The sequence below is a fragment of the Chanos chanos genome, chromosome 8, assembly GCF_902362185.1.
Source record: "Chanos chanos chromosome 8, fChaCha1.1, whole genome shotgun sequence".
Lineage (NCBI taxonomy): Eukaryota > Metazoa > Chordata > Actinopteri > Gonorynchiformes > Chanidae > Chanos > Chanos chanos.
This window is the reverse complement of record NC_044502.1, coordinates 17,349,472-17,493,650: the sequence shown is the minus strand read 5'-3', so window position 1 is coordinate 17,493,650 and position 144,179 is coordinate 17,349,472. Positions and strand designations below refer to the sequence as shown.

The 144,179-nt window shown below is 40.7% G+C and overlaps 1 protein-coding gene and 1 pseudogene across 1 annotated transcript; both read right to left on the bottom strand.

Annotated features, from left to right (window-relative positions):
* Positions 1-37,866: 37,866 nt before the first annotated feature.
* LOC115819389 (B-cell receptor CD22-like) lies at positions 37,867-102,341 on the bottom strand. The gene is made up of 6 exons (XM_030782945.1): positions 102,056-102,341; positions 38,892-39,152; positions 38,623-38,772; positions 38,185-38,281; positions 38,023-38,077; positions 37,867-37,914 (listed from the first exon to the last, which is right to left on the bottom strand). The coding sequence occupies exons 1-6, from the start codon at positions 102,339-102,341 to the stop codon at positions 37,867-37,869; spliced, it is 897 nt and encodes a 298-aa protein (XP_030638805.1).
* Positions 102,342-107,897: 5,556 nt separating this feature from the next.
* On the bottom strand, positions 107,898-113,824 carry LOC115819388 (uncharacterized protein K02A2.6-like; annotated as a pseudogene).
* Between the last annotated feature and the right edge of the window lie 30,355 nt (positions 113,825-144,179).

The window sequence follows — 144,179 nt, the reverse complement described above, 5'->3', positions numbered from 1 at the left end:
TCCATCTTCACCTGCAGGTCTGGTAAAAACTCCAAGTTAATCACAAAACAGCAAACTTCTAAACTGATTTTAAGGGAGGAGAATCTCTAGTGAGCCCAGAACATGCATTACCTGTGACTGTGAGAACAACTGGGGGTTCACCTGTCCATTTCCCTCGTTCTTTATTTGTTAGAAATCTGAAGTGGTAATTCTTTGAATCATTCTCTGTGAGATTATTTATTCTCAGTGTGTGACTGTTCTGTGTGCTGTTGAGATATTCCACTCTACCCTGATACTCCAGCTTCAGTGCCAGATCAGGAGGCTCCACTTTTCCATCATTGATCTCATTGTGCCAGAATGTTTTAGTGACTTTGTGATCACTGGGATGTTTGTAAGAGCAGGATATGTCCACTGATGAGCCCTTTAAGGCACAGACACTCTGATGGGTGTAAATTACACTCCAGTCATTCTCACTAAGAACATCTGGAAAACACAGGAAAGAACATTAGATTTCAAGTATCAGATTATAGCAAATAGTTTTTCTCTTGTTTGCTTACTTGGTAAACATCATTCTAACAGTGTCTAAGCATGCTCTTAAACTGGTGTAAATAACATATCACTGAGTTCATAACAAAACATGACCAACAATCAGCATGGTATAACATAACGTTATAGAAGCTTTTACCAAAGAAATAGACTTAATCTGTGATGAGACTCAAATTAGTCTATCAAATCAGTTTGCCCGCATGTTCTCCATCACTGCTCCAGAGATTAATTAGGATGTGCACACTTTAACCCAATTTAATATTACCCCTTTAGACGCCCTTTCCAAAGTGGAGCACTCTGCTAAACCAGCCTCTTGCGTGCTTGACCCCCTGCCTATTCCTATCCTACTTGATCTGAGAGCAGCATTTGACACGGCTGATCACACCATATCTTTAAAGCACTTGGAAAATCTAGTTGGTAGTCGTGGACTGGTGCTGTCTTGGTTTAAATCCATCCTGTCTCTCAGAGAAAGCAGTGTGTCCTCTACAATAATGTGACCTCCGAATTCCAAGAACCGGGCTTGTGACCAGAGAGTTGCCGGTTCGATTCCCAGGACCACCATCCATGGCTGTGTGCCCTTGAGCAAGGCACTTAACCCCAATGCCCCCCGGGCACAAGGAATGCTGCCCACTGCTCCTGTGTCTGGTGTGTGTTCACTACTGGTGTGTTGGATGAGTTAAATGCAGACAACAAATTCACTGTTCACAGTGTGTGTGCAATCATAGATATTTACAGTTATATTTAACTATGGTGTTCCTCAGGGGTTGGTCCTTGACCCTCTCCTATTCACTATCTACATGCTCCCTTTGGGTGATCTGTAGTTATAACATTAGCTTCCATTGCTATGCTGACGATACTCTGACCTTCTCACTTATCAAGTGCTGTGAGGTAACCTAAGAGGGATTTTACTCTAGAGAGAGGTTACATCACTGCTTCTTTGCCTTACCTTGTTATTCCTCGCTTTACTTTGTCAGGCGGCAAATGGAGGGGAGACTTTTACTTTGCAATGTGTGGGCTAATAAATGTTTCAATGGTTCTGAGGTGAAACATTGCACAGAATGATTCTGAGGTTAAACATTGCACAGACTCTCCCCATGTCCCCCTGTTCTCTCTCTCTCTTTCTGACCCTCTCTATCTCTATTCACCCTTCCCTGACCTTTTTATCACTTGTCACCATTCCTTGACACTTCCTATCTCTTTTCACCCTTCCTTGACCCTTTCTATCCCTTTGCTAATTCCAAGGAGTGTCTCCTCCCTTCAGGGAGAGATACCCCCAAAAGGATAGCAGCACCCCCTGTCTGCAAATCAGATAAAATGCCAGACTTCCTGCTATTCTTCAGTTCAGCTTTCAGCTAAGCTGCAGTTCAGCTTTCAGCTAAGCTGCAGTTCAGATATCGGTTCAGCCCAGCTGCAGTTCAGCCCAGCCTCACCACTTTGGAAGATTCGCGATGCTGAAAGACTCTCCCGGCACCGATACGAAGTCTTACTCATGGTCTCCTATTGCTAAACTCATGTACTCCGGTCTCTCATACCTGAATGTGGCTGGGCCTGCTCTTCTTCTTCCCCCTTTTTCTGTCCTTCCCTCACTACCTTTTTGTGTGTAAGTGACTCCGCTAGAACATAACTCATAGTTCTTTTGTTTAAGTGTGCCTCTTCGTGAGTAATACTTCATACTCATGTAGTTGTTCATTCATACATACTTTAGGTAACGAGGATATTGTTATTGTCTACCATTAGTTGTTTGTCTGCTTGTGAGTAGTTAAGATGTTGTTGTATGTGTGTGTATAGCGGATTGCCTTAATTCCATCTGAATCACAATTTATTCAACATTAGATTCATTCTGTACCGTTGAATTTGATCATTGTAATAAACGTGTGCGTTCATATTCCCACTCTTTGAGTATGTGATAAATTATTTCCAAGTTACTGAATGTGGTGATCCAGAAACTTAATTAGCTATAGAAGTATTGATTGAATTTGAAGAGTATTATTGTCCTTGCTACTTTAATGCTATTATTTAATATATGTTAAGGCTGATGAAGAGTTATTCTGAATAATTTCTAGGTTCAGTGTTCAGAGCGCTGAGCTGTAAATAGAGTTTTTCAGAATAACTGTAATTTCACTGGGTTCAGGTTCTGAAATAAGATTGTGGTTACAGATAAGTGATATTGGAATTAAGTCTAATATTCACAGTATACCATTAACCAGAATTTCCCTATACCATTGGCACAACAACTTTGATGGTCTTATCTCTTTGTGATCTTGCTTAGTGCAATGTTTGGTTTGGTCTTAATCATTGATTTGCCTGACGTCTTTTGCACTTAGCTTATGGTTTTTGGTTAACTCTTCTTTTTTCAGTTGCTTTTTCCTTGTGTTATGTTTTTGGGTCATCCATTAGTTGTGTGTTTTTTTTCCCCCTTACTTTAAACGTTGGGTTTTATGCATTGTTGTTCATTTAGACCACTGGTTGAGCATAAGGTCCATCACCTACTCTACTGATCACTGTCCAGAGCTCTAATGCCTTGGGCACATTTGTTCCAATCAGCAATCCCACACCTAAATTTATGTTTTTGAGAAGTCAAGTATGTCCATCTGTCTATGTCTTCCTGTTTTGGAATATTTTCTTTCTCAACTGGAATTTCCTTCTCAGAAAATACTTGTGGCAGGGTCACAAAGTTGCTCTCATCCACGCTACTGACCTCTAATCCCATGACAACATATGTGGTAATTGGCCTCTTGAGTGAAATAAGATGTTGGTCCTTTTTCCAGTTATCCTCAATTTCCAAACATTAACTCTTCTGTGCAAAAAGTATCTGAACTGCCAGGGTCCAGAAAGGTTTAAGTTTCCACTACTTGATTGCTCTTGGAAGACTTAACCTTGACTCGGACAATTGCAAGTGCACATTCTGCTTCTCCAGCCCCAGTAAAACCACAAGATTCATGGTCTACTGCAGGAGATGTGTCAGAGGTTGAGAGCTTGCTGCTCTCAATTTGACCGCTAAGCTTACTAGCTAAATGTAGAACAGTGGGATGCTTCATAGAACATGTCTGACAGGTAAGCCTTTGCTGACAGCCTTGCTCAAGTGCCCTGGTGACAGACATCTAAAGCACAACCCCTTTGATCTGAGAAATTCAAGTTTCTCTCTGTGCAATTTCTGCCAAATGGACTTGCAAGTCTCTAAACATGCTGTTTGTGGCACTCTTTACCAATAGTGGATGGATTTAGAGCTTCCTTTTTTCTCTCTACACTTTCTTTGGGCTCTAACATGGGCTCTACCCTCTTGACAAAGATGTTCTTTTTGTCTTTGGTTCTTTGAATACTTTGCCTTGTGCACTTCAACTTGCTGTGGCCCTGTGGTGACACTGGCTCTTGATGTCTCTTAACAACAGGTGAGTTGCTATTTTTGCCTGTCTGTCCATGAAACTAACCAGCTCGCTTAACCTAGCTCTTCTGCTTGTTTTTTCTTGGACCTCACAAGCAACAGCTCTCCTCTAGGCTCTCAGCTTGAAAGGAAGTTTTGCAATGATAACACGCATGTTGTCTGGGCTATCCATGTCTTCCCTATATTCCATACTTTCTGCAGTGTTGTAGCAACCTGTCAGTAAAACAGCAACTACAGCCAGTCTCACTGTCTTCAGACTTAATCGAGGGCCAATTTAGAGCCTTTTCAATGTATGATGTGGCAATTATGTATTCACAATATGTTCTTGCAAAGGCCTCTTAGCCTCTCTATAACCTATGTCATGGTGCATATGCTGACAGAGGAGAACAAGCACTGTACTCACACTGTATTCAACTGATTGCGTTCTGGAACTGTGTGCTGACTAGATATGATATTCCTTTCTGCTGTATTTAGTTAGCTGGTTGGTAACACCTGATCTTCTCAGGCCAACAGATTCTTGAGGTAGTGATTGCTAACTAGCACCCCCACCAACAGCACCACTATCAGAGACAACAGCATCTGGGCTGTCATTCATTCCATCTGGAGCAGCCATGGGTGTATGCTAAGCCAACTCCTGCACAGTAAGTACCTGAAGCTTTGCATCTGCAGCAGCTATTGCAGTTTGTAACTCAAGTGCCTCTTTCCTTGCTTTGAGCTCAGTCTTCCTCTCTTTCTATGTCCTGCCTTTGTTTCAAGGACTTTGCATGTAACAGCAATGCCACCAGCTCAGCTTCAACGGTAAAACTAATAGAGGAAGCTGTGGAGGATACTACAGAAGCAGATCGACTGGCAGAAACATTCCTCGGCTGATGTACAGATGTAACCACTGAAGCACTGTCTGCAGGACCGACCTCCTCATCGTACTTTATTGCCTTGTCAGCTTGATTATTTATGGTTTTCAGCCAAGTCTCAGCATTTTTCACAAAGATTGTAAAATTCCTAGATTTTGGCTCATACCACTGCATCTGATCCTGAAAAATATCTTCCTCAGACATGCTTTCATTGCTTCATTTAATCCACAGAACTCCATATACAGCTGTGTGAACTCAAAGGACAGTCTTTATTAAACAGTATCAGCATTCCTGTTGTCTTCCATTAAAGCATCAATTTCCTGCATCCCTTAGTTGAGAAGCTCAAACTTAGCTGTCAAGCTTTGCCTCTGAAGCTTTAGCAGTTAGCTTTGATGCCTTTTGGAGCGCATTTCCATGCTGTTTTCCTGTATTTTAGTATGGCTTAATCATAAACTGTGCTAACTGTGCTAAAAATACTACTGTTTCAATGAAGTTTTTGGCTCAAAACACTATCTCAGGCTTATTATAGTCTTCCTCAGGTAAGTATCGAAAGTCGTCAAGTTAACTTAGCTTAGCTTTCACTGAGGTAATGTTCTGTGCCATCTGACTTTCTTGGACTTTACTTGATTGACAAAATCTGACTTTAAATCTTACTTTACCTCCTGTGGACTTTTCCAATTTCAATGTCATCCCAGTTGCCCTACAATAGTTCCATTTCTGATCCTACGTCCAAAACAGGAGCAGTTTTTCTGACTAAAAGACGTAACATACTGTCCAACTCCTTGTGCTGTGTAGAGTTTCTGACTTGTGTGTTCTTGAGCATGTATCCAGTAAACTGATGAAACCGGTGTAAAATAAACAAACTTCTTTATTTTCAACTACATTTACAATGGCTACTATTTACACTAAGAATACTGTGATCACTATGTATTCTACATATGCTATGGTCAGAAAAACTGTGCCTCCATGCAACCACCTCTCACCCCCTGCCCCTCTCCCTCAACTATATATGTGTTATACAGTTAAGTGACACACGCATACACACGTCACAGGTAGTGGCAATTAAACGTAAACAACACAGCATCAGTCTGTGTATGAGAACTCAACACCAACAGAATTGTAACATACAAACATTAATGTAAAGAGTGATAAATTAAACATTTGTATAACACAGCAGACAAAATGATCAACTTCATTCAACAGTTTAGCTGTGCTCCTACACCACACATTACAATGAGCTGCACAATGTAACAATCGGAGCAGGATAAACACCATCTACCTCACTGATCTTACTATGTGTAAACAGCATGTTGAATTAATTACATACAAAACAGGAGCCTTACCGGGAACAGACAATAAAAATGTCACATATACTATTGATACAGCTTTGATGTGCATTGTAGCTCTAAACCTGCAAAAGAAGCACAATAGACACAGAGTATATGAATAGCAGGAGGACTGTGTAGTTGTGAAAATAAAATGCAGTGTGTCATGTGGTTTTCACACAAGCCAGAGGCGCCATTAGCAAAAAAAGTCCTGCAAATATAAAACATTAATTGGCCATTCACAGCTAAACAGATATAGACAGAAATACTCATCGTCCTAAAAGAGCATTACAACACATTATACTGGGGGACCATTAAAACCTGTTAATGAACACAAACATTTTAGGACCTACTGTACTGAAATCACACCTCTGATCTTTTTGTACTTGTCTTTCAACTAATTGTCAGAATATGGTCAATACTGAGAGTCTGATGAAATGAATGTGCAAGCAGGAGAGAGAGAGAGAGGGAGAGAGAGAGAGAGAAAGAGAGAGAGAGACAGCTGGCTTTGGTCGAGAGCAAACATTATATTTGGCAAGACAGATGGCCAGGACCGAGACTAGTCCAAATACGAATACCAAGAAGTTCAAGACAAGTCCAAGACTTGAGTCCTTGACCAAACTCGAGTTTGCAGCCCCATTATAAACCTAATCAGAAACACTTGTACTGCCCAGGGCTAAGGGATAGATAGTTGACTTGAGACAACACTGGACACAGACATGGACTGCACAAGAACAAACCCCTCCCCCCTCAATTTTATGTATACATACAGAGAGAGTGAGAGGGAGAGATGGAGAAAGAGAACTTTTTTAATTCAAGCACTAAACAATAGGTATGACAAATAATAAAACAATTTATGTACTTTTACAAGCCAAGAAGTTTACAAAACAGTTTGTGATTCCACTAAATAACATTATATTAAGTTCTCATTTAAAGTCCACATGCATTGCGTCATTTGTCATGTGAATGAATGAATTTATTTTGTCATTCATTTAGCAAAGCTGCTGTTACTGAGCAGCATATACTCTTCTTTAAAAAGTAGAGAATATTAAAGAGTGTAATATACTTACATTATCAGGAGTAGAGTGCTGAGATGTTGACTTGAGTGTCTCTGCAGAGGAAATGTGTGAATGTAGATAATGGCCAAACCTAAGCAGGAAGAGCCAACTCCCCTTGTAATATTCAGCTATGTAATTGATGCAGACAATGTCAATGTTTAGGCAGGCGACTGAGAATACGAATGCTTGTAGTATGAACACTGAAATACTAGAATATGGCCATTTCTGTGTTTTAAGTTTATCTGCTGGCTTCTGTAAATAGCATTGGGAAGTGACATTCAGCATAGTTTTGAGGAGTTTTTGTTTTATTTTATTCACCTCTTTCCCCCCCCAAGTATTAGAAAATGATCAGTGCAGACATCAGAACAGTTTCTAATGAACTCACTGGCAACAGTTACTGAGCAGAGTAAACTTTGATTTTAGTAGTAGAAAATATTATCATGACAGGAGCGGGGGTTTGAGATGAAACTCTGACTGTCTCTACAGAGGAACTGTGTGACTGTAGCATGAATTTAGCATGTTTGTGACTCAAGACATGTTCTAGACTAGTTCTATTTCAGTATTTCCTATAGTACACATTTCCTGTTTCCTGTAAAATGTAAAACAGTAATGCAGCAGAAGGCAACATTTTACCAGACTTGATTACTCATCTGAGTTGCTGAGCCATTTGCACTTTGTCATGAATACTGAATGACGTACTTCCTGTGCCCCTCAGTCCCCAAACCAAATGCAAGTTCCTCTAAATTCTCTTTACATGTGTTTCCTTTAGACACAGTTTAGAAATGGATTTTATGACCAACAAATAAGAAACACAACATACTATTTGATAGTACTGTGCATCTGTGTGTTATATTTTTTGTCACATTAACACAAGACAACTTCTCCTCTTTTACAGGATCAGAACATGAAGGAGAAAACACCGACTACACAATAACACACTGTATTCCACATAACACACAACAGTTACACTAACACACTACATTATATGCTACACAGATAAGACTTACAAATTATTCCTTTGAAAAAAAAAATTGCACAGAATATTTGTGGGTGATTCCTCAACTATGGTAATTTTTGTGTCCATAGAAGAAATAAGAAAAACAAAAAAACATTTCTACATTTTATTTTTGTCACACTTCATGCCAAAAGGAACTTATCAAAAATAACTAATGGCTCAGTCATTAATTTTACCATATAATAAGAGGCCATTTGTCACAGCCTGCACCTCAGTTTGGACTTTTAGTTTGTCATGTCTTTGTGTGCCTGATCTCTGTCTGTCTCTGCCCCTCACCTGTTCCCGTTTGTCTAATTATTGACCTTGTTAATTTTACCCAATCCTGTTTTGCCCTGTTTAGTTTCTCCTTCTATTTAAGTCCTAGTGTTTGCCTTGTCTTTTGTCTATCGTTGTTTTGTGTTTAGTGCACACTGTTACGCTGCACCTTTTTGTTATCGGCTTTTGTTATTGGTTTGCACTTGTATTTTGATCTTCATTTTAAGTAAAGTCTTCTGTTTGGTCACCTTCATCATCGTGTCTCTGCACTTGGGTCCTGCACCACACCACCAGCGTGACACCATTTATGTCTGGTTTTTACTATATTGCCTTTGTCCCTAAGCTGGACTTTGCACTTTCAACCTTGCTTCATTTTCAATTTAATATTAAAATAATATTGACGTCAAACACAAATTAGACATGTATGTCTATTTTAATGAAATATTATGTGCAATGTGCACCACACAATGTCCCAGTGGCCATGAAGGAAGCTGTAAGGGCTCAGCTTGACAGATACGAAGCAAAGGATCACATCAAGCCAGTCAGTGAGCCCACAGACTGAATCACCAATATGGTCATTGTCAAAAGACCAGAAAAACTGCGCATATGTTTACAGCTGCACCATCTCAACCGGGTGCTCAGGTGTTCACATTACATCATGCCCATGCTGGAGGAAGTTCTTTATAAGCTGCCTAAAGCTTAGGTATTCACATTGGTTGACACAAGAGATGCTTTTCTACAGTGCAAGCTGGATGAGGCTAGCAGCTTTATGACCACCTTTTGGACCCCCTGGGGCTGGAAGAAGTGGTTGAAACTGCCATTCAGTGTCTCAGTAGCTCCATAGGTCTACCAGCAGAAACAGCATGAGCTGTTAGAAGGCCTTGAAGGGGTGAAGCCTATAGCTGACAACATTCTCATTGTTGGCTGTGGTGACAGCAGCAGAGAAGCAGGCAAAGACCATGATGCCAAGCTGGTAGCCCCTCTGAACTGCTGTCAACAAGTTAAACTGCTGCTCGGTGTCAAGAAGCTTCAGTTTAACATGTCTTAGGTGTGTTTTCATGGCCATATCCTGTCAGCCAGGGGTCTCAAAACTGACCCAGAGAAAGTCAGAGCTGTCTTGGACATGCAAGCCCCATCCGACGTCAAGGACACGCAAAGACTCATCGGATTCATCACTTACCTGGCCAAGTTTCTCCCGGGGCTCTCAGAAGTATACAAGCCTTTGAGGAGACTTACTGACAAGGACACAGCTTGGCACTGGCTGCCAAAGCACAATGCAGCAATCAGGGATATAAAAGAGCTTGTGACAGCGACGCCTGTGCTGCGATACCACGTCTCAAAACCCATCACAGTACAGAGTGACTCCCTCCAGCATGGCACGGGCTGTTGTCTGATGCAGGAGGAACAGCCTATTGCTTGTGCATCAAGAGCACTCACAACCACAGAGCGAAACCATGCACAGATAGAGAAGGTATTCCGTAGCATAGTTTTTGCCTGCTAGCATTTCCATCATTATTTGTATGGATGAGATAATGTCACAGCAGACACAAATCACAAACCCCTCATAGCTATCTTCAGGAAGCCTCTACTTGATGCTCCCAAGCACTTGCAGAGCATGCTACTGGGTCTCCAGAATTACAACCTGCGAGTTATCTATGAACCAGGACCAGGAATGTTTGTGAGTGACACATAGAACATGGCTGTGGCTTCCAACACCCACCCCGACCCTACACAGGCAGAGCACACAGTCTGAAGTATAGTGGACAAGCAGCTGGTGATTGAGCACATAAATATGGCTGACTATCTTAACATCACAGACAGGAGACTGCTACAGATACAGCAGTACACAGAAAATGACAGGGTTGGCCCATTGACAAGGATGAAACAGAGTTAGCAGTCACAGAGTACTGGCCTATCAAAGAGGAGCTGTGTCTTCAGGGTGGAGTGTTATTCAGAGGTCAAAGAGTTGCGATCCCCAAGTCATTGCATCCTGAGATGCTTGCCAGAGTACACTGCAGTCATGTTGGCAGCGAGGCCTGCTATAGACAAGCACAGGAGTCCTGTCCAGTCAGTTTTCTGTGCGTGCATGGCGTAACCAATAGCATTGTGTGCAACTGTAGATTTCTGCAAATTTGCTTTGGGGAAGGGGTTACCTATACGTATGAGAAGCAAGTCACTGAAGGATTACAGAAATTGTACTCCGTATTCTATTGACAGTGTGCATTTTGAAGATGACTTGCAAAAGAACACTTGAGTTTTCGAACGGACAGCAGAGTGGAGAGGATACTTGTGCGCCGGGAATATCCAATTTTTCCAACGGCGAGTCCGAACGAAAACAAACAACTGGTGTCCCCGTTAAATGCATTTTTTAAGAAGATGTCTGAACAGCAGTAAACGTTCATGGAGCGTATTATTCGGTGGTTGGACAGGATGGAGTCCCATCAAAGAGGCGCAAGAGGAGTCTGCCCGAGAAAAGAAGACGAGCGGGAAATAACTCTGTTTCGGTAAGTTTATTTCTGTAGCCCTCTGGCTTTTGCCTTTGACTGCCGCACATTCTGATACGTTCGCATTTCTTTATCTGCTTTATCCCTTAATGTGGTTGAATTTAACTCTTGTACTAATTTTGCCTCTACAGGAAGCTGTGCAGAGAACGCATAATGCTGAAAACAACACACACAGATATGATCCACAGACAAGGTAAGACAATGTATTTTGTTGGTAGGCTATATCATTGCGATTGTTTCATCGCAGTGCCTGGAATTCTAAACGAACCTTTAATCAACCTTCCTTTCGTCTCCACTTCGTCTCTCTAGCATCCTGCAAGACCTATTGAGACTATTCAAAAGAGTTACAGGATGAACCAAGAAGGGAATCTAGAGAACAAAGAGGGGGGCAGGATCACCACTCGAACGAGGCAAAGGAGGACACGAGCAAGTCAAAACATCATTTCCCCAGTAGTTCTTAGACTTTTTCTCCATTTGCTATTTTCAGTGATCTAATCTCTGTTTTCACTGTGTTTTACAGCTGCACAAGGCTGGAGCTAGTGTTCTTTAAACTGAGGAAGAGGCTGCCATATGGAGGACCGCATCAGTAGATGTAATTTCTGAAGAGGAGGATGCCATCTTGGATGGAAGGCCAGCATGGGTCCTCCCACCTAGCACAGAGTTGTCTGCACTGTGTGGGATGCTACATAATAGACTGGACTTAAGACCAAAAATATGTTGTGAATCACCATGCACGAGTTGGTGTGGATACATTCACAATGGAGACCACGGAAGCTGGGTTGTTCTTGGGAACGCTCAACATTTAGAGTTTCCTTTATGCTCCCAAAAAGCATTTACATTATATACTATGATATTACAGTATATTCTGTTCTAATGTATTCTATTCTGTTATATGTTGTACATATATATATATATATATATATATATATAAAATTGTCAATTGATATGCCTTATAATTGATATTATACTGTATTTTCTTTATTTATAAAAAAATTTGTGTAATTCATTTTTGTTTGCCAGACTATCTATACAGTCTACCTATGAACATGAAACAACACCACCAACAATAACAATAATAATAATAACAATAATAATATTAATAATATGAACCATATGAAATCATGTCTGGGGACACAATGGACCAATGGGGAAGGGTTTTAGAGGAGAGGCAAGACATCGCTCCACCAATCCAAAGTAAGACTTTTGACCGATTACAGGATACCTGGTGGCCCAAGGTGTGAAGTGCAAATGTTCCCTTGCAAGCACCCCCAAGGGATTATTCACCATGGCAACTAAGGGCTCTAGGCAGACACCCAAACCTGGTACATATTCAGGAGTATTCCATGCCGCGTAACAGAGCTGCAAACTGCTGGATACAGCCGATTATCTGTGGAGTATCCGGGAATATACAGGAGTATTCCAGTCCGGATACACCTCTTCTCACGCAGTGATGTTCCATGTATTTTCAGCACATGTACATTTGTTACTTGCTGTTTCATTGTTTCTAGCCAGAGCTGTGGAGATTCTACAGTTTAGCTTGCTAACATATCTAGTTTGTGTCATAATTGATATGAATGTAAATGTTATTGACAGGTAATTCAAATCAAAAGTTGTGTTTATGTAACAGCTATCATGTCTTGAACACAACTCTGAGTTTCTTATTTTGCATGCATTTTATAGCATTTAATGTAACAGGCTTACCTGTGAGCTCGTCATGCCCAGTAACTCATGACTAACTGGCACAACTCATTTTATAATGTGTGTGTATTTCTTTATTCATGTGTTTAGTTTCACTATATTTATGAAAAGTAAATGAGAACTTTGACAATACAAGCAACTTGGAACGATTTCTCAGTCCTGCAAAGTAGGCTTGCAGCTTAAGAAAATGTAATGTAATGTGATAACATCCTCTCTTAGGTAAGGATGCTGCTTGTGTGTAATTCTAACAAGATGTCCATGGTTCTGAGGATCAACTGCCTAACAGGGAAGGAATGCGTAAATCATTTTCAAGTGAGACAATTGTGCATATTTTGGATGCTGTTCAGGAGGGTACAGAGTAAACACAGACTTTCTTACCAAATGAAAGGAAGTGTACACATTACATGGTCCTTGGTCCTTGTGGCTTGGCACCATCTACTGTGCCTTAACTCAGCCTGGCTCTCAGCATTCTTCTGGGCACAGTCAACGTACAGCAGTTTCCCCCTCAACTCTCTTTTGCATTTTAGTGGCTGCCTAAGGGGGGTGAAAGTACATATTTAGCACTTTTCCACTACGGGGACTTTTTCACGGACCAGGAACTTTTTCAGGAAGTCAGGAGCTTTGCGCCATTTTCCACTGGGGGAACCCAGGCCAATTTTGGTTGCTGCAAAAAAATTCCTAAGCCATTTTTTTGTATGTTCTCCTGAGTGGTCTTCTCCAGTGGGTCAGAAACTACTTGGGTAGAGCTTGCAATACTGAGTGTTGCTGATAGTTTCACAGAATATCCAAGATGACTAACTGCTATTTTTAAATACCTGCATTTAGCGAGGGGGCACTAGTGCAAAATATTGACATTTTAAGAAGCAAGTTGTGAGCGTGTTGTTCCTTAACCAGGTGACACATTATGCCAAAGCCAAGGGCAGTCAAACCAGGTCCATGGATTTAGTTTGAAATTTCTGTGAACAGTATGAAAGTCAGTGTGGTAATGACAGCTTTTCTCACTAGGAGGCAGCCAAAAGTTTGATGGCAAACTGGATGTCTTCACTCTGTGTTAGCGTGAGACAGTTTCTGTGTGACGGATAAAGACACTGAATGTTACCCTGACCCTGTCTTTGTGACATCTTTGTGGTGTCAGAGATCATGGACAATGCTAATTGAGAGGATGTAACAAAACCCATCCTGTCTGCAAAAGTGTGTTTTATCCACTGTACAACCACAACCTTTTTCAATGTCTCTTTGAATGTTGATGGTCTATTTTATCTGCTATTTGGATACATTCTGAATGAATTTCAAACATAATATGTATAATGTACCAAAATGTTTTGTGGTTTCAAAATGCCCCACTGTAAATGAAGGTTTAGAAATACTTGGTGGACATCTGACACAGTTCAAGTTTAAGTTTATTTAGAGCCCAATATCACTGTTTACAGTCTCAAAGGGCTTTACATGCCCACAGGATTACAACAAAACAGAGCAGGGTGGCACCCCCTGACTTGATCCTCATAGCGGGCAAAGGCGCGATGGCCAGCAGACTTCTTTTTAACTTTTGGAACAACTAATAATTTAGCAGCCTGAGAGCGCAAGGTGCGGGGGGGGGGGAGGGGGGGCGTAGAGTGTAATTAAATCAGAAAGATAGGGCCAGTGCAAGCCCATGGAGAATTTTAAATGTTAATAGGAGGACTTTAAAATCAGCCCTCATGTGAATTGGGAGCCAGTGAAGGGAAGCCAGGACGGGAGTGATGTGATCGAAACTTCCCAGTTCGGGTCAGGATTCTGGCAGCAGCATTCTGGACAAGCTGAAGACTTCTGGTACTAGAGGCGGGCAAACCAGAGTACAGAACGTTACAGTAGTCGAGGCGAGACGTGACAAATGCATGGACAATGGTTTCTGCATCAGCTAAACATAGTAGGGGCCTAATTTTGGCAATATTGCGGAGATGATAAAAGGCCGTTTTGGTATTCTTGATATGAGTGACAAGCGAGAGACTAGAGTCAAAGATCACACCAAGGTTTTTAGCTGTAGAATTTTGCGAGAGAATGCAGTTGTCAACATTTAATGTAAGATTATTAAAAAGATGCTTATGCGCAGGGGGTCCAATGACTAGCATTTCCATCTTACCTGCGTTAAGTATCAGGAAGTTTGAGGACATCCAATTTTTAATGGCACAGAGACACGCCTCAAGGTTAGCCAATTCAGAGCGGTCACTGTGCTTGATTGGTAAGTAGATCTGAGTATCATCAGCATAACAGTGGAAGTTAATGTGATAGCTACGAATAATGTCTCCAAGAGGGAGCATGTAGATAGAGAAAAGGAGAGGGCCAAGGACCGCCCCCTGAGGGACACCACAGTTAAGCTCTCGGTACTCAGATGTCACATTATTGTAGTGGACACACTGCTTTCTCTCTGAGAGATAAGATTTTAACCAGGAGAGCGCCAGGCCACGGATGCCAATTTGATTTTCCAGGCGCTTTAACAATATGGTGTGGTCGACTGTGTCGAATGCTGCACTCAGATCGAGAAGAATAAGTATTGAGGTATCACCAGCATCCATGGCTAGTAATACATCATTAGTCAATTTAGTTAATGCGGTTTCAGTGGAATGAAAACGCCTAAAGCCTGACTGAAACACTTCAAAGAGGCTGTTGGAGGACATATATGCGATGAGTTGCGCAGCGACAATTTTTTCGAGTATTTTAGAAAGAAACGGGAGATTAGAGATTGGTCTATAATTATTCAAGCTTTCTGGGTCGAGGTTAGGTCTTTTAAGTAGGGGGCTAATCACGGCTGTTTTAAAAGCAGAGGGTAGAACTTAATTGACAAATTTAAAAGGTTGAGGATTGTAGGGCCGAGGATTGAGAAAAGTTCTACGTAAAGTTTAGGAGGTAGGGGATCGAGCAGGGAAGAGGCTGGTTTAGCGGAGTGCACCAGTTTGGAGAGCGCGTCTAGGGAGACAGGCTCAAATTGGGTTAGAGTGTGCACAACCTGATTAGGCTCTGGGGCAGCGATGGGGAGTATACCGGCGCATTGATTTTGTTGACTGTTTTGAATATCACAACGGATTAAGTCTATTTTTTGTGAGAAAAGATTGACAAAGTCGCATGCGGTAATAGAACTGGATTGAGGGGAGTGATTCTGGGTCAATTTTGATACTGTATCAAATAGAAATCTCAGGTTGTTTTTATTGAGATTAATTATTCTTGAGTAATAGGCGGATTTGGCTGTGGAGAGGGTGCATTTATAGGCTATTAAGCTATCATGCTAGGCGAGGCGGAAGACCTCCAGTTTAGTGGCGCGCCAGTTTCGTTCAAATCTTCTGCACGCTTGCTTTAATACACGTGTATCGTTATTAAACCAGGGTGTTAAATGTTTATGCCTATTTTTTAGCGTTAATGGTGCTACCATATCTAAAGCATTGCGGAGGGTACAGTTTATACTATCTGTCAGATTGTTCAAAGACCCTTGTTGATCATCGAGAGAGCTGAGGGCAGCAGGAAGTAAGTTAGCGGGTGCGGCAGTGGTGGAAGCATTAATGCGGCGGCAGCGTCGAACCACGGTAGAGACTACAGGGGGAGAGGGGAGCATGACCTTGAAGGTAACAAGAAAATGGTCAGATAAGGCAGTGGAATAGGGAGAAACAACCACATGAGAGACGGTTAGGCCGCGAGCTAGAATAAGATCTAAGGTGTTGCCATTGGAATGAGTGGGCTCGCAGACGTATTGGTTGAAGCCAAAAGTGTCTAAAATAAATGTAAATGCTTTATTAAGAGAATCAGAGCTGTCATTGATGTGGATATTAAAATCCCCCATTATAAGGATTATATCCACCGTAGTTATAATGCTAGAGATCAATTCAGCGAAATCATCGAGAAATTGACTATAGGGCCCAGGGGGCCGATAGATCACTACTATGAGGAAGGGTGAGGTAGAGCAGGATTGTTTCAGAGAGAGCAGCTCAAAGGAGGCAAAATTTGGTGCATTAAAGATGCTAGGCGAGAATTCAGTGTTATAAATTAAGTCTACACCCCCACCTTTCTTCGCTGCTCGAGCAGCATGTGAAAAGGAATAATTGGGGGGTGAGGCTTCATTTAAAGAAAAATAAACATCTGGCTTCAACCAAGTTTCACACAAACCCATCATGTCAAGGCTAAGATCAGTAATAAGATCCCTGACCAGCAAGGCCTTGTGGGAGAGTGATCTAATATTAATAAAACTGAACTTCAGGGTTATCGGGCTTACAACGATCAAATCGGAAGAGGGGGTCAGTTGAATTGGAATTAAGTTATTGTGGGAAATAGGCTGTCTGAATCTAGGCCAAAGTGGTCTGCGAGGGCGTGAGAGTACGCTAATAGCAAAAGCCAAATTGCTGCTGACAGAGGGATGACCATAGAGCGAGTTATGTTGAGCAACTAAGGCAGAATGAGGACCAGGCTTACAGAGGGAGCTAGTCTCTGCTGAAGCCCCTCCACTAAATGAATAACTAGTCAAATTAATCTTTGCCTTATGTTGGAGGAGAGGAGTCATTGATTCATGGAACTCAGCAGCCTCTGAGGGGATTTCATTAGCAGGTTCTGTAATCACCTGCGACCTGGCCCGCTCTAGTGGAAGATGTCATAGCTGACTCAAACATCTATCTATGTTACCTGATAAAACAGCAGCGCCATGCCCATTAGGGTGCAGGCCATCTGCTTTTAGCAAGCCAGGTCGACCCCAGAAAGAGGGCCAGTTATCTACAAAATCAAATCCCTGATCTAAACAAAACTGCGCCAGCCAGCGATTCAGTTGCAATAATCTACTATATCTTTCGTCGTTACCCCTAGCTGGTAGAGGGCCAGAGACAATTAAACGATGCCGACACATCTTTCTGGCGAAGTCACAAGTCCTAGCTATGTTGACCTTTGTGACTTCGGATTGCCTCATTCTAATATCGTTGGTGTCGACATGAATAACGATATTGTCATAGCTAGTGTCTATGTGGTGTGCCTTATCGATACGGCTATTCCCGTTTGCCAGCACCCTAAGGTTAGCTTCTATGTCAGGAGCTCTGGCCCCGGAGAGACAGGTAACAGTCGCTGGCGTTGTTAATCTAATCCCTTGGGTCACTGAGTCCCCTATAACTAAGGTATGGGGCTTGGGGCGGTCGTGGGAGGTAGAGGACCCGGGCCGGCAAGCAGGAGAAACAAGAGTAGCATAGCGATTCACCACCGGCAGCGGTTGTGAGTCGGGCCGTACGGTTGACGGCTGGTGTCGGGCGTCGGCGAGACCTCCTGCCACTCACGACCGTAACAAACTCCTTTTCTGCCGGCGAAACTGCACTAAAGGGAGAGACTGAGCTGCTAATCGGCTCAGAGGCTAAACTAATGCTATCTCGGGTGCCCGTCGTATCTATAGTAATAAAACTAGGGCTAGCGCTGCCTTGTTCTAGCTGACGGACACGTCTCTCTAGGAGAGACAACTTCTCTACGAGAGCGAGGCAGAGAGAGCAAGACATAGTGGCAGATAAAGAGAGGTAACGTAAACGTGAACTATCAACACACTATTGCTGTGTAAATAAGGTTAGCAAGAAGGCTAGGCTGGTGTTAGCACGCTAGCAGCCAAACAGTAGAAAGAATGTGTTGATAGGAAACGTTAACGAAGCAGACACAGAGCGAGATTAAAACAAGCACACAATATTACAAGATTACCAGTGCAGCACAACGTAAATGTTAGAGACAGACCGTAGAGCAGTGACGAATAATCAGCACAACAGCGGCAGCAGACTTGCACAGGTACGTACACAGTTGATGTTCTGACATTCACCATTCCAGAACAGTTTGTCTTTCTTTCTTAATAAAGAAAATTTGAGTGACACAATTATAAGTCCAACAGTAAAATAATCATTTGCTGAATGGAAGTTCATTGAAAAAATTTAATTTGCTTGATTTTGTATCCAAAGTAGAACAGAACAAAATGCTTTCAAACTTCATTTACTGATCAATATCACAGAGCTTTATGAAAGCATTTCACACTTACTGCATCTTTTTAAACTGTTTAAACTGCAAACTGCATTTTAAAAGCATGTTGCAGAATCTATAAAATCACAAACATGATGAAATATAGAACAAATTCGCATCTACAGCGACATTGTAAAAATACACGAGATTTAAACACAGTCCTAAGTTTTGCAGGTTTTTGTTTTTCTTTCTTTCTTTCCTTTTTTTAGTTTAGTATTTTTAATTCTTTTTTGTGCCACTCTAATATCACCAACTCCCTGTGCTGTTAGAAGATTACAGGCATCTCCATGGAAATGCAGCACAGACAGAGACTTGATTCACCTGTTAGTGTACAGACAGCCTTTTGACACTAAGGGTCAGTGCTGCACAATGACAGGGAGAGTACACTGTCTGACTGGCCCTCTTAGAATACAGCTAAATGTGCTCTATGACACACCACACCCAGCTGACTGTATCACACAGATTCAAACTCAGGTGGTGATACAGGTCAGAGTTACTCTCTGTCCCTCTGTCACTGCATCTGACTCCATCTTCACCTGCACGTCTGGATAACATTCACAGTTATTCAGCATACACCAATCTTTATAAACTGATTTTAAGGGAGGAGAATCTCCAGTGAACACACAACGTGTATTAACTGTGACTGTAAGGACAACTGGAGGATCACCTGTCCATTTCCCTCCATTTTTATGTTACAAATCTGAAGCGATAATTCTTTGAATTGTCCACCGTGAGATTATTTATCGTGAGACTGTTCTTTGTGCCAATAAATATTTCACTCTACCCTGATACTCTGGTTTCATCATCAGATCATCCTTGTCCTCCTTATGTTTAATGTGCCAGAATATTTTATTGACTGTGATCACTGGGATGTGTGTACAAGCGGGATATGTTCACTGATGAGCCCTTTAAGGTACAGATACTCTTACTTGCTGTAAGTTACACTCCAACTATTCTCACTCAGAACATCTTGGAAACACGCAGGACAGAACATTAGACATCAAGTGTTGAATTTTTGTTTTCACAGTTTTATCCCCTTTGCATGACAATTTGGAAATGTCCACATCCTTTGTATTTATGTTCCTATATCTCCTATACATATGGTTTTGCTGACTGCTTTGTTTCACCATACTGTGGAGGACTTTTCTGGACCAGACTGTGGAAGAAGCTGTAACACGTGTGGGGTATGTGACCTGCTCCCCAGATCCAACCACCACTAATCTGGTGGAAAACCCTATGCACAATTTCCCACTTGCTTCGCCTTGTGAATACCACACTGCCAATTGCATTTGTATGGACACTCGGCCATTTCATTCTAAAAGAGTAGTTCTTTTCTTATTTGCTTATTGAGTGAATACCACTCTAAAAGTGTATAATCAGGCTCTAACATTGGTGTAAATAATATCACTGAGTGAATAACAAAACTGTTACGTCCCCGGTGGAGGGTGGTGTCTAGGGGTATGATGCAGGGACGTAGCATAAAGGACCCACCACCTGTGCTGGTTTTGGGACGGTGTGGTGATGGAGGAAAAACACGGACACGGGGAATTGTAAAAGGAAGTGCATGATATATTTGGTGATATTTACAAAGTGGTATATACAAAAATATTTACAAACACAAACACACACGAAGGTGGGAGAGGACGTAGACAGTGCCAAAGAAACGAAACTAGTAAAACAAAAACCACCCTGAACTACACCGGAAAACACACACTGAGCTACAAAACAGAAGGTGGCAGAGCCAAAGGAAACCTGACTACACTAACTAGAAACCGAAATACAAAAGTGGCACCCGCCTCTAACCTATCCCTAGACAGAGTGAACACTAACGCGGGGATCCCCTTCCTTACCTGTCCGTCTCCCCGCGATAACCAAAACATCAAAGCCAGAGCGCAATCCACTAACAGAGTCAATAACGAGAATACCAGGTCGAACACAGAATGGCAAGTTTGTTATAATAAAGGCAAAGAACACACGAAAGGTAAAATGTAACACTGAGATCGAAATCTACTCCACAGCGCATCCAGTGGCTCCGCGTCCGGTCGGCTGAACCGCGAGGGGCACTCCCTCCCTGGTTGGTCGAACGGGAGAGAGGGGTACCTGTGGAGAGAGAGAGAGGGAGAGAGAGAGAGAGACACACACACACAAAACAAGATGCACAAATAAAACACACAGTGCGCCGCACGTAACAAAAACAAACGATAATCAGCATGACAAGAGTGAAATCAGAGGTTCCTGTTGTCACAAACTGAGAGAAGACAGAAGTGCAGGTAGTTCTTTACTGTAATCCAAATCGTTTTCTGAGAGCATAGTCAATAAACAGAACAAGGCTAACAGGGAATAAGACTAGCAAGAAATAAGGCTAACTTGGTAACTTGGAAGCAGAATGGCGTAGTTCTGACAGCAACTGTGTGATTTGGCAAAGCACATAAAAACAGCATGGGGGTATACATAGAAAGACACAGTGAAGGAACAAACTGAGGACAGGTGTACACAGTTTTGTAATAAGATGATTAACCAGTCAAAGCCAACTTGGCTCTGACTGGCCAGGAGACAGAGGGCTAGAGACAGATCTGACAGTACTCCCCCCTCTAATGCACAGCTCCTGAAGAATGACAACAGCAAGCTCCCTCCCTGGGAAAATGAGAGTCTCAGGAGGACTGGAACAACCAGGAAAGAAATCTGGAGGACTTGGTGTATCCGGAAGACTGGGAGACTCTGAAGGCAGCCACAGAGGCCATAGAGGGCCTGAAGGTGTCCAGACTGGAAGTGCTAGTGACAGCTGATAGAGAGAACTGGGCAGTGGGAGTTAGTGAGGACCCTGGTAACTGGACTGGAGGGACTGGAGATGGAGCGACTGACAGGATTGGAGACGACATGACTGGTGATTGCAGGTCTGGAGGCAATGGCAGCATCTGAGCTGGATCAGGTGGGACAGGCAAAGGCCTGGCTGGCAGGCTGGAGGAGCAGGAGGCCTAGGCAGAGCAGATGATGGCCAGGGATCAGGAGGCGTATGCAGAGCAATGGCTGAGGAGTGAGACTTGCAAGAGCTGGAGACACAGGCTAAACCGGGGATGCCCCAGGTGACATCGTAGGTCATGGGACTTGTGACCAGGGCAGCACTGCTGACGGTTCAGGTGGAATGGCTGAAAACCTGGGCTAAGCATGCAGCAACCCAGGTGACAGGACTGGAAGCTCAGGTTGTGCAGGAAGCAGAAGCATAGGATCTGGAGACCCAGGTAGTGCTGCAGGCCCTGGAACTGGAGTCTTGGCATTGACAAACAGGCAGTGGAGCAGGGGCCCCTGAGGTGATGGGAACTGAAGCCAGAGCCCCCCAAGGCAATGGGAACTGGAGCAGGACCAGGGAGCCCAGAAGAGACAGGAACTGGAGCCAGAGGCTGCTCAGAGGAGACAGGAGCAGGATCTGCTGTGGACACAGGGGCTGGAGCAGACACTGGGATTGAAACTTCAGTGGTGATAGGAGCAGGGATTGGAGCTTCAGATGCTGCAACAGGAACAGATACAAAAGCCACAGCACAGAGGCAACTGTGGCTAGAACAAGAACCAGATGCAACTGCAGCTGGAGCCTTACTGTACGTTCACACCGAGAGCATCAAGATTTGCTCTAGCTGCCCTGCCAACAACCCTGTCGAACACTGGACACTCTGATGTTGATGAAATAGGTGGATACAAGTTTGTTCCGAATGCTTGTGTGACAAGGGGCAATAAGGGGTGAATGAAGAAGACAGACAACGCCACCTGCGGACATATGCCCCAGGATATACCGTTCAAGGAACCTTGAGTACTGTTTTGCAAGTTAATAAGGCATACAGACTCGTTACTGATACAAGACAGAGACGTGTTCAAAATAAACCAAATAGTTTATTGAAGGAATCAAGCTGATCAAAAAAAGGCAGGGACTGGGGACTGCTGGGGAAGAAAGAACCAAAATAACAGAAACCTAAGAATGCAGGGAATAGAAGCAACACTATTACAGCTTAAACAAAATCTAAAAACAGTAATTAAACCCTAAAAATATATAAAATACCAGCCCACTAAAGACTAAACTGGAACTGAGGCCACTTGCAGAGAGGCAGACCACAATGAGGAGTGCTACCTTTACTCACCTTAGGTGCAACACAGCACTCCTAACCACAAAAAGAATAGTGCAATCTACCTCTGTGACCCAGTGCTCCTACACACATGCATCAGGTGAAGGGAACCTTACCATGGGTTATACTGGCATGTTTGGTAACAAAATAAACTAATTAAAAGCCATTTGTGTGGTGTGACTTTTGTAGTTATGCTAAGTGCAGACATGCTGACAATGCTAAGTAAAATTTCAACGGCTTTGGTCAAGCTCCTCCATTATGTTGGGAACTATAATTACATGTTTGGTGGGAACAAAAGTTTAGACGATTGTGTTCCCTAGAATTCTCTGGCTACCGCCAAACAGCGTCATAGCTCATTACCATAAAGTTAACCAAACTCGCCACGCCGCACTTCACCACTTAAAGACGCTGGCTCACATAGAAAATGATGACTTCCGCTCGCTTTGACGCGCTCGCTGCCCTCCGTGTGAACGTAAAGTAAGAAGCACCAGGAAGAGGTGCTGAAGCTGGAGGTTCAGCAGCTTGTGGACTGGCAAAGGAGGGTGACTCCAGGTCGGTAGGGCACAAGCTAAGTTTGATACATGGAAAGGCCAACAAGGCCCAGCTCAGTATTGACAGCAACTGTAAGAGTTTGCAAAGCACAAATGAAAACACCGGAGTATATATAGGCAGACACAAAGGGGGAACAAACTGAGGACAGGTGCACATAATAATCTGGGAACAGGGTGATTAGCCTGATTAAACTTGGCTCTTATTGGCCAGGAAATGGTAAAGTAGATATAGAGGCCTAACAACTCTGTTCTGGAGCTATTAAATGATTTTGTCTTTTAAAAATGTATTACACCACATTATACTGTAGAGGAACAATCTTTTACATGAGAACTATTAAAAGTAAACCTGTTCATGAATATTGGCATTATAGGACTGAGTACACTGAAATCACATTGTTGTTTCCTGCACTTTGCATTCAACTAACTGTGATCATGCGGCTATAAATTAAATCAAGTTTTTATATCTACATCTTCATATATCGGATTGGACAGGAGTATCTCTGATTTTTTTTGGGGGGGGGGGGGCTGTTTATTTATTTATTTATTAACTTATAACATCTCCAAATGAAATAATGTATATTTTGTCACATGTATTCCACATGGACCCTAAACTACCGTATGAATAAAGCCAGTTTGTGTAGCATCCCTTGGCTCGAAAATACAACACAGACAGTTCAATGGTTGCTTTAATTTTTTGTTTATCGTCTTGACAACCGTGAGCACCGTAAACACTACAAAAATGGAGAACACACACTCAGTCTAACAAACACAAATGAAATTGCTAAGTTAAACTAACATAAAGAGCATTAGGATCGCTAATGAGAATGATTGGGAATGATTGTAACAGCAAATTTCAGAAACCAAAATGACATATACAATACTGAAAAATATAATTCCAATGTATATACAGTGCTAACACAGAGCCAAGTTTGCCTACCTCATTCCGCACTCCAAGGGCACAGTTGAACTATTACCAGGCATTCACCTTGTCCTCTCGAGCCCAAAAATATTTTGTGAACCGTAGTGGCAGAAGAAACGATTAAACTGTTCATAGCTGGATGCCAAAAGACATGTGAAGAAAACTTTAACACAAAAGGAGAGGGGTATGATTCTGGTGTGGTAGTTAAGATTCTTCTGGACAATTCCGAGTGTACGTAATCACATTGTAGCAATCGCAAATCAGAACATTACCGTAAATACTTTAATTAATGATGAATTGAAATTAGGTCAGCGGTCATTTACAGTTTGAGCTTAGTTTGCAAATCTACTAGCCAATTAGCTATCTCTCAGCACCGGGCAGGCAGAATCTCTCTGATTGATTTTCTTCAACTTCAGACAAAACATCTAGTTTGTGTTGTTAGCCAGTGTGTTAAGTGCTCTGTGGTAATCGGGCAGTCCCTTCAGTGCTCCACTGTTGGCAGAACACTGAAGTCTTACTCTGGTATAATGGAATAAGATAATTGAGGGCACAAGCGTGTCAATTTGAGGACAAAGCAGTCTAAAACCACTGAAAACACTGTAACAATTACCTTGTCCTGAATTTGTATTTGAGCATCTATTGTCATCTGGGAACGGCCATTTAGGGATTACAAACCCATAAGAAGTTTTTTTTAAAAGTTTTCTTTCAGGAACTCCTGAAAATTTTGATTTTGAGGTTTCTAGGGTGTCCAAATGGGTTAATTTGGTGTCTGGGGGCCCCTCTCCACCTCCCCTCTTTACAATGATCTGCTCAATTCACCAGTCATGAGAAAAACATTCTTCCTGACTGATCTTACTAACTACATATGAACAGTTTGCTGAATTGATTAGAAACAAACCACTATATGAGCCTTACCTGAAACAGACCACAACACTGGCACACATACTATTGCTGCAGCTCTGATATGCATTGCAGCTCTAAACCTGCAAAACAAGCACAGTATATAATGTGTACATAGTAGCAGAGCAGACTATATAGCTGTCTATAAATAACCAACAATAAGTGTGTTGTGCTTTTCAAACAAGGAAGAAGCTGTCAGTACTTCTGCCAGGACTGTGACTTTCGGCTGCCCTGCGGGCCATTTTGTGTATTGTCGTGCTTTGTGCCTTTGTTTGTGATTGATGTTGCCATGTGCCTCTGTTTGTCCCTGTGTGCTCCTGTACCCACCCTGCACCTGATCCCTATTATTAGCTGGTTTGTTTCCTTCAATAGTCTGTGTCTGCTGTGAACTGTTCTTTGTCAGATTGTGACTATGTGTTTCTCTGCACCTGTCTTTGGTAGTTTGCCATCTATTACTCCATGTAAACCTTGACCTGTTTTTGCCTTAAGATTTGGATTTGTTTGCTCTGTGGACCATTGGCTTTGACCATGATTGAACTTTGTTTTTGACCTGTTTCTGCCTAACGATTTGGATTTGTTCGCTCTGTGGACAACTGGTTTTGATCTTGGATTGGACTTGGTCTTTGAGATTTCTGCCTGATTTTTTTAATAAAACTTGGTTACCTTACTGGGTCTGCAACTGGGTCTTGCCCTAACAACCCTTACAGAAGCAGCATTAGCACCAAAACCCTCTGCAAAGCATAAATCATTAGTTGGTTATTACTGAAAAGAGACAAGGATAGCTACATAGAAATATTTTATCATCCACAAACAACATTACAGCACTTTATATTGTCAAGGAATAATCCTCCACATGAGAACCATAAAAACCAGTAAACCTGTTCAGAAACATCACAGGACATAACACATTTAATTCAAACTTCTGTTGTTTCTCTGCACTTTGCATTCAATGATGTAAGTGGCTAAAACTGAAGGTCCAGTTAAGAGAGTGAGCAAATAAAATACAGAGAGAGAGAAAGAGAATCTTTAAATGAAACCACTTAACAATATAAATGAGAAGTAATGAGATCATACATGTGTTTGGTCTTACCAAAGAGTTTACACAATGCTATAACCTAAACAAAATAAATTCTGAATTCAGTTGGTATTAAATTTTATAGGTATTAAATTAACTTAAAGAGCAATTCGAACTCATTATATTCATTATTAAATGGTAGTTTTATTAATTTACTATCAACTATTAAATTAATTAAAATCCAACCAGTCATATTTCTAACTTATAGGACCTGCTGCACTGAAATCACACCTCTGTTCTTTTCTATAATTGTGTTTCAATTGACTGTCAGCACATGGTTAATAGTCTGATGACATATATGTGCACAAAGAAGAGAGCACAAACAGAGAATCTTTTCTATTAAAGCAGTGAATAATAGGTATGAGAAAAATAAAACCATTTGTCTATGACCAGCCCAGAAGTGTAAAATTTTAAATAACAAAGTTTGCGATCCCACTAAATGACATTATATTAAGTTCTCATTTGAAGTCAACATGAATTACCATATTTATGAAATGAATGAATTTATTTATTTCCTCATTGATTTAGCAACGCTACAGTTACTGAGTAGAGTATACTCTTTTTTTAAATAGCAGAAAATATTAAAGGGTGTAACATACTTGCAATATCAGGGGTACAGTGCTGAGATGTTGATCTGAGTGTCTCTGGAGAGGAAATGAGTGAATGAGGACCAGACCTAAGTAGGAAGAGTCAACTCCCCTTTTAATATTCAGCTGTTTAATTAATGCTGACAATATCAACAGTATGGCAGGCCACTGAGAATATGAACGATTGCTGTGTAAACACTACAGTTCAATCATGAATTTAAATTTAGAATTTCAGTGTCTCAACAGTGGGGAAACAACCCTGATGTTTATATAGGAATATTAATGAGGTGGACAGAGCAATAGAGGAGAGGATGGTAGAGTACATAACAGTATGAAAGCAAAGTTCATGGAGTTTTTGTTACACCATCTAATGGATGAAATAAGATTACAGAGAAAGGAGAAGGCACTCAGTTTCCACTGATTCTCTCTTCTTTCAGTGTGTGGACAGGTGGAGTGGATTGACACACCCTTTTGGTTAGTTAATGATTTATTCACTGGCCAGCTACTTAAGTATACCACTCCAAAAACAGATTTTGACCAGTTAATCAAGTATACCATTTCAGATAGTAAGTTGCCCCTACACAGACATAATTTGTATAAAGCAGGTAGTCAGGCACAGAGCGATCGAACACACAGCAAACATCCTGGGCATTTCACCGATGTGATTGTTCCATTCTTTGTAAATCCTAAACAATGAACAAATTGATAAGAGAAGCTGAAAGAAAATGGAACAAATAGTGCAAGCTCAGAGGTGGGTCACAAACAGGCAACTAGGAGTTTAGTACGAAAGCTGTGATGTGGAGGACTACAAAACTGTCTCCTTGACCAGAACATCTTTATTTCTATTGCATCATCCTGATGGAAGTTGGAGTATGCTATTTTCCTCTCTGCAGCAACTACCTGATGACACTGTCTCAGAATGGTCTCAGAATGAGACCTTGTAAAATCACTGGTCTGAATAATTTAAGCTATCGTGAAGGGACTTGGGGGGGGATCCTTGCCATCAGCTATATACTTTTATGCACATGTGCGCGCACACACACACACACACACATATTATTATAAGAATCCTGTCTGCTAAACCATGTGAGAGCTTTGCACATAATATGGAGTTATAGACACTGTAAGATTCTACAAGACTCCCACCCATTCTTTGTCCTCTCTGATGGGACTATGCATGGACAGCCTGCAAGAGGTAGGGACATGCAGACCACACCTCGGAAACACACCTGAAAGATCCACAAGGTCAGACACCAGAATGTATAAGACTAGCCAGCTGCAGGTTCAAATTTTACAGGACTCATTTGTGGTCAAGTGAATGCAGTGTGTCTCGTTTAAATGGCATGGACTGTCAAATTACTATTGCAGACAAGGAGGAAGGGCTGAAGCAAGATGAGGTGACTTAGAGGTTAAGGCGATAGACCACTAATCTGTTGTGCTCTGCATCGGTATGAAACCCATCCTCGTTGAGGTGCTTACCCTCCAGAAGGCAATTGCACTGGTCTTTTAAAAAAGGTCCTGGCAGAATATGGACAAGCTATCTCACTCTACTTTGGCAGGGCTCGTAGGGAGCAATGTTTGAAGGAGTTTCCACATTCAGTCAGAGCATCAGGCAAGTGGTTTGCCGTATGGGTGATCCTAAGCTGCTTGTCAGATCAAGCTGAAGAGCAGAGGGTTTGTTTGGTTGTTTGTGTTTCCGGGGTGCTGTCAGTGACACGGCACTTTCTGGCTAAACTTTCTTGAAGAGCAAGTAGAAATCTCAGCTAACAGATGATCTTCTCCACCCATGGAATTGTGGATGAGGGTCTAAGTCAAACTGCCTTCAGCTTTCAGTACAGACCACAAGCACTGGAGTAGCATAATTCCTCCAAAACAGTGTTGGTTTTCAGTTCTCTAAACCATTGTAGCAGAGAAACAGTAAGTACTGAAGTCAAACAGGACTTATACCTGGGTTATAAGTTATTTTTACTGTAGTACATTGCGTACGTGTCATGATCATTGTTGATAAATACTGGCCCAGGTAACATTGCACTCCCTCCCTCACTTCCTCTACCTGGTGTGTCATACCTGTGCGCTCATGGTACGCTTTGGGTTGCTGCGCTGTCCGGACGCGCTTGGCTGGTTGAGCGTTGCAGAGAGAGCGGCCTTTTCATTCTGCGGCCTTTTGAATTTTCTATTTTTCACCGGTAAGCCGTGTTCATTTTCTGCTACGATTCTGTTGTGAATTTTTTATCGTATTTAGCAGGTGACACAGCAGCAGTGGGGCAAATCTTTTTTTTTTTGTGAGTCCGGCCCTATAGTTGACCGCTCATTTAGGAAGCGTAACCTTCGGTTACTGCTGAGGTTTTCTTCTGGGAGGACTTTTACCTTGGGATAGCTGTTCTGTTTTTCGTTTATTTAAATTTTTTTTATTTTCTTTTTATTTTCCGATGGCGCCCGGGTTGCCCTATTACTGATGTAATGAAATTGTATTTTAATGTTATTATGAAATTCTAAAAGTCGGAATACTGCGTGTGTAATTTTTGATCTTAAAACTGTTTGAAATTGTTTCTTTTAGAAGCAGGGGCTCAAAATCGACCTTGAAGAAAAGGGTTTTTTTTTTCTTCCTTTTTTTGTTTTCGTTGATTTGTCCTCTCTCCCCCCATCTTCCTTTCACGAAGCGGAGGACTGCTTCGTTTAACCTGAAAGAGACTTTGTTACCGTGCACTGACTGATGGAATATAACACATCTTTTGAAGCTTGCGGTCTGGAATGTGTTTCTTTAGATAAATAAACAAATAATTAAATAGCTGTGTTTGTGGTGTTTGGTTTACTATAGCTAAAGCCAGCATCATTATTATTCATTACTGTAATAAATTTATTTTTAACTACTCTGTCTGAGTGGTGGTGGATATCACCTGGTGCCCGAACAGTTAAAGCATTAAAACAGTCCCACTACCGCCATAGGGTAATGTTACTAACATTTACATTTGTGGGAAGGTTATTCGTATCCATGACGCTGTTGTGTTTCTTTTTCCCCTCAGTGTATTTTCTTAGTGGCCTACTGTGTCGGTTATCTCATTGGAGAAACGTAAAGTTATTTCCATATCCTATGCTATATCCATGGAGAGAGGATTAGGCCTATCTACCCTTTAGAAACACTCCTCCACTTTTTCAAAATTGCGTCAAGGCACCGTTACATCCCAGATGTGAAAATGGTGTCCAGGGGTATGGTAAGGGATGTAGCATAAAGGAACCCACCGCCAGTGCTGGTTTGGGACAGCGCGATGACAAAAAAAAAAGGGAAAAAGCACAGACACGGGAAATCAATAAACAAAGTGCGTGACATATTAGAGATATTTACAAAGTGCTATTTACAGAATATATTCAGGGATATTTACAAACACACAAAAAACACACGAAGAGGGGAGAGGACAACAGTCGGTGCCAAAGGAAACTGGACCACCCAGAGGAAACCAAGCAAACACAGGTAAAACATTTAAACTCCCCACAGAAAGGGCCGGGAATGGCTGGGAATTGAACCCAAGACCGTCTTGCTGTGAAGCAACAGTGCTGACCACTGAACCACTGTGAAGTCAAAGATACAGTGACATTTGTTGTATAGGTTTGTAAAGGCAACTACATATATCAGGGTCATTTCTTGTACACGTTTATAAAAGGAACTAAGTAGTACAGTGCCATTTCTTGTATAGGTTTGTAAAAGGAACTATATAATACAGTGCCGTTTCTTGTATAGGTATGTAAAAGGAACTATACAGTGCCATATCTCATATAAGTTTGTAAAAGGAGCTATATAATACAGTGCCATTTCTCATATAAGTTTGTAAAAGGATCGATATACTATAAACTATCATCCAGAAAAATCCTAACTTACAAAATTTTCTAAATGACAATTAATCTAAATTTACTAGATGGCACATATATAGAGAGGGTAGTGGATGGGGGCAGAGTCTTTATCTCTAAGGTGTGGAGATGGGGTCAGAGTGTCTATCTTCAGTGGCAGAGACTGTGTGTTTCATTGTTCTTTATATGTAGTCATACTCCTAAAGTGCAGCCACGGGCACCTCAGGAGCAGACACAGCAGCGGCCAGACTGCTCCCTCACTTGCTCCCCACTGGGATCTGGCTGCTGCTGCTGAGGCTGGTCCTTTTTATCATCCCCCATGACTGACTCCTCTGAAGGGTCCAGCAGATCACCGGAGTCTATTGCCATGTTGTGCAATGCCACAACCTCTGGGGCAAAGGTAGGTGTAACCTCTAGAGCTTTAAGAAACATTGCCCTCCACCTTGTCTTCATCATACCAAAGGCCCGTTCAATTATTGAACAGGCCTTTGCATGGTGGTGGTTGAACATCCTTTCCACTGCTGTCACTACTGGTTCTTGGTACAGTGTTACAACGGCAGGAATGCAGGGGTACCCACCGTCACCAAAGCAGACCGTATCCCTGCGGTGGGTAAAGGTGTTCAGCACAGATGGGGCTGTTCCATCATGTACTGATCCCAGGTATCCAACAAAGATGTCAATAAACCGCCACTTGTGATCACACACCACCTGGAGCTGAGTAAAAAAACAACAACAAATAACTGTTTAAATAACGTCTGCGTCTTGTGAGGGTGCTTTAATCTGGACTTGGCAGCTGTCAATACTCCCCACATTTTTTGAGAAGGCTGGTGAGCCCGCCAGCTGAGTAAATCCACGGCCTATGGCTCCCAACTCTGTGGGTTGAGGGAGTGAAATTATTTTTTTCCTCTGCCTCAGGATCTTCTTTGATATTCTGTGTATGATGTTGTGCACAGTGGTCCACGGGATGTCAAATGCATGGACGGTAACTTGGTAAGATGTGGCACTCACGAGCCAGAAGAGGTACACAGGGACCTTAAGCTCGTCCCCAGCCAGAACTTGCATGGTCATCAGCTGTCATCAATCCTATCAAATTTTGGAAGGTTGACCTGCTGAGTCTAAAGTTGGCCTTCAGATCAGTCACTCCATCCAAAAACATGCGTAGGAGGGACACATTCTCATTTAGGGTGCAACACCTCACCAAAGGCTCTGGCTGTAATGGACAATACCAGGTGTCACTAATACAGTAAACTCACCTATGTGTGATTTATGTTTTGTGTTATTACTGTTTCTTTCTTGGGCACTATGACATTAATGTTTATATATAATGTTTGACCCAAAAGTATGTGGACACCTAATACAGGGCTCTGTGCAAAGCAGACCAGTCTTTACAGACCAATCTCTTTGAATGTTTTGTGTGCTGTCTACAAAACCATTCTTACTGAAATTAAAAAGGGTTGTATTCTAAATTATGGGAAAACACAGTGTAATATTAACATGGACAACAATAAAGATAAACATGTTTTGTTTCTGTTTTTTTTGTTTGTCTGTTTTTCACCTACTGAACTCTAGAGAGGGTGTCGACACACTTTTGAATGTACAGGCTAGTACATTTAAGATGGGCATATCACTACTACTATTGAATGAAGTTGAAGTCTCACTAACAACAGGATAGGTGCTAATGTTAGCTGTTAGCTAATGTGATTTTTTTTACCTGTTGAGTGCCTGGTAAGCATAATGCTCCTCAGACATCTCAACCATGCAGTGGCTCATCTCCTTCTCTGCCTGAGCAGCAGGATTTGAACTATTATCACTAAAACACCTATTTGAACCATATTTGATGATGTTGTTGCCTTTGTCTAGTTGTTTTAGTTGTTCAGTCTAAACTGTATTCCATTAAATATGTTAAAATATGGTACGTTAAGTAGCTCGGTCATGAAATACTTGCCCGTGAACTATAACAAGAATGGCAGGGGTACCGTTATTTTAATGTATTTGATTGCTTTGCATGAATAACGTTAATTCACAATTACTATACTGAAGATTAGCACACATTAGCATACCCATATGAAAACATACTATAGTATACTATGGTATTTACTACAGTAGTCTATAGTAAGTTACTGTACATTGTGGTATACTGCAGTAGATACTAATGTAAATTAATATACATTGTTGTATACTGTGGTATAGGCCAGCTGTAGTAGACACTATAGCAAGTTGCTACACACTGGAGTAAGTATACTGTGTTTACTATGTAGCACACTACAATATGATGTAATATTTACTAAAACATACACCAGTGCAATACAGTGTTTATTGTGTGCTGTAGTGTATACTACAGTAATATAACTATAGTAAAATGGAGTGTATACTACAGTTTATAAATTATAGTATACCATAGTCTTTTTTAATATGGGTAGTAACAGCTGCAGTCCCCATCATGCTTGCATAGGTTATGTATGTAAAGTTTATTTCAACGTTGTGAAGATATAGCCTATGTCAATTACAATGTGTAATTATCCAAAAAATATAAATAAATAAATAAATTAGCAACGTTGGTGTCCATGGCTTCACATATGTGATGCAGATGTTCTGCCGTTTGTTTATGAGACAGAGATCATAATTACGAATATCTGCGGCATAACTATGTTGCAACATCCAAATAGTGTCTGAAATTTATCAACAGCTGCCAGCCCTGATCCCCTAGTGCAGGGGTGTCCAAACTTTTTGCAAAGAGGGCCAGATCTGGTGAGGTGAAAATGTGTGGGGGCCGACCATTCAGCCTGACATTCTTTGAACCATTCATATTAAATGCGAATGAACTATTTAAAGATTTTTTTTATTGCAAATGGCTTTCACTTCTCAAAAACAAAATGAATGATACACAGATTATAAAAATGAAAAAGTGCATATTCAAAACTGTTGTTTTTATCATCACAAAAAAATAAATTCACTGAGATTTTAGAATTTATTCACCTCAGATGGCTAAACAAATTTTTGCCTGCACTAATGTGAAGGGCGATACTGAGATCTCGACTGTAGTAAATAGGCCAGGTCTGGCTCAAAGACAGTGGTTTTGATGCGCAAGATGTCACGCAGGTGAGAGTCACTTAGTCTTGTCCTCACACGGTTCTTGTTAAAGTTCATAACCGAGAATGTTTTCTCGCACAAGTATGTCGAGCCAAACAAACTCAGCATTTTCTTGGCAAATGTTCGAATCTCTTGGAACCTGCCTTTATCCAACTGACGGTAAAAGTCAACGAGAGGGAGCTGTTGGTGCCGACTTCGGCACTCGGCATCACATTGCAGCTCAATGAGCTCCAGCTGCAGGTGTTCTGTAGCGTCATCAGGGTCCACGGAGAAAGGAGAGGAAAAAAGCGTGATCTCCTTTTCAATTGCTGCAAAATCCCGAAAGCGCTGTCGGAACTCCTCAGTCAGAGATGAGATGTCTGCTGCATACCTCCTCATTTGCGCACTGATGTTGTTCTGTGGAAAACTGGTCATTATTTCCTGCAGCGCTGGGAAATGTGTGGTATTGGGCTGCGTTTGTGACAGGTGCCTTTGGAAAAGCTGCAGCTTGGTCCCAAAGGCTTTGATGTGTGAATACAGTTGGCTTACCACTGCATTTTGCCCCTGAAGGCTCGTGTTTAGTGCGTTCAGATGTCGTGTTATATCAACTAAAAATCCAAAATCAGACAGCCAAACAGGATCAGATAGTTCTGGCATCGGCTGTCCCTTTTTTGCCAAGAATTGTCCGATTTCCTCCCTAAGACAGTAGAAGCGCTGCGGTGCAGACCCCCGACTGAGCCATCTTACGTCGTTGTTATACACAACATCTCCGTATTCAGCCTGGATGTCGAGTAGAAACTGTTGAAACTGGCGGTGGCACAGGGCTTTGGAGCGAATGTAATTAATAGTCTTTATCACTGGTTTCATAACATGATCATATTTCAGATGTCTAGCACAGAGAACTTGTTGGTGAATAATGCAGTGGAGTTTTACAGCTTTACCTCCTTCTTCGTTGACTTTGTTACAGACTAGGGTTGATAATCCACTTCGCTCGCCAGCCATGGCAGGTGCACCATCCGTAATAATCCCAGTGACTTTATTCCACGATAGTTTCATGTCATCTACGGCAGAACAAACAGAAGCAAATAAATCGGTTCCTCTTGTTTGGTCCTTTAGGCTCCGGAGGTCAAGTAGCTCTTCACTCACGATCATTTCATTGTCCACTCCTCTCAAAAAAATCAGTAACTGGGCAGTGTCCGATGCGTCCGTGCTTTCATCGCAGGCTAACGAAAAAAAGTCAAACTCCACTGCTTTTGCCTCTAATTGTCTCTTGATATCCGATGAAACGTCTTCAATTCTCCGTACCACTGTGTTACGAGCCAGGCAAACATTAGCAAACTCTTGCTTCTTCTCAGGACAAATGTTCTCAACCATTTTCATCACACAGTCTTTAATAAATTCGCCCTCAGAAAAAGGTTTGCAGTGCTTAGCAATCAGCGTTGCCACCTCATAGCTCGCCTTTGTGGCATTTTCATTTGACTCGTGGGCTCTTGTAAAAAAACGCTGCTGTGCCGTTACAACAGCTTCCAGTTGCTTTAATTTGTCACGGCGTTCGTTCCCAGTTAGCTTGTCGTAGTTAGCATGTTTCGTCTGGTAGTGCCTCTTGATATTGAATTCCTTGAAAACAGCCACAGTCTCTTGGCAAATTAGGCAGACACAGTTGTTTCGTATTTCAGTGAAAAAATATGCCAATTTCCACTTGTCCTGGAAGTGACGGCCCTCTCTGTCAACCTTCCTTTTCTTAATTACCTTCTCCATTTTAGAAATGGGCTGGAAAGGGTCATGCAGCGAGAGTGCGGCCAGTGGTCTGCTGCCCTCTTCCGGTGTAATATAAAACAGTGCCGACGGGCCACACATTATTAATTTTATGCCATAGGCTGCGGGCCGGTGGAAATTTGAACACGGGCCGCAATTGGTCCCCGGGCCGGACTTTGGACATGCCTGCCCTAGTGAGTATTCCATGTAGCAAACACTGTATAGTGAGTGACTGAGTAGACATGCGGACATTTCGAACACAGCATTAATAAACAAGTTGAAAACGCAACAGTTCTGCGGTTTCAATTTGCAATATTAACTGCATGTGTTAACGCGAAAATGCACACAGTTTCAAGAACACTTACATTTACTAAATGGTGTGATAGCGTTGGATGACTAACGTTAAACCACAACAGAAATTAGCACACTTCAGGTACGAAAACATCGAGCAAATAAACAATATCTTTAACACAGAGTAAACAAGATATCTTTGACATAGAGCTTACATTTTCAGTAACGCACAACACTGTAGAAACTGCTTGACAGGAGTGGAAACCTTGGTAGAGGAAAAACGAAGCAGCACACAAAACACGAGCAATAAACTGCGGTGTAACTGCTATAGAACTAACATGATTAATGCGCAGTCAAGTCCAGGCAATTATACGCACAGTCCGAGGCGGTGAAGCATAGAGTTTCTCTTGAATGAACTGTCAAAATAAATGCACATGACTTTCTGTGTGACTTGGATCTCCCATAATTACAGCTAGCTGGCTATTCATGGTCTCCCTTTTCCATAAAAACACACGGATATTAGCTTATGGGCCATTGTCCTGCTCAGTGAGATCTGGTGGCCTATCTCCACTCTGTCAATATGTCAGCCCTTTGTAATATGTCAGACTACATAAGAGTCTTGAGTCTTGTTTTTAGTTGTGTATCGCTGTTGCTAGAGACAAGAATTATAAATTGTTCAGATGTCTAAATATTTATTTTCAGCAATGCTTCAAACAGAAATGAGGCTGAATGATATGGTGCATCCCACTGGTTAGTGCAATTTCATTAATATATCAAATACATATTCATTCAAATTCTACTGAAACAAACAGGCATCCTATACAATGGCCCTAAGAAAAAGCAAAATATATTATGAGAGATCAGCGTTACTAAAAACAATCTAGGTTTAAATTATAACAAAGACAACGATTTCTGTGAATTAAATACTGCTAACAACAAATATTTATTATGTCAAAAAAAAAAAAAACCCTGAAAAATCTGAAATCTAAGAGCACAGCATTATTGAAAACAGTGTAATTCAGTGGGACTCTTTGGAACAAAACATGACTATAAAGGCAAAACCATATTAAAAAAACACAATATTGTAGTTTACATCATGATTGGGAATGACAGAAAATTACTGTCATGAAATAATTTCATGGTATAAATAAATAAATAAATAAACAAGTAGAAAAAAATCTCAAATATCCAAACAGAATCAGATATGTTTTTCCTAAATACATTTACAGCCCAATGTACATAAAGTATGCCCTTGTTTTTCATTTATTTATTTGTTTTTTATATCATAATTTTATCCTTACACTAAGCTAAACAGTCTCCTAAAGCTGTAAGATGTACACAAATGGCTTAATTTGCCAGAGTACACTGACTGGTTGCCTTTTATTTAACCTCTGGGACCATTCAGTGAGCTGGAGGAAAGAATGACTATTCAAAAGTGCATGAGTAGAGTAAAATGTCCAAGCAGGGGTTGAGACTGAGTGGGCTGGGAAGACCTTTCAGTGAAATCAGAAGCAAAGCTGCATATGGTTTGTTTTTCATTTTGAGATACAAGGACATAACTAATAATCATGCAGAGCTGCATTCTTTTCATCAGTATCCCTAAGCATCATAAAAGCATGGCATATTTACAATATAATTTAAGTTTTATCTTGATAAAAAATGCATCATGTACTTAATTTTCGAAGCATGTCGTAGAATGTATAATAACAAAATCACAATTACATATAAATAATAAACTGATACACCGAGCGTCTGAAACTACTGTTCAGAACACAGAACTAATATAACATGACAGGATTATGAGAACTCAGGAATAATAATATTACTACTAATAATACTAATACTACTGCTACTAACAACAACAACAATAATAACAATAATAATGATACTGATAACAACAACATCAACAAAACAACAACATCAACAATACTACTACTACTATTACCACTATTACTACTACTATTATTATTATTATTATTTAGATTATTATTATTAATAATTCATATCTAAATGTACATCACCTCATATTTATTTACATTATTCATCATACATGTGCATGCAATGATGGAACTCTGTAGGGCTACAAAGCATAATACAAAGATTCAGAGGTATAATGAGAGCTCTAAAACACCTGTCATCTTGGCACTTCTTCTCAATGGGTCAGTTTCTCTTGTAAAAGACAATGTTCTCATACACTGACTCCTGAGTCTGTCAGAAAAAGAACAAGAGAAAGTTTAGAGGTGTTATTTTACACAGACACACACACACACACACACACACACACACTCCCCAGTGTTTCTGTACTAGCTGGCTCACCGGTCTTCTACTCTCTCCACTCCTGAGGTCTTTAGTTGGTGTGGGATTCCTCTTTCTGTCACAGAAATAAGCACAGTTTATTTATTAATGAGACACACTGTATGTGGATATTCCAGGTCATAGAGAATAAAATCTGTCAAACATAATTTTTGAGTCACTCACCTCATTGTCACAATGACTAGGACAATAATGACAGCCCAAAACACACTGACAACAGCAACAGTGACTCCAACTGCTGTATAATCTGTTTTGTTCTTCACTGAAAATGGACAGAGATGACAGGAATTGCAGACATACCATTTTCAGTTTAGATGATGAATCTTGTCATCACTCTAAAGTCAATGCTTTCTCCTATTAAAAAGTAACAATTTTAAAACATATACGCCATGAAACCAGCATTTTGAAAGCTTTTGGTTTCCTGTTATTCGGAGAGAAAAGTCAACATTTAAAAAAAATAATATTAAATTATTTAATAATAAATACCTCTGGGAACTGCTGAAATAATGTTTGACCTCTGAACTCCAATTCGGTTCTGTGCATCACAGTAATATTGTCCACCATCACAACTGGACAAGGTCAAGTTTATCATTTCTCCTTTGCCTTTGAAAGTAACTTCAGCTCCATTCTTTTTATACCAGGTGAATGTGTGAACTGGTGGGTTGGCATCACTGCTGCAGGTCAGAGTCACTGAACTGCCCTCCACTATTTCACCAGAGGGACTGATGGAGACTGTAGGGCTCTTTGGGGGATCTAAATTTTAGCCATATAAGTAACATTTTAACTAATTGCTTTTACTGAATATATAAGTTTTTGTCCTCTGATATAATTACCTCTAGAATTTTCTAGCTTGCTTACATTGATATACTCACATTTAACATTCAGGAACATTACAGTGGAGTTGTTATCTCCAATTTCGTTCTCAGCTCTACAGTAGTACTGTCCACTGAACTCAGAGCTGATGTTGGTGATGGTGTAGTTCTGTCCTAAACTTACAGCTCCAGTTCCATTCTTATACCAGGTGTATGTGTGTACTGGTGGGCTGGCATCACTGTGGCAGGTCAGAGCCACTGAACTGCCCTCCACTATGTCACCAGAGGGACTGATGAAGATGCTAGTGTTCCTTGGCTTATCTGTAAATTAAGACAAAATCCCTCACAGTTTTCCAAGTTACTGTCACTGATGTACTTGTGTGTCTAATGTTTAAGCACAGCACATCAGAGATATATTGTCTCCCACATAATTCTATGTTCTATGACAGTGCAATCCACTGAACTCAGAGCTGACACTGGTGATGCTATAATTCTGCTCTGAATTCCTGGCTTTAGCCCCATTCTTCATTTATCATGCGTGTATGTGCACTCGTCACTTTCATTGGATCAGGCTGATTGTTTTTGCCTCTTTGTCTCTTGTGTTGGATTATGTTTATTAGATACTGACTGATGCCTGGACTGCACCGTGGCTTAATAAAACCTGTTTGATCTTGATTAATTTCATGTCCTTAATGTATTTTACCTTCACTTTAGGGACTGAGAACAAGGCAGGTGAAGTTTTCAGCTGAATACATTTTTACTTATTAACATCTGTTCACATTAGGGGTCTCATTTCTTCTGCACATATTAACTCAGTCTCCCATAATGCATTTAGCCGAAGCATAAACTACAGAAACTCGAACAAATATTTTGTTCCCATTGAATAAGATATTTACTTTCAAAGAGAATTTAGACTGTACAACTAGAGAGAGAGGGAAGACTCTCTCATTATTCTGTCATATAGTCCCTGGGTTTCCCATTCCTGTGGGTCAGGGACATTCAGTTACAAATTCATATGGGCCTCATATCAAAACCAGGCCTTGTTCATGGGCCAGAAATGTGTGTATATATATATATATATATATATATATATATATATATATACACATATATATCATTTAGCTATAAACACACGTACATTTATTTAGCATTTGGGAATTTTAAACAAGAAATTGTTTGTCCAAGCAAGGTTAAAATGATGCTTTTCATGATCAGTTGTCCTTTTCAGTGTTGACAAAGACACACAACCACAACCTTTGTCAAGCTTACAATCAGTTTGCTGACAATCGGGTTTTGACTTTGTGTAGTAGGATGTTAATGATGCTGTAAAGTGGTATGATATATATGGTAAAACATCCCAGTGCCGTTACATTGTATATCATGTTAGTAACAGTGCTCATGTAATGCTTCTTGTCTAATCATATTACTTGACTGAAACCAACTGCTTCTGCACCACAACAGCAGGAGAAAATGTCACAGCTTGTGTCTTCAGATTGATGGTTAGCTCTTCTGATGAGGTAGATAGTGGTGTTTTTCCAGAATTTCCAACCCACTGTTTGACGGCTTTCCAGAAAGTAACTGAACCAGACATCTATGCCAGGTCTGGTTGTCATGGGTGTGCGCTTTGTATAAGTTCGGCCCTGTTTTGTGAGTGATAGTAGCTGGAAGCCAGTAGCAGCTTAGACCTGGACTGCTTGGCTCTCTGGATGACCAGATTTCTCTGCATTTCTCTACAGGTCTGGATGTGTTCTGAGTTGCGTTTCCATGAAGAGGAAGGTGGGGTGCCTTTGTGTTTGCATAGATTTCTGAAAATGAAAGGCTGCAAGACACTTTCACACTTTGGACTATACACTCCAGTGAGTGTGCTTGACTTCATTACTGTATAGGAACTGTTCCGTTTCTTTGCGACTGTGACCACAGTGGCAGCAGACCACATGTGAATGTCTCTCTCTGGGTCTGGATAGTATTCTCAGTAACAAGTGTTCTTCCACTGGTCCTGCAAAATCCATGGGAAGTCACTGTCAACTCATTGTCATTTGCTGGGTGTATTCCTGATGATTTGACAGGAGTGGCATGATTTAGCTGTGGCCTCTATTTCCAGTTCCAGTTCAGAGGATGAGAAATAAAATAGCCTCTCTTTCATCCTGGTAATGCTACAATGTCTTTAGTGCAGCTTGTCCAGACCTGATCTTCTCAGTTGAGGTTGTATGGTGCCACACATGTCCCAGAGGAAGCACTCTGCTGCATCATTGGCATTGGCTTGCATCACAACATTGAGCATAAGGAACAAAGCTGGATCCTGCCTTGTTTCTTTTTTTATTTGATACAACTTCACAGAGTTATCTTCCAGCATTTCAAAGCAAGAAATTTTCTACTTACGGTTTAAAAGATATACATGCCACTACAGCCTTCATAAGCCATGTGCAGCTAACCTGCTGCTTGATCTTATTGTTTAGTACACATCTTCAACATTTGTGATATGCCTTAAGTATTCAACCGATAGCTTGAGAAATTCACATTTGTTCTTGTGAAACCGAAGGTTGTACTCTTCAGCTGTTCCAGTGTCTTGTCTGGCTTGTGAGGATCCTCTTTGTCATCTTTATCTTTGGATCAAAGCATCTACTAAACAAAAAAATGTAAATGTAGATGAATAAAATTGTTAATGCAAATTTTTCTTTGATTAGGATATTACTTATGTAGCTCCCCAAGTACTTTCAATCTGTTCTACTGCAAGCTGGAACAATGAGGGCACTGACTTTATCCCAAACATTAATTGACACTAATGCAGAACCCTTATGAATGGCGATGGTGAGGTACTTTTGGTATTGCTTTTTGATGTGCATCTGCAAATATGCTTAACACAAGTCAGTCTTTCTGATTTTCTACCTGATAGTCAATCCAGCAAAGAGACATATGATGATGGTCAGTGGCTACTATTCAGCAATATGTACAGTATTCAGCCGCACTTTGAAGTTGCCACAAAAATTGAGATGCCTGTTTTTGGGCAGGCACCGTTGTGGAGGATCAGGGGATCACTCACTGTGAGACACTGGAATGACAGCGTCAGTCTGGACAACATGGTCAGCATCAGTCTTGTCCTTGAGTCTAAGTGCATAAGCAAGTTTTCCTGGCTTTTAAAAACTTTGGCTGATGGTCTGGATTCCTCTGGATTGACTTTCACTGTGATTCCTTTAATCCTTCCTAATCCTACATCAACGAGACCGGCAACCTTTGTCAGAGCAGCTGCTACCCCGGATTCATCAACTGACATTGCATGTAACGTTGTTCAGTCCAGCTGGCTTTTCTCCAGCCACTGCTTCCCCGGTCTTGAAGAATGAGGTCATGCGTGTTGTACTCAAGCAGTCTGTAGATGAAGATCTCTGGTTTATTGTAGTTGTGCTATCGTCAATGTAGTGTGTCATTCCACCTTGATCTCCCAGTTGAAAGTGTTGAAGACTGGATTCTTGAAGCTATATGAGAAGAAAACTCACTTCTCATTGTTGATTGGTTATCCCATTTGAATATTTAAAGAAAGTTAATGTTAACACATCAAATCCTTTTAAATCTACAAAAAAAAGCTTTTGAAAAAGTTCAGTCGTTGTAGAATATATTCTTATTTAGTGGATGGAAAACAATACGCTGCATAAAAAAGATCATCTTCACAAATGGTCTGTGGGCTTTCTTTGTCCATTATAACAATAAAGTGCAATATTTTCTGAAGCAATGTTTCACACCAAAACTCTACAACACCCAAATTCAAATTTGATTGAAAATTTAGAATAAGAAATAATTAAAAAGGCAGACTTCAATTCTAAAACACATCACTGCCCCCCCAAAAATGTCTTACCTGAACAAACAACACTAGCATCTTCCTTGTGTTCACAGTTGTGTGTTCCAAATCTTCCATGTGAGCACTGCTCCAGGGCGCTTTCACTTCCAGAGCAGTTAACATCATCCAGCCAGATTAATCCACTCCCCTCACCAAAGTGAGCACTCCCATGTACACTGAGAGCTCTCCCACATCCCATCTGTCTGCACACCACCTCAGCATCATTACTGTCCCAGGCATCATCACACACGGTTCCCCACTGATTATTATAATAGATTTCCACTCTTCCAGAGCAGGATGAGTTACCATTGACCAGTCTGATCTCAGAGGAACCTACTGAACAAAGTCAGAGACTGATATTATAGTGCACAGTTCATTCACTTTTTGTGATTCTGACACATTTCTGTGGATGTTGTTATTTCAGTGTCATAAAAGTCAACCACAGGAGTTCTATCCTTACTGGTTTTACTTTTACAATGATACATATCTTGTATTTTGCAGCCTGTAGTGCAGTCACATAGTGACTTCATTTTATTTTTTTTTTCCAGTATCATGTTTCTGTCAAACTTGGAATCATGTAAGCTATTTGGAATTTCTTTAGTGTTTAGCGCTGTTAGTATGCACTAGTGTTGAGAGTGAATGACTCTTTAGCGCAGCTTCTCAAGTTGTTAATGAAAGAAACAAAACAGCTTACATGTAAGAGAGTGGAAATGTTTCTCTTTATTAAGAAAAACCTTCCCCTTACATTTACGTTTACCCAGCCAAACTAGATATGGTAAGCTATGATTGTCAGTTAGCCAGATTGTTTGTAGCTGGTTGCTGGCTTTGTGGAGAAACACTTAAACATTTCTGCATTTCGAATAGTAAACATTTTCTTTGAGTAACTATAATGCTTCTCTCATGAATTTACCATCTCAGCCTTTCTGTAATTTTTTTTCTTTCTTCTTTTTTCTTTCTTTCTTTCTTTTTCTTTTTTCTTTTTTCTTTTTTGCCTGGCCTGTATCTGGAACGGGCCTTTACTTGCACCCCCGAGAATAATTTGTGACTCGGCCACTATTTGAGAATTTACGATACTTAATTTTATTATTCCTTAGCTGGAAAAACCTATTGTAAAATGATTTAAACTGAGCTAAGATTAATACAAATTCTAAGGAGTGTCCCTTCCCTCTAGGCAAAAACCTAAGCATCTTTCAGTTATCTTGCAGGTAAATAGGCAGCCAACCCATAACATTTAAACCAACCTGTAAAATAAACATTCGGAGAGTGGTTTTGATTGACTTGTCGTTGAACTTATTGTTGAGTGCATGTTCAGTGCTGGTCCCCAGTGAGAAAAATGTAGTTATCTAGCTAATCTTACAATGGATATTAGAAAATGGTTTAATAGGCCAAACACCTCTGGGTCATTCCATGTCATTTGAACTATATGCACCCACTATACCAAGTCAGAATTGGATGATAATGTTTTTGTCCTGAAGAAAACACTCTGACATGACATATCTAAACATTTTAGCTTCCTACTCCCAAACCTTTTCTGTGTAGAATTTATTTAGTACTTGTGAAAACTACCTTTGAAGTAAGCATTTTTCAGTCACAGTCATCTGACAGTGTTTACTGTCTGCAAGTAAGAACCAAGACACAGTGTCTTGTTGTCTCAAGACACTGAACATACCAGTTTCAGTCTCTACTGACACAGTCCAGCAATCTCCAGATTTCCAACAAAATGACCCGCAGCCAGGAAAATTTGTGAAAGTTGGTATTTTGGAGTGATTAGAAAGAGGTTAGAGGACCAACAGGATGCCATGGTGTTATTCATGAAAATGAATAAGTGCACTCATCACTTGAATTAGGGACAACTGGATAAATACTGGGTACCATTTGTTCACATCCTCCGAATAGTTACTGTACATAATATAGCAGGGTGATCAGCGCGACAGTGCACACTGTCAGATGACTGTTTCAAGGACTGCGAGAAATGGTTTCAGGCATTTATAGGAAAACAAGCATGACTTAACGTCCCTTTCAAATGTTCTGGTATTTCTATGTCAATGTTTTAGTCAATCGTATTGTGATGTTAATGCGGTTAATGTGATGTTCCAATTGTCTGAGGTATCGTCCATGAGGTACAACCAAAACAAGTCTTTTTTTTCTGTGACTAAAAATGAATCCGTCTATGTAAACATGTTAAACAATGTCTTCTAGGCATTACAGGCTTGAGTAAAAGTATTTTTTTCATTCACTGTTTGTGGTTACAGAATTAAACACGGCAATGACTACAAAAGTGACAATAAATCCGCAGCTCATGAAAGTTATTCTAGAAGGAACACATACTTGAAATTTTGTACATAATGTCTTTGATATATATAAAATGTTCCCTGAACAATTCATCTGCTACCAGGTGAAATGACCCCTGTCACAAAGTGACTGAAAAGCATTTTTCTAAATTTAGGTAAGACACTGTATCAACATTAATACTTTAATCGTTCCAGAGGCTATTTTTCCTAGATTGCCTGTAATCATGTGCAAAACTGTAAAAAATCAGCTCTGCACACCTTTATTTTCCTGACTTTTTATACCTCTAAATATGGTTCAGACAAATTTTGTAACCATATCTGGGCCTGTATATCTATTCAGTCATTCCATCCAGCATAAAACAAATTACAGATTTGGAATCTACAGGAAACACTGAATCAGCATGCCAAATTTCAGAACTCTGGCTGCATTTATGGCCAAAATCAGAAAAATGACTGTGACTGAAAAAAAAGCTTACTTTAAAGGTAGTTTTCATGAGTACTAAATAAATTCAGAAAAGTTTTGGGAGTAGGAAGCTAAAAATTTTGGGATATGTCATGTCAGAGTGTACTCTTCAGGACCAAAATTATCAGCCAATTCTGAGATGGTGTGGTGGAAAGATTTTCCTAATTTGGTTGAAATGACATGGAATGACCCCCTAGCCAGGTCTGTCTTGAGCATTACTCATCGAAGAATTTTGGTTGCAATAACCGAGCATTTCATAAACAGTGGTACTCAAGAAGGGAATGGTTAGAATACTTAGTGTCTTTGGATGTAGTCTTCTGCTTCTTCTGCCAAAAGTTTAGCTCTGGCACAGATAAGGCTTTTGTGCTATCAGGCTACAATAATTGGCGGCATGCAATGGACCCACTAAGGGGTTTATAAGACATGCATCCATTAAAGAGCATATTAAATACATGATTCTTTGAAAGTAAAAAAACAAATGTAGTGCGACAGGAATCAAGGTATTGCTATTAGTGAATGCTGGACAGCTAGAGATAAATCAGTTGTACATGTGTGCTACAACTGATATAATTGAGTTCCTTGCATCAAATAGGCTCCCTTTGAGGGGTACACTGGATGGTGTTGATTCAATGGGAGAGGAAGGAAGTGGGCTCTTTTTGTCATTAATGAATTACACTATGAGAAAAGATGCTGAACTTGCTCAAGGTTTCAGAACCATACCAGCCAATGTAACATACACTTCTCATGGCATTCAAAATAAGATTGTACAGTTAATGAGTGAGATTGTGCAGGAGTAAATCGCGAATGAAGTAGGAGACTCCTGATACACACTTAAGGTAGGCGGCAGTGAAAATATTTCCATTGTCGTCCACTATCTTAGTGAAAGCAATGAAGTGTGTGAGCGCCTGCTTTCTATGGCAATGATTCAAGAACTGGATGCATTGTCATTGGCGATTTGTGTGTTGGAACTAACTAAAATCGGCCTTGGCACAGACAAGATCTTAAGTCAGTGTTTCGCCAGTGCCAGTGTGATGTCTGGGAAAGAGGAGGGCATGCAAAAAGTGCTGCAGGACAAACTCAATAGGGAAATACCATACATTCCCTTTTTAACCATCAGCTCCTTTTAGTAGTTGTGCATGCCATGTCCTCTGAAAATGCTCTTCAGTATTTTTTTGATGTTTGTGGTAGTCTCTACGCAGGCCCGGATCTACCATATATGGTACTGGGTGAGCACCCAGAAGCACCAACTACCAGGGGACACCAATGCATCTGAGCTTAAGCCCTGTCCACACTAACCCGGGTAAATCTGAAAACACAGATTTTATGTAAAAACGTTTCTCCATACACACTATTGTTTCATCCCATTTTCCAAAGGTTCTACGTCCACAACAAAATGCTGAATTGCCTTGGTGTTACGCCATTTCCGGTCAACTCGGTTTTGATTGCATACATGTGAACAGCTGTCATTTTCTAAGGTAACAAGCTAAAGCTAGCAGCACTTAGCAGCTGATTAGAGAGCCTACTGTTACAATGATCCAGCCAAGAAGTGCCAAGGCAAGTTTTATTAAATGGACTGACGATGAGGTAGACTTACAAACTACTTGTTTGACCAAATCGTGTCCGAAATCGTTGCTCCATGTAGGGTTTGAACCACTGTTGCAGCTGTTTTCCATTACTTAATCACAGCAAATATAAAACTCATTTTCTATGTTAGAGCGGTGAATGTACATTGTTCAGTATGATGATCTGTAATTGAAGGTATATTAGTGAATTTGATATACAGAGCAGCATTGTTCGCATTTCATCTGTCATGTTTGTTTTGGTGTCTGGCGCACAAACTTTTGCCAGTGTCATGGCAACCGTACATCATCATCTCTGAAACTCTCCGTTTTTCCCGACCCTGCGTTTTCAAATTTATGCACTTTAGTTTTCGAAAAGTATCATTTTTGGTGGTGGAAAATGCTGTTTTAGTGTGGATTGAAGGGCTACATGGAGAAATAATTATGTGTTTTCAAATTTAGTTAGTGTGGACAGGGCCTTAATGTACCTATATTTATTTAAAAGCAAAACAGTCAAGAACAACAACAAAAAAACAGCAATCATATCAGGTTGTTTTAATGTGGAAGACTGTTTGAAACCATCAATATGATGGGTATAAAAGATTGTCATATTCCTGTTTACCTGTATGGTTATTTTATATTACAACGTAACGAAGGGCCCTCCCAAGGGGGCTATGTCATAAGGCTCAAAAGACGTCGATTTTGTCAGTTACACTACAAGGCATGAACCAAACTGCAAGTACTAGAAGAAGGACTTTCACAATCCTTCTTCAGCAAAAAGAAAACTGTAAGCAAAAAGAAAACTGAATATCCAAAGGCTGGATTGAAATGGTAGGAGTCTAGTAGCTTGGTATTTAACACAGGTGTGTGTAAATCTATGGTCTTTACGGGTGCAATACTTTTCATATGTGGTCTCACTTTTTTTGTTCTATAGTCGTACGAATAGGGCACTTGAGGTGTGGTGACACTGGGGCACCACATGGTGCTAATCTGGGCCTGGCTGTACAAGTTTGTAAGGAAATCCACTGTGACTGCTTAGCACACCGGAGAAACACTGAAAAGGCTCCTTGAACAACTGTGGACAGGGCATCTAGCCACAGTGTCGGTCATTGTGCTATGAAAAAAAATGTCAGCCTTCTGACCGACATTGATTGCTCATGAGGCGTGTTTAACACTGACATAAAACTTGAGACTTCAGGTTTGGCCAAGTTGGTGACTGAAACTGATTTCCAATTCATTGCTTCAATGGTACATAAGATCCTTCTGCTACTGGGTCCTGCAAACACAGTTCTTCAGGCCTAAGCAACTGACCTCTACACGGGGGTTGAAATTTGTGCTTAGTGTGATAGACTGCCTTGAGAAGCTGAGAGGTGATAGCGAGTTATAGGCATTGTAGGTCGGATGCAATGCACAGCCAAGTGCAAAATGGTGAAAATGTTTAAGTAGGGGCCTTGAAGACTTTGTCATGGAAAGCACAGTGGGGCAGAATGATGGGACAGACGAGACCGAATACAAAAGACTCTTCTTCAGCACCCTAGATGCTGCGATTGGAAAAATGACAGAAAGGTTCAGTGTGTGCAGCAGTCAGCTGATTCAATCTTTGTGCCTTAGATCCTAGCAATAAGGATTTTTTCGATACTACAATGGTTAAACCACTCCTGGATCTAACCAAAACAGATTTGGTGGAAGCTGAATTTTCTGTTGCTGCTCAGTTTGTTTGAAATGACATTGGTTGCTTTGGTAGGAATAACTGGTCTCCGCTTGATGTGTTGCAGCAGCTGTCTGGGCCTCTCACAGCTATGCCTACTGTTTAAATTGCATTTAGGCATGAGCTCACACTCGGAGCCTCTACAGCTACATGCGAGAACTCTTTTTCAACCATCACTTTCAGTCAGCATAGGAGGAGCATGTTACACCAGAGGAAAGTCCAGTTAATCCAACTTGCATGCAAGTGGGATCTTACTTTAAGATTCAGAGAGAATGAATGGAAGTTCAAGTTATTTCAGAGGTTCAACGCAAAGTCAAGGAGATTACAGCTTTTCTGAAATGGTAGGATGGTGTAAATTTTGACCTACTCCAAGCTTTGCATATTCTTGGTGTGTTTCAGATGTGAAATAATAGAACTATAGGGTGCGTGATTATTCGACTTATATTTTTGTAAGCGTTCATGCTCCCTCTCTCTCTCTCTCTCTCTCTCTGTGAGTGAGTGAGAGAGAGAGAGAGAGAGAGAGAGAGAGCGAGAGAAAGAGATGCTAGCAGCAGGGAGAGATGAGGAGAGGACAGGAGAATTAAGAGAGTGACAGAGAATGAGGACAGGAGAGGAATCCTAAAAAGGAGAGGGACTAGGCAGTGGACTAGGCATAGGGTGAATAAAATTCCAACCTCTCTCTGCATAATTAAATTTTAATAAGTCCATTCAAGCCTGCATCATGGTAACTCAGACCGATCTAACACTGGAAAATGATCCCCCTTGGCAAATCTCAAATGCCCTCTCAGTCATTGCACCGTGTGACTGGCCCTGTTTTAAATAATTTCTATGCTCAAGATTCAGAGCTTGGAACAATAAATAGTGTTTTTCAGAATAACTGTGATTTCACTGGGTTCAGATTAAATGAGGTAATGGTTATAGGTAAGTGATATTAGTATTTGGTCTAATATTCACTGTGAACCATTAACCAGCATTTATCTGTACCATTGGCACAACAACACAGTCATATTAACCTGAAGTACTGCAGTCCTTCTTGCCAAAGAAGTAATCAAGTTTTTTTTTAAAGCCTCTACGTGAGTATTAATCATTGGACGTTACACACACAGAAATAGTTAAAGTTAAATAAGAGCACTTACCAGCCATTTCAGACATCCACAGCACACAGACTGTTGGAGGGGAATACAGTGGAGATGTTATGGGCTTTTATGGAGTTATATTCTGAAATCCAGAGTTAAGTTGACCCCGGTGAATTCATTTATTTATTTAAGCTGTGACCCAGCTTCACAATAATGTGTACAAATTTCCTCCATAACTTGAATGTTATTTTAGAGTAGATCCATGGATTTTGAATAGAACAACACTTTGGTACTGAAATAAAAAAATAATATGTATGTATGGTAATGAGCGCACAGTACTCAGCTATCATTTTCTAGCCAGCAGAATAAAGGTAAAATTCTAGCCAGCCTGCTAGACTAGGAGGATTAAGGTGACATTTACTTCTAGATACTCTCTCAAATCTGACATATATAAGATAAGCCTGCAGAAAAAACAGGAGGGAAGTAATTTTAGTCATGATAAGTCGGTCCCCTTCCCCAGACTCCTAACGGACTCTTATTTTGGTAGCGGTCTTGTGTGTGTGTTTACTTCCTGGTTTGTCTCATTGATCCTTGCCCACCTGTTTCTTGTTATCTCCTTAAGTCCTGTGTATTTAAACCTCTGTTTTCCTCTGGTCTTTGCAAAGTCTCGTGTTCTCTCCTGGAAACATTACTGAGCCGTGTTGTATTTTGACTATCCTGTTTTTTTTTTATTTTCTTGCCTGTTCGTTTGGATATTGCCTCTTGGATTTTCTATGACACTGTTTTTGCCCCTGATTGACCTAGTTATCAAATTTGTATGTTATTGGATCGTCCTATATTAAACTCTGCAACTAGATCATGTCGTACTTGGTGTTTTGTGACATTGCCCATGTTTTCCACTCCTAAAGCTGTCTTTACCCAAACATCTTGCCTCAGCTCAAGTCAGACATTTTGTCAGCAAGTAATGGATGAGCCAAAGCTTTCTGAATTCATCCAAATTGCTAATTGGAATCCAAATTTCATCAGAAATATATCATGAGTTTCAAAGTGTTTTAAATGACAGACACTTGTCGGTCAACAAATTTTTTAGATACAAATGACTCTAGTGATTCTAAACCTATGTGTGAAGGTCAGTGGGTTGTTTATTGATTATATTTGTGCATTCGCCATGCCGAAACCTGACATCAATAAATTCATATACAATGAGATTACATCACCCCCTGAGAGAATGGAATTTATGGCTGATGTTCAATGAATCAGATTAAATTGATCAAATAACAGTTAACTGACCACTCATAGACAGGTGGTTTAAAAAATGCTGATATTATTTGACCATATTTCTGTTGTTTCTCTTTCTTTCATCTTGGTTAACCACTCAATTTTTATTTCTGTCCCAGCACTGCCCAGTCTTAGTCGCCTTGTTTTCAGTCATTTGCATCATTTCTATATTCCCTTTGGACTGTTCTATGAACCTTTTTCAGTGTTCTTTTCTAAAAATTAATAAGCATGTTATTAAACCCACTGACCTGCGTAAGGGCTCTCCTCTCAAAGCAGAAACCTGTCTGTGTGCTGTTATACTGTGCCTGGAGTTTAAAGTAAATATTCAATATCTATTTAACATCTCTTCCATTGCATGTTTTTACACTTTACATTGTACATTGGGAATGTACTGCAGTAAGCAGCCTTGCAGTGAAACGCTATTCTCGTCTATTTCTTGTTTGTGTTCCCCAGCACAATGAATCCTTCCCTTCCTAATTTGTTTTATCTTCCCATTAACAGGCCTTGGCTTAATTCCCTCTGTTCTATAACCCTGCAGTTCTCCCCCTTGTTTGATTTGTGCACACAGAGACACAAGAGTATGAAAGGCTGTGGCCTAAAAGTTAGTGAACAGGGCTTGTGACCGAAGGGTTGCTGGCTCGATTCCCAGAGGAAGGAATGCTGCTCCTGTGTCTGGTGTGTGTGTTCACTACTGGTGTGTTGGATGGCTTAAATGCAGAGGACAAATTCACTGTTCACAGTGTGTATGTGCAATCATGGAGATTTACCTTTACATGAAAGGGTATTACATTATTCAACCCACAATGAAATGAACCATGAAAAAGTCTTACCCAGAACAGAGCAAAGTGATGTCACACATTTGAGGTGCATTGTAGCATTACGTCTGTAGAAAAAAAAAATCTCAGTCAAAGAATCATGGTCGTAATTCAGTTTTTAACAGTCACTTGGATAAGGGCAGGCAGAGAAAATGCTGCAATCTCACTTATCTGCTCATCGAATTAAATATATTATGTCATACAAGCCAAGATTTTTGCTGATAATTCTGTTGCACTGAATTACTGAGTATATCAACCGAAGTTCCCTTTAAGAATGATCATGCATGAGCACACAACCATATCATTGTCATTACTGTTTTTTTTTTTTTGTTTGTTTACTGGTTTATTTATTCAGCACATTAAGTAAATTATAGACTTGTTTATATTAGGGAATGTTAAAGAGTGAAACATACTTACATTATGAGACGTAGAAAAAGGAGATGTTGACCTGACAGTCTCTACAGTCAAACTGTGTTTAAATTGTGGCAAATATCTATGAACATCAAATGAAAGCAGGAAGAAACAAGTTCCTTCTCAGTGTTCAGCTGCCTAAGAAACTGTCACAGTATTTAAAAGCTGTGGTTTAAGCACAGTAAACACGTACAGAGTGAACTGGGACGTATTTATTGAAAAACACTCTACTTTAATTTTGTTATTAAGTGGTAAATGAACGTTACATGTTTTGGCTCAAACACAACCGGTAAACTAAACTTTAACAGATTTGGCACATGATTTCAAATCTAATGTTTTACATAACTTTAAATGTTGTCAATTTGTGACTTAAATTCCTTTTTATGACATACATAAATGTGAGAATTCATCATCTCAATCATCTGTGAGTCTGAACTGGGGCTCTGGAAGAGGATTTTGATGTAAAATTTCTCACCACAAAAAAGAGGAAGTGCCAGCTGTAAGTTCAGACCCGCACCACTGAACTGTTAGCCATACACTGATGTTGTCATGGTAATTAGAAGACATTTTACATTTTGTGTTCCTCTTCAATAATTTGCATATAAAAATCAGTGTAGCTTAAGGGTCTCTGGAGAAGATTTACAGAGGAACACAGACACAGATGAAAATTCACCCTTCAGACTGGTCATATTATGATAACAGTCATCATACTTTTAGCAGTAGCCTTATAGCGACCGCCACTGCTTATTATCCAATAGACTGGGATTGTATTCAGAGACACAGTGGTTATTTGTGAAGTACACAAATATGGTGATATAGCCCAGACCTCCAGATCACATCTGATACTACAGGCCTCCACATCACCTCTGATACTACAGGCCTCCAGATCACCTCTGATACTAATTTAAAAAATAATCAAACATTGCTTTAAAAAAACAAACAAACAAACAAAAAAACCCTGAGGAACAGCTTCATTACATAAAATTCTTATTTATCAGAGAACATTCCTCCTGCTCTACCTGTAATAAGATACCAATGGGTCCTTCATACTCCATGTCACCATATTATTCAACCATATCATTCTTTGTGAAAATGTGCAGAAAATTTGCAGGAAACGTCAACAGTAAACAACTGTTCTACTGCACTGGAATTTTTTACTGTGAAATAATGTGAATGTGAATTCTGTGTTGTGTATCCCTTTACTGGTTATTTATTTTTTATTGGTGAATAGTCGCTAAGGCTTTTAACATATGTTACACCAACACTATGTGTTTTATCCAGTGGCGGTTGGTTCTAAAAATGGGGGGGGGGGGGGGGGCAAACTGAGGCACTTCATAGCTCAGCCAAAAAAAAAGGCAAATGTAAAAACAACACAACACACTGTAATGTTGCCTCAACACTGGCCAGTAGTACTGCTTAAACATAAGTTTTGCTCTCCTTTCCTTCTGATCGGCAAATTTCTTAATGACTCTGGTTAAAGTCAGTCAGCTCAGTCACCAGCCTCTTTTCCATTGACAGCATGGCCAATGCATTCAGCCTCCCTGTCTCATGGTGTTTCTGAGAAAAGTTTTAATTCTTTTCAAGCTCTCACTCTCACTATGCCCGCGCAAGGCCAACTCAAAGGCTTGACAAAATTTTACACAGTCTGTTATTCTCAACAGAATCATTTTTATGTGAACCAAGCAATCTGCCAAAAGTAATACCATGAACAGGTGAGCTTTTTTTAGATTAACCATAACATTTCCTTTGTACACACACAGGCGTAAATTAATAGGCTTAAATGCATAGTGAAAGGCACTGCCTTAGCAAACTCCACAACTTGAAGCGGGATTTCCCTGCACCACGTCCAATATTTCCGTATCTGGACAGTTCGTCAACCTTCATCCCTGACAATCACCAAATTAACACAACACCGCAATTTACCGAGGTAACAAAATACGATGTCTGCTTCTCTTAAAAGGCCAATCTGAGCTCGTTGGTACTATGCATGCAGTTCGCCACACTGCAACTCTATGCTAAGTTTGCCTACGTCTCGTCCAGTATTTTCATGTCAGGACAGCTTGTCAACCGTTATCCCTGACTTAATCACCAATTTAACACAAGACCACAATTAAAAGAGTTTGTTTTTTACTAAGCATGCGAAATGCTTTCTGACATCGGTGAATTAGCAACACTGCTAACGTGCTTGGCACACATGAACAAAGACATAAACACATAAACGGTATTGCTCTTAATGACACGATCGAGCTGCTCTTAATTGGGCTACCATTAGCCATGTTGACTTTGAATATGACAAGTTTGCTGGCTGCCCCGGTGATCCCTACACCAGGTTACATATGACGAAAGCACGTTAATGCAAGCTGTCCCGGAACCCATATAGATTGCATTGCATTGCCTGCAGTTCGAAAAAATTGCCTTAACATGAGAATCTATCAGAGAAATCTGGGCGATTTTCAATCAGACTGAAATTGCCCAAAAGGGGCGGTATTCCACGAAAAACGATGTGACGCTGATTGGACTATGATATTCAGAGGCTGGACAAACTGTCTAAAACAGTCACAGCTAGCAAGAGAAAAACAGGCTGGATCTTCCTCTCCTCAGGTGTGTCGATGTTGTGCCTACAGGGCCTCTCAAGCAGTATCACCTACTTCTGCTAAAGGTCGTAACTTGTTACTTGCTAAATTATTTCCAGTGCAGTGTTCAGATATATGTTTCAAATGGATAATTTCTGTCCTCTGGCACCATATAACACATATTCATATGTGTTTTTATTCAATGTCTTTTTATTTGTTTTTCAGGTTGTACACAAGCATACATTAATGCATCCATTCACTCCATTGTACAAATATTTTCCCTTTCCCCATATTCCCAAACCAAAAAAAAAAAAACCCTCCCTGTTGCACCATCCCACTTATAAATCATGTCTGTCTTCAGATTCATGTTGGGTAATCATTCTTACAATCCTAACATATCAGGTTTATACAAAAAACAAAATGGACAGGTATTCATGGAAGTAAAATTTCAGTAGTATCCATCTTTTCTACATAGGACAAAAAAGGCTGCCATATGGTATAAAACTTTAATGCACATCCTCTTATAGAATATCTAATTTTCTCCAATATCAAATGATGCATAATGTCGTTTATCCAAATTTTAAAGGTTGGAGTGAACTTTATCTTCCCCTTCAGCAAGATACATCGCCTGGCCAGCAGAGTTGTAAAGCTTAGTATGTTTTCAGCATGTTTAGTTAGTTGGAGATTCTGTGGAATAACCCCTAATATAGCAGTAACCAGAGATGGTTCTATGGGTGCTTTCAAGATCTCTGACAAAACCTTGAAAATTGATCACCAGAAAGTACTCAGTTCTGAGCATAACCAATACATATGTAAGAGGGTGGCTGGTGCTTGCTCACAACGGTCACATGTGGGTTTGATGTCTTAGCTAACCTTACATTAGACCAATGTAAGTGTGGAAGAATTTTGAATTGAATTATTACATGTTGTAAACAGATTGAGGAGGAGTATCTTATTTATGGCATTTTGCCATGTTTCGTCTGCTAATTCTGTATCCAAATCCTCTTCCCATTGATTTTTTGTTGACATAAAAGCATCAGAACTGTGCGAGTTTAAAAAAAAAGAGTATATAGTGCCAATTATTCCTTTGGAATGTGGGTCGATTCCTATTATTGAATCTACTAGACATATAGGTGGTAGGGAAGGAAAATGAATTGAATTTTAAGATAGTAAATTCCAAATCTGCAAATATCTATAAAATGGGAGCATGGGATGTTAAATTTTTGTACTACTTGTTCAAAGGACATAAAATTACCCTGACAAATGTCTCAGGTTCGATTCCCAGCCGGGTGACCAGGATCCTTTCTGTGTGGAGTCTCCCCATGTCTGTGTGGGTTTCCTCCGGGAGCTCCGGTTTCCTCCCATAGTCCAAAGACATGCAGGTTAGGTGAATTGGAGACACTAAAATGCCCCTAGGTATGAATGTGTGTGTGAGTGTGTTTGTCTGTGTGTCTGCCTTGCGATGGACTTGTGACCTGTCTAAGGTGTTTCCCCGCCTTTCGCCCTATGAGTGCTGGGATAAGCTCCACCACCCCCCGTGACCCTAATCAGGATAAGTGGCTTAGATAATGAGTGAGAGAGTGAGTTAATTCCTCGGCAAGTACTGTTTTAAACTCTGACCTGAAGAGCGTGACGATATCTGCTCTCAGTGAGGAAAGGATTTCAGTCTTTATGTCCGCCATACTTTGGTCCGACTGCGGAGTGCCATTTCCTCCAGTATACTTATACTTCCCTAGCTTTTTAGAGGCCATTCACATGACAATGTCGACGTCCAAGTCATAAAAGATATTAATATAAAGCTCAAAAAAACAGTCTGTAACTTTTTATGAGTGTAGGGCGGCAAAATAATTTTTTTTTATCGAATTATCAGCAGAGCTAGCTGATACCTGTCTTACTCCATCACCTCCTTGTTAGCGCCCCCATATTCATATGTGTTGGCTAAATGAGAGTGAATCTGCAAGTGAGTCTGAAGGATTTTTGCTGGTATTCTATATTTCAGGGTTTAATTAATGTCCACAAAGGGAAATGTTAAGCTGAGTTTGGTTCCATCACACACAACCCACTCATGACATCATTAAACCTGATAATAAAATATTTGCAGACCCGAGTTGTGGTACTGCAGTCAGTTCACCTTGTCAGCTCAGGAAAGGTTGATAGATATTGTCAGCATGCCTTGACAGTTAGATGACAGACTTAATTTTAACTTTCACATATTTCCTCTATACAACAACCTATCTGCATAATAGCTACACAAAGAAAATAATTAACATAACTGATAATGGATACTGAGTCTAACATTTGATCTCCAATTTCAGTTGTATTTTAGATTTTTCAAATGTTTACCATTCTACTGTAAACTTACTAAAAATCTTCTGTCTTAAAGCATTACTCAAATTCTACTAAACAAGAATTCTAAAACCTAGATTCCTATATTGTCCATTTTTCTAAATATTTTGTTGTAGTGTTTCTTTTGTAATGGTGTTTCCTCTGTTTATGTGCTTTCACTTTCTGTTTTTTTTTCTTTTAAGGGTGTCATGAATGGAATGTTCTAAATTGTGTAAAGTTATAGTACAGAAAAGCACTCAAGTGCATAGGCAAATGAAAGAGATATTTCAGTGGAGAATTATGTTTAATAGTAAATATGACTCTCTGAGATATTAAATTGTAGTCAAGGAAATACACCAAAAAACATAGAAAAAGAATAAAAGGACAGAGTTGCTATAACTTCAACTTTAATTGCTTTAGAGCCGGGTGACTCACCTCGGAAGAGCCACCCTGATTGGTAAAGTAGAGAGATTAAAAAAAAAAAAGAAAAAAAGAAAATATGTGATAGGATTTACCAAAGTACAAACACTGTCAAACACAGAAAGATATAATTCTACAATAACTCCCCACAAATATTATAAAAGTGTGATTAAGACAAAACATGAACGCTCATGTTTAAAGACTTAAAACACAAATATGTGTATTATTGAAACATGGAGTGGCAAAGCAAAACAAAAAAGAAATGGAAAGTTTTGAAACTATACGTTTTCTCAATCTCACGACATGCCACATTTTTGAAGAACTTCACACATAAAGCTCAGTTGATGTTCACTGACCAGTAAACTTGACTTTGTCTTCTTATCCCAGTCTGCTTCAGCTAAATGTGTCTCCATGGAGACTCTTTCTTCTAAAATGTTTCATAAACTGAGTCCTCAGGAGTTTCCTCAACTGCTGCATTCAAATTCTAAGAGAAAATATAAAATAAAGACACAAAATACCCACAGAGAATATTCCAGAGCACATACACGTTTACTACACACAAAAACAAACATTGTACCTTTTTGCCATTGTGGCAACAAACAAACAAAAAAGTAACACTTTTGGTCACATAAATGTCAACACTTACAGCCAGAGTACCATACTCAGCCGATCTGGTGCTAAGGTTAATGTTTTCATATGTGTTCTTAGCAGCATTGGGATTGACATTCTAGAGAGAGACAGAGAGAGAGAGAGAGAGAGAGAAAGAGAGAGAGAGAGAGAGAGAGAGAGAGAGAGAGAATGAGAGAGAAAGAGGGTCATTTGTATGACCACTAATGTTTGGGAACTACCTTGGAAATAGCGCTGTAGATGTGTTTTATATTTGATTCACTGCATCTGTGGTAACAAGCTCACCTGTCTATTTCCCCCTCTGTCCTTACAGTCTCCAGCTGAGTACCTCTTTCTGTCATAGGAATAAACAAGATTATTTATTGATGGGACAGATTGTATGCATTGATACTGTATATTGTAGACAATAAACTTAGACAAAAATGATTTTTCAGTCACTCACCTCATTTTCAGATAGCCTAAGACAATAATGACAGCCCAAAACACACTGACAAGAACAAAAGTGACTGTAACGGCTGTGTAATGCGTGCACTCCACTGAGAAAAGAAAAAAGATGAAAGATTGACATATAGGAAATACCATTACCCATTTAACTACGTAGTTACAGTCATTTTTACCTTTAAAATAAAAGTGTAAGTGTGTTTCAGACATGTGTTTTAAAAGGTGCAATTTGTCCCATTAATTTAAAAATATACAAATTGTACATTACAAACTAAGCAGCCACATTCAGACATATCCATTATGGGTTAATTGTGGGCAGAGTTAAAATGTGGAGTTAATGTCAATTTTACAGGAGATTTTTAGAGATTTAGGATTCATCTCTTGGTGTGCAACCAAGGCGTGATGAAGCATATTGTATGTATAGAAATTGTAGCATTTGAAAAGAGCACTTACCATATGCTGGAGTGGACCAACACATAGGAAATGATGGAGGGAAATACAATGGAAATGTTACGGGTTTTTATATTTCTACAGACACACACACATACATTTGTTTGTCTAACCCACAAGCCAGTTTATTTGCAAACTGCAAAGATACAGTTTGAAAACTCCTACATAGTTTTGCATAAAAGAGCTCTCAAATTGTTTAAGAGGAAATGTGCGTTGTAATGAATTAATCACACTACTGAAGCTGAATTGGATACTGAATTTGTATTGTTTAAATACCACATCTCACCACAACATGACTCAACAGTATTGTGTATTCATTAGTTATTTTAGCTTGAAACCTATGCTTGAAACCTAATCCTAATAATGTGGTTTGTTAACTAATGCTTCAGTCACCAAAGGGAAGCAAAGGAAACCAGGAAGCAACACAAAAATGACTCACAGAGGGGGAGAGAGGGAGAACCAGGGTATGACAAAACATATTACATGGACATAGATTTTAACATTAGAAGAACATTTACAAGATGCTGGAGTGGACCACCACATAGGAACTGTTGGAGGGAAGTACAACAGAGATGTTGTGGGTTTTTATATTTCTACAGAAACACACAGGCAACCTGTACACATAGATATATTTGTTTGTGCACCTTCACAAGCCACTTTATTAGCAAACTAAAATGCTACAATTAGAAAAACCTGTTTGAGTACAGCAGGACATTGGAGTGGCATGTCTTGAAGTTACCACTCCAAGTTTGCATTTCAGGGCATGTGAGTGAGGGGAGGTACCCTGAAAGTCAAAGGATGGTTGTGAGCCCCATAGTATATTTTCATGGCAGTCAAAAAGGGGCTTGAAACAGTTTAGGAAGTCCATGCTGAGCAAAAGCATCGTGTCCTCATGGGAGGCCATATAGACAGGGTGCTTGGCTGCCAATTGCCCAAGTGTTAATTCAAGCCAAACCACACCCTTGAGTAGTTGTGACTGTGTGCTGCCAAAAGCTGTGAAATTCAGGTCACTGGCTTGAAGCTGCAGCGGTAGACCCTTGACATGTGACTGTCTTTGAAGTTCACTAAAGAGTGAATGGGTCATGAGGGAGACTTCTGCTCCCATGTGCAAGAAGGCTTCCACTTCCATGACATTTAACTTCACCTTTGCATGCAGTCTGTTGGCTGGACCTTTTCTTATCAGTGGGCAAATCTGTGTTAATCCATTTCTTGCTGGCAGCAGGGAGAGTTCATCCTCTGCAGCTGGGGTCAAATCCAAAGCGGGGTGGATGCAGAGGCAGGGAACCGTCATCGTGAAGAGCTAAATTCACCTGTTGGAGTCTTTTTCTTGGGTGACTTCTTTTTCCCAGGAGACTGATCAGGTAGTGGTGTTGAGACCACTGTTTAGCTCTCAGTAGTGCTTCTATGGCTGTCAGTCTGTCACTTAGAGATTTCATCTCTGGTTGAGGGTGACAGTTGTGGTTGTTTGGACGCTTCCGCAATGGTGAGCAGGGCTTGCTGTAGTGGTCCTTGGCAGGCTGAGTCCATTTCTCTGTGTGAGGCTTGTCAGCTGCCTTGGTTTGGCGGGCAGGTTGCTGTCTGCCTGGCCGTGCTGTTGCAGCATTAACAGCAAACACCTGTGGTTGTCTTGGTGCTGCTGTTTTCCTATGGCGAAAGCTGTGCCATACCCGCTCTGCAATGTCCACTACTCGAAGGGGCGGCATAGCTGATCTCTCAGCTATCCCCATGACAATATATTTAATATCGTCATGCAGGTTCTCTATGAAAGCAGTCTGCAGGCTCTGCTCATAACCTTGGGGGTAGCGGTCTCGCTGACAAATGTTGACAAGGGCGTCTAGATAATCCCTTGGGTTCTCATAGCTTCCTTGTTTTCTCTCTGCCAACATTCTTGCTGTGGTCAGGAAGTTGGTAGGAGGTTGGTGTTTGTTTCTGAGAGCTCGACACAGTTCATTGAATGTGGGCTGGTAATTGTTGAGATAGTCGACAGCCCAGATTCTAGGACCTAAGGTCAGGGATTGTATCAACAGGTTGATCTTATCTTCATCTGTCCTCAGCCGCAGGAAAGAAGCATGATAAGCAACCAACTTTAGATATGAGTCCACAGAATAGTCCTCCTTAAGGGGGTCAAATGGGTCGATGTTGGCAGCTGTGCTGGCTATGACATCGGGAGAGGCGTGGTCTTCCCACCTGGAGGATTGTTTCTGTAGAGAGGCACCCTGGGAGTTGGAGTTCAGCACTGTAGTACTTAGGAGGGGCCGTTGGTCCTTCAGAGAGGTGGTGGGGCTCTGGGAAATCCTGCTGGATGCTAGAGTGAAGCCCCATTCTTGGTGCCCTTTGTCACTTGGCACTCCTTTTTCAGAGGTGACTTGGCGCGGGGGTTCTCCCAAGTTAGGTGCCTGGTCCAGTTGCTCTGTGGAAGATGCAGGGCTGAGCTTGGGCTCTAGGGAGGCGTGTTGTCCTTCCATTCTCCTTCTCAGCGCCATCAGCTCTTCCTCCTGGACTCTCAGTCAGGACTGAAGAGAAGCATACTCAGCCTCCCTGTACTTCAGCCTCTGCTGAAGTTCCTGTTCAGTGTCCTCGGCAAGGGATTTTTGCCTTTTGATACTTTCCAGTTCGGCCTCCCAGTAGCTGAACTGGAGATGGAGTGAGTTGAGCTCTGCTCTGGATCGAGTCAATTCTTGGTCAGCAGACTGCAGCTGCTGTTTTGTTGTACCCCACACTTCTGCTTTCAAGCCGAGGGTTGGGTCATGCTTCAGGATGTTCATTAAATTTGCCATCAGTGTTTCCTTCAGGTACTCTCCAAAGGCCTGAGTGGTAGGGGTGGTTGCTCTTGGAGATTTAGGGGAGGGGGAGAGCTTAGCTGATGCTGGGGCAGAAATGGTCTGATCTATGTGTGAGTGTGTGTGCCGACCCTAAATTCCTAACGTGTTAGTGTACGTCACTACTTCCCCGATAACTTAATTAGTTACCACAACTTAGTGCTGACACAATGCTGCAAATTATATCACAGAAATACAGCAACTATGAAAGAAGATTTTGGTAAAACCTCCCAAATATGTTGTTGTGGGAGTGTCCCACAAAAGGATTGACCTCAAAAATATGTTGCAGCAAGAGACTCAAGATGCTAACAATTCTAGGAAAATTCAAGCATGTTTAAAAGAACTATCTCGGTGGGACCTCCAAATATGTCGCAGCGAGATACTCCAAACAGCTGTTACAATTGTAATGGTAAAAATACATTCAGAGAGAATTAAAGCTTCTGTCAGAGGAAGCAGATCTCTGTGGGACCTCCAAATATGTCGTGCCAATGGTAAAGAGAAATTCTGGTTAATGGTCCCCTGTGAATATTAGACTTAATACTAATATCACTTAGATGTGACCACACACACACACACACACACACACACACACACACACACACACACACACTCCTACCTTTGTGAGGAAATTCATTGACGTAATGCATCCCCTACCCCTTGCCCTAACTTCAACCATCGCAACTAAGTGCCTATCCCAAACCCTTACCCTTACCCTAACCTAACCCTGATTCTAACCTGAACCCTAACACCAGGTCTTAACCCTCAAACAGCCCTTTGTCTCTGCTTTGGTGAGAATTTGCCTGGGGTCACAGCGCATGAGGCCGGTAGTGTGAATATGGAGCATGTGCAGTGTTGCTAGCATTATCATTTCACATTAAAATAGTATTGGCCAATTTATAGCATTCACTTTGGCGATTTAGATCCATCATTGCTTATATACAATATCTTGTGTTAAGTGCATGCCTCTTGGGAATACATAGTCATCTTAACCTGAACCACTGCGGTATTCCTGACCAAAGAAATAATGGAGTGTCATTTGGTCTGCCCCTAGCTTGTGCAATAAGTCAATCATTTTAAATTATTATAATAGCAACATTTGAAGAAGGGTGCTTACCAGTTGTTGGAGTGGGCCCTGATGTAGAATCTGATTGAGGGAAATACAGTGGAGATGTTATGTGCTTTTACATTTCTACAAACACACACACACACACACACACACACTCCTACCTTTGTGAGGAAATTCATTGACGTAATGCATCCCCTACCCCTTGCCCTAACTTCAACCATCGCAACTAAGTGCCTATCCCAAACCCTTACCCTTACCCTAACCTAAACCTAACTCTAACCTGAACCCTAACACCAAATCTTAACCCTCAAACAGCCCTTTGTTTCTGCTTTGGTGAGAATTTGCCTGGGGTCACAGCGCATGAGGCCGGTAGTGTGAATATGGAGCATGTGCAGTGTTGCCAGTATTATCATTGAACATTAAACTAGTATTAGCAAATTTATAGCATTCACTTTACCTATTTAGATCAATAACTGCTGATAGACATTGTCTTATTTTACTGCATGCCATTTGGGAATACATAGTCATCTTAACCTGATCCACTGCAGTGTTCCTGACCAAAGAATTAATGGAGTGTCATTTGGTCTGCCCTTGGCTTGTGCAATAAGTCTATCATTTTAAATTATTATAATAGCAACATTTGAAGAAGGGTGCTTACCAGTTGTTGGAGTGGGCCCTGATGTAGAATCTGATTGAGGGAAATACAGTGGAGATGTTATGTGCTTTTACATTTCTACAAACACACACACACACACTGTTGGAGAAATGGAAGAAGGCCTCTGAATGTTGAAGCCAACGGAATGGGGGTCTCTGTATACCAAAAAAGGGAAAGTGCAAGGTCATGAAGATATGAAGGCAATATGAAAAGGGTAAATTCTAAGTCACAGTGACAGGGAGGCATAAGTAATGGCCAGGATGTAGTTGCTTCAGTATCCGCCTTGCATGGACTAGCCCCATCGCTTGAAAGATAACACCTGCATTAAGTATAGAGTATCTGAGGTGAGATGGAAACTTGGTTGAGCTTTTTTTTTTTATTTGTCAGAAAAGGAAAACTTGAGAAATAGTAGTGTTTAGAACAATGAATTCTGGGAAAATTCAGGGAAAGTTCTGGAAGCGATGGGGTTGGACCATGCAAAAACGAATGATGTGAGGGGTGTTACCATACAACCGTGTCATGCACTTATTGGATGCATAGGTTTAGCATGTTGATAAAATTTTAGATATAAGTAAGTGATTTTCTGTATTAGATTGAGTCACTCCCTGGGACTTGTATTTTGTTGTATTCTGCTCACTACTGAATGCAATAAACTTGCACTGCCTCGGACTTCTGAAGACTTCGACTGCATTTTGACACTTAGAATTCATTTTAAACTTAGCATAAGAAGGACGGCATTTAGTGTGGAGTAGGGACTCGGTCGTATCTGGCCCTGACCTGGGAGTCTCTCCCACATTTAACTGGCGAGCCGCAGCCAGGAGGGGCACGGGGAAGCCGACCGCTTGGACGGGCCTGCTCTTTGAATCGACCGTGGCCACATAACAAAGGTAAGCAGAGCCTTTTTAACAGAAATCTGCATTTTAGTTGTCAAAATCAAAGGCAGTGGGTCCGCATGGGCTGAGGCATGAACTAGTCCCTCCTCTGAAGAACCTAAATTAGAAGAAAGAGTCTGGTGCAGTAAAATGTGTGGGTGAGTATGAGTGTGTGAGACTAACAAAGACATTTTCTGTCTGCTGATAATAATAACACAGCAATGTGAACACTGCTCTTGGTTTGTTAATTATACTCATTAGAATATATAAGAGTATACTTTTTAAAATATAAGCCTGGACTTGCTAAGGGGCCCCGTGAGGGACGGCAGTCTAGCTGCTGCTAAAGGGCCTACGGGACGGCAGCATTTGTGTGTTTGCTTGTAAAGCCTAGACTTGCTAAGGGGCCCGTGAGGGACGGCAGTCTAGCTGCTTCTAAGGGGCCCGTGAGGGACGGTGACATTGTGAGAGCGTGTGAGTGTGAGTGTGCCGGCAATTGTATGATTGAGTGGAATGAATGGAAAATGAGTCTTATGTGTGGAGATCACTTACTTATATCTAAAATTTTATCAACATGCTAAACCTATGCATCCAGTAAGCGCATGACATGGTTGTATGGTAACACCCCTTACATCATCCGTTTTTGCGTGGTCCAACCCCATCGCTTCCAGAACTTTCCCCGAATTTTCCCAGAATTCATTGTTCTATACACCACTATTTCTCAAGTTTTCCTTTTCTGACAAATAAATAATAATACTCTATACTTAATGCAGGTGTTATCTTTCAAGCAATGGGGCTAGTCCATGCAAGGCGGATACTGAAGCAACTACATCCTGGCCATTACTTATGCCTCCCTGTCACTGTGACTTAGAATTTACCCTTTTCACATTGCCTTCATATCTTCATGACCTTGCACTTTCCCTTTTTTGGTATACAGAGACCCCCATTCCGTTGGCTTCAACATTCAGAGGCCTTCTTCCATTTCTCCAGGAAAACACACACTCACGAACTACTACTGGAAAATCTTTTAGAAAACTCTGCTTGAAAAAATTTTCACGTCTTATCCTTTACTTGCTTTGTTTCAGATACAAAGGAAAACACCAGCCAGGAAATTTGATCAAGTTTGACTCCTTGTGGTAAAAGATTTTTTTTTCTTAAATCTTATAAGAGTGTTACAAACTGAAGGAGTTCCTAGATGCATGTGGAGATTACTGAGTTCATCTGAAGAATCCACAACCAGGGAAAAGCAGGGGTCCAGACACAAAACAAGATTAAAAAAGGACAAATTTACAGACTTGGATGTTCAAAACAGACATCAAGAAAAAAAAAAATCCACACAACCAAGATAACTATACTAGGACTATTGATATGAACTAAGAACAGGTCTAGATTAACAAAAACAGGCACAACTCATGATTCACTACCAAGATGAAGCAGAAGAAACCAGGAAGAGGATACACTAACCCAACATAAAAATGACCAGCAGAGGGGGAGAGGGAACCAGAGCATGACAGAGTTAATTATGTGAGTGCTGATCAAACATTTTTTCTCCACACCATGTATTATGTGATGGAATCGTTCGCATTTATTCTTATGAATTATTATCTTTCAAGTGAATCTAAATATTTTTCTTCCTTCCACTGTTTTCTGCCTTAACATGTGAACATCCATGTTTCCAAAAACATTAGAGTTAATAACTGCAATAATGAACTAAAAGGTAATTTAAATAATCATGACTTAACTTCTATCTCTTCTACCACTGTTCTGGGTCACTTGAATTCCATGTTATTACACTCACAATTGTGAGAACATCACCTTAATTATCTCTGTGGGAATATGACATTTTATTGAGCCTAAGTTCCTTGTCACAACATCGTCTCGCTCCACCTCACATTCAGCCTACCAGCATTCAGTGTTGCCAGACTTCTAAACACGGTTCCAATCATCAATCATCAGGGGGTGTATTATAGAAAGTGGGTTTAGTGAAAACCCAGGGTTAGTTATCTCAGAGAAAGTAGTAGCCCTCCTAACAGAAGAGCCCTATGGCTTCATTCTTATAGCAAAACAAAGCCATAGGGCTCTTCTGTTGGGAGGTTTACTACCTTCTTTGAGTTAATTAACTCTGAGTTTTCACTAAACCCGCTTTCTGGAACCCCCCCCCCCCCAGGTTTCACCTATTGACTGTTGATCTACCTGCCTGCCCTGTGTATATGTGACCCTTTGTTTCAGCAAGTGATTGTGTAAATAGGATTAATTAGCGGTCAGGTGGACAACTGGGCTAGTCAGGGAAAAGTCCCAAACTCAATGTGTCTTCTCATTAGCTTTCTAGTGCTGTCCTGCAAACACTGCGACAGTGATGATTTATTTATTAATACTGTCTTATTGTAAGCCTTGAGCAAGAAAAGTAAAATCTTGAAAATGTTTCATTAAAATAATGAATAGTAATGGGAGATCCTTTCAATGACACTATGGTACGTCATATTTTAATTCCTCTTAAGTGTGACCTAAGATGAGTTTCCAGTGTTTATCTTCCAGTGTTTACTACCCTCTTGAGAGTCTGAGAACATAGGCAGTTTGAGAAAACTTGACTTGTTCATAACGGAGCAACAGCAGGAAAAAACACAAAGCTTTTTGTAGACTAATCAAAAGGTGGGAGTAAATGCATACTTAGCATTAAATGTCTTACCTGAACATATGACACCTGCATCTTCCCCATGTCCACAGTCGTGTTTTCCAAATCCATTGTGTGAGCACTGCGCCAGGGTTCTTTCACTTCCAGAACACCCAACATCATCCAGCCAGATTGGTCCACTCCCCTGACCAAAGTGAGCACTCTCATGTACACTGAGGGCTGGTCCACATCCCAGCTGTCTGCACACCACCTCAGCATCATTACTGTCCCAGGCATCATCACACACAGTTCCCCACTGGTCACTATAATAGATTTCCACTCTTCCAGAGCAGACTGAGATGCCATTGACCAGTCTGATCTCAGAGGAGCCTACTCGACAAAGACAGAAGCCGATCTTATGACCCAACATTCATTCACCTTTTGTTAATCTGACACAATTCCATGGAGGATGTAATTTCATTTTTGCCATTGTCAGCAGTCCCACTCCTAATGATGCTTTTATCTGAAATTATGCCTTTGTGAGCTTTATGTATGTTGTGGTAAATATAATGTTTGTTGTATTTTACCTGTAAATATAATGATATCATGATCTTCACTTTCTTTTCTTACGTTATCAAGTTTCCGAGACAGAATTATGTGGAATTTTTTTCTAAATTTTGCTTTGTTGAGAATTTGCCTGGGGTCACAGCGCATGAGGCCGGTAGTGTGAATATGGAGCATGTGCAGTGTTGCCAGTATTATCATTGAACATTAAAATGGTATTAGCAAATTTATAGCATTCACTTTACCTATTTAGATCCATAACTGCTTATATACAATGTCTTATTTTACTGCATGCCACTTAGGAATACATAGTCATCTTAACCTGATCCACTGCAGTGTTGCTGACCAAAGAATTGATGGAGTGTCATTTGGTCTGCCCCTAGCTTGTGCAATAAGTCAATCATTTTAAATTATTATAATAGCAACATTTGAAGAAGGGTGCTTACCAGTTGTTGGAGTGGGCCCTGATGTAGAATCTGATTGAGGGAAATACAGTGGAGATGTTATGTGCTTTTACATTTCTACAAACACACACACACACACACACACACACACACTCCTATCTTTGTGAGGACATTCATTGACATAATGCATCCCCTACCCCTTGCCCTAACTTCAACCATCGCAACTAAGTGCCTATCCCAAACCCTTACCCTTACCCTATCCTAAACCTAACTCTATCCTGAACCCTAACACCAAGTCTTAACCCCCAAGCAGCCCTTTGTTTCTGCTTTGGTGAGAATTTGCCTGGGGTCATAGCGCATGAGGCCGGTAGTGTGAATATGGAGCATGTGCATTGTTGCCAGTATTATCACTGAACATTAAAATAGTATTAGCACATTTATAGCATTCACTTTACCTATTTAGATCTAACTGCTTATATACAATGTCTTATTTTACTGCATGCCATTTGGGAATACATAGTCATCTTAACCTGATCCACTGCACTGTTCCTGACCAAAGAAATAATGGAGTGTCATTTGGTCTGCCCTTGGCTTGTGCAATAAGTCTATCATTTTAAATTATTATAATAGCAACATTTGAAGAAGGGTGCTTACCAGTTGTTGGAGTGGGCCCTGACGTAGAATCTGATTGAAGGAAATACAGTGGAGATGTAATGATTTTTTACATTCCTACACACACACACACACACACACACTGTTGGAGAAATGGAAGAAGGCCTCTGAATGTTGAAGCCAACGGAATGGGGGCCTCTGTATACCAAAAAAGGGAAAGTGCAAGATCATGAAGATATGAAGGCAATATGAAAAGGGTAACTTCTAAGTCACAGTGACAGGGAGGCATAAGTAATGGCCAGGATGTAGTTGTTTCAGTATCCGCCTTGCATGGACTAGCCCCATCGCTTGAAAGATAACACCTGCATTAAGTATAGAGTATCTGAGGTGAGATGGGGACATGGTTGAGCCTCTGAGGTAAGAAGAGGACATGGTTGAATATAATTTTTTTATTTGTCAGAAAAGGAAAACTTGAGAAATAGTGGTGAATAGAACAATGAATTCTGGGAAAATTCAGGGAAAGTTCTGGAAGCGATGGGGTTGGACCATGCAAAAACGGATGATGTAAGGGATGTTACCATACAGCCGTGTCATGTGCTTATTGGATGCATAGGTTTAGCATATTGATAAAATTTTAGATATAAGTAAGTGATTTTCTGTATTAGATTGAGTCACTCCCTGGGAGTTGTATTTTGTTGTATCCTGCTCACTACTGAATGCAATAAACTTGCACTGCCTCAGACTTCTGAAGACTTTGACTGCTTTTTGAAACTTAGAATTCATTTTAAACTTAGCATAAGAAGGACGGCATTTAGTGTGGAGTAGGGACTCGGTCGTATCTGGCCCTGACCTGGGAGTCTCTCCCACATTTAATTGGCGAGCCGCAGCCAGGAGGGGCACGGGGAAGCCGACCCCTTGGACGGGCCTGCTCTTTGAATCGACAGTGGCCACATAACAAAGGTAAGCAGAGCCTTTTTAACAGAAATCTGCATTTTAGTTGTCAAAATCAAAGGCAGTGGGTCCGCCCGGGCTGAGGCATGAACTAGTCCCTCCTCTGAAGAACCTAAATTAGAAGAAAGAGTCTGGTGCAGTAAAATGTGTGGGTGAGTATGAGTGTGTGAGACTAACAAAGACATTTTCTGTCTGCTGATAATAATGACACAGCAATGTGAACACTGCTCTTGGTTTGTTAATTATACTTATTAGAATATATAAGAGCATACTTATTAAAATATAAGCCTAGACTTGATATCATGATCTTCACTTTCTTTTCTTACATTATCAGGTTTCCGAGAAAGAGTTATGTTGAGTTTGTTTCTAAATTTTGCTTTGGTGAGAATTTGCCTGGGGTCATAAAGTATGAGGCCGGTAGTGTGAATATGGAGCACGTGCAGGGTTGCCAGCATTATCATTTAACATTAAATGTAATGTAATATGGAGATAGTTTCCCCCTAATGGCATGTTTTGTTTATCTGTCAATACTTTTACCTCGGGAACGCCTAGCCAATTATCTAATTTGAACTCCACTTTATAAATAGCCACACCTCATCCGGTTTATGGAATGTTTCTTGGGTTTCCGGTACGGTGCTGTGGATGGTGTTTTTATGAAATAAGTTGGGTTGCCAGAGGTTCCACTAAGTAACTGTGTGCCTTGAGTTTATTTCTTTTTTTCTTTGTTTGCCTGTAGCATTTTGTTTTACCTTTAGTTCAGTTCTCATTACGTTTCCGTTTATTGCTTTCCCTGATTGCTTACCTGAGTTCAAGTTTGCTTGTATCGTCCTGCATGCTTGGGTTTACCGTTTTGCTTGATTGTGTTGCTGGCTTTACTGTCTACTGTTTTGCTTGCTTGCTTTACTGTTTATTGTTTTGCTTGTTTGGGTTTATTTCTTTTCCTATTTTACTGTTTATTGTTTTGCCTGCTTTACTGTGTTTTGCATGCTTTACTGTTTACTGTGTTGCTTGAGTTTTATTGTAAATTTGCTTATTTTGTAAACCAGCTGCTCTTGTTTCTTTAGCATTAGTTCATTTTTCTGTCTGATACAAGTCTTAAGTGTTGTCTGGTGGTTGTGCTGAGGGGAAGTTTTATCGTTGGCTTTTCTTGCACCTGACCTCTTCTTGCACCTCTTTTGCAGTGTGTGTGTGTGTGTGCTGTGTATGTGTGAGTGTGTGCATGTTCACAATCACGTGTGGCGGTGGTAAGTATATCCCTCTCAAACTATGTAACTCCTCCCATCAGTCCCCTCAGCTACCGGCCTGCCTTTCTCGGTGCCCCTCTTGTGGCATAGTAGTAACCCTAGTGACAGCTGTAGGCATAGAAACACCTTGTTTAAATCTCTTTTATTGGTTTATTAAACAGTAAATTAAATTCTTTTGCACTTAAATAAAGTGTTGCTCCTCATGCACGGACACTCTCTTGCATCTCTTTTTCTCCCATTACAGCAACTTGAAATAAACTTTACTCTGATGATACTTGAAAACCACGTCTCTGCTCTTGCTTTACAGTAAAGGACCTGTGCAATACTTGCTGTTTAACGAAGGATTAGGTATAAAACCATTTCTTTGGGCGAAATTCCCAAAGTGGCGTTGTCGGTATATACGTTGTCCTAGGGGGTGCCCTTTTACCTACCTGTCTACCCTAGCCTCCTCCTCCTCCTCACCCAGTCACACTAACACCAAGTCTAAACCCTTAATCAGCCCTTTGTTTCTGCTTTGGTGAGAATTTGCCTGGGGTCACAGCGCATGAGGCCGGTAGTGTGAATATGGAGCATGTGCGGTGTTGTCAGCATTACCATTTAACATTAAAATAGTACTATCAAATTTATAGCATTCACTTTACCTATTTAGGTCCATCATTGCTCATATATGATTTTTATTTTACTGCATGCCACTTGGGAATTCATAGTCACCTTAACCTGAACCACTGCAGCATTCCTGACCAAAGAATTAATGGGGTGTCATTTGGTCTGCCCCTGGCTTGTGCAATAAGTGTGTCATTTTAAATGATCATAACAGCAATATTTGAAGTTGGGCACTTACCAGTTGTTGGAGTGGGCCACGGCATAGAAACTGATGGACGGAAATACAGTGGAGATACAGTGGAGTGGTACGGTTTTGTACATTGTTACAGACACAGACACACACACACACACACACACACATTGGAGTTATATAAATGTACCTTATATTACTATGTCTACATTGTCCAACCACTTTACCAAACTACTAAACTTTTATTGGAAAAGTACAAGGTTTTGTTTGCAAATATGTTAACATCTTCTCATTAATTGCTTTGTGTCAGTTACAAAAAATACCACCAGCCTGGGATAATTTGATTCTTGTTTGATTATGTTGGATATTTTAAATGAATCTAAATATTTTTTTTCCCTTCCACTGTTTTCTGCCTTTTCTGCTGCCTTTACATGTGGACATTAATTTTTCATTCAGAAATAATGTGAATAACTACAATTATGAACTAACAAATAATTCAGTTTTTAAATAATTATATCAGTTACTTGAATGTGGTAACCCAAATTTAGAATAGACTCTTTGCATTCTTTATTTCTTATTATCTTCTTATTTGGACAAAAGAACGTTTCTTAATATTTTCACTGACATCTGGAGAAGCTGCTGCATGTTTTGATAATGAGGAACTGTTGTGGCCTCATCACCTTCTTAGCATGTTAACAATTTTTGGGCCACATTTGAAGAGGCTCCTACAGGATAGGCTCGGTTACACTTACTGACTGTGCCACATGGTGACTAGAGGAGGTGTATCTATCTTATAGGCAGACTATGTAGGTGCACAATTACAAACAGTAACCCTTCTGCTGCCATACACAATTTTTCAGCCATCCTCTACCCTGTTCATCAAGGGTCTGTTTCTGACCATTAAGGACCTCTGTCGACTTGATAGTGTTTGGGTGGCCATTTTCAACACAGCAGTTACATTGACATGGTAGTGACATAGTTGTGGGTGTCACGCTGGCACAACTGAATCAGACACAGCAGCACTGCTGGGGTTTTTACACATGTCACTGTAGTTTCCGGATTGAGATTGGTCGACTACCCAAAAATATAGAGCATACAGTGGTCAGAAACTAAGCGCTGATGAGGGGCTGGAAGATGGCAAACACAAACACTATATGACAACATATAGGCCATAGTCTGTACCTATAAGCCAACAAGGTGTATTTACAAGGTAAGCCTTTATTAGTTATAAAGCTTGAGCATCTCATTTTAGCATAAACATTAGCATTATAATAAATATTTTTATATCTGATGTTTTAAATAATTTTGAATGTTTTTACTGCACGTATACCCCACTTGTGTCCCTTAAATTCCATGTTATTACATTCAGAATTGTGAGATTATCATTTTAATTATCTCTGCTTCAATATGATGCTTTGTTGAACTGTGTCGTTTCCCAGATTAGACATACGCAGGCTCACAGCCCATCCCCGTATACAGAAATAAAAAAGAGCTCTCAAACCACAGTAAAGCCAAAATGCCTTGTTAAGATGTGTGAATTTCACCCTTGTACCACTGAACTGCTAGTCATGCACTGACACTCCCATACTAAAAACATTTCACACTCTCTGTTCCGCTTAAATGCTTTTCTATGTAAATGTCAGTGCAGTTTAAGTATCATGGAGAAAATTCACAATGAAGCAAAAAATACAAAGATACACAAAGATACATCTTTTTAGACTCAACAATTTTTCTGTAAAATCACATTTACAGAGGCTTGTAATGTATGTGTTTGGTTCAGTGCTTGTCAGTTAGTTACCTTCACTGTCCATGTAATTAGAAACATCAATCTTGGACTTACACACACTGGATGCCCTTCATCCCATTCTTCATAGGTCAGTTTCTGACAACAGGTCTGCTGCTGACTGAATAATATTTTGGTGGCAGATCATTCTCAACACAGCAGTGACACTGACATGGTAGTGGGAGTTGTGCTGGTACAAGTGTATTAGGCACAGCAGTGTTACTGGGGTTTTTACACTCATCAGTGTCACTGCAGGGGTGAGAGTGGTCCACCACCCAAAAAGATCAAGTCAATAGCAGTCCTCTGGTCAGAAACTGACTACTGATGAAGGATGGCTAACACAAATTGTATATGGCAACAGATGGGCCTTAGTCTCTTACTGGAAACCAACAAGGTGTATTTACAAGCTTGGTGTTTCTAGTGGCCAGTGAGTTTATGCTCATCACTCTGATAAGGAGTGTGTAGTGCCAGTAGTTAAAGGTAATCATTTCTACCACTGGGCCAGATATGGACCAAATTGACTTGGCTAGTTGGGTATTCAGCGAGACAATATCAGCCTCTGAAAGTATGGAATTTATAATTCACAATCAATGAATCTGATATTTTTCAAAATAACACTTTTAAAACTGACCAGTTATATGAGGCTTACTCTTAAAAGGCAGGAGAATCGGTGATAGACACTACCAATGTGTGATAATAATGCTCCTTGTTCTTGTCTTGCTGTTAGTGGGTCTGTACGTCTGTGTTCATGGCCAGTCACTCAGGTTTAACTTGCGTTCAAGCGTTATATATTTATGTCGTTCACTATAGCATACATCCCAATCACCTTGTATTCAATCATTTGTTTCACTGCCATGTTGCCTTTTTGTCTGTTCTATGTGCCTTATTCTATGATCTTCTCTGCAAACCAGTGTGACAACATGTGCGGAACTTCACGATGAGCTGTATAAAGTAAGGTGTGATTGAACAACACTTACATATTAAGAAAAGCTTTGAGTGTAATATTAAGAATAATAGCAATATCTACATTCAAACAAAAAGAAGAAAAACAACCAGACCTAATCTCTGGATTTCACACATATATGCACACTTTCCTCTGACAATCCAGGTAAGCTAAGCTAACATTAAACTTCCTTACTCAGGGCACAGTGATCTTCAGCCAAACCCACTAAATCTGCTGTTACATTCTGCCGATATCCAATAGTTCACACGTTTTACATTTGCAAAAATTGTCTTGTCATCTGACACTCTCGTGTGATTATCTCTCTTCTGGTCAAATGCTATTTGTTGTCTGATGACCTTGCTACCTTTTTTGCAAGAGTCTTATCATTTGGTCAAATCACTGATGTGTTCATGTAATGTACACAGTCCATTTCTGTTGCAGTGTTTTACAGATACAATGCTTATGTGAAGTGTAGTTGTGAGGCTTATTGACACATCAGTAAACATGTTATTATGGCTTTATAGTAAATGTGATAAAATTGACATAGTGGAACGTTCTTAGGGGTGAACCCACTGACCTGAATAAGGGGTCTCCTCTCAGAGCAGAGACCCGTCTTTGTGCTGTTAAACAGTGCTTGGACCTTTAGGTAATTATCCATTAACTATCTAACACCTCTTCATCGCATGCTTTAACCCTTTATATTGAGTACTGAGAACACAGTGCAGTAAGCCCCCTGGAACTGAAATGCGTTATATATTGTTTGCTTTTTCCCTACATCGTGATCCTCCCTGGCTTGTGTCTGGCTGGCTTGTGTCAAGTGCTGTCAGTCCAATGACAGCGCGTTACTTAATTCTGTCTGCTCTATAGCACTGTTCTTCCCCTCCTAGTTTGGTCATTCACTACAGAGAGACAAAATAGTTTGGAGACCAAAATGTAATCATGTATAATAGTATTCAAGCCACACTGAGATGAACCATGAAACAACCTTACCTTGAACAGACCACAGCCATGTCACATATATTGTTGCTGCAGATTTGAGGTGCATTGTGGCTTTGATTCTATGCAGGGTGCAGTGCATGAAAACAGTGGATTAAAACAAGTGAGGAATAGACTAATCTGGACTGTTCAAATGTCCAGAAATAAACTACAGCTGGGTAGTGTCTCGTGATTTCGATTCAGACAGGTTGTGTCAAAGAACTATGACTTTTTTCCCTATAGTTACATAGCTAAAACATGAGTGAATTTCTCAACCAAACAATGAATCACAATTATGATTGAGGTTAACAGTGACTTGATGAAGGACACTGAAAGCAAAACATGCCATCTCATTTGTTGATTCATCAAAATAAACATTTTGTTGAATGATACATTTTGATGATGTAAGATTATAGTAACATCTGAACAGACATGGTTCAGGATAAGAGAACTGTTTAACCTGATGGTCTTATTACCATAGATACAAAGAAAGCTTCACACCTTTAGCGCCACGTTACTGTTGGAGCAAAGAGCAATTGATTAAGGCAAAATACAACCGGCAATGGGCAAATGGCAGCCATCACAGACAAAAGGGGACTTTAGCATTAACACCTAGATTCTGATTTGCATCAAGCAACGTTGTTCGCCTATTGTCTCTTTGCTTCATGGTATAAAAGGCCGATCACGGTAACAGTTCCGAGTTAAGCTTCGGCGCAAGCAGACGTGCTGCCAGATTCCACCAACACCAAATAAAGCTTTTCTCCAAGCGCGCTTTTGCTCCAATTCGTTTACTTGTAAAATCACAAGAAAATCCAACAATGAATATGTTGAACTTACAAACACACCCAGAAGTCCTGGGAAAGGGTACGTTTATGCTCGAAATGAAATGATATCAAGATGAACACATATCAGCATTTTCTGTTTTGATACTCTACATTGTTTTGCTATTCATGTCACACAACATTAGGTTTTTACTGATAATGAGCACTTCAATTTGTAGTATGCGCATTTACAATGATTATGGACCATGAAAAGCCATTATGTACTCACATTATCTGCAATAGAGTACTGAGATGTTAACCAAATTGTCTTCACAGTGAAACTGTGCTTGAAATGTGGCTAATGTGGATGAGCATCGAACAGAAAGAGGAAGAATCTAGTTCCTGTTTTGAATATTAAGCTTTGCAAGAAACTGTTGCAATTATAAGTATGATGTATTGACTGAACTGAGGACATACTTACTGAACGCTGTTCTTACATGGATCACAACAAGCATTACATGTTTTGGCATAAACACAAGCAGTATAGTAAACTTTTACCAATTTAGTAAATAGTTTCATATCATCTTACATAATTTTGAATGTTTTAACTCCACCTAAATGGCAATAATTTCACTTAAATTCCACAATATGTGTCAGAGATGCAGTGGAGTTGGACCCAAACGCAAGACACAGTGATGGTGGTAACAAAAAAGGAGGACTTTACTTACAAAAGTAGATAAATAAACAGGTGGAAACAGGAAACAAAACTGGATACAAACGGTGCAGCCAAACAGTGTCTTCAAACGAAAACAAACAACAAAAAAAACACGGCTGCCCACAGCTTGTGGGTGCTGTGGTCTAAAGGTTATACCCCTTTTCCACTGCCGCGGTGCCGGTGCCGGTGCCCGATCGAGCACCGGCACCCGCGCTTTTCCACTGACAAAATACTGGTGCCGGAGCCGAAAACTGGCACCGGCACGGCACCACAGAAATGCTGGTCCCAAAAGTTGGAACCGCTGACGTCAGAGGCTATGCAAATAAAAACCACGCGAGAACCAATCAGTTCAGCGTTTGATACGTGACGTTCTTTAGAGAGGCGGGAGTAACAAAAAACGTCTGACCAAGTAGCGGTAGGCTAAAGGATATTTGTAGCATGAAAATATGTATATGATTAAAAGATGCATGAGTAACAGTTTGTGTCTACATCAATACGGGCTGTTGTTTACATGTTACATGAACGTAGTCGGACCCAGAGTGGTAGAAAAAGACACTCTCTCTCTCGGCTCTGGCTGGTGCAATTAAACCACTTCATGCAGACCTTCATTTAAACACTCGTTTTAACTTTTGAGCTAGGTGACAGCCTATTTTCATGAATTTTGCCCCCAGAGCGAAAAGTTCTGGGACAAAATTCGTGAGGTGTTTCGCTGTGTGGAAGCCTAGCGTAAAAGTAAATTTATAAAGAGCAAGCAATGCGTTCTGTCCGACATTATTTTTTCCCCACGGAAATTACCCAAACTTTCGCTATGTAGCGTTCGGTTCCCAAACCAGTGGAAATGCGGGCCGGTTCTCAAAAGGCACCAAGGCAGCACTGGCTCCGCACCGGCACGGGCACGGGCACCAGCACCGTCGTAGTGGAAAAGAGACATTAGAGAACCAGGCTTGTGAGTGGAGGGTTGCCGGTTCGATTCCCAGGCCCAACATCCACAAGCCACTTAACCTAATGCTCCCCGGGCGCAGAGGAATGCTGCCCACTGCTCCTGTGTCTGTTGTGTGTTCACCACTGGTGTGTTGGATGGGTTAAATGCAGAGACAAATTCACTGTTCACAGAGTGTGTGTGTGTGTGTGTGTGTGTGTGTGTGTGTAATCACGGAGACTTTACTTTTATAGACCAGGGACAAGTCAAACACAAGGGCTTAAGTATAAGAGGAGAACCAAACTGGACAAACATGATTGGTGGAACTTAATGAGGTAAACGAGGTTAATAAATAGAATAAACAGAATCAGGTGAGGGGCAGAGACACATGGAACAGGGGCACAAGACATTTCAAAACAAAAGTCCAAAACAAGGTGCAGGCTGTGACAATACCAGGGGAGGTATTGATGTTAGACAGATGTGTGTGGGGAATGATTTAAGTTTTGGGAAATTTCCGTGGGCTTTAGATATTAGCATGTTCTCTATGGTTTTCTTTTATCTGCAGATAACGCCCACTGCCGTATTTTGGTGGTTGAAGCTTTTATTTTATTCAGTTACCCTGATAGATAACGGACTTTTGTTTTCTTAAGTAAGACCCGAACCCAAGCTCAAAAGTTCTGACATTGCCACATCCGAACCAAAATAAAGAACCCGAAGGAAAATGTTGTGTCCTGTGTGCTCATAAAATCCACAGGTTACATATATTGTGTGACTGAGTGACTCTTCTGGTCAAATGCTATTCGTTGTCCCCTGGCTTTGTTTCTTTCTTCTTACGTATCTTATCATGACAAAGCCATCTGAATGCCATTTTGACAAAATCATTGATGTGTCCATTTATTGTACACAGTCCATTTTTGTTGCAGTATTTCAAGGATGCATTGCTTATGTGCAGTATAATTGTGATGCTTATTGACAAGTCATGTACAGTGAACATGTTATTATGGCTTTATAGTGAGAGGAAAAACCTGTCTTCTCATTTACCTACTTGGAATAAGTGGAGGAATTTCCCCTTCCTGTTTCCCTGTGCAGTGTTTTGGCTTAGTGCAGCTACCATAGTGTCAAACATCCTCCCAGCCAAGCTTACAGCCCTGTTAGTCCGGGCTATATATGTCACATGAAGTGCCAGAATGGCATGCTTGTCTGCTGCGTTGCTGGTACCCTATGCAGAGTGGTCTAGCTACTGCTATGTTAACTATTTTTGCTGTGTATTCTTTTTAACAGTGTTACAGCATTTCAAAAAATGCATAGGAAATGACTAAAGAATATCCTGGGATGGTGCGCTATTGTTTAAGTCACTTGGACTAGATCCGAAAGAGGTACCACAGACTCCCGTGTGTTGATGTGCAGTGGACACAGAAAATGCACTACTTGAACTCAGCACTTCATGTGAAGGTGCCAGACCCGGTGCCTTTGAATCTGGAGCAGCCTCTGCTGCATTAGCAGAAAGGAACCAGAAATCGCTGCATGGTTTTTCGATTGTAACTGTGCAGGATATCATAAGTCCTTCACGCAATTTGGCAAAGTAAGATATTATTCAAATCAGACTAATAAATCTTCTGATTCCTAAAGCTACCACTCTTTCAAGTTACCAGTAGCTAACTAGCGTGGGGAACTGGCTAGCTAGCTAAGTAGCTATCCCAAACCCAGCCAGGTATGCTCCTTATACTGCATAACATAAAACCAATAAAAGTCAAACTGTCAAAAATAAATGCACAATGGTTTTTTAATATTTCCATTTTAAATGATACATATGAGAAAAATGTCGCTATGATCAAGTTTTCAAGCAAGAGCCATGCCCCGTAGAACTGTCAGTTAATTTTTCCATCTCCAAGTTTTGTGGTGTCCAGCCAATCAATCAGAAATCGGAACAGTGTGAAATCGTTGAACTAGCCAATGATATTGACACTGGGGGGCAGAAAAAAGTGATTTGCCTTCAGGATACCAAATGTGTTTAACTGCTCTGACAGATATACACATGCTTCTGGTCGGAACAATGATCTGTCATTTGCATGAGCAGGGCTAAAATTTGGATGAGCAATGCCAGTCCCTTCCCTCCTCTAAGTCTGGCCATGTCTGGAGGCACATATGACTGAGACATGTTTATGCTGAAACATATACAATTATCTTGATGTTACAGGTAGGTATGAGTGGGTTTTAGTGCTCAAAATATAATGCGTCATGAAAGTTTTGTGTCTTAAGTTTGATACTAGCTTAAGTTGAGTTTCCAGTGTTTATCATGGAGAGGAGTGCTGTGATAATCTTATTTGCAGAATTATTAACAAACCCCAGCACATGGATCATACCCTACAAGTGCAGATTACAACCCTCTAGAGAGTTTGAGAACGTAAGCAGTTTGAGGAAAAACTTGACTTGTTCATAATGAAGTAACAAAAGGAAACAAAACAAAACAAAACAAAACAATGCCTTTGCAGACTAATAAACAAGAGTAGGAGTAAATGCATAATTAGCTCTCAGTCTATACTTATAATTATTTGTTTTGTGAAGTTCTACAATGAAACTCTACCAGGAGCATCAGGCCTGAATAAATGTCTTACCTGAACACCAGCATCTTCCCCATGTCCACAGTCTTGTTTTCCAAATGCTATGTGATAGCACTGCTCCAGGGTACTTTCATTTCCAGAGCACCCAACATTATCCCACCAAATTGGTCTACTCCCCTGACCAAAGTGAGCACTCTCATGTACACTGAGGGCTGGTCCACATCCCAGCTGTCTGCACACCACCTCAGCATCATTACTGTCCCAGGCATCATCACACACAGTTCCCCACTGGTCACTATAATAGATTTCCACTCTTCTATAGCAGACTGAGTTAGCATTGACTAGTCTGATCTCAGAGAAACCTACAGAACAGAGACTCATCTTAGGACACAGTTTTCATTCACCTTTTGAGATTTAGACATATTTCTATGGATGTTTTCATTTCATTGTTGCCATTGTTAGCAGTCCCACTCTTAATGATTTTTCATCTGAAATTATGCTTTTGTGAGCTTTATGTATTTTATATTTTTCTGTAATTTTTGTGTATTTTTTTGCACGGTGGCACAGTGGGTAGCGATGTCGCCTCACGGCAAGAAGGTCCTGGGTTCGATCCCTAGCCAGGCGGCTTTCTGTGTTGAGTTATTGTCAGGGTTCCTGCATGAACTATTTTCTGTTGCGCCCCTGCTGGTCATGTCTGGTGTTAGCTGTCATTTGTTTTTGGTTTTGTCATGTGCTTTTGTTTATTTTGGCTTTCCATGTGCTCTGGCCCCACCCCTCACTTATTGTGTCATTGTGCTCCCCTGTCTCTCGTTGAGGTTGTAATTAGTCTGTCTATTTAAACCCTGCCAGTTCTACCCTTTGTTTGTCAGTTCATACCACTTTCCCCCCAGTGTGTTGTACCAGCCTTTTCATATTCTGATTGCCTTCTGTGTTTGACCTCTGCCTGTTTTTTGACTATTTTTGCCTGTTGGATTTTGCCTCTTCTGCCTGCCTGCCTTGCCCTGTACCTGTTTTTGACCCTTTTGCCTGTCTCTGGATTTTGCCTTTGTCTACCGTTTTGGATTGTTTGCCTCCCTCTGACTGTTCTGTGGTACGACCTCTGCTTGTTTTTTGGATTCCGCTTTCTGCCAAGTGTACTGAAAGACTTCTGCCTGGCCCAATAAACACCTTATTCATTCATCAGCGAGTCTGCAACTGAGTCCCCTGCTTTCCCTGACAGTTATTGTCATTTCCTTATTTGGACACAAGAGGGTTTCCTGACATTTTAGCTGACTGTTGAAGAATCTGTTTGTTTTTATAATGAGGAACCGTTGTCACCTTATGACATTTTCAGCCTTCGTCTGTTAAATTCATCCACCAATGTAATCTCCTCCAAATGTTGTACAAACCTTTCATTCATCAGTATAAAATAAGCAACAGATACACATTTACAGCCAGAAAACCTGTGCGTATATGTGCAGAACATTTTGCCTGATAATTGAAGAAGCATGTTTTTATAATGAGGAACTGCTGTCACCTCATCACCATTTCAGCCTTAACAATTTTTGTAAAATGGGCCACATTTGCAGAGGCCCTTAAACTACATGATATGTTCAGTGGTCTTAAGTTACACTAACTTTCCCTGTTATCTGGTCACTGTATGGGGCATACCTACCTTATAGATTGACCATATAGGTGTACGACTTTAATAATAGAGGGGATAGAATTTTTGTCTGTCACTAGAATTCCATGTTATTACATTCAGAATTGTGTGAATATCACCTTAATTATCTCTCTGGGAATATGATGTTTTCTTGAACTGTGTTTTACAACTGAGTTACTCTTTACTCTTTCAGTCCTGACTGCATTCAACACATTTTGTTCTTAGACATGACTCCATAGCCCACAGCCCACCCACATATGATGCTATAAAAAAAAAATAAGCTCTCAAGCCACACTGAAACCAAAGTGCCTTGTGAAGTTCTGCTTTGTGAAGTTCTGCTTTTTGCCACTAAACTGCTAAACATGCACTGACACTCTCATACTGAAAACATTTTGCACTTTCTTCCTCTTTAATGATCTTCTATTTAAAAGTCAGTTCAATTTAAGGACCCTTGAGAAAATTCACAATGAAGCACAGATACAGCTTTTCAGCCTTACATTTTTTTTAATGAATTGGATCGCATTTGCAAAGGCTTGTAACCCATGTTTAAGTTTCAAGTTAATTTGTATAGCACTTTTTACAGTCAGAAATGGTCTCAAATAATCTTTATAGAGATCAGACCCTAAACCCCCAGTGAGGAAGTCCCTAAACTCCCTAATGAGGAAGAAATCCTAGGAGTCAAGACTTAGCAGGGGGAGTCCACCCTCCTCTGGCAAGCACATAGAATGAAGCCTGTGTTTGTTTCAGCGGTTGTTAATTAGTTACTCTTACTGTCCTCCTTATTAGGAAAATCTATCCTGGACACTTTATAAAGTATTTCCACCTCAGCCATCCTCTACCTCACTCATCAAGAGTCAGTTTCTGACAATCGTTCCTAATGTTTGCCATGTTTTGTACACTATCATCTCCTTGAAACAATAAACATTTGATCACAAAAAAAACAAAACAAAACATACATTTAAACAAAACAGAAGGAAAACAACCATGTTAAACATCTAAATAATGTACATATATGCCTCATGCACATATATGCCATACATTCCTCTGCCAATAACTCCTATTGAAACCTAACGTCCTCCTATGTAACCCAACCTAAAACTTCCTTACTCACGCCACAGTGTTTTATGAACCTAAATTTTCTGTTACATTCTGCCAGTATTCAGTATATCACTTCTTTTACACTTCAATGCACCAACATTATCTCAGAAGGCCACTGTCCATTAGTGCTATCTCCTACTTAAAAGTTCACTTGTCATAAGACACTCTTGTCTGATTATCTCTCTTCTGGTCAAATGCTATTTGTAGTCTCACAGGCTTGTTTCTTTTTTTCTTATGGATCTCACTATGACTGAGCCATCTGAATGCCATTTTGCTAAAATCGTTGAAGTGTTCTTGTAATGTACACTGTCTAGTTCTGTTGCAGTATTTAAGGGATGTAATGCTTATGTAGAGTGTAATGGTGAGGCTTACTGGCATGTCATGTACAGTGAACATGTTATTATAGTTTTATAATAAATGTAATAAAATTGGCAAAGTGGAATATTCTTAGGGGTGAACGCACTTACCTACAAAGGGGGTCTCCTCTCAAAGCTGGGGCATGCCTTTGTGCTATACTGTGCCTGGTACTTTTAAGTAAATATCCATTAACTATCTAACACCTCTTCACCATATGCTTTGACACTTTGTTTGCTTTTTCCAGCACGGTGATCCTTCCCTGCCTGTTTGTGTTATCTGGTCATTAACAGACCCTGACTAAATTCTGTCTGTTCTATAACACTGTTCTTCCCCTCCTAGTTTGGTTCATTCACTACACAGAGACAAAAGTGTATGGGAGACTATGTCATGTATAATATTATTCAAGCCACACTGAGATGAACTATGAAACAACCTTACCTTGAACAGACCACAGCCATGTCACATATATTGTTGCGGCAGATTTGAGGTGCATTGTGGCTTTGATTCTATGCAGGGTGCAGTGCATGAAAACAGTGGATTAAAACAAGTGAGGAATAGATTAGTCTGGACTGTTCAAATGTCCAGAAATAAACTACAGCTGGGTAGTGTCTCGTGATCTCGATTCAGACAGGTTGTGTCAAAGAACTATGACTTTTTTTCCCTATAGTTACATAGCTAAAACATGAGTGAATTTCTCAACCAAACAATGAATCACTATTATGATTTAGATTGACATTGACTTGATTTTTGACAGTCAGAGAAAAACACTCCCTCTCATTTATTGACTCCTCAAATGACTATTGTGTTGAATGATATGTTTTGAAGAATATGCTGTGCTTACAAACATACCCACGAGTCTTAGAAAAGGGCACTCTGTTGTTCATAATTAAACTCATATCACACTTGCCCAGGTTTTTATTGATAATGAGCACTAATTTATAGTATGCTCACTTACAAGGATAATAGATCATTAAAAACCATAATGTGCTTACAGCAGAAGAGCACTGAGGTGTTGACCAGACTGCCTCTACAGTGAAACGAAAATGTGAGAAATGTGGTGAATGTAGGCGAGCATCGAACAAAAAGCGGAAGAATCTCGTTTTTAAGCTGTCCAGGAGACTGCAACATTATGTCTAAGTTGCAGTTATAAGTATGATACACTGGCTGAACTGGGTACATACTAACTGAACAACACCCTTTTACTTTACTTGTTTTATTTATAGGTCTATTACGCAATTTGGCATAAACACAAGCAGTATAGTAAACCTTTAATAATTTAGTAAATAGTTTCACATTATTTCACAAAATTTTTATTTTTTTTAACTACTTAAATCCCAATTATTTTGCTTAAATTCCACATTAGTATATTCAGAATTATGAAAATTTAGCATCCCGATCATCTCTGTGGGAATTTCACTTTTGTTGAGCTGTGTTGTACAACTGAGTTACTCTTTACTCTTTCAGTTCCGACTGCATTCAGCACATTATGTTCCCACCACAGTGTTTCCCCGGTTAGACATCACTCCATATCACATATGCAGACATATGCAGACATCATATCACAGCCCATCCCCATACAGGGCTATAAAAAAGATCACATCAAACCACGTGAAAGTCTGAGTGCCTTGTCAAGACATATGAAGTTCATCCTTCAACCACTGAACTGTTAGTCATGCACTGACACTCTCATACTAATAACATTTTACACTCTATGATCTTTAACGTTTTTCTATAAAAAGGTTTGTGCAGTTTAAGGACCATGGAGAAAATTCACAAAGAGGGCAAAAATACAAAGAAACACAAAGATACAGCTTCTCTGCCTTGACAGTCATCGTGAAATGGATCACATTTGAAGAGGCCTGTTAACCTCGATGCAGTGCTTGGTATTGTAATTAGTTACAATCCCTGTCCATGTTACTAGAAACACCTACCTTAGACACACTCACTGGTCACTTTATCAGGAATATCTATTATCTTATAGGCAGGCAATACAAGTGTAGTTATAGAGTGTAGCTCATTTGTTGTCATACACAATTTGTCAGCCACGCTCTACCCTATTCACTAAGGATCAGTTTCTGACCACAGGACCACTTTGGACTGGATACTATTTCAATGGCAGATTATTCTCAGGAGTTACACTGACATGGTAGTGACATGTGATACAAGTGTATCAGTCACAGCAGTGTTACTGGGATTTTTAGACACATCAGTGTCACTTCTGGCGAGAGAGTGTTCAAAACCCAGATATATCCAGTCAACAGCAGTCCTGTGGTCAGAAACCGAGTGCTGCTCAATGGTTGGAGGATGGTTAACACAAATTTTACATGGCACAAGCTAGTGCTAACGAGTGCTGACGAACTAGTGCTAACTAATGAGTTAGCTCGCTAGTTAGAATAGCCTTAGGTAGCAGAGCTGTCTAGCACATTAATCTACCAAAATGTACCCTAGTGTGCAAAATCAACAGGAGTACATAGAAGAACCACTGGCATTTGACCTCCCCACCACCTCATTTGTTTTTGAATACAAAGGCATTGCCTTACCCAGAATGCTGGCACTCACCTCTCTTGAGAAACTTTGTGATTGCCTGCCAACTATTGGCAAAACTAATGTCTGTCCCCACATTTAACTGAATCTTAACATGTCGGCTCAAGATTAAGATGGGACCAACCATCTTCAAAGGCTATAGACAAGAAATCTCCTCCCTAGGCCTGTTTCTGTGTCTTAGTTGCCTTTGTTTAGTGATGATGGTGTAAATATGTTAATAGTTGCTAAATACATATATCTGGGTGTTGAAATATCATCAAGCCATGCTTTAAGCACGAAGAAATTTATTTCCAAAAGATGAAAAAAAAAGTGTCATAGACCTTGGTTAGATTTGCTTTGAACACACATCATTGTCTGCCATTTCAAGCAGGTCCTTGGAATAACTATCCAATTCCTCCTTCATTACTCAGTTAACTCAGTTATGGAAACGGAAGTAGAGCTGAAATGTAAGTAGAGCTAAAGTTCTGTATGGACAACATACACGTCGCTGCTACTGCCACAGAAGAACTGCCATACCCTCGTTCACTCTTCTCTCTAGAGGCTGTTTTGAGTTAGGTTTTTCTTTAGTCACTACCTTGTTTTCCTTGGTTCAGTAAGTTATCCAATCATTAGTTCTGCAAGTGTGTTAATCTGCATAATTATCCCTACTTTTCCTATGAATTTTTGTCTCGACTCATCTCATCTAACATTTTAATACAAAGGAAGTCTAAGAATTATTTGAAACTTCTGAGAATCCTGCTTTTTTTCAGTTTCTCTTTTTTTTCCTGTGTCTGTTTTCTGATCTGCCTCTTGTTTAAAATAAATGCTAGTTGTGCATGTACATCCAGTCTCACCTCCAATTTTTGTGACAGATTTCACACCAGCCACATATGCAGAAAACCAGCCCTAGTGCATGGAACTCTGTTTTTCTCCTGTGGTAGAACTAGAGATGTATGATGGGTCTTCTTTGAAGTGCCAGGAGCTTCTCTCCCAGTGTTCTCATTACTTCATACAAGAGAGGATCCAGGCTGAAACAGCCTGGGTGGTAGTGATAATTTCCCTTTTCAAAGATCAGGAGAGAGTGGGAGGCAAAACTGGGTGCCAACTCTTTGTCTTCTCTAAGTCTTTAATTTGTGACAAGTTTATCTCCCTGTTTCAATCTACCTTTGAACCCCCTAGAAGGCCAGAATGAATGGGAAAACTGTGACCTGAGGGGCCTGGGACAGGAGTCTCTTCCTGGGACCCAGACGAGAAGGGTTCAGTTTCCACCATGTCACCACCCTCTTTCCCCCTCAGCATTCAATTGCTGACTGCAGCTTCCTGTAAACCTAGGGATCCAGGTCCCTCCTCCCACCATTGGAGGTCCTGGCTCCTGATCTGGTCCTGGTCAATGTTTCTTTAGTGGTATGGGCTCTGGCTCTGGATACGGCTGGGGCAGGTGTTCCAGATCCAGTTTTGGATTTTATTTTCTAGAATATATTCTAAGGACATAATCCTTTCACCTAATGGATCTTCCCTGACCACTGTCCTATTCTTGTGATTTGGGGGGGGTGGGGTGGGGGGGGTAGCTCTGGATCAGTCCACCACAGGGATGTTAGTGCTGGATCCAGCTGCTGCATGAACATGGATCCAATACCGTGGAGGTTCTTGGCACCTCTGTGTCTCCAGTCCTGGTACTTGCTGCCGCTGAGTCTCTGGCTACCTCTGGTCCTCCTGTCCATTATGGCTGAGGCACCGGCAGCCTCTGGGCTCCCTGTTCCAGGCCCTGTTCCTCTCCCAGTGGTATGTATGTATGCATACATGTACCGATTCCTTATTGCTTGGTTGTTTTCTTTCTACTTGATATACAAGATTATGTAAATACATAGCATTGCAACAGTTCTTGTTAAAACAATGTGATTTGATAAAATGAGCTCTTTTCTTTCCTTCTTTCTTTATGTGGGCTTGATTTAGTCTCAAACTGTACTTTTAACTTCCCTTTTTCTCACACATTCATATGTATTACTAAAGAGGAAATGTGTAGTGTCAGACAGACACTGTGCAGCTTTCAGAAAGAAAAGGACAGAGACACCCTCAAAACGAGAAAACAGAATAAGTAAAGCACACAGAGCGTTGGCACAGCAATACATAACCAAATTGCAGTCAGTTCATGACCTGTGCGCAAAATCATAAGAAAAGAAAACCCAAACCACACCACAGTGAACACGCTAATAAATCCTTTTACTCGACTGACTGCACTACACATAAAACGCACTGCAAATTAGAGGTATTTTACGCGCTGGATGAGCAGCACCAAATCTAAAATAGCCCAATAAAACTATAAAACTGACGCCAAACAAGTAAAATAGAAAGACATACAAATAGACAAAACCCTACTCTCGTTACCACCAACTGCCTTGTACAAACATTCTTCATTTAAAAGGTACAGTCTTAGATAGCAGTCGGTGTAGGCTCCTTCCGTAAACGGGGCTCTTACTTGGGTGAGCGAGCCGACGACTGGCTGTGTTCCGTCTCTGTAGCGTGTTTGTTCCAGTCTGTGGGCTACTTCAGCTTCAGGTACAAGACTGCAAGAACAAGCAAAGTACATGTAAGTATCGGGTAACGTCCATTTCAACCCACTCACGCCAGCAGTATAAGGAGTTCGTATGTTCCTTTGGAAACAGAATCGCAAGCGTTGGGCAAAGCTGTTCGTCACTGCAGGTGCCAGCCAGTGCGCAGTCGGAAGGAGTAGAGAGGCCGCCATGTTGGACCATCACCGTTTTATAGCCTGGTCCTGCCCGTCACTAGGGTTACAAATTGCTTCGACTGGGCTGGAACAGGAGTACAGTGAGAGAGCAAGAGGGAGAGAGAGAAACCCAAAAGCACACACACAAGACCCAATGGCTTTCAACATTACAATAAAACACAAGTTACACATCCCCCAATTAGTCCTAAAACTGTCCGTTTTTGATACTCTCATGTCTAATGTCATGCTGGCTGTGTGAATCATATGCTTGAGCACAACCAGGCATAATTGCATGAAGAATGCAACCGGATTTAATGGATAGTTAATTCAGGTAATTTTGAAATTTTGTCTACACTTAAAGTTTTAATCTCCTCTTATGAACAAAAAGATTTACGTAACATCTTCATTTTCAAAGGTTAAATCTCCTCGACCTCCAGTCTTCCTCATGATTTTTTGAAAACACTTTCCTCATCATTTGCATTGACAAAACAAAATTCACACTGCTCTCCATAATGTATAGATCTGATATAGCATCTCAAATTAGCTTACTTTTCAAAAATTATACTGGATGAGTGACGACATTGATGCTGCATTAATGCGTTATAAAGCATTAATGTTAGAGCTACTTCACAGCTATGTAGCTTAGCTGCTATGTACTGCTGTACTCTATATAGTTGTAGCTTAGCACACTACATTTTAAATAGCGAAAACCAGAAAAAGACAGATGCTTTTAAAAATGTCCATTAAAAATATACATCTATACTTTTGTCTCCTTTCTTCCTCATCTTTCCTCCTCTTTCTAGACTGTGCCCCCAATGGCTTTGATCTTTTTATTCATAAAGAAAGATCGGCAGAAAATTTCAGATGCAGTGAACTGTCAAGTGGTGCACTCACCCACTGTCCACACCTGGCCCCTTCCCCACTGTTTCTCTCATCGTCTCACAAATAAATAAGTCCTAATCAGGGTTATTATAGTTAACGAAAACTGAAACTAGCAGAGAAAAAATAATTTCATTAATTGAAATTAAAATAAAACCAACAGTTATCAAAAACACGAAAATGAAATAAAACCGACATTGAACAATGCAAAACAAACGAAAAAGAACTGCAGGTAAAATCAGCTTTGTTTTCAAGTTGCCCTCTAGTTGCTGTGCTTTCCTTTAAATTTATTCTTGCAGGCACCCCTGCAGCCAGTCACAGCAGAGCGTCCCTCCCACTGATCCAATCTGGCACCAAACAAGATTCTCTAAAAAGGCAGAAAAAGGTACAGTCCTATACGGCAATACTTTGACTATGACCCCCTAGCAGACAAAAGTAAATGTGTTGTAACAAAGAGCAACGGTAACATTTGTGGGATACAGTTAAAAGGGAAAAATCCCACTAGTTTGAAAGTTCACCTGAGAAGCTCTCAGTGAAGCACATGAAAAGTTCCAGGAGTCGAGGGGGCAGGAGACTGCTAATGTAAGCTCACAGTCAAACAGCTGCATGACATCAAGACCTCCACAAAAACAGCAAACCTTACCCCAGTACTTTGCACAGGAGAATACATAGTGTGTTACCGCACAGGAGCATCACAAGCATGAGCAGACAATGGTTCAAGTGTTCATTGACACTGGGCCTCACACAAGACTGTGCGACAATAATTCATTCAAGCAATTCTGCCGATTATTAGAGAACAGGTTTAAAACTCCAGGGTCTGGCCAAGTCAATAGCCTAATAGGGACAAAAATGAAAACAGCCACCAAAAAACTAAGAGATATTGTTAGAGGGGTTAGGAGATTGACTTTGTGTGTCGACGGATGGAGCAAACGAGGACAAACAGCAATATTTCTTGGAGTGTCTGTTTGCTGTTACTACCCTCTCACCGGCAAAGCACAACATGTATTGGTAAATTTGCATCATTTAGATCATCCACACACTGGCGAGTCGATCACCCACGGCATCGACCTAACATTGGAAAGATGGGACATAAGGGACTGCTAGTCATAAATGACAATGGAAGCAATACTGTGAAGGCCATACTCCTGTTCGGAGACTGAGAGGAACAGGTGGAAGATCCCACAGACTTTCAAGCATGACCCGATTGAACGGACACGGAGGCTGACGTCACCGACATACAGTGGCTGAGGAGAATGGTTTAGGTAAGGATGTTTATTTAACCAAGAAGCTAGCTTAAAGGCATTGAATGTAAGACATCTACATACTCTATGGTTTCCATAAGTCTATGGTTAATCATAAACATAATTTAACAGCTCCTGCCACTGCTAAATGACTGTGTGCCACTACGCAGGTAGTTTAGCATTTTCACTGTTATGCATTGTATGTTTTCCCTTTGATATTTAGAACTGGAGAACCTTTTGGAGATTGAGGAGAACAACAAATTCCAGAGAATGCCCTGTCTGACCCTCAGCTTACAGCTTGCACTAAAAGATGCAATGAAATACCCAGGTGTTGAATCCACCATACTGAAGGCAAGACGTCTGGTTCATACTGTACGGAAGTCATCTGTTGCAAATGAGCAAATGACAAGAGGATGTGGCAAAACTCTCATGTGGGACTGCAGCACATGCTGGAATAGAACCCTGGACAGTACCCTGGACATGATCAAATGACTGCTGGAGACAAAAGGAGAACTCAATGAGGTGCTGGAGGACTTGAGTATGGACACTCTCCACACAAGCGACTGGGCAAAGCTTGAAAATCTGCTCAAATCGTTTGAGCCTTTTGCTGTGCACACTGACCAGCTCCAAAATGATAGCCAGTCCTTGTCTCATGTTGTGCCATGCCTTTTAAACTTGGAGGCACACCTACTTTCCACCACTGTTGTTCTGAAGCTTGTTTCTCAATGCTGCTGAGGTCTCTGAGAAATCAGTTTGCTGGCATTATCAACCCTGCTGCAGCTTCGATGCCAATGCAGCAGGAGCCTGCCTAGTGGACCCCACTGTTTAATTTATTCTACACTCACCAGAATTTAAATCTTTGCAGAAGACAGCACATTCCTTTGTACAGACCCTAGCAGGAAAGTCTTATCCAAGTCCAATCGCAGATGAAAATGCCTCACGGGCCACTGAAACTGCCTCATCAGTGCCCTTTGTCCTCAAGATACACCTATCTTGCATCCTGCCTGGAAGGGAGCAAGTCAGGCAGTAATACCATGAACACTCCATCAAGTGAGATGACAAAGTACATGGATGAGATCCAGCAAGGAATTGTCTAGAGTTTTGGAAGGTGGGGGAAGCCATTTACCCAAGAATTGCCCCAGTTGCTTTAGATGTACTCAGTGCCCCTGCCCCCCAAGTCTTTGTGGAGTGCATTTTCTCTATGCGTGGGCTACGTGTTTCCCTCAAGATTAACAAGAGGTTACTACATGTGTGTGTGTGTGTTAGTCCAGCAGCTTCGCCTCCAGATTTATGGAATTATTTTTGACATTTAATTTTTTTTCAAGGAGTAGATCCTTGACATGAAGCTCATTCAGTCTAAGAATATGTGCAACATATGTTTTCCTAAAAAGGTTTTAAAAAAAGAAGAAACATTTTACCTTGTTCCAAGAGGTTCAGCTCTTCTTTTAAAACTGTTTTGGTGTGGTGCAACTTCATTCTGGCTGTTAATGCAGACTACTTAAAGTTTCACTTTTGATTTAGCTCTGGGTGCAAATTACCAAGCTCTGCTGTGGGTTGAGCAATGTTAATGATTCATGGTGTACAAGTATAAAATGGTTTTGCATGATATGGGATCTTTAATATACAATGGTTTTGTAAATCATATTTGATGTCATGCATTCTTTCATCCTATCAGCTTCTATAAATCAAGACTTTCCTCATAATATCTGAAGAACTAAAACAAATTAAAAAAGGAAACTAAAATTATTCAATTCCTCAAAATAAAAGTGAAGCTAAAACTAAACTGAAATCAAAAACCAAAACTTAGAGTAAATAAATATAAATACTAAGAAATTTCAAAACTATAATAACCCTGTTTGGGACACCGGCAAGAAGAAATCCTAGCAGAAACCCTAATATGTATTAAGGGTTGCATAGAGTACTTGAGCATTCGAGTAGTTACATCCATTTTCAAGTTTCTACATTAACATCAAGTACTTATTAATCACATAATGCTAGATGTCGCGTGCACTCAGTTTCCAGTTGGAACCCTTGGTAACAAGAGGAAGGTGGGCAACAGCAGAAAAGCGTGAATCAATTATTTGCTTTATGGTTGTATTTCACTGTGCAAATTTTCTTTCTGATAAAACAAGTGCGCAACAATTGTGAGTTGTGGATGCATTTCTCAAGGATGGCTCTAACATTGAGTCTGTCATAATAGACTAGGCCACTACACTAAAGGCAGATAAACAAATGAATATGTTGTTAAAGACAGATGCAAGCAAATATGACTAATTTCATTTTTAAGTCAGTTAGGTTTTCCAGTGATGACCAGGGGGTATTCCAAGCACGTGTTTTAGTGACTAACTCGGCAACGTTATCTCAGAGTAAGCAGTAAACCTCCTAATAGAAGAGCCCTGTGGCTTCGGTCTCCAAGCAAAACAAAGCCTTAGGGCTCTTCTATCAGGGGGGTGTTTCAGAAAGCAGGTTTAGTTAAACTCTAAGTTAACTAACTCTGAGTTAAGTAGTAAACCTCCTAATAGAGGAGTCCTGTGGCTTCATTCTCCTAGCAAAACAAAGCCATAGGGCTCTTCTATTAGGAGGTTTACTACTTTCTCTAAGTTAACTAATTCTGAGATTTCACTAAACCTGCTTTCTGAAATACCCCCCAGGAGGTTTACTGCTTTAAGTTAAGTTTGACAGTTTAGTTACTAAACCACATACTTAGAATACCTCCCAGGTTTCATCGGAAAAAAAAACAAAACACAAAAAAACAAAACCAACAAAAACCAAAACAAAAACCAAAGATAGCTGGTATATCTAACCTCAAGAGGAACACTACGTCCACACAAATTTTATGTTACAAAAAAAAAAAAAAAAAAAAGGTCACATGTGTGGAAAGAGGCTGGATGCACATGCAGACCAGTGTCTTCTTTATTTGAAGTTAACATAAAAGAGATTCAAAGACTTACAGAATATCGATACAGGAACAGGAACCATGGCAGACAAAGAACTAAACGTGATGAGGACAAAACTCCAAACAATGCCAGAACAAAACTTTAGAGGAAACTAAGGGGTATTTACACCAAACAAAAGAAGGCAAACCAACTGAACACAGGTGAACTTAATGATTGAACTAAAAAGACTAATCAAGGCTAATCCAACTGACCAAAAGAGGGGGGGAAACAAGCAAATCAGGGAAACAGTCAACGAGATGAACTAACAAAAAAGGGGACAGAGAGGAGACAGAGGGACTGGGGTGTGACAAAAACACTTTGTTGACTGAAATTTCTATCTAAGGCAACGGTGGAATGTTAGTAATAATAATGTTAAAATATCGTCGGTACCATCCATACTTCACCATTGTGTAAGGTAACACCAAGTGTCATCTTCATATCATTAATTTTATGCTTTGCTCTATGTGATCAGACCAACACACACACACACACACACACACGTAGATAGATATAGATATAGCCCAAAATTATTCATACTGTTGGATTTTCTTGTGATTTTACAAGTAAATGAACCGGACCAAAAGTGCACTTGGAGAAAAGCTTTATTTGGTGGTGGTGGAATCTGGCAGCATGTCTGCCTACAAAGCTTAACTCAGAGAACTGTTACCATGATCTGCCTTTTATACCATGAATCAAACAGACAATAGGCGAACAACATTGCTTGATGCAAATCAGAATCTAGGTGTCAATGCTAAAGTCCCCTTTTGTCTGTGATGGCTGCCATTTGCCCATTACCGGTTGTATTTTGCCTTAATTGCTCTTGGCTCCAACTGTAACGTGGCGCCAAAGGTGTGAAGCTTTCTTTGTATCTATGGTAATAAGACCATCAGGTTAAACAGTTCTCTTATCCTGAACCATGTCTGTTCAGATGTTATTGTAATCTTACAATACCAATTCCAAATTTGCATTTATGGTGAATTTTTATTTGACCAACAGGAGAAGAAGAAGAATCCTGTAAATGGCAGTGCAAGAGGCCAAGAAGAATCCAAGGATCACCACCAAGGCCATCCTGAGCGGACACTGCACAAGGCTGTTCTCCATAGATGCCGACCAAGGAGGACTCCACTCTGTGGTCGGATGGCCAAAAGCTTTCGTCTTTGTCCAGGTGAGCCTTTGCACAGGCAAACTTTTGAGTGCCTGTCTTGGAGAAGTCGAGTCGTCTTTGGTTGGCGTCCATGGGGACCAGCCTTGTGCAGTGTCCGCTGGAGTCTGTTACCAGAATGGCTCAGATTCTTCAGGATGGCCTTGGTGGTGATCCTTGGATTCTTCTTGGCCTCTTGCACTGCCATTCTTGCCAGTGCAGGGGTCACTTTTGGCGTCCTACCCTGCCCTTTGAGATTTTTTCACAGCATAGAACTCCTTGTACTTTTAGATTGTTCTTTGCACTGTGGCCACTGGCACTTGAAAACACTTCGATATGGCCTTATAGCCTTACCCTGTCTTGTAAGCAGCCACAATGTGCAACCAGAAGTCCTCACTAAGCTCTTTGGTTTTAGCCATGACTTGCAATTGACTGCGTAGAGAACTACTGCATGAACTGTACTGTAAAAATGCGACAATTTGAATGGGTATGAATAAGTTTGGACATGGCATTTTTGGTAAAAATGTAAAAAAAAAAACAAAAAAAAAACCCCAAACAAAAAACAAACAAACATAGAAGTAGTTAAAATTCATCACGAACATGTATGGCACAATGTCTTACCATCTTTTGTCACTTGTTTATGTGATTTCCAGCCGGCTAAAACCTATTGGTCAAATACAAATTCACTATAAATGCAAATTTGGCATGGGTATGAATAATTTGGGGCTTAACTGTGTATATGTACACACACACACACACAGAGAGAGAGAGACACACACACAGGTATATGAACTACCATATTACTAGATAAATAAATTGGATAAAAATAGAAATTAAGATATAGCTCTAACTGTGTTAACTGAAGAATGTGCATTGTATATTGCCACTCAGACAATGAGTCTCCTCTTTTGGCACAGAGGGGAGTCATTATATATTGTTATTGCAGTAGGCAGGAATTACTTTTTGTAGTGGTCCTTGTTATAGCAGAGCTGATGGAGCCTCAGGCTGAAAACACTCTGCTGTCTGACCAATAGGCTGTGTTGGGGATGTGAAGTGTTGTCCATTAAGTTGAGCAGTTTGTGCAACATCCATCTCTCAGCAACCAATTCTAAGGGCCCCAGAGCAGTCCCCAGCAGAGACCCAGCTTTCTTTATCAGCCTGCTCAGTTTTTTAGTGTCACAAAGAAAATTGCACTTGCAACAACAGACTGGTTGAAGACATGCAACATCTGGCTGCACACATTAAAGGACCTAAGCTTCCTCAAGAGGTGGAGTTTGTTCTGTCCCTTCCTATAGACAGCCTGAGTATTACATTTCCAGTCCAGTCTGTTGTCGAGATGAACACCAAGGTGTGGATTCTTCTTGGCCTCTTGTACTGCCATTCTTGCCAGTGCAGGGGTCACTTTTGGCATCCTACCCTGCCCTTTGAGATTTTTTCACAGTGTAGAACTCCTTCTACTTTTAGATTATTCTGCTTCTGACAATGTACAGGGGTTGGACAAAATAATGGAAGCACCTTGTTAAATAACAGTTTTATTATTTAATATCGAGTTGGTCCTCCTTTGGCAGTAATAAATGCTTCAATACTTCAAGGAATAGATTCATACAACTTTTGGACAGTGGCTAAGGTAATTGTAATCCATTCCTGAAGCAAAACCTGTTCTAGCTCTTTAAGAGATGATGGTGGAGGGAAGTGGTTCCTTACTTGCTGCTCCAAAATATACCGGAGATTTTCGATTATGTTAAGATCTGGTGATTTTGGGGGCCAATCCAAGTGTTCAACTTCACTGTTGTGCTCTTCATGTCAGAATTTAACAGTGTGCCAGTCTTTTAGCAGTGTGAATTGGCGCATTATCATATTGAAAGATGTTTGGATCATTGGGTGAATTTGGTCACCCAAAATTGACAAATACTCTTTAGATGTAACCCTACCATGCAGTGCTAACAGAGGACCAAGAGAATTCCATGATATCATCCAATAAATCAGCAAATAACACATGAAGGAAGGACCCAAATCACTGGCCCAGTTCTGGAGCTGACCCATATCTTGCCTCCCAGAATGGATGTAGATGTAACACTACTCTGTCGCAGCTGTGACATCTGCCCTTTTCCCAGATTGGAATGGGTACAGTGGGGCCTCTCCATCAGTCTGCAGGAAACCATCAACACATCCAAGATTAGATTATGTCACCAGGTATCACAAGGCCATCTCCCTTGGACAGTGCAAATCTAGTTTTCTGATGTTTCCTCTAAACCCCAAGAGGGACAAACCTAATCAACCAAAAGATCCAGACAACGCTGGAAAGAGAGGGAGGGGTGTGTGGAGAGGACCTCTGAGATTTGAGAGCTCTGGGACAAAAGGACACAACTACAGATTTCACACAGCTGCATTTATTTATCATATTCACTGAGCATATTCAAAGCATCTCACATCTACTACATCTTGCCAATGCTTTAACTGATTAACAAAGTCATATTCACTGCATTTTACAAGCATATGGCAGAATCCATAATATCACAAGCATGTTTAATTTTAGAAATTTTACCATCTGAAGAAAAGCATTACTACAAGCCCCTTTCTCCACCGACCAAGCCACCTCCTGCTCCTTATATCATAGTCAGTCAGCACACAGCATATGAAGTTATGATTGGGTGTAAATTATAAATTCACATTTAAAATACGAATCATGTTACATGGACTGACACTGTTGGCCATGAAATGATATGTGTCGATGGAGGGCTGTAAGACCTAAACATTTTACAGAAAGCACTGCAGTGAAAACACAGTATATATATTCAGACATATGCTTCATCCTTCCAGTAACTAGAAATGGAATGACCGGTGTCACCTCATTTCAGTGCACTTCAGATTGGGGTGTCTTCATGGGGATTTTCTCTTTTACAACATCCAACATTCCCATATTCTGATTCCTGGGGTGTTCCCTGATGTGTTACATACAGATTCTTAAAGAAAAAACAACACAGAGAAAACTTTTGAGAATATGATGCTCAGACACACAAACACACAAACATTTTCCCCACTTTGTAATTATTATACAAATATACAATTTTCCAAAGCATGTAATTTGATGTTTTATCTCATGATTGCCATGTGTGTTGTAATCAAAGAGTGTAATACCCCATACAGTTAAAATATTGTTCTTGTAGAATTATTCCACTATTCATAGTAATGTACTTATGGAATTATACTACTTACACCCAGAGTGTTGTTTTCAGATGAAGAGAAGTTTAGATCTGAGTATGTGTCATCAGCAGGATCTGGATGGACACTCTGGAGGGAGAGAAAGGGAGAGAGAGAGAGAGAGAGAAAGAACTTTTGAGAACATGTTTGGCAATTCTACCACCACGCAGCAGAAAGTCACAAACTGGACACTTTGCATGTAGTTCCTAAGTGATGGTATGAGCTGACCAATTCCATCTTGTCTGCTGACTCCCTTGCAATTTTCAAGAAGTGCCTAAAGACTCATGTTTTTTTTTTTATGAAACTCTTACCTCCACTGCAACAAACTGAGCCCTTGCCTACTGTCTTGATGGCTCAGATGTTCCAATTTATTACTCATCTTTCTATGATTCACATTTTATGGCATATCCTTCGATAAATCTTATCTGATGCTTATACTATCCCATGTGCACTTATTTTTATAATAAGGTTTACTTCCTTCTATAACTGGTACTACTTAGGGCTTGTTTTGTGATACCTGTGGCTTTTAACCCACCTGTTGTCCACTCTCTTGTTTTCCCTCAACATTGTTGCATTAGTATCTGGTCCTATACTGAACTTATGCGACAGACAGCTGCTTAATGGCTACATGCTTGGTTTGTATTCTGCCTGTCATGGAAGTCACTCTGGATGAAAGTTTCTGCTAAATGAGTAAATGTAATGGAATGGAATGAGAGCACTTCACATATGAATAAACACAAAAAATTTGCCCCTATATGTAATCAACATAGAAAAAATAGTCTCGTAAACCTGCAATTTGACATTTTATTATATGGTTAATTGCAACGCGCAGATCAAAGAGTGTTAAACCCAGTAAAGTTAAAATATTGTACTGATAGAATTATTTCACTTACAGTACTGTACTTATTGAATTATACCACTTACACCCAGAGTGCCGTACTCAGATGATCTGGTGCAGAGGTTTAGATCTGTGTATGTGTCATCAGCAGGTTCTAGATGGACACTCTGGAGGGAGAGAGGGAGGGAGAGAGAGAGAGAGAGAGAGAGAAAGAGAGAGAGAGAAAGAGAGAGAGAGAGAGTAATTTGTCAGTTGTGTAACCACACATCTCTGGAACGTATCTGTGCAGTATTTTTGCATATATCTGTGTTGATATAGATGTGTTTCTGTGCAAACAGGCTCACCTGTACATTACACTCTCTGATCCTGGCGTGTAAAGATGAAGTAGTAAATATTATTCTGTCATAGCAACAAACATAATTTTTTTTTTTTACTTATGGAGCACACTGTGCTAACAGCACAGAAATGATCAAATTTAGCCAATCAATTCAACAGACATATCATTAAAGAAGGCATTAAAATAAACAGTATCAGTATTAATTATAAACGTTAGTAGTATTAATAACAATCACCTTTTTCTGAGCAAGACCAAGATAAGAATGACAGCACAGAATCCTACAACAGTGACTCCAGTGGTTATGTAAAGAATCATGGTATGGCTTTGCACTGTGAGAACAGAAAGAGGACACAGTGACTCTCATGAAAGATGTGGCATTTACATTTTTCACTATTGACCCACCAGGTCTTTTTGATTTTTAATGAAGAAAACCCATCAGAACCATTGATTCAGTTTTCTCTCAGCAGTTTTAAAATGAATCTAAATCATACCTTTAGGATGAACTGAAACCACAGTTGAGTTCTGAACTCCAATGTCATTCTGTGCTTCACAGTAATATTGTCCACTATTGTGAATGGCCAAAGTGAAGTTCATCAGCTCTCCCATGCCTTTCAGGGAAAATCCATCTCTATTTTTCTTAAACCAAGTGTATGTGTGAACTGGTGGGTTGGCATCACTGCTACATGTGAGCATCACTGAACTGCCCTCTACTATTTCACCAGAGGGACTAATGGAGGCAGCGGTGTTCCTTGGTCCATCTGGAAGCAAATATGACTCAGACATGTTTATGTTGAAACATTTACATTTATCTTGATGGTACTGGCAGGTTTGAGTAGGTTTCAGCGCTCAAAGTGAGGAGGGAAACTTACATGACGTACCAGTCAGACAGGTAATGGGTGAAAAAAGTGCCTTGTTACGTTGTGTTAACTTCAACTGTTTTTGTTTCACACAAGGTTTATGGAGATGAGTGTAGCCTGGTTAAAAGCATCTTATTTGTGCATGGGTGAGTATATTGTTAAAATTATTAGTATGTGTATGTTCATAATCTCATGGTTGTAGTTAATAGATTTTGTTATGATTGGATAAAAAGGCTATTTTGAAAGGTGTTTGTCATACGCCTGTATGCCTGGCTAATGGTTACGAAATCCTGTGCTTTCTAACACCTGAAGGAGAAAGTCAAGAGAGAGAAGGAGAAGCGCGTCTGAGGAGATTTTCTCACGTGTCCAAATGTAACTCATTTATTGTTTGCGCACACTAATGTGGAAGTTTTTTAATGACAATGTAAGCAGTAATCAAGAGGAAGATTTGTGAATTGTTTATTCTGGTAGAATTGCTGCAAGAATCTTCAAATTGCAGTGCTTTCACCAGTGCACCAAGCTTATTCATTAGTCATGTTGTTATCTTTTCACTGACGACGTACCCGAAGTTTCAGCTGCTTTTTACGAGCACACGTTTATATTATTGGTTGGAGTCTTCATCGGTTGTGATTCGGAAACAAATGAAGTTTACCATGTACGCAGCGCATGTTCAAAGTTCATCTGGCACTGCTGGATTGGGAGAAAGATGTTATGGAGATGCTGCCCCAATCTTTCTCAAGTACAATTGTCAACGAGTGTAAGAGAGTAAAGGTGCAAAGAAACACTCGACCGTAAGCAATATTATCTCACATTTTGTTTTACTTTCTTATTATGGAATGAAGTGACCATTTGTTTTAGGCCACAACACTCACTAGCTTCGACACAGCCCTGCAACGTTTTATTGCATTTCATTTTTGCGTTGTTGCCAACTGTTTTGTATGTGTGTGTGTGTGTGTGTGTACCTACTCAGAACACAATGTGTGTAAATTCACCGTTATATTCCAAGTACGTAATTTCAGTTGTACATCTGAGAATGGTGTACAGAAAATCAGATTGTGTTCAAGTGGAGGAGAGACATAACAGAGCTCTAAATTCTCACTTACTCACTCACTCATTGTTTAAGCTGCTTATCCTAATTAGGGTCGCGGGTGGTGCTGGAGCCTATCCCAGCATTCAATGGGGCGAAAGGCGGGGAAACACCCTGGACAGGTCGCCAGTCCATCGCAGGGTAGACACACAGACAAACACATTCGTACACTTATGCACACCTAGGGGCAATTTAGTATCTCTTTCATATTTCTTCATTAAATAGTTTTATTTAATGAAGATATTTATAATTTATGATTTAATTTATAATATTATTTCTAAATCTGAGATCAGTGTGGCTTGTGTTCATCCTTCATACAAAGACAACTTACACGTTTAAGGTAGAAATCTATTCTAGTACATTTAATCTTGTGTTAAAAGTTCTTGCTTTGGGGTAAAGTATTCTGGTTGGTCTGTACTGTTCTATATAATATGAACAGATATATTGGCAAGGCCCTAGATAATCAACATCAAGTTAAAAACAAATGGATTTTAAGGTTTCAAAAGCACTCGGGACCCTGCCCATACTATGAACATCACGGGGTAGGAGAGGTTAGAAGAGTTATACAAGGAATAAGATCAAGAACTGAATCCAGGTAGTAAGCTACTCCAGTTTTCAAAGCAATGTTCTCATTCATTTCCATTTAGTTGAATACTAACATTGATTGAATTTAAAACTGTCGTTTCACACAAGGCTTTGGGAGATATCATCATACCCGAAAAGTCACAGTGTTCTCTTGGGTAACACAGAGGGATTTGTTCACACAGGGCTAGGTAATCATGGGTCTCATTATACTTACATAAAGTATACTGGCATTTGCCACTGTGAAGTGGAAACTTGGATGAACTTACATTTGACATTGAGGTGTGTCTCAGTAGAGATTCTCTCTCCAACCTCATTCCCAGCTTTGCAGTAGTACTGTCCACTGTCCTCAGAGCTGATGTTGGTGATGGTGTAGTTCTGTCCTAAACTTACAGCTCCAGTTCCATTTTTATACCAGGTGTATGTGTGAACTGGTGGGTTGGCATCACTGCTACATGTGAGCATCACTAAATTGCTCTCCACTATTGCATCAGAGGGACTAATGGAGACTGTGGTGTTCCTTGGTTGATCTGGAAACACATTTGACTCAGACATGTTTACGTTGAAACATATACATTTACAATCGAACTTCAGTTGTCGCAGGTTTAATTTTCAAAGATTTGATTATATGCGAGTTTGCCATCAGTGATTAAATGGGAATTTTTTCTGGAGTTTTGCGGCCTACTGTGGAAAATCGCAGATGATGTGTGTAGACTAGAAAGTATAAAGAAAACTGAAAAAAAGTTTTGCAAGTCATAAATGCATAAAATATATGTATTATTAATCTATTTCATCATTCACTACCACACACACACACACACACACACACACATATATATATATCTTTGTACTAGCCAGCCTTTGTGTTGTTCAGGGTTCAGGTTTGGGTGGGCCTAAAGATATTCATGGTTTTTCCACTTTTGCAGGGGTCCTGCACCCCTAACCCCCATGAATGTGGACGGCCCGACCGTATTGTGATGTTACTGGTTGATATGAGTTTTAGTGCTCAGAGTGAGGAAGGAGACTGAAATGATGTGCCAGGGAGCCAAGTAATGAGGGAAAAAGTGCCTTGTTACATTGTGTGCACTTAAACTGTTTTTGTGTTAAACAAGGTTTTGGTTGGCCTGTACTGTTTGATATGTGCACAGATATATGAGCCATGGTCCAGATAATCAACATTAAGTGTACTTAAGAGAAATGGCTTTAGGATTTGAAAAGCACTCATGACCCTGCCCATACAATGAACATTAGGCGGTAGGAGTATTACATAAGCAATGAGATCAAGAACTAGGTTCTGCTAATGAACATATTCCAAATTTTTCAGCAATATTCTCTATGATTTCCATTTAGTTGCATTATAACATTGTTTGATTTTAAAACAGTTCTTTTCACTCAAGATTTTTGCAAGAGGTCATCATACCAGAAAAATTAGAATGTTCTCTTTTGTAATAGAGAGGGATTTGTCCACACAATGCTTGGTAATGATGCATCTCATTATACTGACATAAAGTATACTGACATTTCCCACTGTGAAGTGGAAACTTGGATGAACTTACATTTGACATTCAGATGTATCTCAGTAGAGTATCTCTTCCAAATGCTGTTCTCAGCTCTACAGTAGTACTGTCCACTGTCCTCAGAGCTGATGTTGGTGATGATGTAATTCTGTCCTGAACTTATTAGTCCAGTTCCATTCTTATACCAGATGTATGTGTGAACTGGTGGGTTGGCATCACTGCTACATGTGAGCATCACTGAACTGCCCTCTACTATTTCACCAGAGGGACTAATGGAGGCAGCGGTGTTCCTTGGTCCATCTGGAAGCAAATATGACTCAGACATGTTTATGTTGAAACATTTACATTTATCTTGATGGTACTGGCAGGTTTGAGTAGGTTTCAGCGCTCAAAGTGAGGAGGGAAACTTACATGACGTACCAGTCAGACAGGTAATGGGTGAAAAAAGTGCCTTGTTACGTTGTGTTAACTTCAACTGTTTTTGTTTCACACAAGGTTTATGGAGATGAGTGTAGCCTGGTTAAAAGCATCTTATTTGTGCATGGGTGAGTATATTGTTAAAATTATTAGTATGTGTATGTTCATAATCTCATGGTTGTAGTTAATAGATTTTGTTATGATTGGATAAAAAGGCTATTTTGAAAGGTGTTTGTCATACGCCTGTATGCCTGGCTAATGGTTACGAAATCCTGTGCTTTCTAACACCTGAAGGAGAAAGTCAAGAGAGAGAAGGAGAAGCGCGTCTGAGGAGATTTTCTCACGTGTCCAAATGTAACTCATTTATTGTTTGCGCACACTAATGTGGAAGTTTTTTAATGACAATGTAAGCAGTAATCAAGAGGAAGATTTGTGAATTGTTTATTCTGGTAAAATTGCTGCAAGAATCTTCAAATTGCAGTGCTTTCACCAGTGCACCAAGCTTATTCATTAGTCATGTTGTTATCTTTTCACTGACGACGTACCCGAAGTTTCAGCTGCTTTTTACGAGCACACGTTTATATTATTGGTTGGAGTCTTCATCGGTTGTGATTCGGAAACAAATGAAGTTTACCATGTACGCAGCGCATGTTCAAAGTTCATCTGGCACTGCTGGATTGGGAGAAAGATGTTATGGAGATGCTGCCCCAATCTTTCTCAAGTACAATTGTCAACGAGTGTAAGAGAGTAAAGGTGCAAAGAAACACTCGACCGTAAGCAATATTATCTCACATTTTGTTTTACTTTCTTATTATGGAATGAAGTGACCATTTGTTTTAGGCCACAACACTCACTAGCTTCGACACAGCCCTGCAACGTTTTATTGCATTTCATTTTTGCGTTGTTGCCAACTGTTTTGTATGTGTGTGTGTGTGTGTGTGTACCTACTCAGAACACAATGTGTGTAAATTCACCGTTATATTCCAAGTACGTAATTTCAGTTGTACATCTGAGAATGGTGTACAGAAAATCAGATTGTGTTCAAGTGGAGGAGAGACATAACAGAGCTCTAAATTCTCACTTACTCACTCACTCATTGTTTAAGCTGCTTATCCTAATTAGGGTCGCGGGTGGTGCTGGAGCCTATCCCAGCATTCAATGGGGCGAAAGGCGGGGAAACACCCTGGACAGGTCGCCAGTCCATCGCAGGGTAGACACACAGACAAACACATTCGTACACTTATGCACACCTAGGGGCAATTTAGTATCTCTTTCATATTTCTTCATTAAATAGTTTTATTTAATGAAGATATTTATAATTTATGATTTAATTTATAATATTATTTCTAAATCTGAGATCAGTGTGGCTTGTGTTCATCCTTCATACAAAGACAACTTACACGTTTAAGGTAGAAATCTATTCTAGTACATTTAATCTTGTGTTAAAAGTTCTTGCTTTGGGGTAAAGTATTCTGGTTGGTCTGTACTGTTCTATATAATATGAACAGATATATTGGCAAGGCCCTAGATAATCAACATCAAGTTAAAAACAAATGGATTTTAAGGTTTCAAAAGCACTCGGGACCCTGCCCATACTATGAACATCACGGGGTAGGAGAGGTTAGAAGAGTTATACAAGGAATAAGATCAAGAACTGAATCCAGGTAGTAAGCTACTCCAGTTTTCAAAGCAATGTTCTCATTCATTTCCATTTAGTTGAATACTAACATTGATTGAATTTAAAACTGTCGTTTCACACAAGGCTTTGGGAGATATCATCATACCCGAAAAGTCACAGTGTTCTCTTGGGTAACACAGAGGGATTTGTTCACACAGGGCTAGGTAATCATGGGTCTCATTATACTTACATAAAGTATACTGGCATTTGCCACTGTGAAGTGGAAACTTGGATGAACTTACATTTGACATTGAGGTGTGTCTCAGTAGAGATTCTCTCTCCAACCTCATTCCCAGCTTTGCAGTAGTACTGTCCACTGTCCTCAGAGCTGATGTTGGTGATGGTGTAGTTCTGTCCTAAACTTACAGCTCCAGTTCCATTTTTATACCAGGTGTATGTGTGAACTGGTGGGTTGGCATCACTGCTACATGTGAGCATCACTAAATTGCTCTCCACTATTGCATCAGAGGGACTAATGGAGACTGTGGTGTTCCTTGGTTGATCTGGAAACACATTTGACTCAGACATGTTTACGTTGAAACATATACATTTACAATCGAACTTCAGTTGTCGCAGGTTTAATTTTCAAAGATTTGATTATATGCGAGTTTGCCATCAGTGATTAAATGGGAATTTTTTCTGGAGTTTTGCGGCCTACTGTGGAAAATCGCAGATGATGTGTGTAGACTAGAAAGTATAAAGAAAACTGAAAAAAAGTTTTGCAAGTCATAAATGCATAAAATATATGTATTATTAATCTATTTCATCATTCACTACCACACACACACACACACACACACACACACATATATATATATCTTTGTACTAGCCAGCCTTTGTGTTGTTCAGGGTTCAGGTTTGGGTGGGCCTAAAGATATTCATGGTTTTTCCACTTTTGCAGGGGTCCTGCACCCCTAACCCCCATGAATGTGGACGGCCGACCGTATTGTGATGTTACTGGTTGATATGAGTTTTAGTGCTCAGAGTGAGGAAGGAGACTGAAATGATGTGCCAGGGAGCCAAGTAATGAGGGAAAAAGTGCCTTGTTACATTGTGTGCACTTAAACTGTTTTTGTGTTAAACAAGGTTTTGGTTGGCCTGTACTGTTTGATATGTGCACAGATATATGAGCCATGGTCCAGATAATCAACATTAAGTGTACTTAAGAGAAATGGCTTTAGGATTTGAAAAGCACTCATGACCCTGCCCATACAATGAACATTAGGCGGTAGGAGTATTACATAAGCAATGAGATCAAGAACTAGGTTCTGCTAATGAACATATTCCAAATTTTTCAGCAATATTCTCTATGATTTCCATTTAGTTGCATTATAACATTGTTTGATTTTAAAACAGTTCTTTTCACTCAAGATTTTTGCAAGAGGTCATCATACCAGAAAAATTAGAATGTTCTCTTTTGTAATAGAGAGGGATTTGTCCACACAATGCTTGGTAATGATGCATCTCATTATACTGACATAAAGTATACTGACATTTCCCACTGTGAAGTGGAAACTTGGATGAACTTACATTTGACATTCAGATGTATCTCAGTAGAGTATCTCTTCCAAATGCTGTTCTCAGCTCTACAGTAGTACTGTCCACTGTCCTCAGAGCTGATGTTGGTGATGATGTAATTCTGTCCTGAACTTATTAGTCCAGTTCCATTCTTATACCAGATGTATGTGTGAACTGGTGGGTTGGCATCACTGCTGCAGTTCAGAGTCACTGAACTGCCCTCCACTATTTCACCAGAGGGACTGATAGAGACCACAGTGTTGTATGGCTGATCTAAGAAACAGTGTAAATGTTGAACCAATCGCACTTATGAAACTGAGTGATTCTGTTTACATACAGAGAGCTTCTTCTGCTGTTTAGCAGATCTGAAATTACCAAGCTTTTGTCTGACAGATCTGGCTATTTTAAATTTAGGTAAACAAACTGATAACTCTTTATGTTACATTTTTGTTGTGTTGTCACTGGACTTTTGAAGACACATCATAAAAATATCCTGTGACAGTAATTTTAAAATAGCTGATTGGTCAATTCAGTGTCATAAAATAAAGTGTGGATTTGTCTTGAGAGTCGACTGACACTTCTGTTCACTTTTGGTTAATACTGCAATGAACAATAAGCTCAATGGGCATAAATCATTTTAAGACAGTGGTCTATGTACTGGAACTGTTATTATTTCTTGGTTTAGTCAAATTATACCAGTTACACTGAGAATATGTTAACAGCTAGTAGATTACATTAAATATTTGAGTGTGAATGTCTTGATGCATGCTCAATAACCCAGGTAAATAAATCCCAGAAAGCTGAATCAGTTCATCTGGACACAAAGTTTTAGTGGGAGAAACGCTTCATCAGTCATCCAAGCGACTTCTGCAGTCTCAGCAGACTGCAAGTATCCCAGACCTTAAACATTACAGTTACATAGCGATTGAAACCAGCACTACAGCATAACAATGAAATTAACTAGGAGTAAACTAGGAATAATCAGGACGCTGCACCACCAAGCCGACAGTATCCCTGCTGACACAGCCACCAGAAAAGGGGAGAAATCCCACATCAAGCAGGTCCTGGGTAAATGCAGTTATCCTAATTCTAATTGGACATTTGTCAAAGCCAGGAAGACGCCCAAACAATGCTCCGGTCGACCAAAGAGAGGAGAAGGACAACTGCTATTTAAGCATAAACCAGTGTTGATTCCGTATGTGGAAAGAGTGTCAGAATGATCGAGATGCGTATTTCCCAAACACCATGTCTCGGTTGCTTTTGAACCCCAAATCACGCTGCGCCAGAAACTGGTCAGTCCCAGGGATTCAACGGGTCCCCCTGTACAAACAGAGCAATATAAGGCGCTTTCGGATTGAACAATTCTGGGATCTCATCCGATAGGAACTACCCCCTGGGGAGCTCTCTCTAAAACTACATATGTTCTAGAGCTTTTTTTCTGTTTGCTTTCGCACCACCAGTAGGAACGCTGAAGTGACGTAAGCTGGGCGACGGTGGTATAGCAACATAATGCTAAGAGCTGTTATTTACACGGCTAACTAGGATAGCTGAACATTTAATAACAAATTTAATAACTTTTAAGACTTTTTAAACACCTCTAAAAGGAAAAAAAATAAATAATACCATTACTGCAGCAAAAGAAATCGACAAACTAGACTACAGTATACACAGTTAGAGTTTTATTGAATTTGAATGACAGAAGTATTTAGTGAACATTAGATAACATAACTGCCTTCTCATTAATGAAAATAAAACTGTATGGCAATAGACCCAGTCGAATGGAAAAAAAGTCCCTCTGCATTTACCACCGCAGTAGCAGTGAACAACTCGATGGGCATGGTAGTTTTCCGGTGCTAGCATAGCACTTGTGCCTGACCCTTGCTCGCAGTGTTGTGCTTTTGAGTTTTTCCCTTTTCCACGCCGCAGCCCTCAAATCATAAGCTAGATAAACACATTCTTCTTCTAAGTTAAAATGCGGATCGCAGCCACACAAGCGGACACACAAGCACCCTACCAAAGTGGAGTGTACGCTACCTCTTTAACGTACAAACAAATAGATATTGGACGTTGTGAAAATGGTCACTGTTGTGGGATATAAAATACCAGTAAAATAAAATATAAAAACTGCCTCCCCTCCTACAATTCCAGACATTTTAAGACATTGTTAGACCTGAATATCAAAAACTAAATTTAAGACTTCATATTTTACACAGAGTTTTAAAAATGGCGGTTGCAATCATCGTATACCTATGCCTGGACCAATTTGGCGTATACTTACGTCACAAGGTTCCTGCTGTGCTGCAAAAGTACCTACCCTGAAGTAGGAGCTAAAAAAGCCCTAAAAATGGTGTTCTAAGTGTGGTATCTTAGGAGAGATGACCGACGCAGTCTTTTATGATATTCATTTTTCTCTTCTGAACGGGAGTACAAATGCAAAAGTGGCACTTCGGCATCCAATTACTATCTCACTCAAAGCTTTCTTCTTTTTCTCTTTTAGGTTTCACAACGAACATCAACACAGGACAGTGCCACCCGGTGATTACTCAAGGTAAGGTGTTTTACATATACATATTCACGATATTACATCTCCCCCCTCTTTAGGCTAAATGATTTCCTAAGATAACTTTGCAGTTTCAAATAATAACAAAACAAGAATAATCTCATTCATTAACAAGTGTACCCATTACCATCTATAAAGGTGTACAGCTTTTTATATATATATATATATATATATATATATATATATATATATATATATATATATATATTTGTACACATATCAAAGGCGTCCACTTTGCCAAACACCAATGACAAAACAAAAGGTACAGTATGATAACGGTTGCCTTACAACTAAACCTTATGTAACACATCAATTTACAAACAAAAATTGTTCTGAACATTTTGCTGTTGTACTTTTTTTTTTTCATTAAGTTATGCACTTATCTCACAAAGTCTCTCAGGTAAGCTGGAGAATTTCTCTCTCTCTCTCAGATCGTCTCAAGGTTGTAGTCTCAGGGTTTGGGGGTTGCCCTGGACTCACAGCTTTTCCAGGAACAGTTTGTACAGTCTCCCTCGACTCTGCCTCCATGGAAAAATTCTTAGTTGCCAGATGAGTCAGGGTCACTGAACCCTCGGAACCGTTTGACACTTCTTCTGGGACCCTCTCTGGATCCGGTTGCAGAGGTTCCTTAGTGTACCTTGCTCTCATCTGGTCCACATGCCTGCGCAGACTTTGACCATTACCGATGACCACGCTGTATGACACTGGACCTGTACAACTGTTAATGACTCCGGGAACCCACTTCGGACCATAACTGTAGTTTCGGATGAACACTTCATCACCAGGTTGGAAATTTCTCAGTTTGGTGCCTGGATCATGAATTTGTTTCTGCCTCAATTGCCTCTCTTGTATCTTTGCTTTTAGATCCGGTATCAACAGGTCAAAGGTCAATCTTAGTTTTCTGGACATGAGCATCTCAGCTGGAGAATTTCCAGTGGTGGAGTGAGGGGTAATTCGGTAATTGAACAGGAATCTGGAAAGCTTTGTTTCAACTGTATCGCCTGGCGTTTTCTTTTGTCCATCTTTTAAGGTTTGTACGGCCCTCTCGGCCAATCCATTCGATGAGGGATGGTATGGAGCAGATGTGAAATGGCAAACACCATTTTGCTTCAAGAATCCCTCGAATTCAGCACTAGTGAAACATGATCCATTATCTGTGACGAGACATTCCGGTATTCCATGTGTGCTGAAACTTTGCCTTAGTTTCTCAATAGTCGCTTGGGAAGTGGATGAGTTCATGGCATAAGCTTCCATCCATTTTGAATGTGCATCCACAATCACCAAGAACATCTTCCCTAGGAAAGGGCCTGCATAGTCTGCATGTAGTCTAGACCATGGTCTCTCAGGCCATTCCCATGGATGAAGTGGAGCCGATGGTGGACTCTTCGCATTCTTTTGGCATTCCCCACAACTGCTCACTTCTCTCTCCACCTCTTTGTCCATCCCTGGCCACCATACATATGATCTTGCCAATCCCTTCATTTTGGACATTCCTGCATGTGTGCAATGTAACTGTCTCAACAGGATTGTTCGCCCTTGTGGAGGTACAATCACTCTTGCACCCCACAAGACACAGCCCTCTCTGACACTCAAGGCTAGCCTTCTTGAGTAGTATGGTTGCAACCTGGAATCTGTTACTACCGGCCATCCTTTCAGAACATATTCACGTACCTGTAACAAGATCACATCTTGAGTTGTCCATTTCCTAATTTGTTCTGCATTCAGGGGAGCGGTGTCTAACAACTCAAGCATCAACACCTTGTCCTCCTCCTGCTCTCCCTCATCCCCCAACTCAGGCACTGGCAGTCTGCTTAGTGCGTCCGCATTTGCGTGCTGCTTTCCCGGTTTGTACACAATTTTGTACTCGTAGGCTCTAAGCCACACAGACCAGCGCTGTACCCTTGAACAAGGTTATCAGGGGTTTATGGTCAGTGACAATAGTAAAAATCCGTCCGTACAAATACTTGTGGAATCTTTGGATCCCGAAAATCACTGCCAGTCCTTCTTTGTCTAGTTGGGAATAGCGTCTTTCTGCTGGCGTCAGGGTGCGTGACATGAACCCCAACGGTCTTTCACTCCCGTCCTCCATCTTGTGCGATAAGACCGCTCCTACCCCATAAGGAGAAGCGTCACATGAAAGAATAAGCTCTTGACTGGCTGAGTAGTGCACCAACACATCTGCAGATCTCAACAGCGCTTTTGATTTTTGGAAAGCCCTCTCTTGTGGTTCATTCCAACTCCATTTTTCATCCTTTCGCAGGGGCTGATATAGTGGAGCTAACAATGTGGCCAGATTAGGTAAGAACCTGCTATAATAGTTAAGTAAGCCTAAATACGCCTTTAACTCTGTGATGTTTGTTGGAGCAGGTGCTTCCTCGATGGCCTTAGCTTTGGTCTCCATAGGGCGCAAGCCTCGTGCATCCACAATGTGTCCCAGGTACTGCACTTCTGTTTCCATAAACGCGCACTTGTTTCGTTTCAGTCTCAGGCCGGCTTCTTCCAGCCGCTTCAGTACTTCTCCCAAGTTCCTCAAATGGTCTTCCTCGGTTGTCCCTGTGACTATGATGTCATCCAAGTACACTGCTACCTGTGTTACCCCTTGTAGCAGACTCTCCATTGTCCTCTGGAATATAGCTGGTGCTGAGGAGACCCCATACGGTAAGCGACTATATGTAAAAAGTCCTTTATGTGTATTTATGGTCACGTATTTCTGGGACGGCTCATCCAACGTGATCTGTTGATATGCATGACTCATATCTAGTTTGGAAAACTTCTGTCCTCCTGACAGCACTGCGAACAAATCTTCCAGCTTGGGGATTGGGTATTGCTCTAATGAAGCCACCTGATTAACTGTCAATTTATAGTCCCCACACAACCTGACTGTGCCATCAGGCTTCAAAATGGGAACTACTGGGGCCGCCCATTCGGAGTATTTAACAGGTGTGATGATGTCCTCTTTCAATAATCTATTAATTTCTTGCTCAACTTTCGCTCGCATGGCGTAGGGGACAGATCGGGGCCTATAAAACTTTGGGGTGGCATTTTCTGCCACATGGATGACTGCGGAGTTTCCCTTCAGTGTGCCCAATTCTTCTTTAAAGACTGAGGCATGTCTCTGAAGTACCTGCTGCAGTGTCGTTTATTCATTATGGGTATACTTTATTTCTGCCCAATTTAACTGAATTTCTTCCAGCCAGTTCCTGCCGAGCAAATTTGGCCCTATACCGTTGACCACCACTAAGGGTAAGGATGTTGTCTGCTTTTGATAAGTAACTTTGACCCTAGCTACTCCCAAAATATGGATTTGCTCCCCCGTGTATGTTTTTAGACACATCTCAGTTTTCTCTAATGTTGGGCTGACTTGGGTCTTGCATATTTTCTTGTACTCCGTTTCATTCATGACTGTGACACTACTTCCAGTGTCTAGCTCAAATTTGACTGGATGCCCTTCAATTTTCATGTCGACCTGAAATGGCTTCACTCTCTTTGTGCTTGAGGCTGTTACACTGTTCAGCGAATAGGTAAGCTCTGTCTCATCTTCTTCTTTCTCTACAGCTAAGCTATGTGCTCTGTGAGTAGTAGATTTTTCAAAGGCATGCTGTCTCTTACTCTCATTTATTTCTCGGGTTTTGCATGCCCTTGCAATATGACCTATTTTTGCACACTTATGGCATTTCTCATTCTTGAATTTACATTCCGTCGCAACATGTCCCTTGCCTTTGCATCTATAGCACTCAACAAGTTTCTCGTGCTCCATTTTCTTACTCCTGCGCGAGCTTTTACTCTCTGCATAGATCGTATTGCATGTCATGGCTGCTGGCTTCCCTTGTATGTCTTGTGCATGTTTATTTGCGGTTTCAATGGCCAACGCGATTTTCATAGCGTTCTCAAAAGTTAAGTTTGGTTCCGACAACAGCCATCTTTGTATCCGATCATCATTTATGCCACACACTAATCGATCTCGAAGCCTTTGGTGCAGAGTAGCTCCGTAATTACAATCGTGAGCAAGCTTTCTGAGTTCAGCCACATACTCCATTAAGGTTTCAGTGGGTTTACGCGAGCGAGCGTCGAATTTAAATCTTTGCACGATCTCACTAGGTCTGGGGTTAAAATGGTTTTGGAGGAGCCTCAACAACTCTTCGTATTTTTGGTCACTGGGTTTTGTGGGGCTCAGAAGATTTCTCATGAGGCTATATGTCGGTGCTCCCACTGCACTGATGAAAATAGCTCTCTTCTTGTCATCATCGTCAATTTCGTTAGCGATGAAAAACTGTTCCATAATTTCGCAGTATTCGTCCCAGGTCTGTAACTTGGAATCAAATGTCGAAAGAGTCCCTATCGTATCCATCTTCTTTCCCTTTTTTTTTTCTTTTTTTCGAAAGAATCCTAATTGTCTACCTAGCGTTTTATCCTACCCTCACTTCCAGCCGATAACTACCACTGCATTCACCGTTTATCTCGTCGCCAAATTTTATGTGGTATCTTAGGAGAGATGGTCGATGCAGACAGTCTTTTATGATATTTATTTTTCTCTTCCGAACGGGAGTACAAATGCAAAAGTGGCACTTCGGCATCCAATTACTATCTCACTCAAAGCTTTCTTCTTTTTCTCTTTTAGGTTTCACAACGAACATCAACACAGGACAGCGCCATCCGGTGATTACTCCAGGTAAGGTGTTTTACATATACATATTCACGATATTACACTAAGAACTATGATCACTCTAAGTTCCTGCAGTGCGAACACATGAAAAATTGGGTGCTTTCTCCAACAGGTCCAATAACGATGCAAAAGTTCCTCCGGTGTGAAAACGGCTGTAGTGTACACAGATAAATGTCGGGAGGATTGCCGTGAACTGTACATCGGAGAAACCAAACAGTTCTGTATGGTCAGTGTCATCAACAATTCATTGATTAAGAGAAAATACAAATAGATAACATTAAATCTCATAACATGAGATTATTCATAACATGGCTGAAACAGCAGTGACTTGCCTTTCGAACAAAAAAGTGACGGCCCTAAAACGTAGGCTACATAACAAACAGACTCGTTATACTCACATTGCTTAAAATTGTCATGCACTGGAATAGCAGCTAATTTAGCAATCCATATCACAATAGCCTGAAGACATGGCTTTAACAGCCAGCTTAAGGCATAGGCATAGTTTGCTGTTAGATACCACAACAACCAAAAGTTGCAGCCTCAGTTGTTTCAATAAGTAGCCTTTGTTTAAAGCACACCGAGGGATAGCATAACATGCTAATCGTTCCTTGCAATAAATTAGCTTTAATGGTCATCCAGTCTGAATTTGATGGTAATTAAACATCCATACATATTGTGCTCATTTGACACAGCAGTGTTTTGTATTGAAATATGGTGAGATTAGATCGACGAGTGTTGTGGATCATGAAGGCTACATAGTCATTGTCATGTATTTGGGAAGTGTAATTTTTGTTTTGGCCATGTGGTGTCCTCAGTCTTTGTTTGTGCCTGTTTAGTTCATCATTGATGTATTGTTTTCACCTATGTCTTGTTCTGTCTGTCTATTTAAGCCTCTTGTTTTCTTCAGTTCTTTCCTCAGTCTTGAGTTGCTACCGAGTGTACAATTCCTGAGCAAGCCTTCTAGTAAGCTCTGTGTGTTTTCTTGGATTGTTCCCTGTTGCCGAACCTCTGTTTTTGCCTGACTCCCTTGGATACCTCTGCTCTGATTCACCCATTAAAAGAATCACTTGCTCTGCATTACTTTTTGTCTTGCTTTCTGTAATTGGGTCTTGCACTTGGCACCGGGGTAAGGCTCTGGGCTTTCAAGCCAGAGCCCCGGGTTTGATTCCCAGATCATACGTCACAGTCATAGCGACAGCTATGGGGCTTATTGGGCTTATCAACACAATTAAAGGTAGCATCACAAACAGGTGGTCTTCTTTGGATTAGCTGTAACATTTCCTGTGTACATGCAAGCGTAAATGAGTAGGCTTAAATGCACAGTGACATACATTGGTGGCGCAAACTCCACAGCTTGAAGGGGGATTTCCCTGCGCCACATCCAATATTTTGACAGTTCGTCAACCTTCATCTCTGGCAATCACCAAATTAACACATCACCACAGTTAACCGAAGTAACAAAGTACGATGTCTGCTTCTCTTAAAAAGGCCACTCAGCTGAGTTTGCCTAAAACCTCTCAAAATGTTCATATCGGGACAGCTCGTCCACCGTTGTCCCTGACTTCACCTAATTAACACAACACCACAGTTAAAAGAGTTCGTTTTTTAGTGAGCATGCAAAATGCCTCCCGACATCGGTGAATTAACAACACTGCTAACGTGCACAAAACACATAAACAACATGGCCCCTCCTCTTGGTCCGAATGTGTCTCAAGTGGTGCATCATGATGTAGCACTTCAATACATCCCCCATGCTACAACTCATAATTTGATTGGCTAAACATCCTGTCAGTCATCAGACTGGTGAAACTGGTCAAAAATCTGTTCAGAGATACCCAAATTCATCCTTTCCCCATGGCTACACTGTTCTCCGTATCAAAAATACCTTCACAGTATAAAATCAAGACACCCGTGACTTCATGTACACCAAATCTGAAATGAATCCCATGAACCGTCTAGGAGCACTACAGCTGATATGGGTGAAAAAGCCACTCTTTCTGTTGCCAGATGGTAGCGCTATACCAGGGTGTCACTCTGGACATGTGGATATCATCATAACCAATAACCTGTGAAGTTTTAGCCGTATTAAGCAATGCATGGAGAATTCATGACACATTCCTGTTTGCATGGCGAAACATATGAATTCATTGCTTTGCGATTTTAACACCTTGTGGGATATCAAAAATCTCTTCGTAATTTAAAATCTGCAACATCTTTACAACATATATAGCATCTCTGACATGAATCCACTGAACCCTCTAGGAGCAGAAAGTCAAAACGCACAAAATCCAAAATCACTCACTTCTTGTTGGTCATGGATAATACAATGTAATTGTGAATTTGTTTGTCTTGGGGAGACCCACATGCCTCCAAATTTGGTGTGTGTAGGTGAAAGTACATGCTGAGCACAAGACTCACTGTTATATGGAGGGGCTATTGAGACCCCAGGCCACACCCAGGGCCAAGCCTCTGTCCCTGAGTAACTGTCACATGCACTGATGTGTGTACTGAATTTCATGAGTTTTCACCCATGGGAAACACCTCAAAAATGGCCAAGTATTGAAGACTAAATAATAATAATAATAATAATAATAATAATAATAATAATCCTTACAAAAACAATAGGGTCTTGCACCTCCAGTGCATGCACTGTCTGGTGGACACCGGATGCGCAGCACCTTCTGTGCTCAGGCCTTAATTATTGTACTTGCCACTTTAATGTTATGTTTGATATATGTCAATGCCAATGAGGAGTTGTTTTAAATAATTTGTAGGCTCAGTGTTCAGCGGACTGAGCTTTTTAGAATAACTACTTTAATCTCTGATTAATCTAAATCTCTGAAGCATACACAAAACATTTGTTACCTGTGACACTGAGGACCACTGGAGGATAGCCAGTAAACTTCCTTCCAGACGAATCTGTCAATCTGAAGTGATATTTTCCTGAATCCTCCTCACTGACATTTATTATTCTCAGAATTCGACTCCTCCCTGTAGTACTCAGCAATGTCACATGACCCTGATACTTTGATTTCTGTGTCAGGTCTTCAGGGTCTTGGCCTGAACCCCAGTTATTGTACCAATATGTTTTAGTTACTATGAGGTCACTGGGATGTGTGTACGAGCAGGATATGTCACTGATGAGCCATTTAAGGCACAGATACTCTGATGGGTGTAAGCCACACTCCAAGTACTTTGAGTCTGATCATCTGGAATAGTGGCAAGGCAAAAATGACTCATATTTTAAAAAAATCTAAATAATAATTTTAGAGCTCTGTCTTTTGAGAGACTCCTAAATATAGTGGGAGCATGAATGTGCTGTTATGTCAGTGTCGTCTTGTTTCCAGGTGGAAAATCTGTCTTTTTCCTGGTTCCTACCAACTTCTTACCAGGTCATACTTTTGACATGTCTCTTGTGTCTCTTGTAGTGTGCCAACTCAAAGATGCAAAAGGTTTTAGATTGGAAGTATGTTTCCACCCACTGCTATTTTTCTAACTCTAAACATTATGGAACAATGGTGCAATTAGTGAAACCAGCAAACCTGACATTGTCTTCTGTAAGATATTTCACAACACAGCTTTCTGCCTTCAAGAAAACAACATGGTCTATTGTAGGGGCTGCCAGGCCCGTAGCCCATAATACCCACAATTCCCTGCTTGACCTCATGGGTAATCTGAACCCATCTTCTCACCTTTCACTGTAACAGTATTGGATACAGCAGTGATACCCATTGTTTCCTCAGGTAACTTTTCTCCGTGGCGTCCCACCACGCCAAAATCTTTGCCACCACAGCAAAAAAATTAATCAATCCAACCAATCGATCATCTAATCCAACTCCATGGTGACTCGCCCGGGAAGCCCGTTTCCTGCCCCCTGTCCTGTCTTATAAAGCTCTAAAAAAAATGAGCTTATTTAGATATTTTCCAAGGAAAAGAAAAACAGATGAGGTAGGTAAAAGAGCAGGCACTTAGTTAGGTATGGGGCGACGACACATCTCTCTCCTAGCTCTCTTAGGTCTGAGCTGGGTTAGCTTAGCTCTTATCCTGGCTCTCTTCCCTGTTGGTAACAGCCTTTCAGTAACTGCTATACTGCAACCTGAGCTTATCTACACACTTTAGGGCTGACTGAAGTAACATGACTGCCATCACACACAGTTTCCCACTGCTCATTATAATAGATCTCCACTCTGGAAGAGTGGAGACAGAGACTGCCTTTACACAACAGTCTGAGAATCTAGTGCACAGCCCCTACTAGTCATCTGTCTGGAGACTCTCAACCATGTTTTTTGCATTATGCCACCCTCTTGTTTGTGTTGTCTCTATGTTAACTAGCTAAGGTTTTTGTCACACCCTGCTCATTTCTTTTGTCACATCCTGCTCACCCCCCCTCCACCTGCTTTTTCCTCATTTACCTGTGCATTTAGACTCCTTGTTTTTTCCCTGTTTCTTTGTCTTGCATTGTTTTGGGTTTGAACCCCACATTATGTTGGTTTTCTTTTTCCCCTGCTTTTGAAGATGCCTCTCTGTATGTTTTTTTTTATATTTTTATCAACCTCTTGGAAATAAAGTACCAACTGACCTGCATCTGCATCCAGCCTCGTTCTCACACTGTGACAGTTTTATGGGAGCTGTGGAAAATTCTGTTGTGTCTTTCAGTGTTCACTAAATATATGGGTTCTAAATATGAAAAGTTAATTTTTCAGGAGTCTGTCTGACACACATACAGATCACATTTTAGAAACCAGGAATCTGCCAAAAACTCATAGAACTGAATTAACGCAAAATGTAATTTTTGAAAAACGGAGGCATACTGTTTTATTTCCTGATTTGTATAAATGTCAAAATATAACCATTTGAAAAAAAAAACAAAACAAAAAACAGTAGATAGAGCATGTTTGTTAAAAGGGCCTAAAACAGATGCTTATTACTCATGTAAAAACATACAGCTTCCTACAGTGCACGGAATGTGTTTTTTTTCCCTCTCCCCATGCATTTTGGTATGTATTTCTTTACTGACAGATTGATTAATTTGACACTGATTTCAGATCTAAAATGCATCACTGTGCCATATAAATGTTTTACCTGAACACGACACTAGCATCTTCGCCATGTCCACAGTCGTGTTTTCCAAATCCTCTGTGAGAGCACTGCCCCAGGGTACTTTCACTTCCAGAACATCCAATTTCATCCAGCCAGAAATGCAGCATTATGACAAAAAATAGTCTTACCTGAGCAAACAACACCAGCATCTTCCCCATGACCACAGTTGTGTTTTCCAAATCCATTATGTGAGCACTCCCCCAGGGTTCTTTCACTTCCAGAACACCCAACATCATCCAGCCGGATTGGTCCACTCCCCTGACCAAAGTGAGCACTCCCAGGGGCACTGACAACACTCCCACATCCCAGCTGTCTACACACCACTGCAGCATCATTACTGTCCCAGGCATCATCACACACGGTTCCCCACTGGTTATCATAATAGATCTCCACTCTTCCAGAGCAGGCTGAGTTACCATTGATCAATCTGGTCTGAAAAGATCCTGTCAAACACAGATAGAGAATATAAAACCATGACACCACAGAGCAGGTGTTCGTCAACTATTGGCCAACTGGAGTCTCTGAGTTGTGAGAAAAACCATATAACGACCCCAGTACTAGATCTGATTGTATACAAGTGAGTGGACTGCTGCAGTCTCAGTTTGAGTAGCTCTGTGTAAAATGTAATATATCGTTGATGTTAAAGTTGGCTGAATGGTCTGTGTGGTGCATAGTAAAGAAAATGGAATATGGAAGCAGAAATCTGAATGCAGGGCAAATGGTTGATTTACACACAAAAACACATGACTATACAGGGATGATACAATTTAACTGGTTGTAGCACCTCAGGATGATGGATGGTTACGGTCACAAGTAGATAACTTCATATGACCTTGTTTTTTGGGGGGGGGGGGGGGGGTTTCTCCCTAAAAGATGCACAGCAGAATAACAAGTGAATGGAACACAAAAGAAACACCCTGCCCTCTTTGCTTGATTACACTTATATAAAAGTGAGGTGTGAGTGATACATGTGAATGTAAAACAGTACTTAATTCCCTCCATTCCCCTTGTATTACTTAAATCTATGGACTTATTACCTGGTAAACAGCAGGGTCCAAATTAGCTGTCGAGTACTTTCACTGGGTCTGCTCAGAGTGCTAATCAGTTTTAACTTGTGGGTCCTGTTATACTGGTAACCTGGTTACACCAGTGTAGGCCTACACGAAACGAAAATGCGCTTCATAGGCCTGGATATTGTTTTTGTCGTCATTTTGCACATTATGGTGTTTGTGTGTGTATATATATATATATATAATCTCGATGCCTCAGAAACGCCATTGAAACACATAACATATATATATATATATATATATATATATATATATATATATATATATATACACATACATATAAAGACCGAAAACTAGTACGAGCGAACTCTTGTGACATCTGCTGAGAGAAAAGAGAATCCAGCCTTGAACAGCAGGAAACAACATGGCTGAACTCGAGGCTGGCAGCAGTTTCACACAAATAGGAGCAAAATAGCTTCAAACTAGCTTGTACCGGTGTGATTTTGAAAAGATGCTAGGTGACAACACGCACAAATCTAGGAAAAGTCATGAAAGGAGGGTCCTGAAATTTGATCGAGTGCAAAGAATTCATGTTTTTTTTTTGTTCACTGCGGTCAGATGACCGCCGCTTGGCACTTCTAGGTATAAGTGGGTCAGACCAGCATGGCGCTTCCAGTAAGACGTCACAGCGGTCAAATGACCGGCACTCGGCGCTTTTATTATTAACTATTTCTATTATAGTTATCATAGTCTATTACAGTTACTTGCCCTGTAATATATCTGTGGCATGGTGTGCAAAAACCCAAGAGAAGGATGGCCTACTTGAGGAGCAATGTCCAGTATTTAGCATCACAGTTTCTGTAGTGCTGACTACAAAACCTGGTCAGATGGAAAGGAGCCAGGCCTGGAGTCATCCCACGGTGCCTGGAACCGCCAAGCATGACACCCCCCCCCCCCCCCCCCCCCCCCCCCCCGATAAAACAGGAAGTCAAAACAGCGCCTGGTGAAGTGGTCTGCCGCTAACAAGAGGGAGTGGCTCCAGTTTGATGAGGATGTAGACAAGATCTTGGAGGTGACATTGAAGGTTAATGCTGATGAGAAACTCGAGACCATGTGCACCCTCATAATGATCATAGGCTCAGAACAGTTTGGCATTGAGGAAAAGTGTGGAACAAGTAACCCAGTGAGACCAAACTGGCGGGAGATCAAGATCAGCCAGCTGAGACAAGAACTTAAATCTCTGAAGTGACGACTCAAGTTTGCCAAGGAGGAGGAGAATACTGCCCTGTCAGACCTCACAGACATCATGAGGAGGAGACTCATCACACTCAGACGGGCTGAGTGGCACCAAAGGAAGGGCAAGGAGAGGGCCCGGAAGCACAGTGGATTCGTTGCCAACCCCTTCGGCAGAAGAGGAGAGGTTGCTGCTCAGTGGAGGCATGTGGAGGGTGTCTGGATACTGAAAGAAAAGAATTCAAGCAACATTAAGCAGTTTTGCATCATCTTGCTGCTCAGTGTTGAAGGGAAGATCTTCTTCAAGATCATGGCCCAACGTTTAACCAAGTTTCTCCCGAAGAATGCATACATAGACATCTCAGTACAGAAGGGGGGAGTATCGGTTTTCCTGTGTGTATTCTGAGCATTGCTTTGCCTAATTCCTAGTCTGTTTCCTGGTTGGACTGTATCATGTTTAATTTCCTTTTTGTTTGTATTTCAAGTCCTTTTGTTAACCTGCCTGTTCATGTTTCGTTTGTATCATCCTGATTATCATTAAAACTCCAAGACTCTGCGCGTGTGTCCAGCTCTCTGGTGATTCCCTGACAGTGGGGTACAATGGTTAGCATGTGGAGTATTATGTTTAGTGCGTGGTTGTAATGTTTAGTGTGGTCATATTGTTTAGTGTGTGGGTATATTGTTTAGTCTGTGGAGGACAGTGCTGTGCAAGTTAGTATAAATTAATAATTAGTTGCAGTTACTAGTTAATTCTTTCAAAAGTAATTGACTTACTTTACCAGGTACTGCATATAAAAGTAATTAGTTACTGAGGAAAGTAACTTTTGCATTGCTTCTAAATGTTTGCTTCAACTGTCTTATTAGTGCATACATAGCTAAATTATTTTAGTGTTTCTGTGACACTGTGTGGGACAAGATGTAACAGTTTGGGTCCATATTTCTTGGATGGTGTCACGCTGGTGGAGTGGTGCAGGACCCATGCGCAAGACACGAAGACTGAAGGTGACAAAAGGAGGACTTTACTTACAAACTAAAGATCAAAATACACGTGCAAACTGGAACAAAACCGATAACTATCACTAGGCAACTGCAGGGCCATGTTAGAAGTGTTGAATGCCTTCATGAAAAAGTGATCGCATTTCACACAGACTTGGACCTGTTTCTGACTTATCCAAAGGGGAGAATGTAACACCGTCCCACTCTGCATGATGTGGTGGTGATGAGATGCCACTTTCTACAAAGGAGGCACTGCTTAACAGTCTTATTGACAGTTTCAAGACACATTCTGACAATTTCAAAATCAAGACTGGAGTGCTCTTATTTGTGCCCAACATATATATGTGGGGCACATTGCTCTGACCTCTCACAAGTCTATCTGCAGCAAACTCACTGTAGGCTGACAGTATCAGTCACTGGATTTTAATGATATAAACAATGAAAACAGTGATTTAAATTCTAAAACACACCATAATGGGAAAAAAAAGAAAAAAAAAACTTACCTGAGCAAACAACACCAGCATCTTCCCCATGTCCACAGTTGTGTTTTCCAAATCCATTATGTGAGCATTCCCCCAGGGTTCTCTCACTTCCAGAACACCCAACATCATCCAGCCAGATTGGTCCACTCCCCTGACCAAAGTGAGCACTCTCATGTACACTGAGGGCTGGTCCACATCCCAGCTGTCTGCACACCACCTCAGCATCATTACTGTCCCAGCCATCATCACACACAGTTCCCCACTGGTCACTATAATAGATTTCCACTCTTCCAGAGCAGGCTGAGTTACCATTGACCAGTCTAATCTCAGAGTAACCTGTTCACAAAAGACAGAAACTACTCTTACAACACAGTCATCAGACTTATTGACAAATTTCTGTGGATGTTGTCATATAATTGTCGTCACTGCAATTCACACTTTCACTGAGTTCTGAAAAGATACACCCAATGCATCATACACCTTGCAATACTGTTTATGTAGACACATGTAAAAAGGAGGGGCAGACTCATCAAACAGGGACCAATCACTCTGGTGACACTATAAATTACAGAAGTCTAATTTTTAGTCTGTGTACAATGTATATTACACTACTGTATTTTCTATAGGTTTTTAAAAGTGAAGCTTGCACTGACTATATGTTCCTTAACAATCATGAATTTCATGTCTTGATACTGTGATGACATTGTAGGTGACGTTGTGATTTCTTGCTTATAAACTGGGTTAAACTAAGAGTTCTTTCACTTATCTTATGCAACTACCAACAGCTGTCAGGTCTAGATACTCGGTTAAAAGACACCAAGAAGTAGAGTAGAAGAAGATAGAGTGGATTTATCCAGCTAAAAGCAAAATGAACCATTAAATCATACCTGAAACAGTCCATAGAAATATCACATATGTCATTGCTGCAGCTTCGATGTGCATTGAAGGGCTAAACCTGTAAAAAAGCATAGTGTATTAAAATGGTCTTTGACTGTGAGCGGGAATGAACCAGTCTGGAATGTGCAGTTGTACAAAAATAACCTATGACAAGGAGTTCTTTCTTTACATAGTGGATGTTACATGACCCTACACATTATGTGTGTTGTTTGTGTTTGTGAATAGCAATCAATGGAGAGGCACCATCAACATATACACATGTTCCTTTGTGACGCACTCTCTCTCTCTCTCCCAATGTGTGCTCACTCTTAGGGAGACAAACCTCTAACCTCTATTTTTGTTGCTTTAATTGCCTTATATCATTAATGGGTTTTTTTTGTGGTTATCATTGAGCGCTAATTTTGGGTTATTGTTTCAGCGGGCAGGTAGTTTTTTTTTTTTTTTTTTTTTTTTTGTACTTTGTGTGCACATTTTAAGTTGGGTTAAAACAGGGTAGGTCTAGTTAGTGAGTGCCTCCAGTTACAGAAACTCAGGGCTGTAACAGTCGCACAAATGGACTTTTTGATGGATTTTTGTCTGTTTTTTTTGTTTGTTTTGTTTTTGAATAACAAGCGAGCCAACACAGTAAATCGGTGCATGATAGACATATTCAATTGTGAAGTCCTTATCTGACACACGAGAAACATTAAACTATTTTAAATAAACACAGAAACTTTGAAAGCTCGTAGTAATATCTGAATTTTGACTGTTTCCGACCACGAAGCAAACCCAGCCTCAAGATGACCATTAGCATTAAATGAGGAGTTAACACCTAACACTTGTGACATGAAAAGAGAAACTTGCTTTTTCACTGCTGTACTCATCAGTTTTAATGTAAGACAATATTTCTTATTTTCATGCATTACGATACATGACACCCCCCCCCCCCTTCCTTCTAACCATTTTCTGCTTCTCTCTTCCCCAGACCTCCACCATTTGTTTCCTGAGGATTTTGGTTGCTGCATTACAACACCCCCACACTTCTCTAACACACATCCATACCTTCCCTACACTACTGATACTGCTGACTACCAGTCTAATCGTTAAATTATGGGTGTTTTTTTCTTTTATAATAAATTTACTTTGTCTTTAATGTGATCTGTGCGTGGTCTGCCCTCCTTTTTGTCACCTCTTTTGAGCCGAGTCGTGACAATATATATCACACACATTGGACATGTTTGATTTCAAGTCGGCTGCAGAGAACTTTGCCTCAGTGAAAAAAAAAAAATGTTACCTGGTACCCTCTAGGCTACATTTGATGCTATGTCGGCCTAGCCTTTTTTTTAAACAGGCTACAGATGTTACAGGTTATGTTTTGTAATAGCCTACATTTTAGTGGCCAACGTTGAGGTTTTGCTCAGTCGTTACTCTTCATTTTGCGTAATTGTTACTTTTCATTAAATAGTCAAACTGATTCGAGGTTATTATCATTCTTTCATCATTCTTTTGCATTTGTAACAGACTGTTACGGAAATGTGACCGGTAGGTTTAAAATTTGTCCGGCAAAACCCTTTCCGGACACTGGAACGGCAACAAAAAATCCCAGCAGAAACCCTGATATTCCTGTGTAACAGTTCTCTTTTAAAAATGAGTTAATTTGGTATATTTAGCATCTTTTCAGCACCAAAGGCATATGTATCATCAACAAAACACTGAGTACGGTTTTTGAAGAGTTAGGAATATTTAAGACTGTAACATACTTACATTATGAATCAGCTGTCTTTGCAGTGAACCATGTGAACTGTGGAGAACATATGTGAAAGTTTATTTTTCCACAATCCAAAAATCCAGTACTTCAGATGTGCCAGGGTTTGGTACACAAAAAAATCAGACATAATCAGGACAAACAAACTCAGAATCTAAATAGAAATGAATGGTAGGTGCAGAGTAGCAACTAGACACAGGGCACCTTGACATCTGTACCAGGACCACCAGGCTCCCAAAAAGCTTCATACCCCAGGCTGTGAGGATCATGAACACCCCACCACCACCACCACTGAACCATTAAGCCCTTCATAGGACCAGACATAGACTTCTCTCCACTGGAGTGCAATCCTTTCACGCTGCACCTGACACTTTTTGCACTTTTTGTATAGACTAAAAAGACAATAAATTTATTAATTGACAGTACATGCTGCTATTCCCCTCTGAATACACTATGAAGACATGCTGCTATGACAAGACATGCAGCTATTCTCCCTCAATGTTTACAAAGACAATTTACAGTACATACTTTTATTGTCAAATACACTGTTAACTTTCTGCTTTTCTTGGCACACCATTTTATTGAGCTGCAATGGGTAGGTGCTCTGTGTGTGCTGATATATGTTGTTTTTAGTTCTCCTTTGATTCACTTTTTAAATTTACGTACACTATTGGTATAGGAGGAATAGTATTTCATTCTTAACTGTACGCAAGTGCATGATGAAAGGACAATAAAATAATCTTGTATCATGTATCTTGATACAAGGCCCAGAAACTCAAGTAACAAGTACACTTCACAAAGTGTAGACTGACACCAGAGGTTGTATGTGCACAGAGGAATAATGACATAATGCATAAGAAACAGGTGGATGTGATAATCAGATCATGAACTGCTTGACTGATAGTCAGGTGAATCATTCTTTGACCAGGTAGGAAAGTGTGGTAGAGACAGGGGTGTGACAAACAGTTGGCATAAACAATTAATCGTGATATCAAATCAATATTTTCCACATTCTTTGTATTGTTGAAGGGCTTAATGTATCAATATTCATCATTATCATCTCTGAGTGTGAAATGTGGTAAAATTCTGGGTGATATTATCTTGTTTCCTGAACATATAGGACAGGAGCTACTGCTGGCACCCGGGGCCAGCTACAGTCTCTCTGTTTAAAGCCCCATAAACCACAGACAGGATACAGGATGGTGTAATATGGCAATGGGTCTCTGTTCTGACCTGTTAATTTGCTATGTATATTATTTTTAAAAGGTCTGTAAAATATACAAGTGAACATGGTCTTAAGTTTCTTTTGGAGGTGGATATTTGTTTTATAATTACTATGAAGTTGTGTCAGAGACAGCAGGAAGTCATTTTGTGGCACGTTCAGAACAGTTTAATTCAATGTTTTTCACACCAGAAAAAAAGGAAGTGCTTTCTATACTATAAGACATGTGAAGCCAATGCTTTCACCACTAAACTGCAAAGTGTACATTTCCATGGCTGCTTTGACTTCATTGTTGTCACTGACAGCCATGGCAAGCCTCCTCTTAATTATTACATCTGAAATTATACATTTACATATTTTACATATACCATATTAGCATAGAGATGCAATCATATGGTGACTTCACTGTACACTGCACGTTCCAAAAAAAAAACAAAAAAACAAACAAACAAAAAAAAAACAACCAACCCCAAGTGCCAGCAGTAGCTCCTGTCCTATATGTTCAGGGAACAAGATAATATCACCCAGTATTTTACCACATTTCACACTCAGAGATGATAATGATGAATATTGATGCATTAAGCCCTTCAACAATACAAAGAATGTGGAAAATACTGATTTTATAATATTATGAATGTTTATGCCATGAGAATATCAGACATTGGTCCAACAGATAGAACAGAGTGTTCCTAAATATCTTTACATAAAATGAAAGCAACAAAATTAGATTCAGAACATGCAGATTTTTTTTTCCTTTAACATTTCATATTTCATACGTTGTATTTTTGAACAGAAGGCTTCAAAAGTTTGAAAAGGAACTTGTCTCCTCCTGCCTTAACATAATATGACTGAATTCACTGAAATCACACGTCTCTTGATTCCTGCACTTTGCATTAACAGAACTTTGAGCATGATTTTAACACTGAAAGTCCATTCAAGACAATGAGTGAATAAAATAGAGAGAATAAGTTACCAACTAACTAGCTAATTAACATTTACATATACCCAGCTCTGATGAACACTGCAGCTCTAAACTATCAAAACAAACACATTGTACAATGAACATATATTAAAATAGTTGTATGCACAGTAAGTAGCATATGAGACTCTGCAGCTGTGTGACAATAGTGTGAAAATAACACCAAAATGGGTGATTTCCATTTCACACATAACAGAAGAACCATTACCATGAACAAAGCCCCACCCAATGTTACTTGGTTAGTTTATCTTAGTAAAAGATGTAAAAACAGAAATATTCATTGTCCACAAATAGCATTATAACACATCATACTGGAGGGCCACAGTCCACCACATGAGGACCATTAAAACTATTATTAAGACCTGTTAATAAACACAAACCTTACAGGACTTGCTGCACTGAAATCACACTTCTGTTCTTTTCTGTACTTGTCTTTCAACTGACTGTCAGCACACATATAATATATAGAGTCTGACGTAATGAATGTGCAAACAGGAGAGAAAGAGACATAGATGAAGAGAGAGAGAGACAGAGACAGAGAGAGAGAGAGAGAGAGAGAGAGAGTGCATACATAGAAAATCTTTTCTGCTGAAGCACTGAAAAATAGTTATGAGGAAAAAAATAAAACAATTTGTGGACTTTCACCAGCCAAGACGTTTACCAAACAGTTTGTGATCCCATTAAATAACACTATATTAGTTTCTCATTTAAAGGTAACATGTATTACCACATTTATCACATGAATGGCTTCATTTAATTGTTCTTTCATTTAGAAGAAAGCTGCAGTTACTGAGTATACTCTTTTTTAAATAGTAGAGAATATTAAAGAGTGTAACATACTCACATTATCGGGCGTAGAGTACTGAGATGTTGACCTGACTGTCTCTACAGAGGAAATGTGTGAATGTAGATGACCAAACATAAGCAGGAAGAGCCAACTCCTCTTGAATATTCAGCTGTTTAATTAATGTTGACCAAATCAGCATTAATGCAGGCCACAAAGAATATGACAATTGTTGTATAAACATTAGAAGACTACTGTGGCAGGGTGAAGCCGAACAGGGGTTCGGGTTGCCAAAAACACACGAAAAAAAAAAAACTGGCTCTGCAGCAAATAGCACGTAAGTGCAAGATGTTTTATTTACAGTGCACAAAAAAAGAAAAAAACCACGGTCCCAACCAAAGTGAAAAAAAGTGAAAAAAATGTCCAAAATGCCAAATATGTACAGTGGGGTGAAAAATATGTATATATATATATATATTTACAAGAAAAATCAAACAAAACAAAACAAACAAACAAAAAAATATATGGATAGATTAACCAATAAATAAGTAAACAAATCGCTACTCTCAATTTTCAAATTCAATTCAACACACCACACAGCTACTTTCACAGGTACTTTCACTCCGGTAAAACCAAATAAACGAATTTGCGTTCCTACAGCTCTGTTTGGTCCTCCTCTGCACCGGTAGTCCTATGCTACTGCAACACATAACCAAACAGACGGATGAACAGAGAAAACAGAGGGAAAAACGACAAGCAACAAACATTACAACACCACAAGAACGTTCAAACAAAGCGATATGTATAAGAAAGACGGGACAAACATTTAACTGTGTAATTGTGTGTGGGTGTAAACTGATAAAGACAGTAACGGTAAAACCACCAACAGTAACGATGCTAACAAACATTTGGGTGTAATTGGGGGTGTCTGTAGGATGTTTTAAACTGTAAGATTGTGAATGTGAATTGGAAATGTTTGTGTGTATGAAACCAGGTAACCTGCTGCGTGCTTCGAGTGTGCACCCTCGAAGCTAGCGCGGTATTTTATTGGAATATGTGCATTGTTGATATGTATGACTGACGTACATGTAACAGGACACAAACACGAACAAGCACTGTACAACTAGGGAAAAGTGGTTAGTTTGAGGGGAAAAGACGCCGCTCGCGGCCTGAGACAGAGCCCTCTGTCACATTACCTCCCTCCTCTTCTGGATTGCCGAAGGTTGGCAATCTGGACAGGTAATCAGCCATTAGATTTTGCTTTCCTGACTTATGCCTGATGACGAATTTGTAGAGCTGCAGTTCCAGGTACCACCTTGTCACCCATGCATTATGATCTTTAATAGTTTGGATCCAAGTTAGTGCTCGGTGGTCCGTGTCTAGGTCAAACTCCCTCCCCAGCAGACAATACCTGAGGCTGTCTACGGCCCACTTTATGGCAAGGCACTCCTTTTCAATGGTCGAATACCTCTGCTCTCTGGGCAGCAGCTTCCAGCTGAGGTATAGGACGGGACGTTCTTCTCCTGGCTCGCCCTGTGCCAGAACTGCCCCAACGCCCACAGCTGAGGCAGCCACCTGCACCAGGAACCGCTTACAAAAGTCTGGACTTTGAAGCACTGGGGACGCACACAAATGTCTCTTTAGGGTAACGAATGCCACCTCACACTCCTCTGTCCATTCGACCGGGTTCTTGGCTGTCTTACTGGTGAGGTTGGTCAGGGGTGCAGCAATTGTGGCGAAATTGGGAATAAACTGTCGGTACCAACCAACAAGACCCAGGAATGACCTGACCTGTTTTCTGGTGCGGGGATGAGGGCTGTTCTGTATTGCCTCAACTTTATCCACTTGAGGCCGGACTGCTCCTCTGCCCACCAGGTACCCCAGGTATTTGGCTTCAGACCTTGCCCGCTCACACTTCTGAACATTCAGGGTGAGTCCTGCTTCCTGAATGCGCTGTAGAATCTTGCGGAGGTGCCGGAGATGGTCGTCCCAGGAACTACTACAGATGACCACATCGTCCAGGTAAGCTGCAGAGCAGTCTTCACAGTCTTCACAGTCCATAAGTCGCTGCAAGGTGGCCGGCGCTCCATGTAGCCCAAACGGCATCACCATGAACTGGAACAGGCCAATGGGGGTCCTGAAGGCAGTGTACTCCCACGACTTCTTTTCCAGTGGCACCTGCCAGTACCCCTTACAGAGGACCAGGTTGGTAATAAAACTGGCCTTACCAATCTTCTCGAGGAGGTCGTCAACCCGTGGCATTGGATACACATCAAATTGGGACACGGCATTCAGCTTATGGAAGTCCATACAGATCCTGAGGGAACCATGCTTCTTTGGAACAATGACAATGGGGCTGCTCCATTCACTCATCGATGGCTCAATGACACCCAGGTCCCTCATGGTTTGGATCTCCTCCTTCAGCCCTGGCACCAGGCGCTCAGGCACTCGGTATGGCCGCTGTCGTATAGGGGTGGAGTCTTTAAGGTGTATTCTGTGCTCCAACACCTCAGTATGGCCAGGCCTCTGCCGGAACAAGGCGGGAAAGTCAGCAAACATCCGCTGAAGCTCAGCTCTCTGGCCATTCTCCAGATGCTCCAGGTCCGCACTCCCCTGCTGCTGCCAAGCCTCCAAGTCTCCTCCATTTTCCTCATCTTCCTCCACTTTTCTCACTAACATCACCTGAGCAGTCTCCTTCCATTCTTTCATGAGGTTCACGTGGTACACTTGAGTCTCCTTGCCCTTTTCCGGACGGTGAACCTCATATGTGACTGACCCCATCTTCCTGGTGATGGTGTAGGGCCCCTGCCACTTTGCCAGTAGCTTGCTGGTGGATGATGGAAGCAGCAGCAGAACCTTCTGTCCTGGCTGGTATTCACAGTGCCTGGCATACTTGTCATACCACAGCTTCTGGGCCCTTTGTGCCTTCTGTAGGTTTTCCGCAGCCTCCTCCCTGTACTTCTCAAGACGATCCCTCATCTGCAGGACATATTGGACAATGCTGGTCTCTGAAGCAGTTGGTTTGGCCCCCTCCAAGGTCTTCTTTAGGAGGTCCAGTGGTCCCTGAACTCTCCACCTGTAGACCAGCTCAAATGGGGAGAAACCTGTGGATGCCTGGGGCACCTCCCTGTAAGCAAACAACAAGAATGGTAACCATTTATCCCAATTCTTCCGTGTGTCTGCCACAAACTTCCTCAGCATGTTCTTGAGGTACCCAGCACTGTTCTTCTCCAGGGGTCCCGCGATGTCCATTGCAATCCGCTGGAAAGGTGTGGAAATCACTGGCAACGAGTACAGAGGGGCTCTGTCAGACCTGTGGATGGCACCTCTTCTCTGACACACAGGACATGTAGTGCAATAGGAGTGAACATCTGTATACATGGAGGGCCAGTAGAACTGGAAACTTGACCTAAGATATGTTTTCTGCAGGGCTAGGTGTCCAGCCCAGGGGATGGTGTGTGCGAGGTGGAGGACCAGGGGTCTACATGCAGTGGGAACAACCAACCGTTTACCCTTTTCTCCTTCAACATACAAAATCCCATTGTCAACAAAAATGCGTTCCCCACTATGACCCACAGACCTGCCCCCACCCGTACTTGCCTTCTCAAACATTGGTTTTAATGACACATCGGCACATTGCAAAGCCCCAGTATTGTCAGGATTCTCCCATTCTCCAGCATCGAGCCCTGAGAGAGGGCTCGATGCTCTCCAGTAGCTTTTAGCTACTGGAGAACCCAAGTGTTTCTCCAAGCGCCGCTTACGGCATGACTTTCTGGGCCCTTTGGTCCCGCCCTGGCACAGACTATCACATAAGTCTGGAAGTGGCTGCAGACCCACCTTAGCTTGGGCCCTTGTAACAACAGGACATGAAATTTCCACATTCATTACAATCCCATCACACTGCGTGAAAAGTGGTGTATTCGGAAATATCCGGACAAAGTAAACTTCCGCTAAACCTGCTGTTTGCTGGAGGTATTCGGATGCCCGCAGAACTTTGTTATGCAGACCTGAAAACTCCCGCAAATGTCCGAATACAGCTGTTAGACAGAGGTTTTCGGGTATCCTTGTGACCACAGTCATTAGCTGATGGCTTGGCCTTTCAAATGCTAATAACAGTAAGTGGTCTAGGTGGGACTGGGTACAGAAGCCCGCCCCCCTTCCTCACTGTAACTTTCTATCAGTTAGCCTATATGTAATATTTAGGCTATATTTTGATAACCACACAAACTTGTTAGGTGTTGCATAGTGTATAATACAGCAGTGGTAGGCCCATATAGCCTTTAATGTCATTGCACTGTCGTGCAGACAGCCGCCACAGCCTCTTGATGACCGTCCTCAATGCTCTCCTCTCAGCCATTGGGTGAAAGCAAGGCTTTTGAAAAAACTCAGCTATGTTGCATTACTGCTTTTGACATAGCGCTATTAAATAGATTATAAACTATGCTGCAACGGCATAAGTGGTTCACGTGCCGGGTGGGTAAAAGAATGGATCCATTTATTTTTTTATTTCTGACAGTTAAAAATCAAACGACCAGCGAAAATGCGGGACATTGTCTCAGTATGAGGGATGCAGGACAAAGGGTACAGGAGTTTTTTTTTAAAGTTTACAGGGCACAGGAGTTTTTGTTGTTGTTGAATGTTGTTCCTCGCTTGTTTGTTTGGAATATTTCTCCTCAGTACGAGGACGTGCCCCGTTTTTAAACCACCCACTTAGAATCTAAGGTTGAGTCCTGTCCAATCAGTTTTCTGTGCGTGCATGGCGTAGAGTGACAGTAACCAATAGCATTGTGCGCAACTGCAGCGCGAAATTTGCTTTGGGGAAGGGGTTACCTGTATGTAGGAGAAGCAAGTCACTGAAGGACTACAGAAGTTGTACTCCGTATTCTGTTTATAGTGTGCATTTTGAAGATGACTTGTAAAAGAACACTTGAGTTTTCGAACGGACAGCGGAGTGGAGAGGCTACTTGTGCGCCGGGCATATCCAATTTTTCCAACGGCGAGTCCGAACGAAAACAAACAACTGGTGTCCCCGTTAAATGCATTTTTAAGATGTCTGAACAGCAGTAAACGTTCATGGAGAATGTTACTTGGCGGTTGGACAGGATGGAGTCCCATCAAAGAGGCGCAAGAGGAGTCTGCCCAAAAAAAGAGGACGAGCGGGAAATAACTCTGTTCCGGTAAGTTTATTTCTGTAGCCTTCTGGCTTTTGTCTTAGACTGCCACACAGTCTGATACGTTCGCATTTCTTTATCTGCTTTATCCCTTAATGTGGCTGAATTTAACTCTTGTACTAATTTTGCTTCTACAGGAAGCTGTGCGGGGAATGCATAATGCTGAAAACAACACGCACAGATATGATCCACAGACAAGGTAAGACAACGTGTTTTGTTGGTAGGCTATATCATCGCGATTGTTTCATAGCAGTACCTGGAATTCTAAACAAATTTTTAATCAATCGTCCTTTCTTCTCCACTTTTTTTTCTCTCTCCAGCATCCTGCAAGACCTATTGAGACTATTCAAAAGAGTTACTGGATGAATCCAGAGAACAAAGAGGGGGGCAGGATCGCCACTCAAGAGAGGCAAAGGAAGAGAAGAGTAAGTCAAAACATCATTTCCCCAGTAGTTCTTACACTTTTTCTCCATTTGATATTTTTAGTGATCTAATATCTGTTTTCACTGTGTTTTGCAGCAGCACACGGCCAGAGCTAGTGTTCTTTAAACTGAGGAAGAGGCTGCCATATGGAGGACCTCATCAGTAGATATAATTTCTGAAGAGGAGGGCGCCATCTTGGATGGAAGGCCAGCGTGGGTCCTCCCGCCTAGCACAGAGTTGTCTGCGCTGTGTGGGGTGCTACAGAATAGACTAGACAAAGACCAAAAATATGTTGTGAATCACCATACACGAGTTGGTGCGGATAGATTCACAATGGAGACCAGAGAAGCTGGGTTGTTCTTAGGAATGCTCAACATTTAGAGTTTCATTTATGCTCCCAAAAAGCATTTTTTATTATATACTATGATATTACAGTATATTCTGTTCTAGTGTATTCTATTCTGTTATATGCTGTACATTGATATATATATAATTGTCAATTTATATGCCTTATAATTTATATCCTACTGTATTTTCTTTATTTATAATAAAATTTGCGTAATTCATTTGTTTGCCAGACTATCTATACAATCTATCTATGAACATAAAACATCACCAATCATAATAATAATAACAATAATAATATTGTCACGCAGGTGGTGTGGTGCAGGACCCAAGCGCAAGACACGATGGTTGAAGGTGACAAACAGAAGACTTTACTGACAAAAGAAGATTAAAATACAAGTGCAAACCAATAACAAAAGCCGATAACAAAAGGTGCAGCATAACAGAGTGCTCTAAAACACAAACAACGATAGACGATGGACAAGGCAAACACTAGGACTTAAATAGAAGGAGAAACTAAACAGGGCAAAACAGGATTGGGTAAAATTAACAAGGTCAATAATTAGACAAATGGGAACAGGTGAGGGGCGGAGACAGACAGAGATCAGGCACACAAAGACATGACAAACTAAAAGTCCAAAATGGCAGTGCAGGTTGTGACATTGAGGGAGTCAGGAGAACAGAAAGTAGCTGTGTGGTGTGTTGAATTGAATTTGAAAATTGAGAGTAGCGATTTGTTTGTTTATTTATTTATTTGTTAATCTATCTATATATTTTTTTGTTTGTTTATTTTGTTTTGTGTTTTTTTGTTGTAAATATATGTATATACATATTTTTCTCCCCACTGTACATATTTGGCATTTTGGACATTTTTTTCACTTTTTTTTACTTTGGTTGGGACCGTGGGTTTTTTGGGGGGGGGGGGGGGGGGGGGTTTGTGCACTGTAAATAAAACATCTTGCACTTACGTGCTATTTGCGGCAGAGCCATTTTATATTTTTTTTGTTTTTGGTGTGTTCTGGGCAACCCGAACCCCTGCTCGGCTTCACCCTGCCACATTTTGGTGTCAGAAGTGGGATGGCCAACCGCAAAACAGTGCAGCCAGTGAGGAGGAGGACGGGCCTTCGGTCCCAGACAGTGAAGCTGCCTGACCCCAAAGAGGATGAGGGCTGGGATACCGTGGAGGAGGAGGAGTCGGAGCGGCAGGGAACACGTCCAAGAACCAGCTCTCCACAGCGAGGGCTTCCCAGCCAAGCCGCAGCCCCAGAGGCAGACATGGTGGCGCTGCTGCGGGACTTCCTCCCCGCGCAGCAACGACGGGAGGAAGGGTTTCTGGAGGAGATCCGAGGCCTAGCAGCAACCATCCGCCAAACACCACAACCAACCACATCAGATGTGCCCGTTCAGCCTGATCAGACCTCAACAACAGTGACAACAGCATCTGCAAGTCCCTGACTGGCTCTCCCAACACCCACACCACGCCGACGCTCCGCTGCACCCGTTGTCCAGCAAGACACCATCCCAAGGCTCCATCCCCAGCTGATAGGGTTTACTGCAAAGAGACAAAGATGCCCGTCTACCAGCCAGGGGAGGACATAGAAAATTACCTCCTGTGGTTTGAACACATGGCCAGGACCTGGGCATGGCCAGAGCAGGAGTGGGCATGCCGCCTGGTGCCACTGTTGACAGGTAAGGCACTGGAGGCCTACACAACGATGGACAAGGAGAGATCCAACTCCTATGCAGACCTTAAGGAGGCGTTGCTGGAAAAATTGAACATTTCACCAGAGACCTACCGCCAGCGCTTCAGAGAGACCACCACACCACTTGGAGAGACCCCCACCGAGACCTATAACCACCTGAAGGGACTGTACCGCCATTGGATTCGTGCAGACCAGCGCACCAAGGAGGAGATCAGCGAGATGATCATCCTGGAGCAGCTGCTGCACATCCTGCCTGGTGATGTCAGAACCTGGGTCAAAGAGCATGATCCAGACAACATACTGACAGCCGCAAAGCTAGCCCAGCAGTACCTGAACGCTCGTGGAAGGAGCGTGCCGTGACCACAGGCAACACTCAGACCACCCTGGGACAATTGGGACAAAGGAGGTAACCCTTTGGGGGTTGGGGGTGTAAAGGGGGACAGCGGCCGAAATATGAGCAAAGGGCGAGTTTGTTTTTACGGCCAGCAGCCAGGTAATAAGGCTTCTGTTTGTCCAGTAAGAAAAACTAAACTGACTAGTTCTGTTATGTGTCAAGGGAGGGGGACAGTCCTGGTTGGGAGGGGGGAGGCTCTGATATGAAGTGTGAAATCATTGTTAATGGTCAATCTGTCCAGGTACTAGTGGAGACTAGGAGTTCTGTGACTCTCATAAAAAAGAACTTGGTCCCTGAGGGCCTGAGGGTAACATGAACTATAGTAGAAAAATTGCTGTCGAGTGTGTGCATGGTTACAAGAAGGTATACCCTACAATGGAGATTACAGTCACCATAAAAGATCAAATGTACTTGTTAAATGCTGGAGTTGTGGAGAGCCTGCCAACTGATATGATCTTGGGGAGAGATTTGCCGGTATTATCTGATCTGTTGGTGTTAAATGACACTGCGTGAAAAGAGGTGTATCCGGACTGGAATACTCCTGTATATTTCAGGATACTCCACAGATAATCGGCTGTATCCGGCAGTTTGCAGCTCTGTTACGTGGCATGGAATACTCCTGAATATGTACCAGGTTTGGGGATCTGCCTAGAGCCCTTAGTTGCCATGGTGAATAATCCCTTGGGGGTGCTTGCAAGCACTTCACACCTTGGGCCACCAGGTATCCTGCAATTGGTCAAAAGTCTTAATTTGGATTGGTGGAGCAATGTCTTGCCCCTCCTCTAAAACCCTTCCCCATTGGTCCATTGTGTATCCCCAGACATGATTTCATATGGTTTATATTATTAATATTTGTCACAACCTGCACCGCCATTTTGGACTTTTAGTTTGTCATGTCTTTGTGTGCCTGATCTCTGTCTGTCTCCGCCCCTCACCTGTTCCCGTTTGTCTAATTATTGACCTTGTTAATTTTACCCAATCCTGTTTTGCCCTGTTTAGTTTCTCCTTCTATTTAAGTCCTAGTGTTTGCCTTGTCCATCGTCTATCGTTGTTTGTGTTAGTGCACACTGTTACGCTGCACCTTTTTGTTATCGGCTTTTGTTATTAGTTTGCACTTGTATTTTGGTCTTCATTTTAAGTAAAGCCTTCAGTTTGTCACTGTCAACCATCGTATCTTGCACTTGGGTCCTGCACCACACCACCAGCGTGACACTCAACCTACAATGATGAAAAAAAAACCCTTTTGTGCTATAAGCCCCTCCCCTCGGAACATACCAGCTTCCTTCTGTTAACTTCTGTTAACTAATAATATGGCAGTTAATTATCCATTCCAGCACATATACATAATCACCAACACAAATTCACACTGCACAGTAATGTTTTAACTTTTACAATTTCCGGCCTGTTTGGTCCTCCCCTGCACCGGTAGTCCTATACTACTGCAACACATAACCAAACAGATGGACAAACAGAGAAAACAGAGGGAGAAACGACAAGCAACAAACATTACAACACAACAAGAACGTTCAAACAAAGCGATATGTATAATAAAGACGGGACAAACATTTAACTGTGTAATTGTGAGTGGGTGTAAACTGTAAAAGACAGTAATGGTAAAACCACCAACAGTAACGATGCTAACAAACATTTAGGTGTAATTGTGGGTGTCTGTGGGATGTTTTAAACTGTAAGATTGTGAACGTGAATTGGAAATGTTTGTGTGTATGAAACCAGGTAACCTGCTGCGTGCTTCGAGTGTGCACCCTCGAAGCTAGCACGGTATTTTATTGGAATATGTGCATTGTTGATATGTATGACTGACGTACATGTAACAGGACACAAACACGAACGAACACTGGACAATTAGGGAAAAGTGGTTAGTTTGGGGGGAAAAAACGCCGCTTGCGGCCTGAGACAGCCCTCTGTCACAACTACATTATGGCTATTTCTGCGTTTTAAGTTTACCTTTTGGCTTCTGTACATATAAGTATGAAGTGACATTTGGCATTTTGAGGAGGAAGCTTTTTTTTTTTTTTTTTTTTTCCCCCAAGTACTAGAAAATGATCAGTGCAGAACATAACAGTTTCTAATTAACTCATTGGCCTGCTGCTTAGGTACACCACTCCAAAAAGAGATTTTGACCATTTCATATGGGTAAATCGTTTCAGAAAATAGGGTGCTCCTACAGACAGACATATCATGATATGTAAAGCAGGTAGTCAGGCACAATGGGATCCAACACACAGCAGACTTCCTGGGCATTGAACAGATGTCAGTAGTTAGGGTTTAAAAAGAATTGAGCAACTTACAAATTAATGAGAGACGCTGACAGAGAATGGAACAAATAGAGCAAACTCAGAGGCATACCTGTCAACATTTAGGTTTTAAAATATGGGAGGTGTTCTCGGCAGGTGGGTGGGGGTTAATATGAATATGTAAATAAAGAGACAAATCTAGGCAACCACACAATCGGTGTGGAGAGGGTCGTGTCATAACATTAGCCAGATAAAATTAATTTGAGAAGTTGGGTTTTTAAGGTGGAACACCGTCCTGCCCTGACATTTTGACAACAGCTAAGTTCTCTATTCTTTCAGCATTCAACTGGCCCACCTGCCTGCGCAGAGAGCAGGTGCGCAAACACCCCTTGAATCAGGTTTTGAATTGCCAGACTGCGAGGACAGGTGGGTTGAAATTGTATGTAGTGTGTGGGTTATGTGTGTAAATGCAAAGGCAAAGGCAAATTTATTTATATAGCACAATTCAAACCCAGGGGCCATTCAAAGTGCTTCACATCAGAAGCAAAGTAAAAACAAATATAATTATATTAAAAGATAGGGGTAGAAACAGCAAGCAATAATTAAAGCATACTTATGCTAAAATAATGAGTGATAGATACAATAAAGATTAAAAGAGACATGAAAATGAAGAATAAGAAAATAATAATAAAAATAATAATAACAATGCTATTATTACTGGCAATGAGAGCCATCTAACATTCGCTGAATAGCTAATGTTAGCTATGTAGCTGTTGAGAGCTTGCTAACGTTAGCTGGTGAACCAGAACATTTCCATAGCTAGCCAGTTGTGTGTTATGTAGATGCTGAATGGATGATTAATTTGCCTTTCTGGTCGAATGAGTTCATACACTACAGGTCCTCTATGACCAAGTAGGTTAAAGTTAATAGCTATCACTAAATAAATAGAATGATATTTTTTTTTTATTGAAAAGCGCCGTGCTCTCGTACAGGCAATTGAGCATATTGTACATAGTGTTCTTTGGATGTCTTTATATATATATATATATATATATATATATATATATATATATATAATTTTTTTTTTTTTTTTTCGTTTATCTCAGCTTTCTTATACCTTGTGTTTATTTGATGAAGGGCGTTCAGAGTGGAAGGCAAAGTAAGAATTTCATTGTACGGGGAAACTTGTTTTAACTGTGCATATGACAAGAAATACTTTGACTTTTGAATTGAGGCAATCAATCATTTCAACAGAATAACTCAATAGGATGTGGTCCAACAGGTTGCTTAAGAGCTTCACAAAAGTGAACTTGTGTATTATACTTTACCAAGTGAAGCAAACCATGTTGCTCTTAGTGTTCGAGAACCGTTTTTCTGTCGTCACTCAGATGACAGCTACAGTGCCACACTAGCTCCAATGAATGAAATGAACGAAGGACTAGAAAAAAGATTCATTCGTTTGACTGAACGAGATTCAAAGATCCGTGTCAGTAAAAAGATCCGAACCTCCCATCACTACACACTAGGCTTCATCAGTAGAGATCACAATGCGGAGCAGCAGTGCCTGTGAAACAAGGTGAAACATAAGGCATTTCAGGTTAACTATCATGAAATGTTGATCAGTTATGAAGTTAAAACAATCTAAAGAACACTTACCATTTTCTCTCCTTAATAGGGTTTTCCTCCAACAGAATAAGCTGTCAAAGGATAGTAATCATTCTAGTTATCAACATCAAGAACACTGACCTCACCATAGTTGCTGTCCTCAAGTTCAAAAGACCTATAATGTTCAAAGTACCAGGCTGGGAGCTTGGTACTTTGTCAAAATAGACAATGATGCTCAATATCTTGGAAAACTCTGGCTGTCCATAGCAATATCCAGCTGTGATAATCATTGCTTGAGCATATTCTGTCCCAGACAGTCAGAGAGAGGCTGTGTCAACATGTGGAAATTTTCTTAAAACAGCAGATCTCTATTCAATGTCCAAAGATGACACTTGAACAGCTTTACTTTCTCAATGTAAAGGTCAGACTTAAAGAGACTTTGCCTATCCAAATGGTATTCCACCAACTGCTGATGCTTTGTAGCTAAAGAAAGCAGCACATTCTTCTTGAAGAGACCATGCTCAGATTCAAATTGCATGGTCCACAGTTCCACCAATGGCCCAAAACAGGTGTGGGTAGTGCTCATTACTATGATGTTTTGGCTTTAAGACAAAGTTAGGGTTAGGGTTAGAAATGTGCCTATAAGTAGTAGGTGGTGATCTAACAGCTTGAATGCTAGGTAACATAATGTTTCCTCTGTAAATTTGTTGGATACAACAATTTCAACTCTCTCTTTCAGATCCATCAATACTTCCCATGATGGTTCACTCACTGGAACACAGCCACCCATCATGAGAGGAAGCAGTCGCAACAACGACCAATTCTCATGAGCATTTCCCCTAACAGACCCTTTTGAAAGAGTTGCTGTAGGAATGATCTTAGGTTTGTTGACTTTGAGTATTTGTAGGGAAATGACCCAATGATGTGATTAAGTCTATCCAGTGTGAAAAACCCTTTAGAAATGAAATCTTGGAGACACAATGCTAATTCTACTGAAATAACCCCTTCAAAGAAATCAAAGAAAGGATGGGAGAAAGCCAAGTGCTTACTTGGGGGAGGCTCTCTTTTCATTCCATTTACACTCTTAAGAGTTTCGTTTTGCTTCAGCTCCTCCACAAATCTACTGTGCTGCTCAACAGTTCTCAAATGGAATTCACTGGCTTTGACAGTTCCTATCTGACTGTGACCGACCAAACAGAAACGACAAAACTTATCTACGGTGAAAATTCCTTGGAATCCTGCTAAATTATGTGCTCCAAGATTGTCTGCACAGACACAGAACAGTTTTGCTCCGACAGAGCTCTTTAAGGCCTCCACAAAAACCCTGTGTTGCTCAATAAACTTTACATCCTTTAACAGTGGTTACAAAATTTTCTCATACCCAAATCTCCTAACATCAACACTTTTTCCCATAAGCTGCCAACTTGATAGATGTTAGACCTGCCCTAAACCTTGCTGGTAAATTTAGGATAACCCAATAAACTACAACAATTTCGTGAATCTTCCGTGATGTGCCCAAAGGGTTGCAAACTTCAAACTCGTCAATGTAGAGGGCTAAACTGATTCCTACATCTTCGTCAGTGCAAAATCTACTCTGCTTAAAATATTGGCCATGCTGAAATGGCCATGGTAAGTATTCTTGTCTGAAAATGAACTTACCTAAAAAATCAGAACATCAACAAGTTTTCAAGTACTGATGTCAGTGGTACAGAAACAAAGATGATTCTAAAGTCTTGCATATAAAGAAATTCTACTGGCTCGATCAAAGGAAAATTCTGCTTCAAATACAAGTTTCTATTATGATCAGTAGATAGCAACATCAGTAAAGGGCTGTCTATCAGTAACGGGTTGGACGTAAATATAGAATCAACTCTCTCCTGAACAAGCATACTTTTCTTGAAATACTGTGCTTTGCAAGGACTTCTGCTACTGACTGAAAAGCATGAAATTTTGAGTTTATTAATTTCTCACAAAATTCTTCAACTTCACAATCTTGTGTTCTAGTGTTTCATAACATACACACTCCAAAAGATCTATTCTGTCTTCCCCTGAAACATAACTTGAATCACCCTGTATGGAAGTTGAGGCTTCACTTTGGTCAGCGGTGCCAGCTACAGTAATGGCACAACACTGAAGTTAAAGTGTTAAATTCGTTTATTTATACATTTACACTTAAGATTTACACATTATGTTGAAACAGAGATAGAGTACCCTAATAAGCCTATCCCACTGAAGATGGGAAGTTATTATTTCATAGCGGGCAATGCCGACAATTTATTTTAAACTGTTTCCTTTGTTTATTCATTTAGGCTACAACTTCTTTTTAATGTTCAAAGGGAAACTGAAAAACATAGGTTATATAAGCTTGACTTAAACAAAAATACATGTGTGCTGCCTGCCTCATTATTCCGACAAATCCATATGGTAGCCCAACATTATATGTCGTCAATTCAAATAGGCTGCAATTCAAATATTGCATCACGTGCAGCTGTCTTTTATTACATTTTAAATGCTCTGTAATATGTTCACATGACTCTGTTGCATTTGACTATGTTAATGTGGTCGAAATCATCACTGAAACACATGCCAATGGATTTTCTGATTGCAAGATAGTCTATATGGGAGAGAAAAAAAAAAGGAACAAATGGTCAAATATTCATATTGGCCAGCCAAATCTGATTTGACTGACAAAAGTCTGAGTTGGGTACAGCCCTATCTTTTACTATAAATCTTTTGTGCTTTCTGCTTTTATGCAAGCTGAATGTTACATAACTGTTTGTTTTAAATTCACATTCTAAAAGGGGACATTGAATTGTTTCCTGAAGTTTTAGGTGATTTTCAAGATGTGTTAAAAATCTCTTTGAGAACATATCTCTTATATCAAAACAATCACATCTGAAAGGAGACTGATGATTGACAGGTACACCTTTGCGATAATAATAATAATAATAATAATAATAATAATAAGAGCCCAATATCACTATTTATAGTCTCAAAGGGCTTTACATGTCTATAACAAAGTCAAATCAAAATTATATCATGCATAAGTTCAAGAAAATAGATAAGTCTTTAGTTTTGTTTTAAAGGTATTGAGAGAGTTTGCCTCTCTAACTTGTTTAGGTAAACCATTCCAGAGGAAGGGAGAGCGGTAGGAAAAGGCTCGGTTGCCAGCGGACTTCTTTTTAACTCTTGGAATGACTAATAATCCAGAATCTTGAGAGCACAGGGTGCGAGGTGGGTTATAGGGTGTAATTAAGTCAGACAGGTAGAAAGGTGCAAGCCCATGTAAAATTTAATATGATAATAAGAGGACCTTAAAATCCGCCCTTGCATGAATTGGGAGCCAATGAAGGGGAGCCAGAACAGGGCTAATGTGATCAAACTTCTTCGTTCGGGTCAGAATTCTAGCAGCAGCATTCTGGACCAGCTGAAGACTATTGGTACTAGAGGCAGGCAGGCCAGAGTAAAGAACATTGCAGTAATTGAGGCGAGGCATGACGAATGCGTGAACAATGGTTTCTGCATCAGCCATACTTAGAAATGGCCTAATTTTAGCAATGTTACGGAGGTGATAAAAGGCAGTTTTGGTTGTGTTCTTGATATGAGTGACTAGCGAGAGACTAGAGTCAAAAATCACACCAAGGTTTTTAGCTGAAGAGTTTTGAGAGATGATGCAGTTGTCAAAATTTAGGGTAAG

What these genes read in the sequence shown, in the direction of transcription:
- LOC115819389 (XM_030782945.1), bottom strand. Translation starts at nt 102,341, where the DNA reads ATGTCTGAGTCAAATGTGTTTCCAGATCAACCAAGGAACACCACAGTC. An exon ending in AATGTTCCTGAATGTTAAAT is followed by an intron (nt 38,773 to 38,891) that starts GTGAGTATATCA and finishes GCTAAAATTTAG; the next exon opens with ATCCCCCAAAGAGCCCTACA. An exon ending in CTAGTCATTGTGACAATGAG is followed by an intron (nt 38,078 to 38,184) that starts GTGAGTGACTCA and finishes TTTCTGTGACAG; the next exon opens with AAAGAGGAATCCCACACCAA.